The sequence below is a fragment of the Nelumbo lutea genome, chromosome 1 (genome assembly GCF_056320005.1).
Source record: "Nelumbo lutea isolate HS-2025 chromosome 1, American lotus-T2T, whole genome shotgun sequence".
In the NCBI taxonomy this organism is placed as follows: Eukaryota; Viridiplantae; Streptophyta; class Magnoliopsida; order Proteales; family Nelumbonaceae; genus Nelumbo; species Nelumbo lutea.
Window position 1 is genome coordinate 110685608 of NC_142684.1, and position 123325 is coordinate 110808932.

The following is a 123325-nucleotide window of genomic DNA, read 5'->3' on the forward strand; positions in this document are numbered from 1 at the left end:
AAGATATGATACCCCCAAAATAATTGACCAATAAACTAGAATGTAAACCTGATAGTAAATAAGGTGTTATTTATCAAAATTCATAAGTATGTTTTAATTGGTCAAAACTCTTTTCATATCATATCTTTCCCACTTCATAGATTTTTCCCATTTATTGATATTATGTTTCCATTTTCTAAACAAAAATAACTACAGTTCTTAGGTTTTTCTTTGATAACATTGATAATTCATCCAGTCCTGTACAAACAAGGTAATTTTTGTAGGGTTAAATACTTAAAACACCCTCTATGGTTTAGTAAATGAATACAAACTTATCTTACTATTTAAGAAATTATTTAAAGTACTCCAAACATTTCTAACAATTAACAAACCCATTAAACATTGACGGAAAAAGGTAAAAAGACCTTACTGCCCTTCTGTTAAGTAAAGAGGTAACATGGTGACCATTGCAAAAACACACAAGAGAAGGAGACCGCTGAAAATTCCAACAAGATCTATGGTGACCGTTGCAAATCTCGGCAAGATCTCCTGTGACAACATTTCTTCTTTCTACAATTGACAGCCTTGGGATGCAGAGGTGTGCAGAATTTGTTGTCCTGATTGTATTTCGGAGCCAAACCCATCAAATAAGGCTTGATGATTCCTCCAACCTCAAAACCAGATGCAATGTGGACTCTTTTGGATGTTGTAGTCAGCAAGGGTCCAGTCATCTTCAAGCAAAAACAACTGTTCACCATCTTCTCTACTCGAACCAGTAGTGGCCGTTAACCTTCCATAATCCTCTCTCTCTCTCCCCCCTTCTCTTTTTTCCCCTTTTCCTTTCCATCTCTCATTTCTTCCATTTTTTGGCCATTGTTCATCGTCTTCTAATGAAAACAATAAATCCTCAGCAGTGATCTTCTTTCAATCTCCCCCATCATCACCATCGACAATGACTTCTCTGTTTCTTTTTCTAATCCTTTTCTCCCCACCGTTCTCTCTTCTCCTTCCCTCTCAATTTCACTCTTCTCTCCCCTTCATTTTGTTCCATCCCTTCCACCATTCTCTCTCATTTATCTTTCGGTATTGTTGATCCACCTAAGAACAAGTGAGAGGTGTAGGGCTAAGAGAAAGAAAGAGGGGAAACCGAGAGAATGACCATAAATGCTGCCATTGCTAGGAGTTGCAGTAGCAGTAGCACAGATGCAAGAGGTAGGGGACGAGATAAAGAAGATAGATAGATAGATAGATATAGAGAGAGAGGTATAGGCTGAGAGAAAGAAAGAGGGGAGACCAAGAGAATGACTAAAGATGTCGGCATTGCTAGGAGTTGTAGTAGCGATGGCGTTGATGGAAAGAGGCAGGGGACGAGATAAAGAAGATAAAGGGAGGGAGAGAGAGAGAGAGGGAGATAAGAGAGTAGAGACTGGAGGGAGAGAATTCATCACTGCCTTACCGCTGCTCCCCTTATTGAGAGGAAGGGGGAGACGAACAATGTATCGGGGTTTTATTTTAACTCGCTGAGAGAGAGAGAGGGAGATAAGAGAGTAGAGACTGGAGGGAGAGAATTCATCACTGCCTTACCGCTGCTCCCCTTATTGAGAGGAAGGGGGAGACGAACAATGTATCGGGGTTTTATTTTAACTCGCTGTGTGAGAGAGAGAGAGAGAGAGAGAGGAGATTGTAGTGGGAGAGGAGTTGTAGTGGTGGGGTGGTGCTCTATATCCAGACATAATCAAAAAGATAGAAATTGGTGGCGAAAAGAGAAGGAAAATGAAAACAATGGAAAAAAAATGGACCGAAGACTTCAACTCCTATGGTTGGTTGATTTATAGGGTTTTAGAATCGCCTACGAAACCCGAACTGAAGACTCCTCCCGTTGGTCGATTTACGGCCTCCCGTCAATCGATTTATAGAGTTTCAAAATCGCCTGCGAAAACCAAACTGAAGACGATCGTGTTGCAGGGTTTCGTCTTTGAGCTCTACATTTTCTAAGCCTCAAGGGTCTGGACACCATTGCAAAACCAAACGGTATTTTGGACCATCAAAAGGTAGTTTAGGCATTTTGAAAAAAAAAAATAAAAGTGTTAGGTGGCAATGTGGCATCACATGTGAATGGATTGTAAGGGGAGGGGAGGATTTTGTCCATTGTCAGAAATGTTCGAGGGACTTTTAAGTAATTTCTTAAACAGTAAAGTAGGTTTGTATCCATTTATTAAACCATAAGGGCAGTTTAAGTATTTAACCCTTTTAATAATGTTCAGTCAGAGTCCAATGCACTATCAGTTGGTTGTATTATTTTGTATGTATTTGTATTACTTCCAAACTAAGCCTAAAGTGAGATCTAACACTTTGCAATGGGATCTATAGTTCAGCATATTTTTGCTTTTACACTAACTTGGAGCAAACTTACTATTATATTGGATTTGTTAAATTTGTTTCATTGTTGAAGGGCAGGGTTTAGAGAAAAATGTATGAGAATGTTTGGATCTACTACAGATTTTTTTTTAAAGAGAAAATATATATTTTTTCAATTTTGGGAGTTTTAGGAGCATTAGAGAGTGATCCTTTAGATTTTAGTTCAAGTGTTCCGCCCCTTAGAGCTGCAAACAGTATCCTATTATCTGATTTTGAATCCGAATTTGATCCATTAATAACTGGATCAAATATGGATATACCCCTATCCGATCCGATTTGATTTAAATATATATGTTCATATATACTTAAAAAGCATATTAAATTTATCATTGAAGTTGATCTTAATGTTGTATTTTTGTCACATGTTCAAGTTTTATACAAGTAATTTTCTATTCATTTTGTTCATAAAATATATTATTAAAGTCATTTTTAGCTCATCTTATTAATAATATATAATATTTTGGTTATTTTTAATCTAATTTATTTATACTATTTAATAACCGATTATAATCCGAATATAATAAGATGAGTTAAATTTGATTATTTTTAATCTAATTTATTTAACTATTTAATAACCAATTATAATCCGAATATGATCCGAATCCACTAAATTTTCAATAGATGTGATCCTATTTGGATTCAAATGTTAACAAATCAAATTCATATATGCCTATATTTGATTAAATCCGATCCGTTTACAACCCTACCGCCCCTGGTTGAATAAATGTGTCTATAGGATTCAAAAATAAAAATAAAATTATTATAATAAAGTGGGTGTCTGGGACCATAGAGTGTTTTTTATACCATTTGAACTGCTTAGGCTATGTTTGGTTTGAAGGAAAATGTAGGAAAAGGTAGAGAAACCTTTACAAACCTTGTATTGGTTTCTCTGTCTTTTCCTACCTTTTCCTTTAAACGAAACATAGCCTTAAATTTTTTTTTTTTGAAAAAAAAAAATCATGTTTGATGGAGATACAAGCTTGGACATTTAAAGTGTTTTGACTTCTTTTAATAGTATTCACAATGACAAATGTTGGGCATCTTAAAAAACTACGATTTTTCAAATTTCATTGAACCGGGCCATGTTAATTTCCTGATTCAAATTCAAGATCAATTTCAAGAAACATCAATTCACTATTTAAATACCTCTTTTCACGAATCCTAAAGCTAATAATTGGAAAAATGCTTTTTGGAAATAATTCCCCAAAACTCCAAATGGTTTTTTAAGGTGATTGCTGTGACACTGAATCGACACCCAAGAAGCTAAACCTCAAGTCCTCCCTAAGAGTTATAAGGTAATGACTACTTGAATTTACATCTGCGCCCCACAAATGCCTCACAGCATATCCCAACTGTTGATTACGAGCATCTATCACTAACAACTTCAGAAGATATTCCCAATGCATGTTGAGATGTGCATATGGGGCACAGATGTTATCTCTGATACTTGGAGTTGAATCGTACTTTCACCGTTGATTTAGGACTGAAACCCAAGTAGATTGGTTGGAAATCATGAAAGGGATTGGTTGGAGATAAAATCATGCACACGAGGCTGAGTTACCTATCATGATTGAATACACCAGTGTTCAGTACAGATGGGGCCTGCAATAGCATTGGCGTATTCACTGGTGATAGGTAACCCAGCGGGATGTTTTGCATTGGCGTACTCACTCGTGATAGGTAACCCAGCCGGATGTGCATGATTTTGTTCATCCGGGCTGGAGGTTAGAAAGACCAACCATAGTTGGCCAATTGGGAACTCGATGAAACGGTCTTGGTTGATATGTTTTTATTCATATACAAACTTAAGGTTCGGTTTGGAAGGAGTATTTTGAATATACATAATTAATAATATTATTTATATATTACATGATTATGCATATTGCATATATATATATATATATTAATTAATTAATATATTATATTATATAGTTATAAAATGACGCTACAGACTGACCAATTTGACCCAGATAGTTAAGTTTGTAGCCCACGACCAAGGGAAAAACGGTTCAACCGGATCAGTTCTCTAAACATTGGTTTGGAAGTAAAGATAATTGATGGAGCGCAATCTGGCCGGTCTTAGTTGTCAACGATTTCGCCTCTAACTGGAGCAACGGGGAGCCTGAAACGGAGAAGATAAGGGAACTCCGGGGGGAACCCGGTGAGATAACTCCAAAGCTCAAGTTAATATTTCTCTCAAAGGTGAAGTAAAGACCAGATGGCGCAAAGTTCACATACCTTGTTGTTGGGGGTAGGAGCCTTTTATAACCACTTCGCACACTCACTCCGAGGCCTCTGTCAGGTCGAGTATGATTACCTCTGTTTCTGCCAGTTTGGGTGTCATCCTTTCTACCGGGACAGAACCGCCACTGCTCCTTGTCGGAGCCATCTCTGTATCTGGAGATGACAATGTTAGGTGGCAGTGGCAGATGGTCGTTTGAAGTGCGGCCGTCAAGCGTCAGATCCCAAGTCAGTCAGGTGCACTGCCCCCGGGTGTGAACTTCCTCGGTGTCAAGCATGGTACGGTTTGTTCAGTTTGGCATCCTAGAGGCGAAGTGCTGGAGTGGTGAGCGAGGTGAAGTCTTGAGTTCAGAGGTATGTCCTGTATTGCCATAGTGCAGGCCAGTTCGGTGAGGTGAGTCCCGAACTATTATAAGGCAGGCCAGTTCGGCGAGGTGTGTCTCGAACTGCTATAAGGCAGGCCAGTTCGGTGAGGTGCGTCCCGAACTGCTATAAGGCAGGACAGTTCAGATTACTGTCCTTTGAGTGGCTTCGGGGCCTAAGGGAGAGTTCAGACTCCTAGTAGGGAGTTCGAACTGCTGGTAGAGGAGTTCGGTCTATTGGTTCCTCCCCTTGGTGCTCGTGCCTTAGGCGTGCTTATGTGTTGAGCTGTTGCCTTTGCCACGTGTTGCACAACTATGAGGTCGGGCCAAATCTTCCTTCATCAATTGCCCCCCACTCCTCACGCCAAGGGTCTTGCCCTGGTGCGAGGAGTTTGCGAGGTGGTAGGTAGATTTGTCCCGTTCTTCGAATCTTGATAGCGCGAGGTGCTTTTTCAGGGTTCTTCGGTTTTCTGGAGTGTCCAAAAAAGGCGGGAGACGTCCTACCTGCTTACAAACGTTGACAGATGTGGTGACACACGTTTATTTCAAATTTCAAAAAAGCGCGTCGCTGGGAGACATGACAGCGGGTCTTTTGATTTTGAAAAAAGCACGCCACTACCGTTTCGAGGAGACGTGCACTGGCAGTTGTCATTACAGAAAGACGTGTGTGGCACATTGTCAGTTTCAGAAAGACGTGCGCCGACATTTCGTCAATTTCAGAGAGACATGTGCCAATCACGTCTCGGTCTCAGGGGACATGCGGTCAGTGCGAATGCAGGCCGTCGGATTGGCTTTGATCTGCACTATTGGTTCTTGGTTACTGTGACTATAAATAGTAGGGGACCCTAGTCGATTTGTCACTTCTGCGATTTGCTTCTTGAGCTCGCGACCAACTTTTCAGCTCGCGTCTAGGCCTTTCAGTTTGCGTCTAGGCTTGTTATTTCACCTCCAAGGTTTTCTTGCTTGTTTCAGTTTCCAGAGCCTTCAAAACAATTTTCGGGTGAGTACTTTCTTGAATCCACCTTTTCTCCTCGATGTCTAGCTTGGATAGCTCAGATGATTCTTCAAGTAGGTCTGATGTAGGTTCTACGAACCGAGTCTTATCCCCTGATGGCCTTAGTGGTCCTGAGGTGGAACTTGAGGATGACTTCGAACCCGTAGGCCGAGCCGCTTCAGGCAATTTGGCATCTACCTCTCATCGGGGTCGGATGCTAGATATGTTTGATCCTTCGTCCATGATGCCCGAGGAGCTCCAATCCCTTATTGTTTCTTACAACCTGCCTGGAGGGTATGCCTATTTCATTCCTTCAGGTAGCTTTCCTTGGGAACACGGTCCTGATGAGATCGTGATATTTCGGGAGCAGCTCGTTGCGGGGCTGCGATTGCCTTTCCACCCCTTTCTCATCGAGGTCATAAACCACTCCGGCGTTATCGTTGGCCAGCTTCATCCGAACTCTATTCGGAACTTGGTGGGGACAACCTCACTTTTTTGCGAATAGGGCTTCCTTTTAGACTTGGAGATATTCTCCTCCATTTTAATGCTCAAGAAACAAGTGGGTTCTCTTCCCGGGGGAAGGCGGGCGTATTACTTGTCTCCTCGCTCGGGTTTTAAGTTTCTGCACGAACTTCCCAATAAGGTCCCAGCATGGAAGCAAGACTACTTTGAGGTGCGAAGTGCACAAGGGTGGCCTTTTCAGATCGGGTGGGGGGAGGCCGCTCCTGATTCTGGTGTCACTCTCGATAAAGAGACGGTGAAGGGCCTCCAGCAATGGACACGACAAGGGTTAAAATGCCATCAGTACCTAACGGAGGCCAAGCTTATTGCGGTCGGCCTGAGTTCGGGTAGGTTCCTTGCTCAAATGTTTCTTGTTTGCTTTGTTCCTTCATTTTTTCTGATGCTGAACTCTTTTCTGCGGGTGTGATGGACTCAGAGAGGACTCGTGAGGGTGCATGTTCCAAGGCATGAAGAGGAGGAAGTGGGTCGCCAAGAGAACTCGTACCGAGCTGCCCCAGGATGAGGAGCCGCATGTTCCATACGACATGTCGGACGATCTGCCCAGGGAGCCCGAGGTGGCTCCTTCAATGCAGGAAGCGGCAGGGGCCCCTTACGCCGAGACCACTCACACGGGTGATCCCGCCTAATATAGTGCTCCTGCTTACTCTGGGTCTGCTCATATGCGAGCTGGGCCCTCGGGCTCGGGAGCTCAAGGGGAGTTCAGGAGCGTGTTGTCGCCGAACTACGCTCTTTAGGAGAGTAGGGAGGCCACTTTCCCTGAGGAGATCACGGCGTGGACCGATCTTCCCTTGAACTAGATTGCATGTCGTGTCGCAACTCATGCTATGGTGGTGAGTCAAATTTCGTCTGCCCTCTTTGTTTTCTATCCTTCTTGCTGTCGTTAATCCCTTGTTCCTTTTGATGGTGAACTCTTCTATTCATGCCTTAGCGGCTCAGGTGGAGAGAAGCTCGAGGCAGGCGCGAGCTGCAGAATGCTAGGCCGAGGTAAGTCCTCTATCTACACGGTTCTCATGCTGTTGTGACTCGTGCTGGCTAACCGGGACAAAGCGTCGACCTCAGTGTTCTCTGACCTCGGGATTTGCCTGATGAAGTGTGACTGGAAGTTGAGCAGGGTCTCTTTTACTTTCGCTAAGTATGCGATCATGGAGAGCACGCGTGCTTCGTACTCGCCCGTAACCTGGTTGACCACAAGCTGGGAATCGCTGCAGATGACTATGTGCTTTGCTCTTACCTTTTGTGCTAGGTTCAGCCCGGCTATCAGTGCTTCGTACTCTGCCTCATTGTTGGATGCTGCAAACTCAAAGCGTAGTACGTATTCCAATTTTTTGCCACTCGGGCCGCATAAGACTATTCCAGCCCCGCTGCCCTGCTGGTTCAAGGAACCATCTACGTGAAGGATCCAGGGCTCCTCATCCCAGTTCGCGCTTGGCTTGACTAGGAGAGATGCCACACTGGCTGCTATTTCACGGGGTTCAGAATCTATTGGCTTGGGAGCTCCGGGTTCACCCGAACTGGGGATCTCGGGCTCAACCTACTCAGGGGTTTCAAGGCTGAATGTGCACTCGGCGAAAAAATCTACTAAGGCTTGGGCCTTAATGGCAGTCCGTGGTTTGTATTGGAGGTCGTACTCGCTGAGCTCGATGGCCCACTTCGTCAGCCGACCGGAAACCTCGGGCTTGAGCAAGACTTGTCTCAGAGGTTTGTTAGTCAAGACGACGACGGTGTGTGCTTGGAAGTACGAGCAGAGTTTCCGAGCTGAAGTCACCAATGCGTACACTATTTTTTCTATCTACAGGTACCTCGTCTTTGCTCCCTGTAGAATTTTACTAACATATTAGATGGGCTGCTGGACCCGATCTACTTCCTTTTTTAGTACCGAACTGACCACCTCGTCGCTCACCGAGAGGTACAATTCTAAGGCCTCGCCCTCCTCGGGCTTGGATAAGGTTGGCACAGTAGCGAGGTAGGTTTTTAGCTCGTCGAACGTGAGCTGGAAATCTCGGGTCCATTCGAACCCTTTGCCATTGATTTCCTTAAAGAAAGTCAGACATCGGTCTGGCGATTTGGACATGAAGTGGCTCAGAGCGGCTATGCGGCCGTTTAGCCTCTGAACCTCTTTTACTTTTCGGGGTGGTTTATTATTTAGGATGGCCTTTATCTTGTCCGGGTTGGCCTCAATACCACGCCGGTTGACAATGTACCCTAGAAACTTACCCGATGTGACACTGAAGACACACTTGCTTGGGTTCAGTTTCATCTATATTGACATAGAATTTGGAAGACAGAATCTAAGTCTTTTATTAAATCCTGCGAGAACTGTGTTTTGACAACCATGTCGTCTACATAACATTTTATTTTCATGTCAATTAAGGGCTGAAAAAGCTTATTTACAAGTCTTTGGAAGGTTGCCCCAGCATTCTTTAGTCCGAAGGGCATGACCTTGTAACAATACAAGCCGAACTCGGTTATGAAGCTGGTTTTTTCCTCGTCGGACTGGTCCATCTTGATTTGTTGTAGCCTGAGTAGGCGTCCAGGAAGCATAGCAGCTCATGTCTCGAGGTCGCATCCACTAGGCGGTCAATTCGGGGCAGGGGGAAGCAGTCTTTTGGGCAAGCTCGGTTCAAGTCGGTGTAGTCGACGCACATGCTCCACTTGCCATTTGCTTTTTTCACCAGCACTGGGTTGGCTTCCCTTATGAAGTCCGCTGTGAGGAGCTTTTCGACTTCTTCGTCGACCGCTCTCTAGCGATCCGAGGCTAAGTTGCATTTCTTCTGTCTAATGGGTCTGACTATAGGGTCAGTGTTAAGTTTGTGAGTTATAAGGCCAGGGTGAATATCAGGCATATCCGCCGCGGACCATGCAAAAATATCTAAATTTTGAAGTAAGAAACTTACCAATTCAGTTCGTAGAGGCTCCTTGACGGAAGCACCGATCTGTAGCGTTCACACTGGATTTATAGCCGAGGTCGGGATCGCGACCGTTTCCTCAGTGAGCGAAGCTTGTTCCTCGCCCTGCTCTGTAGGCTGCTCCAGTTCGAGGTCGTCGGTTGCCTTGGTTTTTCCCTTTAGGGTAGCAACATAACATTTATGGGACTCAAGCTGGTCGCCCCGCACTACCCCCACACCGAAGTCTGTGAGGAACTTCATTGCCAAATAGTAGGTGGAGACCACTACCCGGAGAATATGCGTAATTGGTCGCCCTATTATGGCGTTGTATGGGGAGGGGGTCGCGACCGCCAAGAAAACGTGGTTGAGTCTTACCACGCAAGGCCATGTGCCGACTTCCACAGGTACTGTTATCTTCCCCAGGGGCCTGACTTCCTCTCCACTGAAGCCCACCAGAGGAGTGTGCGCGGGCTTCAACTCGCTTCTCTATAGCTTTAGTTGGTCAAACGCCAATTTGAAGAGGATGTCCGCCGAAATGCTTGAGTCCACAAGTACGCGCCGGACTTCGAAGTCGCTGATCCTTAGTTTTATGACGAGCGCCTCATCATGGGGATAGTGAACACATCGCACGTCGTCTTCTGTGAAAAAAATTGATTCTTTCATCTTCGGCCACTTTGGAGGGTTGTGCTCCTCTCGGGCTGCCTCGCGAACTGACGTCCGTGCTGCTATCGAAGTGCAAACTGCTACCACCGAACAACCCACTATCACATGCATGGTTCCCCGAACTAGCCTCTCTTTTAGGGGAGGTCGCTGCAAGGCTTCGGCCGGTCTATTGCTGGACTCGGGGGCATCCTTTCCGTGCTCCCCTTGCCGACCTGCTTTATTATTATTGTCATTATGTGCAAGATTTCTCAAGTATCCACGACGGATGAGTCCCTCTATCTCGTCCCAAAGATTATTACATTGTTTGGTACGATGACCGTGATCTTTATGAAAACTACAGTATAGATTCTTATTTCTCTCGTTTGGATTACTCTTTAGGCGAGGTGGCCACTTTATGTAGGGGGCATCCTTGATCGTCATCAAGATCTCGGTCCGCCTTGTGTTCAACGACATGTAATCCATCCACACTGCTAAGGGAGCTCGAGACGGCTGGCTTGGCTTCGCCTCTCGGGCCTGGCTTCTCCTGTCGCCTGGGTCGGAGGGCTCGCCTTTTCTTTTTCTTTTCTCGACCCCGCCTTCGGTTCTTTGGTTGATTTCTTCCTCTGTTCTCATGAACTTGTCCGCAAGCTTGAGGAAATCGGCCACGGGTGCTGGCTGGCTGGCCACCATGTGCCATTTGAATTCTTTGTGTGTTACCCCCTTTTGGCCACTACGAACTGTACCGCGGGGTCTAACTGTGGTATCTGCAAACATGCTTCATTAAACCGCTTGATGTAGCTTCGGATGGATTCTCCTTCCCTCTGGATTACCCCGAAGATACTTTCCTCGGTTCTGGGGCACCGCTTGCTGGTAACAAAGTGTGCGGTGAAGATCTGCACGAACTGGGCCCAGCTTCTTATTGACCCGGGAGCTAGGTTCCGGTACCAGGTGCGGGCCACCACCCTGAAGGTGGTGGTGAAGGCCACGCACATACATGACTCGCTGACCCTAGCGAGGTGCATTTGTGACTAGAATGTGTCGACGTGGTCGTTGGGGTCAAAGGGCCCATCATACTTGTCAAGAGATGGAAGTTTGAAGTTTCTAGGCATGGGGACTGCTAGAAGTTCTGATGAAAGGGGGGAAGGAACTAAGAGAATTGGGACAGTTTTTATCTCGTCCGAGCTCGTCTCTTCCTTGCCACTCAGCTCGGGTAGGACACGGGTAGCAGTTCAGTGACTTCGCCGGTGTCTTCTTTGAATAGGCCTGGTGCCGGCGCTGCTGGCCTCCGTGTTGCCGAGCTCGATGGGCCCGGAATGTTGGTCTGCTGCTAGGGCGCCGAACTGGTTCTCCGTGTGGGAACTCGGGCTTGGAGCGCCGAGGTGACTTTGTGGGCGAGGTTCCTGACCCACCTACGAGCTGCGAGGCGGGGGTAATTTTTCTTTGCTTTCGGCCTAGGGATGAGGCCTGGCTATTAGGGGGGTTTTGGGGTTGGGAAGCTTCTCCTCGGTGAGGTCGTCCACCTTGAGGGGAGGCCTTAACCGACTCCGAAACAGGGTGTCGGGGGGGGGGAAGCAGTGACTGATTTAGGAGTAGTTGAGGGAACTACGGCTGATAATGGTGTTGGGAGAGGTGGTGTAGTACCTCGTGTTGCTGGAGTTGGTGCTGCTGGAATTGTTGCATTTGGGTTTGCATTGCCCGCATGCATTGCATTAGGTCGTCCAGCTGGTTCTGGCGAGTTGCTAGTGGGACAGCAGTTGGTTCAACGAAGTTTGTTTCAATAGGGAGTGGAAGAGGGGTGTTCAACGAAGGAGGGTTCAGGGGCGTCACTGCTTGTGGCATATTCAAACTAGGGATCCCATCCACTGAAAGAGGGATGGTGAACTGCCCAATGCACACCACGGGAACTTGGAGTTGCTCTCCGGTGGTGGTCGTTTCTGTTCCACGTCCGGCATTGTTGGAGGAAGCCATGGGTGTTGGAGTTTTTTGGAAGACTAGGTAAGAGAGATTTAGAGGGAGGCTTTTAGAAGCGTTTCCCACAGACGACGCCAATTGATGGAGCGCAATCCGGCCGGTCTTAGCTGTCAACGATTTCACCTCTAACTGGAGCAACGGGGAGCTTGAAACGGAGAAGATGAGGGAACTCTGGGGGGAACCCAATGAGATAACTCCGAAGCTCAAATTAGTATTTCTCTCAAAGGCGAAGTAAAGACCAGATGGCGCAAAGTTCACATACCTTGTTGTTGGGGGTAGGGGGCCTTTTATAACCACTTCACGCACTCACTCCGAGGCCTCTGTTAGATCGGGTATGATTACCTTTGTTTCTGCCAGTTCGGGTGTCATCCTTTCTACCGGGACAGAACCGCCACTGCTCCTTGTCGGAGCCGTCTCTGTAACTGGAGATGGCGGTGTCAGGTGGCGGTGGCAGGTGGCCGTTTGAAGTGCGGCCGTCAAGCGTCAGATCCCAAGTCAGTCAGGTGCGCCGCCCCCGGGTGCGAACTTCCTCGGTGTCAGGCATGGTACGGTTTGTTCAGTTTGGCGTCTTGGAGGCGAAGTGCTGGAGTGGTGAGCGAGGTGAAGTCCTGTGTTCGGAGGTATGTCCTGTATTGCCATAGTGCAGACCAGTTCGGTGACGTGAGTCCCGAACTGCTATAAGGCAAGCCAGTTCGGCGAGGTGTGTCCCGAACTGCTATAAGGCAAACCAGTTTGGTGAGGTGCGTCCCAAACTGCTATAAGATAGGACAGTTTGAGTTACCATCCTTTGAGTGGCTTTGGGGCCTAAGGGAGAGTTCGGGCTCCTAGTAGGGAGTTCGATCCACTAGTTCCTCCCCTTGGTGCTCGTGCCTTAGGCATGCTTATATGCCAAACTGTTACCTTTGCCACGTATTGCGCAACTATGAGGTCGGGTAAAATCTTCCTTCATCAATAATAAATAATGACAAAATATTTGATTATAAATATGGCACTAAAGAAAAGAAATAAAGGCAACATAGGATTCATGTTATATAAGACTTAGTCGATGATGATGAGTGGCCAACGGATATTATTGATGCTTAGTTTTAGATGAACATGAAAGAAATGAAGGCAAGTAACAGAGCTTTTTAGAAGGGAGACATCATCGTTGTAGAATGGCAGAAAAGGAAAACTGTTATTTAGCTATGTAACAGTTGTAATTTATTTGTCATAGTGACCCTACAACCAGCACCAGCGGACGAGGTGATTGTAGAACTTGTACCGAACTAGACACGTGGCAGTTGCCAACCAAGGGTACCGGTTGAATTGAGAAGGCCCGGCCCACATAATATTGTACAATTCTAGGGATCAACCTGTTCAACAAGTAACTTTTGGGAGATGGGCCACCATGTTTTGGTAACAAATTCTACTAACTACCTCCTGATTGATTTTACGGTTTAATTGTACTCCTCAGTCTTATGAAGTTTCTATTCACCTGGGATTTGATTGGTTTTTATTCTTTCACGTACTGTACCTTTCTGTACCATATAAATTGCTCTGGTGCACCGTGCGTTTTCATTTGACAATGACATAATTTCGCGTTCTTTTTCTTTTTCTTTTTCTTTTCAAGTTTTCTAGTCTAATAAGAGCCAAAAATAAAAGTCGTTTCGTTTCTATTACATCTTGCCCAACAACATCGAGGGTTGCCGAGTAAAACAGAAATATATCCTTGGTATTCATTTTGAAACCTGAAAATGCTGAGAGGGTAAGCATAATAGTGTCTTTTCTTGCATGTTTTTCGACCTTTTAGAGGCTCTGATAAGATAAAGTTGTTTGTCTTAGATTAAATTTTCAGTATCTAAAATTCTTTAATTTTATTATTTTACCCCTAAAATAGAATATTTAATAAATTGAGTTCAATTTTTATTATTTCATAAAATATAATTTATTAAATTCAAAATAATATTGAAAAATATAAATATATTATAAAAATTAAAATAAGAATAAAATTGAAAATATATATAAATTTATATATTAAAAATAAATTATTAAAAATTAAAATAATAATGAAAATAGTAATAAAGTCCATGAAGCAATGAAAAAATATTTAATAGTTATCAAATTATTAAATTAAAACTATTAAAATATTTAATAATTAATAAAAGTTCAAATAATTAATACTAATACAATTATAAAATTAAAAAAAATCATAAAATATTAATAAAATTAGAAATATGTATAAATTGATAAATTAAAAATAAAACATTAAGAATTAAAATAACAATAATTTATTAAGAATAAAATTCGAACATCGCTACTGAGAGTTGTAGTAACGGTGGTGGAAAGACGGGGGGAGAGAGAGGGAGAGGGAGAGGGTAATCGAATGCCACTACTGAGAGTTATAATGGTGATGGCAGGAAGACAAGGAGAGAGAGAGAGAGAGAGAGAGAGAGAGAGAGAGAGAGGGAGAGGGAGATGGAAATCGAACATCATTGCTGAGAGTTGCAATAATGGTGGTGAGAAGACAAGGAGAGAGAGAGAGAGAGAGAATGCCGTTGCTAAGACTTGTAGTGCAATGGTGGGAAGATAGGAGAGAGAGAGAGAGAGAGAGAGAGAGAGAGAGAGAGATCAAACGCCGCTGGTTCGCTGTCAATGAAGAAAAGGTAGGGGGAGAGAAAAAAGGGTAGGGGTAGAAGCTTGCAATGAAGAAGAAGAGGGAGAGAGAAGGGCATAATGAGAATGGGCATTTTTGTCTTTTAATGTAGTCTAAAAAATATCTGAGCACGTTAAGTCACTTGCCCGTCTTTTACAAATTCAGATCTGAAGATACATTTCAGATCATTTTTTCAAACTCAACCCAAACATAAATGACGTCTAAAAAACAATATTTTTAGTTTAAAAATTTGAAAAATATTATCAAACGCGACCTAAATACCCATCTAGTTATGTACACGAGAAGGGCTATCATGTCGCTTGCCCAATTGATCAATATGATCAAATCTATTAAATGGTGGGAGCAAGCTACAAAGCTACATGGTTGGGGACCCACATGTTTTGCACTCCGGTCTTCTTGGGCCATATTCTAGCTTAAAAACCTAGGCCACGTTGAGGAACATCAATGTAGAAGAATGGGATTTTGGGGAATTGATGTAGACACATCCCATTCTTTATGAAAGCACTTATATCTCAATTCCTCCCGTAAAATTTTAAAAGAAAGTTTTTGTTTAATTAATGATAAAAAAAATAAAGAAAGAATAACCAATCAGCCCATATTAGAACTTTATAGTCTCAAAGTACAGGGGAATGCATCCTGACCATGAATTGATACCAAATTTACAGATAGGGGAGAGGCAGAATTCTCCATCATGTGTATCCGTAATTTTCCAATAAATCAATACATGGAAATTTAGATTTGTACTTTATGACTAATGATTACCGTCTGCCCTCTTTGTTAAAAAATTAGAAAGAAATGGATGTTATTAAATAAGTTTCATTATTTTAAAATTTTAACTATTAAAAGATTGGACTGCTGGCATAATTTGGAAAAAAATTGGGAAAATTCTCATAGCAGATGGGATATATGGCTGATATGGCTCACATGAGAAGGGTCCCCTGTCGGCCTTGCGTTGGATTCTCTACTAGTTCTAAATTTGTACGGAAAAATACGAAAGCAGATTTCTGAATTCCATTATAGATCTATAAATATTTAAAATGTCAAATATCTTTATTTTATATATCAATTTCCATCCGTGAATTGGAGACATCCATTCTAAACTGGCACCTACCCCAATTATACTTTAGACCTAAAATTCTGATCCTAGGCTGAACCGTTATTCTCTCAAATTTCTAATTACGAACTGAGATACTCCTTTCTGTGGTAAGTGGCAACCATCAAGTGAAAAACTTTAGAATGAAGGGTTTTTTGCCACATGTAACCATAAAGTGAAACTTATCATGCAGGAGGTGATGACAAACCACTTCGAATCAATGTTTTTGAATGGAAGTATCAAATTAGAGTTGCATCAACAAAGAGAAGAAAAGAACTAAGAACACACGTAGTTTCTTTGTAAGCCTCTAGCGTATATCCTAACAATGATCCAGTGGAAACTCTCATAGGCTGAATGGCGTTGAATATTTGAATCAAGTTGTTATGAATCCAACTGATTCAAAATCGACCCAGTTGGATGAGCAATTTGATCTTGAGTTGTTTGTTAAGGCTGCGTTTGATTGCAGTGCAAGAAGAAGAAATAAGAGGTTGGGGCATCAGGTTTTATTATTCTCGTACAAAATCTCCCAAACAATGTCAAAAACTTACTTTGTAATGAGTATAAATACAAATATGTAGAGTGCAAAATCTTTTATTTTGTATATATTTACACTGTATATATTTGTAGTTGTACTTTTATCAAACTAAACCTAAGGCTCCATTTGAAAGAAGTATAAATGCAAATATGTGGAGTGCAAAATCTTATATTTTGTATATATTTGCACTGTATATATTTACATTTGTACTCTTTTCAAACTGAACCTAAGGCTCAATTTAGAAGGAATACAAATACGAATTTGTAGAATGTACAACCTTTTATTTTGTATTATTTTGTATGTATTTACACTGAACATATTTGTATTTGTAGTCCTTGCAAACTGAGATTAAAATAATATTTGGGAAGGGTGCAAACACAAATATGCATGCATGGTTCATAAAAATGACTGTTAACATATAGTATTTTCATTATTTTCAAACCAGTTGGATCACTTCAGCCATGTGGCAGTTTTGTTTTCTGAAGCAAAATCATACACATTGGTGAACACGCCCTAATATTCTGGGTACCCATTGTATGGTGGGTCCAAATCATCTAATCTTCGACAAGTGGCAATTTATGGCACAGTATCAATTCTATGGATCCTTTTCCCTAGTTTTAAGCTTTTGCCTAAAAAATCATATAACCAAAATGGAGCCATTCATGGGCTGGGTTGGGTTGGGTTTGGATCAGGCTTTGTATATGTATTAACAGAATACACTCAGGCCCGAACGTGCTAGAAATTTAAAAATAGATTTTTTTCTTTTTTATTCAATAAAAAATGTTTTATTTATATTAAAAACCTTCAAAACTCAAAAATAATAAACATCTTACTATTACTTGCAAAAAAGAGAAGAATAAATAAAAATATTATATATTTTTATTATATAAAATATATTTTTTATATTTAATATATAGTATTAAGTTGGGCCAATCAGAAAAAAAGCCAGGCCTAATACTTTAGGCTTGAGCCCGAATCCGCAGGCCTAAATTTGTTACTAAACGTGACTTATAACAGGCAGGGCAGGGCCAGCCCGTCGCACCATCCGGCTCATGAAGAGGTCTAGTCACAGACAGGTGACTTGCTAATTCAAGAGCTGTCAATGCGTCGGGCCCGACCCGACGGAACCGAATCGGTTGAGTCGTAGCGAAAGTGAACTCAGATAAATGTTGCCAAAATAGTTTTTATTTAACTCAGTTGTTTCTGTTATGCTTGGAAAATCTCCACCTTCGTTACTTTCCTTCTTCCGACTTAAATCAAAGTAAGTTTTTTGTTTTGTTTCGTTTTTTGTTTTTGTTTTTATTTTTTTTTTGGGAAAGTCCCAAAGGCTACTTCCATTCAACTAAAAAGCAAATTACATTTCATCATGAATTGATGATCAAGGAACTTCGGTGTTGAAGATCATGTCCTCGGGGTGGAGTTAGATATTTAGACTAACGCATTTTTATGTGTAAAAATAAGTTGAAAAAAACTGATAAGCTCGAGCTTCTTGAAAATTGTCCAAAATGAATTTTACATATCTTTTCAATGCAACGTCTTTTGGCGATTAGATATTTTTACAATTAAATGGAAAAAGACGAAAATGCGAGTTGCAAAACTTTTAAAAATCGGATAACTTGCATGAAAAGATGCTCCATACAGGGCCTTAACTAGTCTATAAGATAGAGTATTGCAATTAGAGGTGTAATGTGCCCGGGCTGCAGGCTGTGCTATGGGCTTGGGTCGTGCCAGGCTGGGTCATAGGGCAGCGGGCCTTAGGCCTAGGCCGAACCGGGATAGACTCAATGAATGGATTATTGTCATATCAGGGATTCAGGATCACTGGATCATGATTCAGGAATTAGGACATGAAACAAATAATAAATTAATAACAAATTTATGATTACCCAATAACCCAAAGAATAAATAAATAAAAGTATAAAACAATTCAAATAGGAATTTAAGAATTTTATTTCATTTAAATTTGAATGAATAATGATACAAATTATAAAGCATACAATTATACAAATATTGAAATTATGAAATATACAATGGTTGGATACTTCATAAACTTCATACTTGATGAATGAAATGTGAAAATGGAATAAATTAATAAAATATAAAAAAAATACAATATAGAATTATAGACTATATAAACTATATAGTTACAAATTGAAAATACAAAATTACATTAATATCAAATAAATTAAATAAAATTAAAACAAAATTAAAACAAAATTTATAATAATTTGACAAAATAAAATATTGTGGATTATTTGTTAAAATTTACAATTTAAACAAAATTTACATATACATTATGATGAAAGCATTCACACGCACTTCCATCATCTCCTTTGTCTTGTAATTGTAAAGTTGTAATTTTGCATCATGATTCATGACTACATCTAGCCAACCTTGGTAGGATGGTACAGTGGTATGTTGTAGTGTGGTACTGTGCTAAAACAACTAAACAAGATTCCAATGGAACTATAGCTTGTAGACACCGGAGGGGTTAATAGATCACAAATCATGTGCCATGGCAAGATTGGTGGCAAGAAATGTTCTCCAAGATTCTGACTTCTCCCAATATTTTTAAAATTTATTTTCCATTAATATTATTTCAAAAATTCATTTAAGTTGTGGGTTATATCTTCTTCCTTCTCATGTGTGAAAAAATGTCTGGTCAAATGGCTAGTACCACCTTTGCTACAATAGGTAAAGTCTTCTCTACATTTTTGGCAAATTGCTCTTTTCCCCTTCCTCTCAACATTCTCTATTTTAAATATTTTCTAAATCGGGCTACTAAACTTGGGGTTTGGGGAAGAGTTAGCAATTTTTTTTTTAATTTCTAAAAATATAAAATTAATTTAATTGGACTTACCCCAGAATCTTGGATTGTCGTTTCAGAATCCCATATTCCCAACTTGATTTCAACGGTTAAAGCCTTTCAACGTGACAACGTCCAAGGCTCCAAGCCTCCCAAATTGCTAACTTGGAGAATCAGACAATCAATCAATCAAACTATGAGACTATCAGAATTCACTTAGATCGTAGAGAATGTATGAGAGACTAAAAGAGACCGAGAGAGGAAAGATTGAAGAGATTAAGAAAATAAGTAATAACTTAATAGGAGAATTTTTGAATGTTGATTCACTGATTGTTGAATTGGTGTGATGAGAATGGTGGAGGATAGCTGGATAGGGGTAATGGGCTATTTATAGGAATTGAACATAATTTAATTGCTTAAAATACCCAAAAAATTATATGTTATTTAGTTGTTGGGAGGGGTATTTTGGTCATTGTAAAGTTACTTATAATTTTACCCAAAATGCCTCCTAAACTAGTTATTATATAACTGTTGAGGGGGCATTTATGTCATTTTTCCAATCCTACATGAGCAAAATACACAAATACCCCCCTAATATGACTGTTTATAGCTGTTGGGGGGTATTTCTGTAAACCCCCTCACCCCCCAAAAAAAAAAACTGAAACTAACCGTTGTGCCCCTTTGGGGGGGCAACGACTATATTCTTGGGCAGGCTGAGCGCAGCCTATTACAGGCCTGGCAGGCCGTGCCATATTGGCCCATGGGGACCATGTTTTGTGCCATACAACAGGCTAGACTATGCCGACACATGCCATGCCATGCTGACCCATGGGCCTCAAACCCCCGGCCCAGCATGGCACCGACCTCTGTGGCGGGCCTGGCACGGCCCGTTAACCTTCGTGCCCGATTTACACCTCTACTTACAATAGCGAGAGAATCTGATTGTAGAAAAAATTTTGACATGGCTAGTGATCAACACAGCCCGCAATTACACTCAACCGCCATGGCGGCTCTAGAGAGAAATCATCAGTACTAAACAGACAGATGATTGTCTTTACGTCCTCAACGATCCAGACAAGGTCAAACTTCAAGGAAACTGCCAGCTTTAAGATTCCTACTACGGTCATTTGCTGCTACCAGTGTCGGGTCCTCCATTTAGACTCACTGCACGAGCAGGAAACAAAGGCAACCTGATCATCCGGGATAGGGACGTCAATGTATGGGTTTTGGATTGGACCTCGTCCCAAACTAAAATCAATTTGAATATATTGGAAATACCCAATAAGATATATTAAATTAGGCTAATTCAGATTTAATGATTCAAAAGTATTTATTGGATTGGATTGGACCTGATCAATTCGTAATGAATTTATATTAAATTGGGTTGGATTGAGCTAATAAGAATATAAGTGTTAATGGATTATGTTTGAATTAAAATCAATCTAAATTAAACAATTTAGAACAGATTAAACGACTCAGACATTGAATTGGATTGACCCAAAATGATATAAAATATTTATTGGATTGCATTGGGTATGATCCATTTGTAATGAACTCACATTGGACTGGACCGGATTGAACCAAACCCAGTCCACTTGACACCCCTAATCCCGGACTACCACGCTGAGACTGTGCTACTGAACTAAGGCCTTCGTCAAAATTTATCTTCAGTCAGAGTGGCCACCATAGGGGGTGGGTGGAGGTTGTCCCTGGTCACTGGTTAGCTGTAGAGGAAGGTATTTTACTCCAATCCTTGATCGGGCCGTTGAGGAGGGCAATAGCCCGGAGGGGATTGAAATGTGGTCGTCTTTGAACAGTCATTTCAGATCCAAAGCAAGTTTACATCTTCAGTAATGAAGTTTGACAACATTGGGCCAAATGATAAGGAGATCATATTGACAAAAATCCACACAGTAGACCCGGATCTCGCATTGCAACCCAAATAAACGATAAAATATGGGACTCTTGAAGAAGCAAAGGCATCGTCTATTTTCAGGTTTAGGATTTAATATCTACTAGTCAGGACCTGTGCTTGGCTTTATTTATGGGAAATTGTCTAAAACTTACTATCACTTTTCGGCATTTCTCTTAAATTTATCATAATTTTTCAAAAAGTCTAAAATTCACCATGTTAATAAGTTTTTATTTTCCAAATCTCACCTTCCATTAGTGCACCATTAATGTTTCTTAACAGAGGTGTCCACGTTATCATAAAAAACAATTTTTATGACCAAATCACCCTTGAATGGCTAGTTAGAGGAAAAAGGGTCTTTTCCATTTTTCCATTTTCTTTTTTTACATTTTTAGTGTTTTTTTTTTATAATTTCTGTTTTTTTTTACATTTTCTTTTTTTTTTTTTACATTTTTCCATATTTTACCATCTATAAAATTTCCTGTATTTTTTTATATTTATTTGCAATTTCTGTGTTTTTCTATAATTTTTGGTGTTTTTTCTACAATTTTTATTTTTTGATTTTGTTTTTCACTTTCTATAGTTTCTATAATTTGAAAATATATTTTTTATTTTGTGTGCAATTTCTATAATTTTTTTATACTTTTTGTAACTTCTCTGTTTTTATATTTGAAAATATTTTTTTGAACTTTTTCCTTTTTATTTCATGTCTAAATATTAAAATATATGTATATGTTATATATATATATATATATATATATATATATATATATATATATATATTTGGGTTATCTATAGTTTATCTGATACAATTTAAGTTGCACGTTAGTGGGAGTCGCTAATTTTCTATGCTCTAGATCAATTTGTATTCTTTTTTGTATCTTAATTTTAATTTTTTTATTGGGTTGTTAATATTTTTAGGTAAAATTATAAAAAAACCTCTTCTTATTATAACAAATCTATAAACCATCTTTCTGTTTTAACCCTAACAAAGGCCTCCCCTATAGTTTTGAAAAAAAGTGCAAATACCTCATTTCTCTTGGCTTTTGAGTAACAAAGGTATTTAACTTACCAAATTACTCATATAATTTTTAAGGCATTTTCATACACAATTTAAAGTTTCAACTTTACCATCCACAAATTTATTTTCCTAGGCAATTTTTAAAGAGTAATTCTTCATAGTCTTCTTGGACCAAGGTAAAAAGGCTAAAGTGGCGTAAAGGAAAGCAATTTTTTTCAAGGTATTTTAATAAATTTAAATGTGAATGAAGTTGGGGAGATTTTTGTTAAAGTCAAAACACAAGGGAGCTTTATAGGATTGTTGGAAAACCCAAAGAGGTTTTTATAAATTTTTTCTATTTTTAAATGGAAATTAAGATTATTTTAAATTAATTAAACTATATTTAAAATTAATAATTTTTATTAATTTTTGTTTTTATTAATCCTTATTAAATTTCATTAACTATATTAAGCTTTTATATTTTAGTGGAACTTAAGTTGGTTTTAAATTAGTAAAAATTAATTATAAAACTAATAACTGTTAGATAGTTTTGTATTAGTTACATATTATTTTAAATTGATATTATTTTTTAAGTTATCTTATTCCTTTTTATTAATTTATTTTTTATTATATTAATAAAAATATTTTTATCAATAAAAATGATTAATAATCATTTCTATTTTATTTAAGTAACTTACTAAATTATTTTTTACTATAATTAATTAATTTTTATTATTTTCAAATAGAATATAAATGGATTATAATTTTTATGATATTTTATTTAATGTTTCAACATGTCGTTGATCCAGACATTTGAACCATTCAAACTATCAGTTGACCCTATTTCTATTTCCATGTTTTCTAAAACCCACCCTGTTTTACCTAGGCAGTTGAACCATTTATCATTTTGACATAGCCATCTGGTCATAGGTTGTTACATTGTACAATATATACAATGTATTGAAAACTTATGGAGAACTAGGGATGATTTTTCATTTTTAAGCTCTTATATTTATAGAAAAAAATAAAAATAATAGACCTTATATTCTACATATATAAATGGATTATGTGTCACGGTTTGACTCATCCAACTTGGATTGTTGAACCATTGACCTGTGACCTAGAGGCTAAAATTATTCATCCTCCAAACCAGTTTTTTAAACACCAATTTTATTTGTTGGGTGAAGTAAATAATATTTATTCTAAAATACAAATTACTTGATTAATTGACTTCAAAAATTAATTATCTTTTAAATAGAAATAGATTATTTAGCCCAATAATATGTCATTGAATATCTCCATTTGAATATAATTAATTTTTACTAAAAGTTATGATTTATTGTGAATATATTTAATATATATATATAATTATAGTTAAATTGAAATGGGTATAGATATAGATATAGATAAAGTTAATGAATTTTAGGCATTTTAATGGTATAATGGAGAGGAGAGAGAATTAGTCGCATGAGTTATTAAAGGATAGAGTTAATAGCATAATTAATAGGGAGAGATAATTAAAGAGTTAATGTGTGTGTGAGAGAGAGTTAATGATGCTAAAGGTGATTATCCACTTGAGTTATTTTGTTCAATTTTAAAATAAAAAAATTAAAAAAAAAGAAGAAAAAGATAAATACCTTTAAAAAGAAACCATGAGTTAGAAAAGTGACTAATTGACATATTCCATTTTAATATATAGAGGATGTAGATATAGATATTGCCTTTTTAAATAAAATAATAATACAATGTCTTATTGAACTTTTTTAAAGAATAGAAATATACTAAACACAATGGGATGGTACTCTCCAAAAGTCAGTAGAACAAATAAGAGAAAGAGAGAAGAGATGTGATGCTAAAATCTAGAGAAGAAGAAGAAGAAGGAGCCTTACCAACAAGCCAATATTATATATATATATATATACAAAACATGGATTCGTGGCAGCCTGTGCGCTCAGTAAATGGCATCTCTACTGATGAAGGAAGATTTGGCCCGACCTCACAGTTATGCGACACGTGGCAAAGGCAACAACTCGGCACAAAAGCAAGCCCAAGGCGCGAGCACCAAGGGGAGAAACCAGTGGTCAGAACTCCCTACTAGGGGCCCGAACTCACCCCTGGCCCCAAACCAGGAAAGTAATCCGAACTGGCCTGCATATCAGTTCAGGACATACTTCACCGAATTGGCCTGCCTTGTAACAGTTCGGGACATACTTCGTCGAACTGGCTTGCCTTGTAACAGTTTGGGACATACTTCGTCGAACTGGTTGCTTCGATGATTCATAGGCCAAATGGTCCTACCATCTGGTTTAACTAGAAGTTCTCGATGTAAAAAAAAATAACAATTATTATATCTTTTAAATCTTTATATATGTATTTCAAAACTTGAATAGTTATAATTACAAATTTCAAGACAAAACCATTATCTTTGATGTAGAAACCATTTGCAGGGCCCTCCGCCCCTCCGCTAGTTTACTATTATTACTATTATTGAATCTATTCTCTACGACTTAGGCATTAATTTACTATTATTACTATTGGTGTCAGAATAAGTTAGAATTAGATAGATAACACACTGCACAGCTGTTCGTCCCCCACTTAAATTAAAAGGTATACATTTACAACAATTTTCATTGATTGGTCACCGCTCTACAAAAACGAAACACAAAGCAACCAAAGCCATTCACACTTCACAGTCTGTGCTTGCGTGGTAAGTGGTAAGTGGTAAGCGACGAGTCGCGTTCGATGTCGCCCACAGTTGGTGAAACTTGCAGAAATATCACAGTCGTATTCAGAGCCCTGGCTGCACCGACACTTATGGTGGAATATGTGGCTTCATGGGCATTATGACAAGTGGTCCTATCGATGATTGGTTATTTAAGAACGCTTGGTTGGGCAGGTTTGGAATGATCTAACTTACCACGTGTTAGATATCTAAAAGATCAAGACAGATTCAGTCACCGGTGATCTGTATCCATCTGATTTTTCTTCATTGCGCGTAATTAGTTAGGATATGACTTTTTTCGGTCATACAAATATTATTCTTTTTTTTTTTCGCATAAATTCTCACAAGGTGGAAAATTAACAAGGGTGAGCAAAAAAATTCGGAAAATCGAAAAATCGAGTCGAATTAATGAGATTGAATCGAAAATTCTGGTTAATTGAACCGGTTAGTGTTAATCAATATAAAAATAGTATATATTTATATATCTTATATTATGTATAATATAATATTTTATATGTATTTCCGATTTTTTATTATATATTTATTTATAAAATATTTTATAAAGTAAAAAACTGAAAAACCAATAAATCAAACTGATGGTTAATCAAATTGATCAATGGGTTAAACGATCAATTTCAGTTCATTTTCGATTACAGATTTTTTAAAAAACCGATAATATCAATTCGATTTAATTTAGATCCACCAAATCGTGAGCACCCCTAATGGTAAGAAAGGAAAAAAATTAGGGCTGCAAGTCGGGCTGGGTTAGGTCGGGTTGAGGCCAACCTTAGCTCAATCCTGAATTCTAAACCCCAACCCTAACCCTAACCCTAACCTTAACTAAATTCCTTCAATCCTAACCCAGTCCAATCCAATCTAAAGTCAATTTCGGGTTGGGAACTCAACCTTCTTCCCATCCCTTAAAATCTCATAGAATTTCTCGATTTTAGATCTAACTTTCACTACATAATCCCATATTTCATTAGTATTTGTTTGTTGACGTTCTTTTATTTTGTTTTTTTTTTGGTACAAAATTCAGAAAAACAAGTGTTAGAAATGACTATAATTTATTATGAATTGGACTTACGATAAATCTTTTTTGGGCAGCAAATAACATAGAGGAAATGAAGAATAAAATTTTCAAAAAAACATAAAATAATGTTATTAAGGTTTTAGTCTTTCTGATTAGGATTAAGTGAGGTGATTATTTTAAAAGAAATACATGATACTATGTGGTGGGGGTTATACAAATATCATGCATCTAAACAAATCAATGTATATTATATATTGCATATAACATATATTTATATATTATATTATATATAATATAGAGTCGGATTTGGGTTGGGTCGGATTGGCTAAGGGGTCAACCCTAACTCTAGCCCAAACATCAACCTGACCGAACCCAACCCAACTTTTTCGGATTGGGTTAGGATTGGGTTCGGGCCAACCTGGCCCAAGTTGCAGCTTCAAAAAAAATACAATTGTCAAGGTATATTAAACTTGTTGAGACGAAAACAGGTAACCAAGAGAAGCGGAAGAAAAACAAATTGAGAAACTTCTTCAAATGGCAAAAAATAAAAAAAACACCAAAAAGGATTGCCTCCAACAGAGATAAATTCATCAAGTGTGTCTCCCTATGATTTTAGTACCAGCAAATTCACAAAAAATCCAATAGAGATGAATTCAGCTCGTTGCTTCAAATATTAATTTTTGGGATGAAGTAAAACAACGGCTAGTGTTGAGGGAGGAGTTGCTTCAGACGCGCAACTGTAAGGGGATTCCCCACCTCCTGACAGTTCAAAACAAGAACAGTCATGGCGAACAAGGTGGTGCATTAGGGACCACCACTTCAGCAGTTCAGCCCCAACATAGTGATCAATAGGGATATAAATGTGCTTCATACAAACTTTCTTCTTCAGTCATCGATCCGCTCAGAGTGTAAAGAGTGGGGACAAGCAGGGAAGAATCAGTAGTCAAAAAACTGTTGTTGGCCCAACAGCCCAACAGTCATAGGTTTTCCCTATTGTAAATGCCCCATGTTACCTTGAGAATCAATTGACGTTTGCACGCTCCATGAAAAAATTATGTATTTTGTTGAAAACGATTAATAAAAGATGGGGCTCGAACCCACGATGACAAGGTTAAGAGCCTTGCGCTCTACCAACTGAGCTAGATGGGCAATTGCAAATCACTGCCAACTATTATCTTTTGTCATATGCATCCAATATATTAGTATGAATTTGCTCAAATTTAAATACGAATGTAGGCTTTTTCCAGGTAAGAGAAGAGATGGAACGGAGCTAGAGAAGGGTGGATAATAGGTTAAAGAAGAATAAAAAGTAAAAGCCATTATACTGCAACATATCCCACCACAATAGTTCAACAAGAGTGTATATAGGGGTATATTTGCCTATTTGTTTATATATTGGGGTTTATTCGAATTCAATCTGATTAATAATCAGATTGCTTTCTTGATTTCATTCAATTTGTTTAAACCTGAATGAATATTTGTAATCGAGATGGACTGATCATATTTAAATTCAAATCAGATCAATGCCCTATTCATCTGCAGTCCGAATTGTAAGTTCGGGTCATAATGTCATATAGAGCAGATTTGTTCCCACTTTGTTTATGCATTCGGAGTTAGACACAGATACTAAGTTGGTTGCAAGGGCCATTTGATAACAGCTGAAGTTGTTGGAAAATAATTTTTTGAGGATGTCAACTTGTTAAAAGCTAAAACTGAAATTGGTAGATTATTATTATCATTCAGGGCCTGTTATTTTTCTATTCTTTTTTTTCTTTAGATTATAAGAGGGGGAAAATTTGTCAATAAGATTTGGTTCACATTGATCAAGATATTCATCCTTTTTCTTTCAAATTTATGTGGGGATCATGAAAATTTTATTTTTCTTGAATATCACTTACCCGAATAAATGATTTTCTGAAAAATAAATGAAACCTGAAGATTTTATTATTTAATCATTTTATCCAAAGTAATAAGCAGCTTGATTCGGCAACTTTACCCATCGATCATTGCCAATAGAGCCCTAGAATTAAATTTGAACATGTGTAAATGTTGGAAATGAAGAGTTGATTTTCTTTTGCTTCATGTTTGATTCTTTTGTTTGTGATGTGGCCCAACTTTATATATATGAAAAAGAATGAAAACAGGAAGAATAAGGTTATTTGTTAAGTTTTTGAGATCCAACTTTACATTAGAGCAAATTAAGGTAGAAAAAAGCTACTAATTTTGCTTAAGTTTTTGAGATATGAAATTTATACTGTTAATATATACAAATTTTGCATTAGATGGGAGTGTAAATAATAGTTACAAAACATAAACATATGCCGGTGCAAAAACTGAGTGCAAAGTTTACATCTGATTGAGATTTGTACCACAAATAAAGTAACAAACAGAGCCTAAGTGCAAAGTTTACATCTGATTGGAAATATTTGTTGCATGTTAAATCAAAGTTTTGACTAATTATGTTAAACACGTTGAATGATCAATTTATTTTTCATTGATTCACATTACATAACATATATTTTCACATTTTACAAGATGTACTTATTATCATGGTTTTCAAAACTGGATCAGACTGGACGGTTGAACTAGAAAATCGAGAACTGATCAAGTGATCGGTTCTGGTTTTTCTCAAAATCAAATTTTCTATAAAAACCGTTGATTTTGGTCAGCAAAACGCTGACCTGGGCGGTTAATCATTCGAACGGTTTTGACCGATTTTCATTTTTTTAATTATTTTGTCAAAACGAGCCGACCGTTTGACTTGATAATCGGACACCTGACTCTCCGAATTAATTTTAAAAACCATACTTATTATTAAAGACTTTAATAACATTAAAAATGCAAATACATATTACTTTATATCGCATCGGTTTCTATAAAATGTACCATAAATTTTGCCATGATCGAAAATCCACATATTTTTTCTTCCTTTTTGGATGAATCAATTTAGATATGCTAAACGTAACCGTGGGTATAAAAACGGGATTCCATCAACCCATTCCATTTCATGCCCTATATACTCAGCCAAGAATGGTGTAAATGCATTTCTACATGCGGAACGTGAGGGCTGATGTATTATTGACATGCCAACCACCTTTGCCGGGTGGTTGTTTGGCATCATGAGTAGTAGGTTTGAGACAAAGCAATGAATTTGTCAATGTAAGTCCCCTCACTGTTGCCCCCGCCCCTCAAAGCACCTTAATGCATGGGCCTGGTCTGACCGACCTGGTAGTTAGGTATAATCGGGGTTTCGTTTGTACAGTGTACTCCGGTTCAATTAATCTCATCTAAGCATCAACGACATTTGTTCATGAAAAAAGTGCCATTGCCCTACCTTTCCAGTGTTTGCTTCTGCATAACTGCATTCCCTTGCAGTTATGTTGCTCTTTACTGACTTTTTATTTTATTTGCTTGTGTTGGTTAATTAGTATCTGTTTCTTTGTAGTGAAAATCTGAATAGGATGCAATTTTACATCTAATCCATTTTTGCATTCTTTTTGTTTATAACCATGATTTGCATTCCTTTCTCATGCAAAGTTAATACTTTTGATCTCATTAAACTTTCTAGTAGTGCAAACTTTGCAAGTTTTCCTATCTCAACTCTCATTCATATAAAATGTGACCATATCATCTTACTTCCTACTTCACCCTTAAATAGAAAGCCCTCTTACCTCCATTTGCTTTCATATAAAATAGGACCACGTCATTGTATTTCTTATTTTAATTCTCACAAATAAATAAAAATAAAGTCAAATTTGAACAAAATTAAATAAATCAGAATTTACACTCAGTTTATTTGTCTTTCTAGAGTTTGGATCTCCTACCCACAAGAACCATACCCATGCCTCATTATAACTGTACATTGAGAACATCTCTCGTATTTGCATATTACCATTTTTAATTCTTACAAATAAATAAAAATAAAGTCAAATTTGAACAAAATTAAATAAATCAGATCTTATACTCAGCTTATTTGTATTTCTAGAGTTGGATCTCCTACCCACAAAAACCCTACCCATGCCTCATTATAGCTGTACATTGAGAACATTTCTCGTATTTACATATTACCATTCATGGGGAGACATTCCTAAGGCTTAATTTGGAAAAAATACAAATACAAATATGTAAAGTGCAAAACCTTGTATTATGTATGCATTTGTACTCTACATATTTGCACTTGCGCTCTTTCCAAATTAAACTGAGCCTAGCTGTGTTTGGTTGCAATGCAAATGAATTTGTACTGATGCAAAACCATGGCAGTACAAACTATTTGAGTGTAAATTCTGATCTATTTTTGTTTCAGATTTTAGCTTTTTTTGTTTGATTACAGTACAAATGAAGTAAATTAAGATATGAAACAGAATAAAGTAAAATCCAAAACAAAGTTAAATAAGATTTTGCATTTTTTACATTTATACTAATACAAATAAAATTGTACTACAACCAAACACAATTTAATATACAACTGTAGTGTCATGTGAGTAAGAGATCTATTCCATGCATTTTCACCCTACAATTCCATAAGGTTATGTTTTGTTTGAAGGAAAACAAATGAAAAGGAAAGGAAATGCAGGAAAATCCATACAAGGTTTGTAAAAGTTCCTTCCTTTCCCTACTTTTTCCTTTAAACCAAACATACACTAAAACAAAGAGAGCCTTAATTGCTGCTACGTCCTACCATTGCACGCTTTGTTCACGGGCAGATTAGGTTTGCGTCCATTTCCCAACATATGTTATTGTGCTGCCTTTCCTCTATGCAAATTGCAAAGTACGGTTACACCTACCGCTCTTTCACACGGTTGTATTTATACTTCTGCCTTCTGGATCAAGTAATTGCAATTCAATTGGTGGCGGTACTTGACCCAGACGATCTTCTTCTTTTTATTGTAACCATGCGTTATTCCAGTCTGATGGATTTGTAACGAGACTTTGGATGAGAAAATTATTTTGCACTCATCCTTTCCAACGGAGTTTTTTTATTTTTTATTTTTCCTTTTTTTAGGTATTTTGGTGTTATACACCATTAATAACTTCCTTGATTTGTCAGAACTGGAACAAACCAATTAATACACCAACGATCCAGCAAACCCAGAGGGCGGGTAAGAGAGACCGAATCTGCACTTCACAGAATGCTCCCCACACTAACGTCATAGTACATTGCATCTCGTACTTATATGTTGTTTTGCATGAATTCTTTCAATGCAATGCACGGCTGCAATGTTCTGTGAATTTGGTGGGAGTAGCAGATCCAAATTCACGAATAAAAGCTGGGCTAACTGAACACGACTGAAATCTAGACACTTACATGGCACGCCAATCCCAGGGGAAAACTTTCTTCCTCCAATTAGTCAGTTAAGAACGAAGTAACTATTAATATATATTTTTTTTCAGATCAATCTCTAAATTGAATTTCGGGCTTCATTCCCCCAAATTTGAGTTGGTTGGGACCTATCTTATGGGCCCTTTTGCTATGACACGGGCTAAAGACCGTGATCATTGATCAGCTATCAGGTGCTGAAATAAATGGATATCTTTCACTATTGTGTCTTTAAAAAGGTACAAACTTGTACTCGGTTTGCGACTTAGGCTGTATTTGGTGGCAGTGCAAATTTATTTGCATTAGTATAAATGCATGAGAGTGCAAATTTTAAAGATGAAAATTCTTGTTTAATTTTGTTTTGGGTTTTATTTTATTCTGCTTCATGTCTTCATTTACATTAAAATCATTTGCACTGTCATGGTTTTGCATCAGTGCAAATTTATTTACATTGCAATTAAATACAGCCTCAGGCTTAGTTTGGAAAGATTATAAATACAAATATGTAAAGTGCAAAACCTTGTATTTTGTATCATTTTCTATGTATTTGCACTATACATATTTGTATTTGTACTCTTTCTAAACTGAGTCTTACAATCCATTTGGTTGTTGCCACTAGGATGAGAAAAGAATAATATTCCCTTGAGATGAGAAAAGAATAATATTCCCTTGGGATGCTTCATTTCTCGCATTTGTTTTGGGTGAAATAGTGAGATTCAACGAGAAACCATATCACAAATTTAGGGATTTGGGGTCTCACCAAATAGGTGCGACCCCACTAAGAAACGAAAATACCGAGAAGCTTTGTGCGGAAATATTGTCAATGCATGTCTCCATTGCCTTAACCGAGCTCCAGCCTTCCAATAGTCACTATCTCATCATCTCCGAGCTCCAACCTTTCAACGGTCACAACCCCATCGTCATCATCTCCAATGAATGTATGTTATCGTCTTAGATCTAAAACTCTGTGTTAGATCTGCTGAACCAGCCATCTCAAATTTGTGTTAGATCTTTGATAGGATAATTGGACTCAACAACCAAACACATGTGACAGAATTGAGAAAATAAATTTTCTCTTCTCATCTCATCATTTCTCAACAACCAAACAGACCCTTAGGGAATTAATCCAATGGCCCAAGTGCCCATTGGATTGATTTTTCTGGTTTTTCATAGAAATTGAAAATATATATATATATATATATATATAAAGGCAAAAGATTTCATAGGTTTTATATATAATCATATTTAAATAAATTAAAAGTACATATTTTTAAATTTCTTTTTAGGGGTGAAACTTGGGTGAATTCAAGTTGGGATTTTATCAAAATTTGAATGGGGCTAGCCTGAAAACCTGAGCCTAGTGAAATGTAAAATCTTCAAATTGCATATCCAATTTGCACCCCTTTGATTTTAAGGGGTTGTTTTTTCTAAGATTTTAAGAGGGGAAAGTTGGCCAATGGGGTTTTGATTCCCATTGACCAAGAAACTCATGTTATTTTTTCAAATTTATGTGAGGATCAGGAAAAGCTTATTTTCCTGTGTCATAAGTGGGTAAATAACTTTCCCACATTGGGGGAAAGGTGCTAAAACTTAAACGGGACAAAAATGCCATTTTAATAACAGATTTTTATGAGTAAAATGGTCATTGCCTTACTTACATGGAAAATAAAAGAACATAACTAAATACACTTACTGGAATATGTCTAATAATAACGATTTTGGAATATGGTGAAATTAAACTTCTCTATAAATCTTATAGGCAAATTATATTTAGCCCCTGTTCGTTTTTTGGTAAGTTATACCCTCTATAAATCTTATATGCAAATTATTTTTAGGCCCCGTTCGATTTTTTGATACAGAGTAAGTAACCAAAAAACCGAATGAGGCCTAAATATAATTTGCATATAAGATTTATTGGAAAAAATAGTTTCACCATATTCTAAAATCGTTATTGTTAGATTAGTATGATATTTGAAGAATGTTTCCCTTTTTCCTGTACTGTTATACTTGTTTAACTGTTTGAAAAAAGTCTTTACTTAACAAACATATTTAAGGTTTTCAGATCATTGGTTAGCTAGACCTAGGTTTTTGAAGTCTGTTGGCAGGTCTTGGTTTTGGTGGCCTCCCAATGTTTAGGCCCAGTTCAACTATCAGGTGGGTTCTCCATTGACCTGGGTGACTGAGGTTGGTTCTCCCAGGTCTCAACCAAATCAGTCGGTAAGATAACACTTAAGGAGTTGAATGATTTCTCCCACGTCGCATCGGAAAATGGGTAAAACATTACAAGCACCGTTAATTTGCTTTTTCATCTTCTAAACAAAACCCTAAAATTAAAATTCCCACCATCGAAGCTCATTATTTGGTAAGAGATTTCATCTTCCATGAACTGCACCATCCATTGTCTTCGTCCATGGTGAAAAAAACCGTAAAGTGCATCACTTATAGTACAGTTTTTTTTTTTTTTCTTTTTCCTGTTTATTTTACCATAACACAGAAAAAAGCTCTGTCTACAATCCTATGACCATTTTTTTTTCTCTTAGTCAAAACTACAAATCCAAGTAGGTAAATCATAGAACAAAAAATTCCTTTAAATATCTTTTTTTTACAAAGAAAATAAATGATCTCTGATGACATGAACCAGTAACACAACCAAACTGAAGACAATGAAGACGACAGATGGTGAAACTCGACCCCCAAATGACTAAGTCTGGTTGGTGGATGGATAAGGAATTTTGGGGTTTACTTAGAAAGTTGAAAAAATAACCTAATGGCATTCAAAGAATTATGCCTAGGGGTGGTCACGAGTCAAGTTTTTCATGAGTTATTCGAGCTCTGCTCTCGAATATATATATATATATATTATAAAATATTTTTTCTCAAATTGAGCTCGATCCTACAAATTTTTGACTCGAACTCAAGGTTCTAGCTTGAACTGAACTCGGGCTCAAGCCTCTATTTGGCTCGGCTTGGCTTGAATCCACCCCTAATTATGCAATGCAAAGGGGTTATAGATTTATATCTTTACTAATCTGATGTGGCATTGTAATTTATGTGGACTAATCCTTTGAAGAACAAATAAAACCCACTCATTTTGGGGCCCACATGGCAATGGGACAAGCATAGTCTTGGCCAATGAGATCGGATATGCTCTTCACACATGGCGCCTCACACCGACCTCACAGGCACATCCCTCCATACATCGGGAACATCTCCCATACTTATGTGTTAAAATTAATGGGAGATGTTCCCAATACATGACAGGATGTGCCTATGAGATCGTTGTGAGGTGCCCTGTGTGAGGAGCAGATCCCAATTCTTGGCCAACCTATTTTATTTTTACCATTGGGACTTGGGAGTTAGAATCAATGTTTTCGAACCGCCATTGATCCAAACGGTCAGGCCATTTGGCCCGGGAAACCAAACAACCGGTTCCGTTTTACCTAAAACCCAGAATCTGATAAAAAACCGTTGACCCAGGTGGTTGAATTGTCTACCCGTTTAACAGTTTTTGACTTTTTTTTTTAAGTTTACTGTCAAAATATGCCGTCCGTTCGAACTGGACAATTGGACCATTAACCCAGAAACCAATATCCAAAATGGTTCCATTTTGGAATCGTTTTTTAAAACGTTGGTTAGAATCAGGACTCGGCCTAGAGCGTGGGGTGATAACTAGAGGCTGGCTTGGCCTTACAGATACAGACTTCTGCCAAGCCCAAAGCCCCAAACCCCAAACCGATCTCAAGCCCAATACTAGGTAAATATCAGATTGGGCTTTAGCTTGATGAAGACGAAACATGACACTTGAATCGTTTTTGTTTTGTTTTTCATTCCAGAAGATTGTCAGTGAAAAGCATTCTCTGTTCTGTGCCTTACCCTTGATGAATTAATAATAAGTCTAAGCTTGTGTTTGGCAGTCAATACGCCCAGTAATAAATCAGTGCCATTTGATAAAACAGAAATCTAATATCTGAAAAGTCGTAATCTTTTCTTCTTTTACATTTTGGAGCCTCTGTAATTTTATTAAAAAAGGTGGTTCCATACGAAGCACATCTAATCTAAACACATTCCGCACATAATCCACCTCTTACTAAAATCAGATATATTATCAATTTTCAGAAGTATGATTTAGACATTAATACAAGCTATAAAAAACCGATATGAGACTCTGTTTCAGCGTTATCGAACATTAGGAATGGCAATTTCTAGCTTATCCGGTGGACATTTGCCCCTACTCTCCCCTATAGGATGTTTTTTTTTTCTTCAAGAATGGGTTTTAGAGTGGGGACAAGTTTTGTGATTTTACAATTTATACGGGCATAGGTAGGGTATGGTATTAGGCTAAACCCGGTCTTCCCTGACCCACATGTTGTTGGAAAGCATATAAATTTTATATACTAGGTCTTGAATTTAATAATATTTTGAATTTTTTGTGAAGGATAATTGCTAGTTTATGTATTTTTTATATGTATTAATCAAATAATTAAAAATTTTATTGTTTATTTGTGTTATTTTACTTATTTATTGTTTATATATGACAAGAAATAATAGAAAATTAGATGTGAATTCAAAACCCAATCTGCTCCTAACCTTGAATTCAGGGAGGATTTTGCATTTCATGTGCAGTGAGAGTTTGAATTCTCAAAATCCAACTCACTACGGATTTTGGAGCAGATATAGATTGAAATATTTAAAAAAACAGATAAGGTCTAAAATTTACAAAATTATTTCTTTGGAATTGGAGTAATGCTAGGGAACTCATTGATGCGCCTTTTGTACTCCACTACTCCTTTCCTTTTCCCAGCAGACATGGATGGATCCCAAACAGGGACATAATGCAAGACAAATTAAAATACGATCAATCTCTTCACAAGCCTGACATCTATGGGAGCAAGAAAACAGAGGAATTGCATAAACTCGTGTACCGCAACATAGATAAGTGTGTGTTTTTTTTTTTTAGAAAATTAACCCTCCGAAGTCCAAATGTGTTCAGACTTTAGGTTAAATGTGGAAGGAGTATAAATACAAATATATTGAGTGCAAATCTATGAATTTTGTATTATTTTACATGTATTTGCACTGTATATTTTTGTTTCTACTCTTTCCAAACTGAGCCTTACGATTCATGGAAGGGCACTCCACAAGAGAAAGTTGGACATTTTTTTTATGGGCCCTCCTACCTTGTTCTCAGGAAGAAGAAACCCATGAAAGGCGTAAGCTCGTTGTTTATCGGAACTACTCTCGGGAATTGAGTCTCCATTATTTGTTAGTGTACAGTTTGGTAGAGTTCGGATCTACTCATCACATTAACCTTGGCCGCACATCTAGAACATCTCCCGTAATTGTATTTATTATTTAAGGGGAGATATTCCGGATGTAACTGTAAGGTCGGTGTGAAGCGCTTGGTGAGGAGGAGATCCCAATTCCTTTCAGTATGTGTGATAAACGATGAGCTGCAACTGTATATGTATGTACATGCATCAAAATGAATCCAATAAGCCCAAATTACAGAAATATGGGCCCAAAAAGCCCAATAGGTGAAGTCCATCGAAATTGCCTCTGCATATCTCGGCACTCGGCAGTTGGCACACAGACGAGACGACGGGACTACAGCCCTACAACGCCTCCAAGGCTGCCGCCAGTGCAAAAATGTCGTCATCTCCACCACTGCAGTCTCCGTGCTTGCACCCACACTCACTCCACCTCGTCGACCTTGCTTCCCTCCCCTGTTTTGCTATCTCCGGCGTTCCGGGCATTCGAATCGTCATCTCTATCTGCAGTGCAGGTGGCTTCAGGCCTTCGAGAACACCGCTGTTCGTGGGAACTGTAGTAACCCATCTCTCAATTGCCAAATTGGGTGAATCCAACACGTCCTTCCAAGCTATTTCTGCTCTACCTAAGTGCTTAGACCTGCCGATCTTCCGGAGAATCGGTGCTTTGCTTCTCCATCTAAGCTCGAACGTTACTGTTTGTTGCTTGAATACCTCCATGGGATCTTGGGTTCCAAAACATTCCAACGAGAAGGACTCGTTCCAGTACGGGTCGTCACTGGTTGATGGGATTTCTCGACTGTTAAGCCGGACCCTCCCGTTATTTCCAGCAGAGAGATAGAATCTCACAAAGAGGTTTCCAGTCGATATGAAATCGAGATTTTTCGCTCTTATGATTCTCAGCTGGCAGTTGAGCCAAGAAAGATTTTGAGGGGTAACCATGGGGCTGAGAGAGAGAGAGAAGATAGTGAATTGTTGGTGATGAAGGATGTGTGGTGTAAATATATATATAGGTAGTTGGGAAGTTGAAAAAGGAAAGGAAATTGCTTTGGACGTTGGAGGAAGACTTTGTAATGGTTAATAAAGAAATGAAGAAATAGGCCACCCAACTAACGCAAGATCCGCGCTTTGGATTACAAGGAGTTGCAAATTAAGCCCCTTGGATTGGCCAAAGGCTAATATATGAAGCAGGGAACGAGTAATTTGGAGCTCAAACGGAGTTTTGGAGTTCCTCTTTTCAACTTGCCATATGTCATAATAAATATACTTTTATAGACAAGTTTCATATTAAAAATTTTAAAATCTTAAACAATTACTACTAGTTGTGAAAATTGGAAATTAACCACTAATAAATCAATATAAGGTTGGGCATATGTGGTTGACATGGACTTAAGAATTGAACATGCGGCCAATCCACCGCGTCTCTGTGATAAGTGTTCTGGTTTGGCCATAAACATGGTTCATCTATCATCAAAATGCTGAATAATGAGGGTAATTAGTTTTACCAAAAAATATAATATTGAGAGTTAAGAACCTTTTAATAGATTTTAACATCAATAAACATCTTAATATATGTAATTTGTAAATTATCAAGTTGAAAAAGTAGAAAAAAGTATTGATTGGATATGCAATTTTTGCACATCCAAAGTACATACCAATATTTTGAATGGAACAAGGATCTATTGTGAACACAAGTGTGTAACATAATATTTTAAATTAATTAAAAAATCAGCACATACCATTTTTTATGAGCATATTAATATATACCAATGTTTTAACGTTTTGGTCATCGGTTTCCGGGTTGATGGTTCGACCGCCCGGTTTGAATGGATAGTCCATTTCAACAAAAAATAAAAAAAAAACAATAATTAAAATAAAAACTGTCAAAAACCATTGAACAAGTCGAATAAATTAATAGTTCGACCACCTGGGTCAATGGACCATTGATCAATTCAACAGTTTTTGTCTAATTACCAGGTTTGGAGTAAAACAGAACCGATTGCCTGAACAATTCCTAACATTAATATATACCATTAAAACTGATCTTATTAACTCTATAACTTATAGGGGGGGGGGGGTTATGGAGATCTCGAGAGGATGTTGCTTTATGGTATTATACCATTCTTTATTACATAAGCTGATGGAAAGGGAACGAGAAGACAGCGTTTGAATTCATGGGTTTTAGATAAATAAATAAACAATGGTTGCAATGTTAATCCATGGACGGCAGTGTGAGATTGAATCGTGGTTAACACGTTGGTATAGAAAAAGGGAGCTTTCTGGTGCTTATCATCTCCATTCGCCTCAACCCTGTATCTAGTTCAGATGATATCTACCTCCAATTTGCTCAATCCAAACGGATTCTGTGCCTTAGTTTATTATATATCATCCTCACTGGATTTGCAGTATATATTATTTATATACACCATTTGCTAGTAGTGTTAATAAGTAAAGCTTCCTTTGATATAATATATTTGGGAACGCGATTGGCAGACTAGTCATCCAGCAAAGAGATTTTCAAGGCGAAGAAATTTTTATGTGGCAACCCATAAAGTCTTCATACGTTGGCTGCATCATTCTCAACCTTTACCTCAATAATCCATTATCAAGAGCATGGTTCAAAGTATCAGTTTGGGATGCACAAAAATCACATGCTTTGAGTTTTCAAACAGAACCTCTCTCTCTCTCTCTCTCTCTCTAAATTTTCAGTTCAGTATTTCAAAAAATAAATATACTAGGAGTAATATTTAAAACTATAGAAACCCCCTTAAATACTAATATTTAGTGTTTTCGATGACCCTGAAACTGCAGATATGATATGCATCAATACTTTGAACCATGATTTTTTTTTCTTTTCTTTTCTTTTTTTTTTTTTTTTTTGAGGGGGGGGGTAAAGTTGGAAAAAGAAAATTGATTACTATGTCATAGGAATGGGTATAGAGCTGACATATCCTAGTTATCCGAAAGGTCTTCTTGACTGAATTGGATCTAGATGAGCTGTTCAGATTACACTTCAATTCATTACTCAGATATGACTGACTCATCATCTATGTCTTCGAAGGCAATTGTTTTGTTAAGTGGGTGGTCATCTCCTTTTAAAGACAAATCTCTTTTGAGGTGGCCAATTCAAACCGTCCATTAAATCTTAGAACCATTGAGTTGCTACGGGCTTTGTCAATCAGTGATGGAAAACAAATACTAGAATCCCTATTGGTCCGCAGACTAGATCGTTATTGCTAGATGACACATCTACCAAAAGGTCCAAAACATCCTATCCAACGTATGATCTATTATGTCCATTCAAGGAGCCAAATTAGACATGAAAATAATTTACTTGAATTTTCTCTTTAGTTTAATGACAGTGATAGGAAGATAGGACTACTCCTAGCGTCCTTCTAAACAAAATGATTTGTTTATATATTTTGGGGCTGTCATGTTTTTATTTTAAAAAACAATTGCCACACCGGCACTAAGGCATAAATCCAAATTCATTTTGCAAGGATTTGAAGGTGCAATTTTGTGCATCACTTGATACTCCACAACTACAGAGTAATAAACTAAAACGAGGAACTGATGTTGCGTTTGGATAAGTTTGAGGATTTGTGTTTTTAAATCTTCGAAGCACAAAACTCCAATTAGGCTGTGTGGCTTAAAAGTGTTGACTTTTAGATTATGTTTTTAAAAAGAAACACTCACCATACTTTTTGTCACATTTTTGTTTACCACTGCCAAAGCTCAAAACTAAGTTATCCAAACATGTTGTAATTTAACTATCCTTTATACTTTCAATTGTGAATATTATTCTCTTTTTCTTTCATTTCTTCCCAATTTCAACATATTTTTTGCATTCTGTAGAAGGATATCATAGTAGCTATAGACTGTCTGATAAGAGTCACTGGATTATTCACATGTATAGTGTTCTTGCTCATATCAGCTTCATTAAGAAAGAAAGAAAGAAAGAAAGAAAGAAAAGAATTCGGACCTTAACTGAGTTACTTAACTAATAGTATTAGGAACCTACCTTTCCTAAACGACAATACCATGTACCTAATCTTAAGAGGAAGAAAAATAAGGATGAGATTTCATTTAAACTATATTTTTTTTTAAGTGGGACTTGGACTATTTTCGTGGATACAAATATTTCAAGTGTGTTTTAAGTAGAATCTTGCATGGCAACATCACCAGTGCTAGGATTGAACAGAAAAGAGAAGTATAGCAATGAGAAATATTTATCTTCACACAAAAATGTTGAACCCTGTAGAGGGTTTTATATACACAACCTCTCACTCTGTAAACTATCAGCCTGCCTGCTTCAGTTTCTCTGCTCATTTTGCAGCAAGTCCATAAAAAGGGAAGAAGCAGATAAAAGAAAGACAAAATACATATAGTACAGTTTTGGTTTCTGAACACGAGGACCACTCTTCAGACTTGCTCTTCAAAAAGATCAACTGAAATACCTTTAATGTTGTAACTTAATGAATGTGATAGATGGGATCAATCAATCCAAACCAGGTTCATTATTTTGCATTTATCATTGATATCAATTTGCATCTCTGTGGCTTGCTTCATTCATGTAAAATTAAGTATCATCTTCAGCAAGCTGCACATCATACCCATGCTTTACCTCTGTATAAAATCAAGTAACAATGCAATGTTCAGGTTGGTGGGCAACAACTGTGCTTCTAACATAAAGTAAATATGTACAAAATTAAAACTTGTAAGTTATAGCCACTGAAGTTAAAAGTGAAGCTCATAATAAGTAAAATTTGTAACATCAAGAACCATAATTAGAATATACAAGACACACGTTATGCACTTGTGATAGTGAGGATCAAAATCAGAATAATTATGTGATTAACATTGTACTGTGCCTTGATGAGATCTTTAACCCTGGTATACTGCAGTCAGTTTTCAAATTGTCTCGACTTAAAACACTTGTGTTAATTTAGGCAGAAGGGAATGGAGGATAGTCTGCTGCCAAACCACATTTAGGTGGGATAAGGCTGGTGATGATGGTAGTCTAAATTTACAGTGAAGACCCAGGAAAAATGACAAAGGTAATGCAAACTACATTTCTAACCAGGAGACTACTAAGAATGAGCACAACACCCTGCCCAAACAAAAGACTGGCATAATGCATGTGAAAATATAGTCATTATCATCATCATCCTCTAAGCCTTCCCAATGATATGTGGTCAGCCGTATGCAGAAATATAGTCTGTCTTGAAATTCTTCATAATTCTAGATGAACATAATTAGAACTCTTCTGCACCAACCTTGGGATGGAGGAGTCATACTATTTGGATTCATACTAGACACCATAGGGTACTAATAAAGGGTAGTGTGGCAACAAAAGGTTCCTTTTTCTTTTATTTTGCTTCCTTGGAGATCTTTTTTTATTTGAATAAATTGCTACGGATTAGAAATAGATCATGATGTCCTGACTCCTAAAAAAGGTGGACAGGTGTTGAATGTGAGTTAACAAAATTCCTTTTTCTTTTACTTTGCTCCCTTGAAGATCTTTTTTTTATTTGAATGAATTGCTACGGATTAGAAATAGATCATGATGTCCTAACTCCTAAAAAAGGTGGACAGGTGTTGAATATGAGTTAACAAGATTCAACCTAACCTACCTGAGCCTCCCCCCCCTACACACACACACACAAGATCCTGAGCCCATTCTTTGGGTCTATCTTCAATTCCTCTTCCATTGGTCAGTCTTCTGCTAGTGATGGTTTGGGTATTTGCTTTATCAGGCCTACTAGCTGTCCTACTTCTGTGCCCATAAAAACACAGAAATAAAAAGCATCTGGGTCAATCCATCTGGGTTGCATGGAATCCAATGAATACATACATACATTGATGATTTGAGAGTCTACTGCTTTAGGCTTGCCAGCAAAGTAAAAATCAAGGTGGTGAATTGATGTAGGACCAGCTCAGTTTTAGTCTTTAGAGAATGTTGAATGGTTTTCTTGATCAGAGTTTTATGGCTGTTGATGGCTGTAATGGCTTCTTGAAGGAATAAGAGAGAAAATAGGGAGAGAAAGAAGAGAAAATACCTGGAATCACTCATACGTTGCCTAGAATCACTCTAGGGCATGGGAATCACTCACCATAGTTAGCATAAGCTGAAGAAAACTCATAAACTTCATTGCCTTTTGTGTAAAACGTCCATACAAATTTATAGACTCTATACTCATAATAATCCTAGGAGTCAAACTGTTATACTCAATAATCCTAATAGAACTCAAAGTAAGTTGTCATATCCTATTTCAATTCAAAGAAGACACAATAACTCTAATCCTACTTGTGCAATGATTCTAAAATTTTAAACATAAACAAATTAAAGGTTATAATTGGACCCACAAAATTTCAAAATGACAAAAATACCCTTACTGTCCAAAAATACAGAAAAAAATACATAAAATTTCATAAAATTCCAATTTTGACTCTTCAGCTCATGGCTCATTCTCCCCCAGTTCAAAAAAACTCGTCCTTTAGTTCCAAAGAACTTGAGGATGAAAAGTTGATATGCCCCAATTACAAAAGGAGTGTAGGATTTCCCACAACTACATGCTTGGACTGTAGAATAGAGGCCACACAAAGAACTAGAAAAGGATCTTGAAAGAAATGTTTTTCTAAAACACTACCTTCCGTAACCATCTTTGTTAAATCATCAATAATATTAGTTTCTTGAACACTTAATTCATCAACCAGCCTTGGTGATGAATTTTCCCCTCGCTTATCCAAATTCTCAACTACAACATTTGGAACTTTTTCCTTCAACCCCTAGCTTAGGAATCACCATCTTTATGTGTTCTGCTATCCTTGGTTCTTCAACAAACTCTGGGATTCCTTCCTTTGTTGATGTTGGTGGAACTTGTGCTATGTCAGGTTGTAATTCTTGAATTAGTTTTAGTTGAACTTGAAAGGTAAGGTCACTTACTTCCTTACTAGGATCTACTACAATCAGCACATTTGTATCTTGCACTTGAATTTCTTTAACTTGTTCCATTTCTACATTATTTTTAACTTTGTACCTTCTTCCCATTGACTTCTAGTTCTTTGTTGTAACCTGTTGCTTCTTCTTTTGCTTGAAATTAGTCAACTCCATATATATTATCATGGAAGTCTAGTGGGATATAATTTTCTTGCTAACACCTCTTCATCTCAACCCATGTATTAATTGGATCATCACCTCTATTTTCTAGTCATTGCTCAAAAGTTATCTACCATACTTTAGCATGAGCCATCAGCTTCACGCGCGCAAATCTATTCCTTTGTTTGTCAAACACATCGTGCCAATCAAAATATTCTTCTAGTTCAGAAACCCAATCAAATAATGCTTGTGGATCATCATCTCCTTTGAAATCTGGTATTTCCCTTTCTCTTCTAACATGTTTGAAAACCTTACCCTTGTAGCTAACATTATTAGATCTGTTTTCTTCCACCATCTTCTCAAATAAGTCAACCAAAGACCCTTCATATGGTTCAGAAACCCAATCATCATTGATTTTAGATCTGTAAGATTGTTTAGAAGATACCCTAGGCCTATAGAATCAGTCACTTTGTGAGAACATAGTGAATAAACCATTAGCTCTAATACCAAACTGATGTAGGACCAGCTCAGTTTCTAGTCCTTAGAGAATGTTAAATGGTCTTTTTGATCAGAGCCTCATGGTTGTTGATGGCTGTAATGACTTCTTGAAGGAATAAGAGAGAAAATAGGGAGAGAAAGAAGAGAGAAAAATACCTAGAATCACTCACAAGGTGCCTAGAATCACTCTAGGGCATGGGAATCACTCACCATGGTTAGCATAAGCTGAAGAAAACTCAAACTTCATTGCCTTTTGTGTAAAACATCAATACATATTTATAGACTCTATACTCATAATAGTCCTAGGAGTCAAATTGTTAGACTCATAATAGTCTTAGGAGTCAAACGGTTAGACTCAATAATCCTAGTAGGACTCAAACTAAGTTGTCATATCCTATTTCAATTCAAAGAAGACTCAATAACTCTAATCCTACTTATGCAATGGCTTTGAAATTTTAAACATAAACAAACTATAACTAGACAAATTAAAGCCTATAATTGGATCCCACAAAATTTCAAAATGACAAAAATATCCCTACTGTCCAAAAATACAGAAAAATACATAGAATTTTATAAAATTCCAATTTTAATTCTTCAGCTCCTACATCATGAATGTTAGCTTCCCATTGCACAATAATATATATAAGCACATTACAAGACATCTCTAAATCCATGCACCCAGATATGGTACTTTTTCACAAATTAATAGTGAGAGTCAAAATTAATTTTGAGTGCCTAAGAAAATTAATCTCTTCTTCACTGAGGGCATGGCTCTTAATGAATAGGATTCATGTAGCAGGCCCCAAACAGTTCAAAAACGGCTTAGATTAGTTGAGTTATCTCACATGATATTTTATGACTAAAACATAGTTATCAAGGCGCCAAGGCGAGGCTAGGCAACAAGGGGGTGCCTTGTCGCCTAGTTGCATAGGCGATGGATTATTTTAGTAAAAAACATGGAACCTAAGGTAATTCCCTAGGTTCCATAACCATATTTCCTTAATAATTATCCATAATTTTCATAAGAAAAGAATAAATTTCATGTTAAAGTACATAAATCAACATATTCATGAGAAGAAAAAGAAGAAAAGAAATTTCAAAAAATATAGGGGCTGAACCCCTATTTTTATTATTGGAAAAGAAGAAAAGAAAAGGTGGAGGAAGAAGACGTGGAAGAAGAAATGTGTTGATTAGACAAAATTTTAAGTTCTTCCTCACTTATTGGTTCGGGTTTTGAAGTCTTTGAGGATTCGATTAGCATGCCTGTGTTGATTAAACCCTAACAAATAAGAAAATAATAAAAAGAAATTAGTACATAAACAAACAGAATGAATATTTTAGTTTAATAATATATATTTTATAACTAAATCTCAAAAAATTAAGAACGTAGAAATATTTTATAATACATTGTACAAATAGGCGAGGCGAGCCTCCAAGGGCGCCTTGTCGCCTAGGCATCCCCTTGACAACTATGGATTAACAAACTTCAAAGATATGTTTTCAACATTGATTTCTTATTCAAATTGCACCTACTTCATTTTTACCTAACTTTCTGGCATGCCTAATGCAGCCAGAAACACAGAATTTCTCAAAGTATTCTATATGCAGAGTAAGGAAAGTCGGGTGCCTGATATAGTTTGATTCCTAATTGTTCCAGTTTGAAGACACTATAAGAAAGTAAAATTTGGCAAATCTAATATCAAAGTTTTGCAATTCCGCCTGCTTCAAATCTGATGCCCATGCTGCCCCCTCCCAAAAATAAGAAAACAATAACAAAAAAAAAAAGATATTGTGAACATGGAAAGATTCTTTTTTCATGAAAAGATTCTCTAATGAATACAAATGTCCATGTCTAAATCCATGATAATGAGCAAGCATAATAATGCCCAAAAAATAAATGCATTATAAGTAGAAAATTTTCAATTAACATTCTAAGTAATATGCATGGTTATTACATGGTTCAAAACAGAATATCCTGAAATGACAAATATCAAAGCATCTGGTGCCCCCACAAGGAGAATTACAATATCAAAGTTCAAAGCCCAACCATATTAGTTTATTGCAACTTGTCAGTGTGAAAATAAAAAATACCAGAGCTAATCATTAACTGTACCAGCAAAAGAAAGCATGTGACGATCAAATTGCCACCACTTTCTCATTACGTTCATGGCTGACCTAAAAATTCTCCTAACTAGGACACGCTAAATGGTGAGTGAATTCAGATCATCTACATTGACTAAATGAAAGCACATCCTTGATGGAAATTACTATATAAAATAAATAATCTAAAAGTTATGTAAAGGTTGAAACATTTAGAAAACTTGCACCTTTTAATGAAGGTTTCTCGTATTTGATTTTCATTTCATCCTCATTTTTCCATTCAGTGTCTTCATCACCTATATCTCCCTGCCCATCATTTCCTATGTCACTTTCACTTGCTGTTTCCCACTCAGAATCATCAGCATCTTGTCCATAGATGTCACCTGCTTCACCCTCACAATGGACACCCCCGTGTTTAATAGCTGCCTCTCTAAATAACCATGCCGAACGCATCTGCTTCTTGACTAAACGTTCAGCATAATCAGGAACCTTGTTTTGCCTCATGGAAAGCTCAGGGTCGTTAGACTGAGAACACTCATTTATGAAAAGAATGGCATCTAACAAACTCTCTTTTGCCAAGCCAAGCATGTCATATGCCTGTGCTCTTCTCCACAGGCTCTTGGCATGACGATTAGGAGGGTTGTGAAGACATAGTGCTCGTGTAGCATCACTAATTGCTGCCAAGGGTTGTTGCAAAAGAAGATAACACTGAGCTCGATTACTGTATAATACAACTCTCTCCTTCTTGGACCTCATTGGACATAGTGCCAGTGCTTCAGAATACTTTGTTACAGCTCCAGATATATTTCCAGAAGAAAATAGAGAATTGCCTTCCAGTTTGACAACTAGTGCTGCAGCCTGCTTGATATGAAGATCCTCCTTCAGCAGATTCTTCTCCCACTTCAATCTCTGTCTGGAATTTATCATTTCATCAATCTGTTCTTTTGTACGGCTACTGAGAGAGTTGCGTGATGTCCCTTGTGATTGCATACAATCTTGAAGAGCATTAATAATAGAATCCCCAAGCTTTTTGTGATCACCCAGAGTTGAAATCTCTGCCAAGTCTGTAAGTGCAGGCACTGCCTTATCAATTACCTATAAAAAATGCACATCATTAAATATCAAATATTATGATCCAAGGGCAAATAAAACCAAAACAATAATTACTGAGTAAGCACAATGCAGTCACCAGTCACAGAACAAGATAGAAAATGGTTTTGGTTCTTGTCATTCTGTGTTGAAGTATCCTATTTAACCTCGTTGAATAATAGATATCCCTATTGAAAATGAACAGATTGAAGGGAGGCCAGAGGCAAAGAAAAACTTAAATGTACAGAATTCAACTCAACTCAACTAAGCCTCGTCTCAACTATATGGAGGTTGGCTACATGAATCGTGTTCTGCCATTCCACTCTATTCAGTGTCATATCCATTTTTAAATCATGGATCATCAAGTGTTTCTACTAACTCAATACATTTTCTTTCTGGCCTGCCCCTAGCTCCTGTAGACCCTTCCACTTGCAAATGATCACCTTAACTGGAAAATACATCTTGCAGTTTTTTCGAAGATCGTAGATTCAAAGCATAGAAAGGAAAGAGATGCAATCATAGTTAACTTTTTATAGTTTTCTTGCATTGCATCAAGAAACTCAAGATGGGAAAATGCATTGGTTTATTGCAAGCTATGATGACTAGCCTGCCAATATTTGCAGCAACAATGATTTTAAAATGATAAATAGAAGTCACTTAAATTACTCCAAAGTTCCGACACAAACTCTACAGACCACCCTTTTAAGGCATTGTCTTCATAAGTAGAGCATTGGTATTGCAGATTTCATGGTGTCACCTATGTTGCCCATATATGGATACTGATAGAAACACGGAAACGGGAATTGGTGATATGGTTCTTCATTTCCTAAAATTGCCCAATACAGTATGTACCTAATATGATGCCCGGATACTGCATGGACTAACCTAGAATATACTCTATACCATTAACACTCTTAAGTATGAAAAATGTTATATTTCAACAAATTATACCATAAAGAAATCAGTACATGTTAGAAATTTAATTAAATTTGGGAAGACATAAATCTTTGGAAATATATGGGATTCATGTACCAGGACCAGGCATGTATAGGTATTTGGGTATCATATGATTTCACAAATCTCCAAAACATTTCTTTCCACATATTTTCTTGAGGTTTTCCATTTCCTCAGTTAATTTCTCAAGGTTCAAGCCTTCAACAATATTTAAAATGAAAATGAAAATCCTTTTCTGAAAGTGTGAATGCCCCATTCAGATGGATGCCTAGAACAGTTAACGTGTACCTGATCATTGAACCAGAACATGAATTATGTGGATAATCTTTATGGGGAACACCTGGGCTAGGAGCAGAACTCTTTTTTTTTTTTTTTGATCAATAACACTTTCATTAATTCATCAGTAGAAAATTTACAAGTGGAAGACAAACACACTTATCTTCCAAGAGTCACAAAGAACTTCAAGAAATGAAAAAAGAAAATACAAAGATACAAAGACACTAACATTACAGCTTAGCCCAAAACAAAGAATCCCTTTCTGCCCCTTGTTTTGCTAAACCGTCAGCTAGGGAATTAGCTGATCTTTTAATCCAACATGTCTCAACTTCCACCTCCAGCACCAGCCATTTGAATTTCCTCTTCTCATTATTATACTTCCATAAATCATTTTGATCTTTAGTCAGCCACCCTATCACCACCTCTGAATCCCCTTCAATTATAAGTTTCTTGATGTTCAATTCCTTAGCTTTCCGGGCTCCTTCCATAACTGCACATATCTCAGCTCTGAGGGAGTCACCCACTCCAATTGGGCCTGAGAACATAGCAGAGATGACCCCATTTTCATCTCTAAAAACACCCCCGATCCCCGATTGTCCCGGGTTTCCCCTACTACATCCATCAAAGTTTAATTTCAAGAATCCACTAGGTTGGGGGGGTCCAAGCCACACTCATTACTGACTTGGTCTGTGTGCAATTTGCAATTTCACCCCACTTCCTCAACATGTCATCCATAGTGTAATCTGTGAATATTTCCAAAGATTTCAGCCACTGTACCGCCCTAAGCCCTCAGATTTGTTGTTCCTCTCTGAGTTTCTAAGAATATCCTGGAGTTTCTTTCTTCCCACAATGTCCAACATACTGCAGCCCTTAGTCCTCTCCACATTGTCCTTCCCCTTTTTAACCCCCACTTGAAAAAGGAAGGTGAGAAAAGGCCCTGCATGTCTGATGGGGGATTCCGGCTACATCCAAATAAGGAGAAAGCCCAATCTCACAATGACCTTGCAAAGTGGCAAGACACCATTAGGTGAAAACCAGTCTCCCCATCTGCTTTACACAGAACACACCACTGAAGTGACAAGCAAGTATTGGGTCTCTTCTTTTGGAGTAGATCACCAGTGTTGATGCTTTCCAAATAGGCTTCCCATCAAAAACTACCAACCCTAGGAGGTATAGCTCTTCACCAAACCTCACCAATAGGGAAAGGGGACAAGGTAGGACCGGTGGGCTGACTTAAGACTTTGAAGAACGAAGCACAAGAGAAAACGCCATTGGGGGTAGGTGTCCAAATTCTAGAATCCGCCCTAGTGGGGTCTAAGACAACGTTATCAAGAAGTGCAAGAAGGCTCGAAATACAGTCGAAGTCTAAGTCCCTCGAATCCCTTCTTAGATCCAAGTTCCACCCAATCCCAGAAGTGGAAGAGGACTGGGTGGTGAAAGACAAGATCGGCTCATTTTTCAAATCAGAAAGAGCATACAAAGACGGAAACTGATCCTTTAGAGGGACACTCCCCACCCAGGTTTGTTCCCAAAATTTCATGGTTACCGGAATTCAAGTCATACCTGATATTAGGAATGAAAACTGGTAGTAGGTCATGAATGGCTTTCCAAGGAGAATTGCTTGTGATCCTAGCTCTGATTCCAGCATCCCATCCATTGTGCTCCAGCCCATGAATACTTGCCATTATTCTAGCCCATAGCTTCTCCTTCTCCATAGGAAACCTCCACAACCACTTCCCCAGCAAAGTCATATTCCTTCTCCTAATACTCCCAAGCCCCAAACTTACTCCTACACACTATCTCCCAACTAACTCTACGATCCCTCTTCTCTTCTCCCAGCTCCCACAAGAAATCTCTCATTATCTTCTCTAATCTGTTAGCAATCTTCACTGAGATTTTAAACACCGACATGAAAAAGATGGTAAGTTAGCAAGCGTGGCCTTAATTAGTGTAATTTTCCCACCAAGAGAGAGATAGTTCTTTTTCCAGGATACCAATCTTTTTTCAAACCTTTCCATCACCGGGTTCCAGAAACTCTCTCTCTCTCTTGGGATTATCACCTAATGGTAATCCTAAGTAGTTCAGAGGCCACCCCGAAACTTCACACCCCAGCACTTCAACACTCTCCCTGATCTCTCCCTCCTCCAAATTCACCCCCACTACACAGCTTTTCCCAAGGTTAACCTTCAAATTGGACATTTGCTCAAACAGTTGTATCACCGACTTTAAATTCCTGATAAACCTCACATTACCACCTTCACAAAACAGAATCGTGTCATCAGCAAACTGTAAGTGAGTGAGGGGGGTTTCCTCCCTCCCAAGCCTCCAGCCTCTAATGAGCCCCTAGAATCTGCTCTGTGAATCAGTTTCCCCAAAACCTCCGCAATTAAAATGAACAAGAAAGGAGAAAGGGGGTCTCCTTGTCTTATACCCCTACAGGCTGGAAAGAAATCTACCACTATCCCATTCACTAGCACTGAGTAATGACAATTCCGGACACAGCCAATGATCCACTTACACCATCTAGCCCCAAACCCGAATTTAGTTAAAACTTTTCTCAAGAACTCCCAGTCCACCAAGTCATAAGCCTTTTCCAAGTCCAGCTTACAGACCACTCCCTTTTTCTTATCCCTCTTAAAGTTCTCCACACTCACATTAGCAATTAAAATCTAGTCTGTAATTTGTCTTCCACTCACAAAAGCTCCTTGATAGTGTGCAATGATATCTGGCAGTACCTTCTTCAGCCTCAAAGACAACACTTTTGCAATGATCTTATACAAGCTATTAACCAAGCTTATCGGCCTAAAATCCTTCGAGTGGGATGCATCTTTCTTTTTAGGAATTAAGGCTATAAATGTAGAGTTCACACCCGGATTGACAATTCCTCTCTTGAAAAACTCCTCAAACACCCACAAGAGATCATCTTTCAAGATATCCCAACAATCCTGATAAAAAACCATTGTAAACCCATCCAGCCCTGGACCTTTTGTTCTATTCATAGAAAACACAGCCTCCTTGATCTCTTCTATATTAAAGCTTCTTTCCATCCTTCTCCTGTTCTCCACCCCTACATTTGGCCAATCCAAACCTTCTACCCACACCCTTCAACTCACAGGCCTTCTTAGAATAGATTTGAAGTGCTCCACACAGGCCCTGGCAATCTCCTCTTGTTGTACTAACTCAACTCCATCTACTACCAATTTGGAGATAAAGTTCTTCCTTCTCCTACCATCTGCTAGAGAGTGGAAATACCTAGTGTTTCTATTTCCCTCTTGCAACCATTTACACCAAGATTTTTGCCTCCAGCTAATTTCCTCCTTGTGCAGGCAGTCCTCTAGCTGTCTTCTCAATTCTCTCCTGAGGTCATTGTCATCCTCTCCAAATTCTCCCCTTTCCTCTTTAAAGTCAAGGCTTTCAATCTTCTTCATCAAGTCTCCCTTTCTTTCTTCTGTCCTCCCGAACTCCATCAAATTCCACTCCTTGATTCTTGCTTTCAAGAATTGTAGTTTCTTATGGAATCTCATCCTCTCCCACTCCACCAACGGGTTACACTCATGCCACCACTCCCTCACTTTGTTAGGAAACCCTGGATGAAGTAACCACATATTTTCAAATCTAAAGGGGGTAGGACCTCCACACCTTCTTTCCTCCTTACATAACACAATGAGCCAGTGATCCGAGGTCACCCTTGGGAGAGCTCTAGCATCCAAGGTTCCCCAATGTTCTTCCCAATCCAAAGAGAACAGGAATCTATCCAGCTTAGAGAAAATGGGTCTAGATTGGAGATTTGACCATGTAAATGCCTTATGTGCTAGGGGAATCTCTTTAAGCTCAAAGGCATCCACAAAACTGTTAAACTTCCTCATGCTTTTTGTCACCCTCTGGTTAACCTTGTTAGACTCTTCCGAGAATCTAATCACATTGAAATCCCCACCCATGCACCAAGGCCCATCCCACAACCCTCTAACATCAGTCAGTTCCTCCCACAGCTTCTTTCTCTCTCTGTAGTCATTCAGTCCGTAAACATTTGTGAGCACCCACATATAATCATCCTCTTGCTATTTAAACTTCATGGAAACCGAGTACTTTCCGATCAACTCCTCCAGACCTTCAACCACATCCCTCTTCCACATTGTTACAATCCCCCCGGAAGCACCCCACGATGGAGCCACCACCCAGCTAATCCCCCTGGCTTTCCATACACTCCTTGCTCATTTGTCATTAAACTCCATTCTCTTAGACTCTTGCAGCAGCACAATGTCTGGGTCATACCGTCTTATTACCTCTTTTATTATTGCTCTCTTCTTCGCACTCCCAATTCCCCTCACATTCCAACTAAGAATCTTCATTCTGCATCTTTTTTACAAACCCTTGCCACCTACCCACTACTTTCCCCCTTTCCTTCTATCTCCTTTTACCTCGAGCTTCTTGTCTCCTTCTACATCTCTCTTTAATCTCTCTACTTCACTTAACCTCCTCTTCTTTGTTATGATCTGCATCTTCCTCTTCTGTAAACTTTCTTTCAACTCGTTCAAATCTTTCAGCCTACAGCCCAACTTCCCTACAAATTCTGCTATCGTGTCTTCTCTCCCCGATTCCACCACCCCTACCCTTCCTACAGAATCCCCTTCATCTCTGTCAACCTGCCGTTCATTCCTTTCCCTCCTCTCCACTAACCCCTCCTCTCTTCCTCCCCTTCCCTCCTCCAAATCAGATTCCCTTCCACATCCTTAAACACTCTTTCAATGATTTCCCACACTTTTCCACTCCTATACCTTTCTTCCTGCACCTTCCCCTCTCCCCCTCCTCAGAGAGCCCGCCTACTAGCTCGGCCGCATATTCATGGGCTACAGGACATGGTACAGGAACGGAATCTGGAACCGAAGACACATGAGACACATTAGTAGCACAAACCGAAATCACATGGTTACCTAGGACTGATGGACAAGCTAGAATAGGACCGCTCCCAACCTCCTTCTCTTGTTCCGGAGGTTGGTAAACAATTATCTTCCTGAGTTGGTTGGGAAGTACTTCTGTCCTTTGGTCAACCTGGTGATCTTTCCACTCTACCCCTGGGTCACCCCTAGATGACGTATTCCTGCTCTGCTTCCGATTCTCCTGGTTTTCCCCTTCTGATAAACCTTGCGCACTCTGTGGTCTTGGGAGTGAGATAAGCCGATTGCAGTCTTCACCCTAAAATAATCTTGCAATATTCCACCCTTCCATATCACCTCCAACACAGCTGCCTTCATCATTTACACTGCCCACGCTAGAGCCATCAATAGAAAGGTCCTCCGATTCATCACCGCCTTCACCACACTGCACCCATCCTTCAAACTTCTCTTTCTTCTCTTCAGTTCTTCCCCTAGTGAAACTTGGCTTCAGCCTCTCTGAGAAGCCTCGCACGTGGCTAAGCTCCTTCAAACTTCGTCGGGAGACCCACTATAACGCCCTCTTCTTTTCTTGTTTCCGGTGCTGCGCGCATTCCCCCTTTTGGCTCGCGGCTGGGGACGATGATAGACCATAACCGATGTCTATCATAGTCGAAACCCCAGTCACGTGTTTCATTAAAGGCTCACGTGCCTTTTTAACAAGCTGGGTCGGGCCCGCTGACCTATTTGGGCCTTTACAAATACCATTAGCAGCCCACATGGGCTTTTGCTTTGGCCCAATCTTAAAAACCCACGAGCTCACGTGATTTTTAAGGTCACACACGTCCAACCCAGCCCCGGTTTGGTTTTAACAGGTCTATGTTCGGTTCTTCCTTGGACCAACCCCTTTTCCTTGTTCAAAAAAGTCTTGGCGCCAGTTACAACCTGTGCAAAGGACCTGCCACCCTCCAAACTATTCACTGCTTCCACACGCGAAAATCCCACCCCTGCCTGCTACCCTTTTGTTTCTCCAGCAAATGTTTTTCCATTTTAGTGAAAGTGCTTTTCTTGTTTGAATCCTCCAACCCTTTCTTGCCATGCAGCTCTTCTTCTTCAACCTTCTCATCTCCCTCCCTACGAGCATCTTTCCAGAGCATTGATTCAGTGGATGAAGCCAGCCACACAAAGTAGCAATGCCCTTCGACTAACACCTCTATCTTCTGAGGAATCTCCTCAGGTTTTACTCCATTCAATAAAATGGAAGCTGAACAAAGGTCTCCCCAAAAGGCACCTCCTAGTGATCCTCCACACATCAAAGCAATGACTTCAGCGGTTTCTTGCTTCCACAAGTGAAAGGGAAGACCTAAAAGACGCACCAACACTCCATCTTCAACAAAGAAATCTTTGGAGTTTGATCCCGGATACCATCTTGATACTGTGAAACTTCCAAGTTTAGCTTGGATATTTAAAGCCTCAACTTCTACTCTATTCTCAAGCAGATCCAGCAAAGCCTTGTCCTTCTCAAAAGGTGTTAAAATAAATGTGCTCTTCAACTTTAAACTTGCTGTTAACAGATCTGCAACTTTCCTCCAGTCAAGAATGGGAGCTGAAGCTTTAACTATCAGGTTACTTTCCCAATCACCTCTCTGTATGTTTTCTCCCATTCTGTATTTACCGGTCCCAGCTATCACTAAAAAAGTATCTTGCTTAATATTGTTCACCATACTGCTAGAACTGCTTATCTTCCTTTTTACTATTGCTTCTCTTTTAACACTCAGGCGTTTCAGCAGTTCACATAAGGCGCCATGAACTGCCTTCCAGCCCTGACTCTTCCTTCCTTCTGGAAAGCAGATCATCTGCTTTCTACCCTTGCCAAAAAATTCTGTCAAGGAGATAAAATAACCTTTAAGGTTTCTCTTACACTCTACAACAAACCTTCTTCCAGTTTCTGAGAAAAGCTCTTTCCAACTATTTTGCTTGCCTTTGTTACTTGCACCTTCCACAAACTCCTTGAGCCCTTCAATTACCCCCACCCCTTCTAACAGCACCATCCCTCTCTTTGCTTCCCTGATTTTCAAGTTCAGCTGACCATTTAATCTCAGTTCCTCAAATAGGAGAGCCTTAGATTCAATCTTCAAAGCTTTTTTCCAACGGCCTACCTCCACAAGTTCTCCCATCTCAGTTCCTCACCCTCTCACCCTCTCACCCTCTCACCCTCTCACCATCTCAGACAATGGCAACAGACGAAAACACAATTCCTCACCCTCTCACCCTCTCCCCGTCAAGGAATGGAGCTGAACTCTAAAAAGGTTATTCTCTTGATATAGGCCTTGTTAGCATGATGTCGTGTTCCTTTTTAGATGTCTATCCAGAACTCAGAAAGTTGTAACCTTTTATTGCAATAAATTATCTTTTTACCATTTCTTGTAAGCCTAAATACTATGAATTCATCTTATGATATCCCTTTTATATAGCAAAAACACATGGACTAATCTTATTAGAAACACAAATCATAAAATAAACGGTAAAGATCTTTCTGCCTTTAAGGCCATTATCCAATGTTGGTCTCATCTGTCTGGGGTCTTGGAAGGAGTAGACTGGATATGGACCTAACGCATAATCCCCTAAATACCACATACTAAGATAATTTTAGAAAGCATATTCCATTATTGCTAAGGGGACATTTGATAACAACTGAAGTGGCTAAAATGGAAAGCTCATTGCTTTGTCGTTTAGTGGATAAGTTTTTAAGGAGGTTGTCGACCACTGGACTCCTTAACGGCTGAAGCTGAAGTTAGGTAGATCACTATACCCTTAAAAATTTTATTATTTTGTTATTTTATCAGCTAAAAGACAATTCAATAAATCTTTCTGTTTAGTAACTTCACCATTATCAAAAAAACCCCAATTCTTTTTTCCTTTTATTTCTAAGTAGAAATCTGCTGAATTAAAAATTTGTAAAAGAAAAGATATTTTCTTGAAGAAGAAGAAGAAGAAGAAGAAGAAGAAGAAGAAGAGATTTGAGGAGGAAAAAGAGAGCTTAATTCTGGCCGCCCCCTTCACTAGTATTTAATATTAAAAATATAAAGTGGAATACAATGACTAATATGCCCTTATAGGGTGGAAAGCATCTAAAAACACATAAAAGACTTAAGAAACAATCAACAAAGGACTTAACGTAAATGATATGGTCCCCACTTCCTATCTAACAATTAACATATAAAAAATTACTGTTAAATCTACACAACTGATTAAATCCTCAACACTCCCCCTAAAGTTGGGAGTAAATGTCACACATTCCCAACTTACGTAAATCATGTTCAAGCTTGTTTTTTGCAACCCCTTTAGTGAGGACATCAACCAACTGCAATTCTAAAGAGACATAAGGCAAGCAAACTTCTCTAATTGTTACCCTTTATTTTATGAAGTGCCTATCAACTTCAATGTGTTCTTCCCTATCATGCTGAATTGGATTGTAGGCAATATTGATTGCAGCTTGATTGTCACAATATAACATCATAGGTTCCTCTGCTTTTACCCCAATCTCATTCAGTAGGAATCTAACCCAAAGTAGTTCTAAGACACTATGAACCATGGATCTATATTCAACCTCTGCACTTGACCTAGCCACAATTGCTTGTTTTTTACTTTCCATGAAATCAAGTTTCCACCCACAAAGGTACATACCCCTGATGTAGATCCCTTGTCATCTAAACAACATGCCCAATTTGCATATGTATAAGACTTCAGTTTCATATTTCCATGGTCTGAGAAAAGAATACCTCTGTCGGGGTGCTTCTTCAGGTATGCAAGTATTCTTTCAATGGTTTCCTAGTGTTGAACCCGATGTGCATGCATGTACTGACTCACAACACTAACAACATAGGAAATATCTAGATGTGTCATACACAAATATAATAGCCAGCCCACCATTCTCTAATATCTCCCCACATCCTTAACCAACTCACCATCCACAGCATTAATTCTATGATTTGGGTCAATAGGAGTGTCAGCTGGTTTGGTTCCCAAATCCCAACTACCCAGTCTCCCACAGTAGGTCTAGTACATACTTTCAATGAGAGATGAAAATCCCATGCTTGGATCTTACAACCTCAATCCCTAGGAAGTATTTTAGCTCACCATGATCTTTGATCTCAAACTCTTGTTGTAATGATTTCTTGAGAGCATCAATCTCCTTCAGATCATTTCTTGTAACTAATATATCGCCCACATACACAATCAAAATTGACACAAGTGCATCTCTCTTTTTCACAAAGAGAATGTGATCAAACTGGTTTTTGTGTACCCAAAGAGGATAAGTGCCCCTCTGAACCTATGAAACCATGCCCTAGGTGACTGTTTCAAGTCATACAATGATTTTTTCAACTTACAAACCTTTCCTTTACCAACACTTTCATAAAACCCAACTAGGATGTCCATATATACCTCCTGCAAATCACCATTGAGGAATGCATTTTTAGCATCAAATTGAAATAGGGGTCATGAATAGGTGGCTGCTAGAGACAAGAGGATTCAAACTAAACTCATCTTAGCAACTGGTGCAAAGGTCTCCAGATAATGAATGCCATAGGTCAATATATATCTTTTTCCAATCAACCTTGCCTTGTACCTCTCTATATTGCCATCAGCCCTATACTTCATAGTGAACACCCATCTACTTTCGACAGTCTCCTTGTTTGGAGGAAGATCAACTATCTCCCAAGTCTGGTTTTTAGCCAAGGCTTCCATCTCTTCTTGCATAGTTGTTTTCCACTCGGGTTTAGAGAGAGCCTCAGTAACATTCATGAGTATAGACACAAAATCTAGGGAAGAAAGGAAAGGTTGATAGGAGGGTGATAAGTTTTTATAGGAAAGATGGTGTGAGATGCAATGGGCAGTACACTTTCTCTTCCCTTTACGAAGTGCAATGGGAAGATCAAGGTCAATGGAATTGGCTACAACAATAGTGTTATGTACAGGAACATTATCATAAAAAAAATAACAGGCTCAAGCTCAAGGGGAATACCTAAAACTGTGTCTACCCAATCTGGACCCTTAGAAGGACTGATGGAGAGTAGTGCAGGTTCTACTAGTTGAGAATGTGTGGAGTCTACCCTCTTCTGGTGACGTTGATAGTGTTGTGTGGCTACCCGTAGTGGATCAGGTAACGGAAATGCCGGAGGTGTTGATTGTAAAATAGGTGTTGATGGTAAAATTGGTGGCACAAAAGAAACAGGAAGAGAAACAGACTGTGAGTTCTCATCCCCAAGACTCTCCCCTTGAGAACTACCAGAGAAAAAGAATGTAGACTCAAAAAAGATAACATCCATAGTGACAAATCCACTCCCCGACATAGGATCATAACAACAATACCCCCTTTGGTTTTAAGCATACCCAAGGAAAACACATTTCTTGGCCTTAGGATCCAATTTCTTGCGATAGGGTCCAAAAATGTGAACAAAGTAAACACACCCAAAAATCCTCAAAGGTGTATAAAACATCTCCCCATCTAGAAAAAAAAAAGACTAAATGGCACCTTAAACCCTAAAGTACATGAAGGGACACAGTTAATCAAATGCAAAACTATGAGAACTCCCCCCCCCAAGAAACGAATAAGAACTAAAGCACACGCCATAAGACTTCTTGCTACCTCCACAGTGTGTCTATTTTTTCTCTTTGCTACTCCATTCTGTTGCGGCATATATGTACAACTACTTTGATGAACTACACCATGCTCCAAAAAGTATGTGGCCAAATCCTTCTCAAAGTATTCTCTGGCGTTATCTAATCTGAAGACCTTAGTTCTCATCCAAATTGTGTGAGAACCATCAGGTGGAACTATCATACCAAATTAGGCACATCATCATGGGATCTCATCAAATATGTCCAAGAATACCGTTTGTAGTCATCCACAACCAAGAGGAAATAACGGTAGCCACCCATAGAAGGAATATGATGTGGTCCCCATACATCAGTGTGAACAACATCAAAAGCAAAAGCACTTCTTTTATTACTTGGTTTAATAGAATGTCTACAATGCTTTCCCAACTAACAACTCTCACACTCCAAAGTAGATAACTTGACAGACTTAAAAACTTTGGAAACAAAAACTTTAATGAACTTAAAAAAAAAAAAGATAACCCAACTAATTATGCCATAGCATAATCTGACTCACTAACTCTAATCCACTACTACTATTGCTACTAACATGATGACTCTGATGTCTCGATATCTCGTCCAAAAAGTAGACTCCATTCACCTCACAATCACTCCCAATCATCCTCTTTACCTCCAAATCCTACAAAACACAATTACCAAGAAGGAAGGTCACTAGAAAATTCAAATTTTTTATCAAAGAACTAATAGAAAGAAGGTTAGTATTAAGTATAGGGACATGTAAGATAGAAGATAAAGTAATATCATTGGTCACTTTAACTGTCCCTTTCCCAGCAATGGAAATATGTGAACCATTTGCTGTAGAGACTCTATCTCTACCAGAGCACAACTGGTAAGAACTGAAAATGGTAGGTATATTAGTCATATGCTCAAATGCTCCTAAGTCGATAATCCAGGGAGGTCCCTCCTTACCTAAGATGGATGCATAATTTGTAGTTGCATATGAACTACCTCTATGAGCTAAAGAAGTGGTATAATTGGCTCTTGCACTCTGTTGTCCACCTAAAGAACTAGAACTAGTTGTGTCCTTACTCGTCAACTGTCCAAATTTCTCCAATTTGGTTCTAACTGCTACTACTGCAATGGTCTTCCAATCAGCTTGGGTAAGGGGTCCCAAAGAGTCTCCTATAATTGCCACATTTGCATTTCCCTTCTTGTTCTTGACCCAAGCTAGTATGAGGTGTCGATAGAGCTTCCAACAAGTGTCTTTGGTACGCTTAGTCTTCATACAATAATCACACACCAAGTCCTTCTTGTCCTCCCTCCTAGTCTCACTGCTCACCCTGTCTCCATTTGTCTTAGGTATGGTTGTAATAACCACACCAGACTGATCAATCCCAGGCTATCTCAACATGACATTCCTCCTGCTCTCCTCTCCAGAAACAAAGGCATAGGCTTGAGAAAGTGTCACACTCTCTCTAGAAATGATATGTTGCCTAGAAATCTCAAATTCAGGGTTTAGCCTAGCCAAGAACTCAAAAAACATATTCTTCTCTACCAGCTTCTAATTAAGTTGTTGCATCATTTACACTTTCCCAAACCATAGTTTCTAAATGATCTATCTCATGCCAAAGGGTTTTCAGCATGGAGAAATACATGGCAAGAGGTTTATCTCCCTGTTTTATACTAATCACCTGATTCCTTAATTAATAGGCACTGGCTACATTCTGCTTCTGAGAATAGGTTTCAGTCACTCCATCCCAAATCTCCTTTGCAGTATTAGCCCATAGAAAATTTTTGCCAATGTGGGGTAACATATAATTACACAGCCAGGACATCACCATGTAATTCTCCTATACCCACTGGGAAGAATCTATATCAGGTTTCTTTCCCTCCCCAATGATGTACCCTAGTTTTCCACGGGTACCAATGGCCATCTTGGATGGTTGTGCCCATTCTAAATAATTTGTTCCATCTAATTTAACTGTGGTGATAACTCCAGACCCAAACATATCACTCGTACCTCCAACACCTGAGACCATGTAAACCAGCAAAACTTCCGAGATCAAATCAATCTCACTCACAAGAGCTGGTGACTTTTCCAAAAGGAGAAAACCTTATCCGGAGAGAAAAACCCTTTCTCCCACCATCTCCTACTAGAGAGAAGAGTGAATCGATGGTCACTCTAGAAGGCTTAAAACTGTCTAGAAACCTAACCGCCCACTCTAAAAAACATAGACAAGTCCAACAAGGTCCAAGTGCCCAAGATCAAACCAAGAGTGAAGAGTCCAACTTACCTAGGATTCTTCCCTATACTCTAGTTCTTCTTGATTTTGATGCCAAAACCTAGATCGCCTTCTTGATGACTGAAATCCACCAAAAAAAATCCAAGAACTGGGCAGTTTGAAGTAGATCGATCAGCCCTTTTATCTCCTCATGCAATCGACTGATCTAGGGTTGCATGGGAGAACTCCAAGAAACCCTAGACTTGCTCTAATACCAAGTAGAAATCTACTAAATTAAAAAATCTGTAAAAGAAAAGATATTTTCTTGAAGAAGAGAAGAGAGAGAAGAAGAAGAAGAGGAAGAGATTTGAGAAAGAAAAAGAGAGCTTAATTCTAGCCACCCCCTTCACTAGTATTTATATTAAAAATATAAAGTGGAGTACAATGACTAATATGCCCTTATAGGGCAGCAAGCATCTAAAAACACATATAAAAAATTATTGTTAAATCTACACAAAACTGATTAAATCCTCAACATTCTGAAATGGAGCAATGATAAATTCAAGTTATTGTTCAAAGATCATGTGTCTGTACAACTATGTACCATATACAACAGGTTGAAGACAGTAGAGAATAAGATGCCTAGCCACAGATATAGACACTAACATGGTGATATATGAAATATGGAGAAAGTTTTCCATTTCCAAAAGATCCAAAAAACTAATATGAGAACAATAATTCCATTTAATATGCTTATACCATCATTCTAGGTCCAGCTTTCTAAGTAAGAGTACCATTTTTCAATACTTATATCTTGCCAAATATAATTCAACTTCTAACTTTTTCCTGTAGTATGGTTTGTTAAAATATTCTGTTACTACATATTTTACTTTCTCATTGCTATAAAATACTCATTTAGCCTACACACAAGCAACCTCATGACCAACTTTCTTTAAAACGTATTTACTAAAATCAAAATTATACACTACTTTAAAAAATTCGAAAATTTGTGCTCTTAACATTATAAACAAAATTTATTGGGTTACTAATAAATTTGCAGAGATAGTGTCAAAAACGCATTATCATTATAAATAACAGAATTTATATGTGCTACTCATTTGATTGAAAATGGTAGTACAAAGTTTTTTAGAATAACCAATAATGATTTTATTAAAGTAAATAATAAACAAAATTTCTTGGGTGTTTATTAAAAGGAAAAATCCGTTATACAAAATTTAGGAGGACAATCAAATATAATACTATTAAGTGGGATGAGAAAATCTTATTTTTTGAAGGTAAAGTAAATTTTATTAATAATTGTCTCATTGACCAATACTGTCCTCAAGAAAATGGGGCACAACTAGTTGTTTCGTTCTACTTTTTTTCTGAGGTTATAACATATAAGATGTTTGAGAAATTTTATATGCAGTTTCTAATAATGTTGTATAGTGTACCCATTTTATCTGATATTAGTACAGCAAGCATATTTAGGTAACAAGGAGTCATAGAATAAATATGTAGAAAACTCGGATAAAGGAATCACACCTTGTAACAAGTATTTGGATCTTGAATTAGCCAAAGAAGACAATCAATAGCCATATACTGCCAATCGTCAGAGGAACGAGCAATATTGCATAGTGCTTCAATAACTCCAGGACAGCTAGCAACAGGCCCCCTACCAAGCTTATGATGACAAATTGTCCGCAACAAACCAATACCAGCCGGTGAATTTTCATTGACAAGTCCACCCCACATTCCTGGTAACTTGATTAAGAATTCAGGTTTGCATATAATAGAGAGAAACTCAGATTTGAAAGCAAAGCAATTTATAAGCTGAAGAGACCAACACTGTAATTGACTGGCCCATTCCTCTGCCTTCCTGGACTCCATTTCTACACCACCCATACCACGTGTAAGTAAATCACAGTGATAGCTAAGCCTTCTGTCAACATACTGGTAAAAGTGAGAGTAAACAATTTCCAGGGAACCCATTGCCAGCTGAATGGAAAGCTCAAGAACTTCCCCGTGACTTGCCACAGCAGGGAAAGTACTGGGATATGTAGCCAGGTGTCCTAAAGCTCGCACTGCAACTCGCTGTTCCACCCATGTCAACCTTCCTCTTAAGAGCTCAACTAAGGGAGGAATTACTCCAGCATGGACAGCACTTTCTGAAAATTCCTCCATATTCATGGTGTAAGATCCAATAATATGTGCAGCATAATATGGAATATATATATTCTGGTCATGAGAGAGCCAGCGCCGATTCTTTAAACCCTTCCAGATAAGTGCAGCCATGCATTCAAATATTCCTAACTCAACAAACTCAGGGTCATTGGGATGTGCCATTGCAGTATTCCAAAGGCCACTTATTGGGAGAACTTGACCATCATCATCCTGAGAAGGAAGTTCTCCGAAGAACTTCAGTATACTTGTTCGACGTTTACTTGGATTTGCTTCCTTCATGACACAGAAGAAGCATCCTGGGTATGGGCAGTCCAAGGATGTCTTATCCATGTTCCAGGTAATCAAACTATGCCTCACAAAGCATCAACTTAAATCCTCTAGGAACAAAAAGGAAAAAACCCATAAATACTTCAAAATTTCACTTTGATAATTGATGTGCCTTAAGGATGACAAATCATGCTTAATCAACTAAATGAAATGCCTAAGTTCAGTCTATCAATGACAGATCAATCAATAAATGTGCACAATCCTATGCTAATAAAAATAGTTGCACAAACAAATGTAAAAAACTGTGAAAAGGTTTATGTATAATTATCCCCAAACTAACAAGCTGCTTAGACAACAAGCTTTCATCTCAGTGCTGCGCTGGAGGCACAGAGCTGATAGTAATTCAAATACAACTTCTGGCTTTTCCTACGACCAGAAACAACAAACCAACCAACCAAATCAACGGAATATATATATATATATTATAAGGAAATGCTCTGGAATTAATGCGACCGCACCCCAAACTGCTAATGAAGTTACATAAAAAGAATTAGTCTAAAATTTCAAAAAAATGAAACAAATTCCAATATATGGAGAAAAAAAGCCGTTAACTTTGTCACAACTCACAAGTATGGTTGGTTCAGTCTGAATTCGATTTACTAGCTAAAGAAAATAGAGTTAAAAAACAAAAGTGCAATCCAAAAGCTATTTCCGCTAACGATCATCAATTAAAATCTCTGTTGAATACTACCACGGAAGATAGTAAAATCAGAGCCCTAGAAAAACGAACAGAAAAACAAAAGAGCAGTAACCACGATACTTTCAGAAGTCAGAAACAAATCAACTCTAACCATGAATAACTACGACAGAGAGATTCTTAAGCTTACTGAGAATGTACTGAGATATTAAAGAAGCCATGAAACAAACACATTGAAAAGAAAGAAGATTCAAAGGAGAAATACCTTGGAGCAGCCGTACGGATGGGTTTATAAGGCGGGCAGAAACGGAGGACTGCCAGTTAGAAAGCATACGAATGCTTCAACTTCAAACTGGAGTTAATCGAACAAAAAACAAAAGGAAAGCTTCTCGTGTACAGACGAGACGAGAGGGAGAGGGGGAGTGGGGGAGCAGTCGAAGGAAAGAGAGAGCGAGGCAACCAGGCAGGGGATCCGACAGTAAAAGAGGAATCAGAGGATCTTGAATAGCTTTTTTTTTTTTATTTTCCGTTATTGTTTGAATTTATAAAATTACTTTTTTGACACCCAATTCATCGAAATTACTTTTTTTTGTTAACTAATTCATGGAAATTATTTAAAACTAAAGATTTTAACTAAAATTACAGAGACTGTGTTGCCTTTTCAGTTCCACGGCCATCCATATTACTTTTTATTTCGTTTTCAATATTTATTTGTTTACATAAACCGTACTACTTTCCTTTTCCTTTCCTCCTTAAGATCGAACATGGGTCATGGGCCCGCCTTCCACACGCCTGTTTTATTACCCGATCAAAGAGATTGAAGATTTTTCACATTTTGTTGATGAAATTGACGTAATTGCCCTCAATTTCATATAAAATTGGTTTAGTAGTTATGTAGATTCCAATCCAGCGTCAAATTGATGAGGATCGATTTGTTAAACAGCATTTTGGTCATATGGAAGCGATGGCAATCCTTTGGTTTTCTGGATGTCGAAAAATGTTTTGTTACGGCGTATGAAAGCGAAATGTTAGTATAAAGTATAAATGACGAACGGGCCGACCGGCGACTGACTGAACGGTCAGAGAGGAGAGAGATGTGAAACGAAAATTTTGAAAACTGAAAAGACGATTTTAGGGCGCCCATGTCGGCCCTGGTTCCAACATAGATGGATGAACACGGGACCCACCATGAGAGTGACAAATCCATGAGATCTAGACGCAGTCAAGGCCCTATCAATCTACACTCTCTCCCCCCTCGGACTTTATTTGATCTGGTTTTCACATTACTCCTCGACTCGCATGGCTTTATATATTTGTGCTATTTGGACAAATCATATTCCAATTATGGTCCGTTGGTTTTCTGAATTTTTGAAAGGAGGAAAGTTGGCCAATGATTTTGGAAGGAGGAAAATTGGTGGATGCAATTTTGGTTTTTCTTGACCAATAAATTTATTTTCTTTTTTAATGTTTATAGGGTTTTATAAAAAATTATTTTCTTAGATATCATATTTATCTCTTAATTGAATAAATAACTTTTTCATTGGAGAAAAGTTATAAATAATTGAATGGGGCAAAATTGTCTCTTTCAGTAATAACTTTTTATGGCTAAAATAGTTATTATCTTATTTACTTAAAAAAAAACACATGATAAATAACTTCTCAAATGAGTAGGGGTGTAAATGGATCGAATTCAAATTGGATCAAACAATATCCGAATTTGAATCCGATTAAGTATTCGAATATTCAATTCAATTCGAATTCGATTAATTAATTATTTTAGATAATTAATAAATATATAAAATGAATATTTTATTGATATAAAGTATATAAATATATACATTATTTATATAACTTAATTATTATATATTATATTTAAGAATTAAATAATCGGTTGAATTCGGATATTTATCGAATCGAATCAGGTCATATCCGAATTCAAGTCCAATTAACTATTCGGTATGAATAGGATATCTGAATTCGACCGATTAGATATTCGAATTATCCGAATTCAATTCGATTATGTCGAATATCGAATTCGAAATCGGATTTTCGAATACTATTTACACCTCTAAAAATGAGTGCACTTATCCAAGTAAATAATTTCTAGAAAAGCAAACGGTGACTTAGTGCATAAAATTATCAACACATGATAAAATAATGTTACCCCTTCAATAATCTAATGAGTTATCTAAAAAAGAATTGAAGTTGTGCCTTTAACAAGGTAAAAGTTTATTTATCATTGTCGCGGATATCATGTTTTTTTCCATATCATAGTGGAATCCGTTGTTTACAGTTCCCCTCATGGAAAACTTTAGTTGTTGGGGGCCAACAGCCTATGTTGTTGAGAGAATTTCTAGGAATGCCTCGTTACCATGAGAATGGGTAAATTATTAATTACATATTAATTTATTTTTACTAAAAACAAAGCATGGGCATGAATAGGTGAACTGCCCAGCCCAGAAAAATGTCTCAATAGCCTATGTTGTTGGGGCCCAACAGCCAAAGTTAACCCTCCACTCATAACACTAAGTGGTTGGGCCAATCAATCATGATAAACCATGTCAGCAGCGAGACCGGATCTGCTCCTCACACCTGGCGCCTCACACACACATCCTATCATACATTGGGAATATCTCTCGTACTTATTGTTATTATTCATAGGAGATGTTTCCAATACATGGTGAATGTGCCTGTGAGGCACCCATTTGTGAGGAGCAAATCCTGTCACGTCAGCAGCTCCATTGATAGACCTCACACGTCATGTGCATTATGATTGGTCTAGTATCATGGCCTATCAGCCATGGGCCTGCATGATGGCAACTGATTATAGCAGGCAAAGGCAAAACTAACAAGGGCCAGGTTTGAGAGTGGAAGGTGGAAAGAACATTGGCTTGGCCTCTAGTGTTGTTGGCTGCTTTGTTGGTTTTCCTTTTCTTTATGAATAATGGACCTTTTATGATTTCTCATAAAGTAGTAATTCTCCCCTAGCTTGCTATTTTTGCAATGAATAGTCGCTAGCATCATGAGCCTTGTCTATCACATTAAATTTTGGCCCCGGTTATTTTTCAGGTTAATTATTTATCCGAGTATGTGTATTTATCTATATTTTCCTATTTTAATTTTTGTTTTATTAAATTTTAGTATCTTGTCCTTCCGGGGGGGAAGAGAAGGAAAATAAACATGGATGGATTGCTAGGCGAATGGGAAAGGGGAAAATATACATAAACGGGGATTTTTGGGTTGGGGGGTAGGGATGGGGTTTGCTTCTCAAGTCCCCCATGGCTCCTCTCTTATTTCCTTCAAAAAGAAATGAAAGAATGATAAAAATTTGGGAAAATTCCACTTTAGTACTCTAACTTTCAGGGTAGTGTCAAGTTAGTAACCGGACTTTTAAACGTGTCACTGTAGTACCTAAACTTTCAAGAAGTGTCAATTTGGTCTCTTCCGCGCCATTAACCGATTGCCAGTTATTTGTTGAAAATGTCAAAACTATCATTCAAAAGAAAATATTATTCATTGTCTTTTACCTTGAAACTGAATTGGTTCTCTTCAAAAAAAAAAGAGAAAAAACATGAAATGTGATAGAGAGAAACAATAACTAAAAATAAAGAAATAACTAGACAATAATGCATTTTAGATCTAAAGGTAGAAGACAATGACTTCATTAGTCTAGAATCTCAAGCACTTCGACCGGTTCAGTTTCAAGGTAGAAGACAATGAACAATGTCTTCTTTTGAAATGTAGTTTTGACATTTTTAATAGATAATTGACGGCCGGTTAACAACAGGGACCAATTTGACACTTTTTGAAAGTTTAGATATTGTAGTGATACATTTAAAAGTTTGGGTACTAACTTGACACTACCCCAAAATTCAAGGTACTAAAGTGAAATTTTTTCAAGATCGATAAGTTATTTATCTGAATAAGTATTTTCAAAAATCAAAAAAGAAAATGACTAAAAAGCTTATTATGAATGGAAAGTGGCATTAATGTAGTTCACACATTTACATAACCTTTTCCCTTACATGAAAATGAACAACATGGACAAAAAATAATCATGGTTTTTCTTATGATTACAACTTATTAGGGCTCTATTCGATTTTTGTTAAGTTATTTACCCGAGTAAATGCAGTTACTTGGGTAAGTTTTTCCTGGGAAACACTGACCCAGTTAAGTACATTTACCCATGTTCTTTTATTTTTCATGCAAATAAGGCAATGACCATTTTAACTATAAAAGTATATTATTAAAAGGGGCATTTTTGTCCCATTCAAGTGTTGGCAATTTTCCCTTTAGGTGGAAAAATTATTTACCCACCTAGGAGATGGGTACCACTTACCTGAATAAGTGGTACCCAAGAAAATCAACTTTCCTTGGTCCCCACATAAATCTGAAAAAAGAACATGAGATTCTTGGTCAATGAGAACCAAAATCCCATTGACCAACTTTCCCCTCTCAAAATCTGAAAAAAAAACACCCCCTAGGTGTTACGTCTCTTGTCCTATTACAATTCAAGGGCTAAGCCTCTGATACTAACATTTACACAAATGTCCAACTTTGGCAATAAAATCTTCAATGGTTTGATTGGTTTCGCTGTAGAGTGTAGATGTGGAAAAAAAGAACTATAAATCAATGTCTTATTAGAATTATTAGAGTTACAATTGTTTCACTTCACAGATCAATAGTCAATAAATAAAAATTTGGTTACTTGCTTCCAAGTCCCATTTTCATTGTTATTGTTTCATTATGTAATTGAAGAGGAGTGGAATTGTATTGGCCAATCATCGTACAACACGTCATTTAGATCATCACAGAGATGAGTGTAAGCCGATATAGGTGCGATCATACCATGTGATGATATATAATTTAAATGGCGTATATTTACAGGTAGAACTGTTGGCAATTTGGACTTGTATCCAAAAGTAAATGCTTAGAAAGTAGCACAATTAGTAGAGCGTAGAGGGTGTCATTTGAATTTTGAAGTGAAGTGATTAGACACTTGTAATTGCATTACGTAGGATGTATTTATTAACTGCAATTAAACGTTTGATCACTATTCATATAATTTCACATGGTTGATGTGATCCAAACAAATCTAAAAGGTGGGCCAAGCAAGGGATGCAACTATATCTTTGTGAGACTAGATTTGCTCGTCACAAATAGGTGCCTCACATTAACATCCACAGTGCATTGGGAACATCTCCCATGAATAATAATTAATAAGTACAGGAGATGTTCCCAATGCATGGTAGGATGTGTGTGTGAGGCGCCATGTGTGAGGAGTAGATTCGGTCTCTATTTTTGTAGGGATGAGAGCCAATTTTTGTATGTCAATAGTTTGATTGGACTATCATGTCAGTTTTTATAGATGGGTGTGGTGATTGACATGTGTATGAAGGTCCAAGAATATTCGGTACGCGTTTAAAGGGTAGTTTTGGTAGAGATGCTTTCACTTGGGCCACTGTGGGCCTGTGGCCTGTGGAGAGGCTTATTAAGGGCCCGTTTGGTAGATTCTTCCAAATGTTTTGCCCTAATTAATACCATTAACCATTTTTAACTTTACTATTTTATTTTGTTTCATATTGGGAGATTCTTCCACTAGGGGCATCCCCAACCATTTTTCAATCGCTTACCTCTCTAACTTGTGTTTAATCCTTAGATATTTACTTTTAGGCTATGTTTGGTTTGAAGGAAAAAGTAGGGAAACCTATAGGTTTGTAAATATTTTCCTACCTTTCCCTATTTTTTCCTTCAAACCAAACACAATCTTAAGTTTACTAGAATCTTTGGAATTTGAACAAACTAGTGCTAGAATGTGCACATAATAGGTAAGCATTAATCATATATGATATTTAGTATTTGGAAAATATGTACAGAAACCAATATAAATATCGACATTAGCAAGTACTAATGTAAGGACACGTGTTATGCATATGTGTAAGTAAGGCTTAGTCTAGGAAGAATACAAGTACAATTATGTAAAATGAAAAACCTTGTGTCTTCTATATATTCTACATATATATATTTGAGCTTTTTACAAATTGAGCCTAAGAATAAAAATATAAGTTGACATTATGTAATGAATTTTGACTTTTTTTACCTCGACCCAAACCAAAGCACGTATTCACTTTATAATAATATAGATAAATTTTACGATTTATAATATTCATGTATATGGTGTATTTGGTAAAGAATAAATTAATCTGTGTGATGTGGTATATATGTTTTCTTGCCCAATCATGTATATGGTGATTTATTACTGCAATTTTTTTTTTATTGTGAAAATATTATGTCTTTCATTAAAAGACAAGTCTGGGTTGATTAAGTAATTTGAGATTTTGGTAACTCCTATATAAGATGCACTTGATGAATATGATAAATGGTTTACATTTGTCCACGGTGGAACATGAATAAAGTACAATACAAGCCTTTCTCTATTTTTTATATTATAGAAGGAAAGACAAATATAGAGTAATAAAAAGAGAAGAAAAATGGTTCATTTTTCTCCTATGTAGTCTCTACCCACACTTGCTTCCTAGGAGGTACTAACCAATAATCATGTCATGTATATCTTGGTTTTCTATGAATGAAGAATTTGCATATAAGAATCAGAATTATACTATTTTTTTTATAACTTTCAATACTTTTATCTATACTTTTTATACTATATTCTAGATTTTATTAATATATTTTCATAAGTTTATTATTTTCCATAATTTTTTGTTAGTTATAAATAATTTAAAATCCACTTCAATATTTTTCATAATTTTAATATCATTTAAATCAAGACTCATCTCGAACCAAACAATCAAACCATGAAACCAGGAACTTTTCCTTTTATGCCCCATTCACTTTTCGGTAAGTCACTTACCTGGGTAAATGCACTTACTTGGGTAAGTGTTTCCCAGGAAAGATTTACCTGGATAAGTGTATTTACCCATATTCTTTTATTTCTCATGTAAATAAGGCAATGGCAATCTTAGCCATAAAAATTCCATTATTAAAAGGGACATTTTTGTTCCATCTAAGTATTGGAAACTTTTCCCTATATGAGAAAGTTAATTTACCCACCTAGGAGATGGGTATCACTTACCCGGGTAACTAATTCCCAGGAAAATAAACTTTCACTAGTCCCCACATAAATATGAAAAATGAACATGGGTTTCTTGGTCAATAGGAATTAAAATCCAATTAACCAACTTTCCCCCTCTCAAAAACCAAAAAAAGAACGCCCCCTTAGGGTCCCAGTTAAATGATGGTTTTTTGGTGGATTGGATGGGCAAACCGCATAATTAACCAATAAAACTAGGACCCATAGAGAATTCCACTTTTTACACTTGATTGAGTCTTAAAACACTATTTTTTTAGGAATTAAAACACTAATTTAGGTACTACTATTTTGTATCCCTAAGATCCCTACTACTTACATTGTTATTTAATATTTATAGTTTCACGTTGATATTGAATTCTTATATATATCCATATATGTAAAGAGGAAAGAGAATAAGCTAATGGTCGTCCTTTTGACTTTAGAGCTCATACATACCTCTTTATCACCTAATTTCTCACAGACATGGTTATTTATTTTTAAATTAAATTATAAAAAAAAAACATAAAATAGTCACATATGGGGAATGTATCCTTTTGGTTTCATTGTATAAGTTTGATGAAAAAATCTTTGCCTAAAAAGAATTGTTCTAACAGTAACTAGTAATAAGGCTGCTTAGCAAAAATAAATAAGACAAGAGAAAAAGAAGAAACAATGGTAGGGACTGAACCTAGGTAGCAGCATTCATGGATGATTTCTTGAATCTAGACAACTTCAGCATTGTCTTCACATAATATAATGAACTATTCATACAGTAAGTCAAGACTAGAGAGCAATGTGCATGGTATGGATGCTTTTGATGCATCGTACATGCATGCACTACTAACATTTATATTTGTATGTCCTATGTTTGGACCTTGTGATATAATGGGTAGGATCATCTCTTCATGTCGCTTTCATGTCCAGTTAATATTCTAGGGTCATCTAATGTACCATAAAAATAAACAAGTGTACTGTGAACTAGACTAGGTCATTGGTCCCAGACTCCTAGGTCCTATCTTGGGACATTTGTTGTTTGTAGGAATATGACCATTTGGAGTCAAAGCAAATGGTTTTACATGGGAGAGAGAAGCAGAACTTATTCTTAATCCACCCATCATCCAAAGAACTCTTTCTCTATAGTATAGTCACGAGGACTCTGGATTTGCTGCTCACAAGAATTCTACCCATATCTACCCACAACACTCTATCTGACTATAACGTTATATGGGTAAACATAGGCAAAAATTGTGTGGATAATCTCAGGACTGAGTTCACATCTGCGCCCCACAACGTCTAGCACACTTCGTCGATGTGCATAGTGAGTTAAGTTTGGAATCTCCAAGATAAGTCTCAAAAAAAAAATAATAACGTTGGAATCATGAAGCTATTTTAGGACAACACAAAAGAAGTTTTTATAGTACTGGGTGTAGAAAATAATACAAGAGATTCTATTATTTGGGCTTCGTTGTTGGATAACTTTTTATTAACAAGTGCTATCTTGCATTTATAAGTGTTTGTTGAAAAAAGTGCTTATATCAAATGAGAGTAACATAGATATTTTGAAAACTATGTCTTGGGCTAAGACGGGTCAGATACATAATAAGCTCTCTTCAAAAAATTCTTGAAAAAAAAAGCTAAAATTTTGAGCTTATTTATTCCTAAGCTAAAAATTCTTCAAAACTGATTTATTCCTAAGCAATTTCTTGGAGGGTGTTTGGTTCTGTGGGCATTTATTAAATAACCGTTACTACATAGGCGCCACTTCCACTTTCATACTCTTCTAAACGCATCGGGAGTGGCAAGTAGACTTCGGTTTCTATGCACGTCTACTGTTTGGAGAAGTTATTTTTTAAAGCTTCCATAAACAGTTAGGTGTTTTTTCACTATTACACTGATGTGGTGCCTAGTGGTGCTTAATTGTCATAAATGGTTGTAATTATTACCTTTCTCAGTTTTGTAAGTAAACAAAGTACAAACGTTGAATGAAAAAAACGTAAACAGAACCAAACACATATTTGACTTATTTAACAAATAAGTGCTTATTAGTGTTGAAGTGGTCTTAAATAATTTTTTTTTCCCAGTAAGTGCTTAAAAACAAGCACACCCAAACAGGGCTTAAATGTTTAAGCACTGGACACGTTTGGGATGACTTTGTTTGGTGAAAGCCTCAAACTTTGGGATGGTTTTACAAAGTGTGCCTTTACAAAAGAAGCCTAGAAGCTATGTTTGGTGAAAGTCCCAAAAAAGCTCAAGTATACATTATTTTAGCTAAGAAATCAACTCATGTAAGCCTATTGTGGGCATTTCGATTTTTTAGCAAACATGACTTAATGGCTTTCTGAGTTTCTCAGCTCATGCAACACCATAAGCCATTGTGTGAAAGCCCTCCCAAACGGACACTTTAGCCTCTTCACAGCAACTCAATCAAAGCTAAAGCCCTCTCCATATGGGCTCTGAAATTTTGATTAAGCTACTTGTCTACTTTCAATGTACCACTTTGGAGAAGCTACTACAACAAGCTTCACAAAAAAAATAGCTAATTTTTTGGCTTAATGACAATGTATTTGAGTTTTCCAAAATTTTAACCAAACTAGTAAGTGTGCATGTACTTTGCAAGTGGCAACTTTTGATGATAATAGTAAATAATATATTTCTAAAATTTCTCAAAAATTTTAAATATTTATATGTCTATAAAAATTATTCGTATTTGTCACTTATTTTTGTATACTTTGATGAATATATGACTTCAAAGATGTGCCTTAATGGTTTTTTTCTAATTTTTTTGTCTTGTTATAAACTTGTTGATGAGGGGTAATTTGGTCCTCAAACGATATCACGACACATGGCATTACAGAACAAGAGAGTGACATCTTGGCACCATCTAAACAAAACCCAGGAGCACTTTGGACACTTCACAACTGAGACCTCGACACCACTCTGGTAGGCCAAACTACAAACAACTAGGCAAGACCTTAGGTCGACTTAAGAAGCAGCCTACTTCCACTGATTTGACTCGACTCTGGTTTAGCGGCCTGCTTGACGTGTTGAGCGACCTCCCCCTCAAGTGGAAAATCGCCTCCGACTTCCTTGGGATCATGATGCCACATCAGAAGAGCTGGTTACCACCCCACCCACTTCGGACGGGATTAAATAAACGTTACTTGCTTATGTAGAGTCCACCTCCAAGCGTCAAACCACCTCTGAACCAGATGAGCTAAAGATCTCGGACGTGCTTTGTGAGGCTCACGATAACTCACCTATATAAAAGACTCACCTCGAACCTCACAAGGTACGTGCAATTTAGCTCTCACAGTTCACTAGCTCTCTAATTTTCTTGCTTTTAACTCTCTCAAAGCTTTTCACTAACTTAAGCACCCGAATGCCCCCTAGGTAAAGCAACTCAGGCACTCTAATAATCACTTTCTTACAAATCGACTAGGCGACCTACTCAGTCCGACATCTGAGCTGCCTACAAGCAAGGAGCACCAGATCGTGCATCATCAATTGGCACCGTCTGTGGGAACTACTACACAAAAGCCCAATTCTCATACTTTGTCTCTAACTACATCTTCCATGGCATCTTCCAGCAATACTCCCATCAGCAACAATGCACACATTGTCGAAGCAGTCATAGGGGGCAGGACCAACATGTCATGCACACTAAGGTCCCCTTTGTCACTATCGGGCATTTCACCATGCCCTTGACCTTACCAGGCATCCTTGTCATGTAGAACCTTAACCACCCTCTGCCCACTGTGAACGCACCTCTTCCACTAATTGAACCCTTTGTGGTTCCTGTTGAAATTGATGGTCGCCAGTTCAACGAGTTGGTGCAGTCCGTTTGTAGGATTGACCTATAGATGAGAATGTAGGAAGGTCGTTTTCCCACATTAGCAGGGGTGCAACAGTAGCAGCAACAACACCAACAACAGTAGGCTACCGGGCAAAATGTCAGCCAGAATCAGTAGCTTAGTGACCAAAACCAGAATCAAGTACTAGACCCACCTCGCTATCATGACGACCCGAGGATTAAAGTATCGATATCGAGTATCGTATCAGACCACTCGGATATGGATACACTTTAGAAACACATGGATATGGAGGAAAAAATATGGATACTCCGAAAAATGCATATAAATTCGATAAATATATTAATAACATTATTTTTAAGATCAAAATAGCCATAAATAATATATAGATACATAGAAAATGTATATGTGAAGAAATATACTACAATTAATATAGTGGGATGGATAGAAATCATTAAATTTTATAGATATCGTATCAATCAAGAATCCTGTAACATACTATATATATATTTTTTGCAAATTAATACATGCACAAAGCTATTATTATGTTATTTTCTATTGAATTTCAAGGCACAAAACATATGCAACTATTATATGTGAATTATTATATCGATTATTTTATAATTTACTATTTTTAATTTTTAATATTAATCGAAGTCAACTAAAAATTAATTCTCAAATGTTTAGTTAACAATATTTTTATTTTTGTAAATAATAAACACATTATTATAATATGTAATTAAAATATAAATTAAAATTTTATAAAAATATATAATATTAACTTAAAATATATCAAATATATTAAATTTTCTAAGATACACAAAATATGCAAATTCATAATTTTTAACTACTAAATTATTTATTCCATTATTAATATTTTTATTTCCATAAATTTTGAGATAAAAAATCATATTTTGATATAAATATAGATTAATGGATTTGAAAAATTCAATTAATATAATATTCTTGAGGTTTTTGTAAATAATATTTTTATTTTTATAAATAATATATATACTTTTATTTAGTTCAAACTAAATAATTAATTAATAATTTATAAAATTTTAAGATACATATCATGTTCAAATTTATAAGTGTTAAGTACTAAAATAATTATTCTATTATTAATATCTTTATTATATAAATTTCTTGAGATTAAAAAATTTTTGATATAAATGTGGATTTAAGAAATTATTTATTCTATTAGTTTATAAAATATCAGTTTTGAATATTATTATTATTTTTATTTTTCTATAATTGTTAAAGACAAAGTTATTTTATTTTGCTAGAATAGAAAAAAGTTATTTTATTTCATTAAATTTCATAAGATGAACTAGTGGATTAAGCGTGCGGTTAAGGCTTTAATGCTAAGTGATTTGTGTTCAAATTGCTCCAATCGCATTTTCACAAATACATACGCATAAGAAAAATGTCGATTTGTATCGTTCCGTATCGGTGTGTATCAATTGATACAACATGATACTGGCCCATACGAATATGATTCACGCGATTAAGGGGATATGGGTTTAGTCATAGCTTATCCCGTATCCCGTATGGCCGATACCAATACAATACACTCTTGTATCAAACATATCATATTGATATTTAAATCCTTCCGATGACCAGAACTAGGTTCCCGTTGTGGAATCAACATGAGTTGTGACATTCAAGGCCATGAGAGGGGTCCCAAAGAAGGTGTCGCAGATGTGCATGCGACAGCTTCTAGGCCCTGATGCAGCTACACAAGGCCAATGACGCAAGCCTTTGCATAGACCTCCCTACCACCTTTTGGGGTATGGCTTGAATGTGGTATTCGAGACTGGCCGCGGGCTCAATTAGGAGATGGAGTCGGATTCAGTTCACTGACCTCTTCACCACCCATTTCGCGATGAGTAAGTGGTGCCCGAAGTTAGTGGCCTATCTTCTGAACGTGGTTATGAGAAGCTCTGGGGCTAAATCAAGTAGTTCATCATGGAATGGCTTCAGATACCCAACCTTGACCCGACTGTACAACTTACCACAACAGCCAATGACGTTTGACATCCTGACTTGTAGTGGGAGTTTGAGTTGAACCCTCCAACCTCTACGGAGGAGTTAACCAAGCCACCAAGTTCACAAAGGCTGAAGAAGCACTCGGGTCTCAATTAGAGTTGAGTGGTAAAAGAAAGAAATTGGAGGACGAGTTTGGGAGCAGCAAGCAAATGTGGAAGAGTAAGTTACCGAGGCGCAACAAGTCTGTAACTGGCATAGTAGGTTGCCACGAAGGATCAGGTCCCTTTATAGAGGCAATAGGTCCTCAGGTTGGCATTCTCGCACCCATCCCATTCAAAACCAAAACTATACTGCACTAAACGCGAAGAGAGGGGAGATCCTGATGTAGATAAAGAGGACCGAGTACATCAGATGGCCACCTAGGGTGAGAGGGGACCCTGCCAATAAGAACCCGAACAAGTACTACCACTTCCACCAAGACATCAGCCATGATACAAAAAATTTTTGTAATCTCAAGGACGAGATCGAGGAGCTGATTCACTGAGGTTACCTTAAGTAGTTCATCAAGCATGAAGACCGCCACCGACCTACCAACCATTCTAGAGAAGCATTTTAGTTGAGCAAGGATCAAAGTAGAGACCAGCCTCCCCGAGACCCACCACCAGCAGAGCAACCCATCCATGGTGTAATCAACATGATCACAAGTAGGTCAATTATGGCAAGATGAAACACCTCAGTTAGAAAGAACTTAGTCTAGGAGCTCGTGAATGAGGACGAGAACCCGCCTCATCGCTTTCATGTGGAGGAAGTAATCTACTTTACTAAGAATGATGCTCACATGCAGGATTTAGTATCTGCATGATGACGCCCTCGTGGTCAAGTTAGTGATAAATGACTTTGAGGTAAAGCGGATTCTAGTCGACTCTAGCAGCTCAGTGGATATCATTTTCTTGGAGACATTCGAGTAGATGGAGATGGAGAGGAAGGACCTGCTATCGACTGACATCCCCTTGGTTGGCTTCTATGGAGAAGTAGTGCAGCCTCTAGGCTAAATAAGAATGCCAGTGAGTGGGTTCATTACCAAACCAGGTGCACTTCAACCACAACTTCCTACTAATCATAACTCCCTCACCCTACAATTCCATCTTGGGTCAACCAATCCTACATGCACTTAAAGTTGTGGTGTCGATCTATCACCTATTGATGAAATTTTTGACAGACTATGGAGTGGGAGTGGTGTGAGGGGATCATCTTGAGTCATGGAAGTGTTATGTGGCCACGCTCAAAGGGAAAGGAAAATAGGCCACCGATGTCGAATTGGAGCCGCCCCTGGAGAATGGTGGTGAGAGATCTCGCCCTATGGAGGACATTGTCCTGGTGTCGGTCTCAGATATCGACCCCACAGAGACGGTGCAAATCAGAGCCCACCTCATGGAACCACTACTCTCTAATTTGGTAAGTTTATTAATTAATAATTTGGATGTTTTTGCTTGGTCGGCAATAGAAATGCCCAGCATAGACCCCTCTGTCATAACTCATAGACTGAATGTTGACCCATTAGTTAGACCAATCTGGCAAAGGAAAATGAACCTCGCTTAGGAGCAATCGAGGATAGTGGACGAGGAGGTAAGGACGCTCCCCGCAACAAACTTCGTTAGAGAGGTCCAATATCCAAGTTGGATTGCAAACCCGGTTCTTGTAAATAAGGCCAATGAAAAGTGATGCATGTGCACCGACTATACCGACCTCAATAGAACCTGCCCAAAGGATAACTTCCCACTCTTTAGGATAGACCACTTGGTAGACGCGACCTCACGGTTTGAGCTATTGAGCTTCATGGATGTTTACTTCAGATACAACCAAATCCAGATGGATCAAACCAACTAGGAAAAAACTGTTTTTGTAAATGAAATGGGCTTGTATTGTTATAAAGTTATGCCCTTTGGTTTAAAAAATGTTGGAGCAACCTACTGGTGCCTTGTAAGCGAAGTATTTTTTGATTTAATTGGAAATAAAATAAAAGCTTATGTTGATGATATGGTTGTGAAAAACCAGTTTTCAAATTCTTTAATTTCTAACCTAAATTGTGTTTTTGATATTTTAAGAAATTACAGCATGAAGCTCAACCCAAACAAGTACGTCTTTGGGGTCACATCGGACAAGTTTCTTAAGTACATAGTGAATCGACATGGCATCGAGGCCAACCCAGGCAAAATCCAGGCTGTCCTAGACATGATATCCCCAAGGTCGATTAAAGAGGTCTAAAGGCTAACATGCTGAATAGCCGCCTTGAACCGGTTTATGCCTAAGTCGGTTGGGTGATGCCTTCTGTTCTTTAAAGCCATAAAAAAGAACTAAGACTTTGAGTGGACCGAAGAGTGCTAACTCGCATTTGATGAGCTGAAAATGTATTTAAGTTCACCACCCTCGCTGAAAACGTATTTGATTAGCGAGTGATCAGGTAGTCAACTTGGTTTTAATTTGCGAGGTGGACAGGGTGCAATGACCTATCTACTATGTAAGTAAAGTCCTGTACATTTCCAAGATGAGGTACTCGAATATTAAAAAGTTGGCATTCTCATTGGTGCTAGTAACCCATAAATGTGCCCTTACTTTCAAGCACATACCATTGTGATCCTGACCAATCGACCTCTGAGGCAAGTCTATTATAATCCTGAGGTCTCGGGAAGGCTAACAAAATGGGCAATTGAGCTTAATGAGTATGAAATCTGGTTTGAGCCATGCTTAGTAGTCAAGGCCCAAGTCGTGGCAAACTTCATCGTCGAGTGCACGTTCAACATGCCGACACTTGAAGTAGTTGAGCCTGTGGCCACCTCGGAGGCATCTACCAATGCAGCGCCCAATCCAACTTGGGACAACGAGCCCTGGATCCTCTATGTGGATGCCTCATCCAACCAGCGTGGAAGCAGAGCTGGGCTAATCCTTTATGGACCTAGTGAGGTGAAGTTGGAGTACACTCTCCAATTCACGTTCCGAGCTTCAAACAATGAAGTTGAGTACACTGATAGTCGGGCTATCATTGGCAAAGGAGGTCAGCGTAAAACATCTCATGGTGTGCAACGACTCCCAATTAGTGGTGAACTAAGCGAATGGGCAGTATAAGGCTCGGGAGCCCGCCATGTTGGCCTACTTGTCCAAGGTTAGAGAGCTCCTGCCCCACTTCCACTCTTGGTACATGTAGTAAGTGAGGATGGTCTGAGAACACTGGGACCGGTGCGCTCTCAAAGCTAGCCAGTGCAACGAACATCACGAAGAGAATGGTCTACATTGAAGACCTGCCATGACCTAGCATAGGAAGAGTAACAGAAGAGGTTGCTCCTATTTTGAGTGTGGAATTGAGCTGGATCGACCCTCTCATTGACTATCTGTGCCATGAGACCCTACTAGCAAAATGCAATGCTACTCGGAGAGTAGAGCAACAGTTAGCTTGCTATGTTATCATTGGTGAGGAGCTATATTGTAGGTCGTTCATGCTCCCCTACTTGCATTGCTTGCAACCAATAGAAGCGAACCAAGTGCTACTTAAGATCCACAAAGGTTTCTGTGGAGGACACTTGGGTGATGGCCGAGAAAACTCTAAGATAAGGCAACTAGTAGCCCACAATGAAGACAAGTGCAACGAAGTTAGTTCAGAAGTACGACAAGTGTCAGCGGCACGCTAACATACCACATTAGGTTGTCGTCAACCTAAGGTACTTTACCAGCCCTTGGCCATTTGCATAGTGGGGGATAGATATCCTCGGTCCTTCTCACCTACGACCAGGCAGAGGATATTTATGGTGGTCATGGTGGACTATTTTCTTAAATGGGTGGAAGTCAAAACGCTGGTATCCATTACACCTCGTAATGTCCAGAATTTCTTTTGGAGGAACATTGTCTGCAGATTCAGACTCCCTAATGTGCTGATATTGGGCAATGGAAAGCAGTTTGAAGATATCAAGTTCTAGAATTGGTGTGCCGAGATCGGAATCCAGTAGAACCTCACCTCGGTGGCCCACCCCAAGAAAACAATCAAGACAAAGTGACAAACAAGGCGATCCTCTACGGATTGAAAACTCAACTTTCTCGAGCTAAGGGTTTGTGGGTGGACGAGTTGCCCAGTGTTCTCTAGGCCTACCAAACTACTATCAAGACAATGACCGAAGAAACTCCTTTCAACTTGGCGTACAAGACGGTGGCTGTCATTCCAACCGAGATCGAAGTGTCGACCTTGTGGTCTGAGATGTACGACGATGAGGCTAACATGGATGAGCTATAGACTAACCTTGACCTAGTGGAGGAAGTCCGTGACTTATCCTATATTCGGATTGCAACATTACCAACAATGAGTAGCTTGGTACTACAATGCTCGATTTAAGAGATGCCAATTTCGAGTTAGTGACCTGATACTCAAGAAGGTTAAATGGTGTCAACCTATGAAGTCATAATTAAATAATAAAAGTTTAAAAAGATAAAACACAAAAAATATAAATTATGTTGAAAACATTTGGCATGCCTCTAATATTTTATATTAATTAACAATATTAAAAATAAGTATGACAAAAAATAATTTTTTTATTATGATAACAATAAAATACAATTTTAAAACCAACCCAAACAAGAAAACAATCACTTTTGCATTGGTTTTAAATTTTGTGTTTTGTTTCCATCATAAATAAATTTATTGTGTTTAATTTTTAATATGATTAATATAAAATATTAGTGATGTGTCCAAGTGTTTTTTTATGGTGCTTTCTATATTCTTTTTATTTTTTATTTTTAATTATGAGATGAAGGATTGACACATATGACTTGAAAAGTTGAATTGTTTACCTACCACCAAGAAAGCAATTTTATTTTTGGGTTGTTTTTAAATTTTAAATTTTATTTCCAACATCAATAAAAACAACTATTATTTATAATACATTTTTGTTTAATATGATTAATATAAAATATTAGATAAGTTTCTAAATATTTTTTACAATTTTTATCAATAAATGGTTGTTTTACAAAATTTATGTACTATTACATAGTTTTTGTGTTTTTTTATCCTTTTTTTAGGGTTGACACATTTGAATCAAAAAGTTAAATTGTTGACCCACCACGTGAAAATAATTTTTATGTTTTGGATTTGCTTTAAATTTATATTTCATTACAAGATCAATAAGAATAATTATTATTTATTATATTTACTTTTCTTTAATATGATTAATATAAAGCATTAGAGATGTGCCTAATTTTCTATACTTTTTTATTTATTTCTATTTTAATTTTTTTTTGTTTAATTATGACATCATGGATTGATCCATTTGACCCAAATGGTTGAATTGCCTACTCACCACCAAGTGGAAAAACTAAAGAATGCTTCTCTTTTTGGGTCAATTTTAAAAAGCATGCATTTTATATCATTAAAAGTATTGAATATGGATTTAATTAAGATAATTATTGATGAAAGAAATAACTTAAATATAGGATTCAATGAGAGAATGGGAGTTAATACCCTAAACATAAGATTTAATGAGAGAGAATTAAATGATGAAAAATGTAGTAATTCAAAGAGTGACCAAATTTGAAAGATATTCTAGTGAAGAAGAGAATTCATTGAATATTAATAGAAATTAATACCTTAAATATAAGACCTAATGAGAGAGATTTGAATGATAAAAAAATAACTGCTTCAAAAATTAAAGTATTCTCATTCCGACTTTTTTAATAGTAGTATAAATATACAGATATAGATAAATAATATAAGGGATAACTACTGCACTCCACCTAAGATATAGATATAACTTCTAAGTGCTCCCCCAAAACGAGCACAAAACGTCAAAGCTATGTCATATTGTTTTATTGGCTTCATTAACATTCTTTTCCTATCTCTGTGTGCTCTAGTTGGGCCTAAAAATGACAATTCTGACCCAATCCACGTGACCTACCCATCCTATCAAGCTATTAGGGTATCCGATACGAAGAACTTGCACTCTTACATAGCATCTGGTCACTGGCCAGTGGCCCCATTCAAATTTGAACAAATGCTCCATCCAAGTCCCGTCCAAGTTGCGCTCTACCTCTTCTAATCCATCCAAATGGACCCAACCAACCGGTCTACTTGGTAGGTCGTACCTGAATCTGTCTCACCTATTTCGATTGAGTAAGGTGGAGGATTGTGTTTGGTTTTGGGTAGTCCATTAGGCTCTTTTTTTTTTTTTTTTTCCTTCTCTCCCTTGGTTATTCCTCTCCTTTCTTCTTTCTCTATCTGATCATTAGGTCCCAAAATTCCTGTCTTTTCTCTCCTGGGGGTGCAGTCTGTTGGATTGGGTGCAAATTTCTACTGGGCCTAAGACTGAACCTATACCTAATGTAGTTGTGTTAGGGCTAATTGATGGGTGTGGTTGGTCGGTGTACATCCAACCCAACTCAACATCCACCCAATTTGGCCAGAGCCCATTCTACGGCGAACGATGTTGATTTCTAAGAAAATGGTGCTATATAGGTATTACATAAAAGTAGTGCTTCAAACAAGAGATTGAATTCCCTCAAATCAAGCCCATGCCCACACCATTCCAGCCGTCATTTGCAACCTTGCATTATGAATATCTTCCCATGAAATAAAGCACATAAGTACAGAGATATTCTCAATGTAAAGCTGTAAAGACTGCTCTAATGGGTTTTGCCCTTATGGAAGCTAAACTCTTTAAACAATGCCTTCTTGTTTGGTACCGTTTTTCAGAAAAAATGTTACTCCATACCATATTTTGGAAATTGGGAAGTGTTGTATGGAGCAATGCCAAATTCAATGTTTTCTGATAAAATGACGCATTGCTGTCAGCATTAGTATCAAACAAAACTAGTGTTGTTTTCTCATAAAACACCTAAGTGACAACATCGGCTCCAAACAAAAAACAAGGATTGTTTTCTCAAAAAACACCTATGTAGTTTAGAGCACCGTTTTTATGTGAAAATAGTAGGATGTTCCCAACACCAATGCCCAACACCTACTACATCGTCTTATGCTAAATTGCTAGGGCTCTGGCCATTTATCATCAGACTACCAGTTACCTACTTGAATCAAGATGCAGTTTACCTACACTGGGGTTAATGTGAGCATTACTAGCAGATGAGCAGAGAACCAAGTTAAAAGACAAGATAAACCAGTAGTCTGATGGATTTACTGAGACCAATCCTATACTTTGCAATCTGCCATCTGAAAATAATAATATTATCACCTAAACTGAGTGAAAATTTTTTAAGGGCATGGGCCCATGATTGGTTGGTCATGTTTTATTGTGGGGTAAAGATGACATTTCATTTTTATTTCTTTCGATTAAATTTATTGAAATGGATTTTATGGTCAAAATTGTCATTATCACTGTCATATAATAGAAGTTGGATTAAGTAAATTGATTGCAAAGTAAAGGGATTGTTTTAGTAAAATGCAAAGGATTGGGTAGGTTTTAATAAATTTATAAAATTGTAGGAGTGTTTTAGTAAATGGCCTTATCATGTAATGATATTACATGATCAGCTTTTTTATTTTCTTTTTTATAGCTAAAAAGGAAAAAAAAAAACTAAAGTTATTATTACAAGTTGAAATTGGGAATTCAATTATGAATAAAATTAATAGGGCTATTATTATATAAAAAACATCAAAGATCTGAGTCACTTGATCCAACCAACTTATATAATTTGTGAGTTGTATGCGTATTGAGTCCATGTCCATTTGTAGTAGCTGGTAGTCATGGTCAATCCGGCAATAGTGTGTCTTGGCTTTACCAAATAATGCCGATGCTTGCCTTGGCTTCTTATCAGTCGTACCAACCAAACCAGGCTGGCACAAGCCACGTTAGTGCTGTGTCCAACATTTTAAAGAAATTTAATACACCAAAAATCCTTCCTTTGTCTCAGACTCCACACCTGCTTGCTGCATTTGGATGTGGTTGCCTTGCCGCAATCTGGTTGGCTGGTTTCCTCCACCTGTTTTGTTTCAACAATTAACACCTGTCCAAAATTTCGATTTATTTTGAACTTTTTTTTTCTTCTTGATGACAATTGTTACGCTAAGATATGTCATGGGCCATGAGCCCATGACCTTGTCTGGCACAACAAAATAGAACTTGAGCCTGTCCAAATTTCAAAGTCAGAGACATTCTGGGCTTAATCCTGGCCCATGTCAAAAATTTAGTCTAATCATCATGCTCAAGCTAATGCGCGGCCCATTACCTAATCGGTCTCAGGCTCTCAGCATTTTTTTTGGGTGCTGCTCTGCTCATCTGCTATTCTGCTACAGAAGATATGGTTTGTTATTGTTATCCTTGAACTTCTAATCCCTTGTGACGGTACGTTATCAATTTCAATTGCTGCATTTATTACATAGAATAAATAAAAAATAAGAAAGCCTTCATTCAGATTATATTTGTGAAATTTATGTTCCCAGGTGTTTGTCAAAAAATCTCAAGGAGGACTATGAAGCAATCCAAGGGGCCGTTCTTGTCCCACCGGCTCTGTTTGAGGCGTCTCTTAATCCTGTCTCACTGATCTTGTTTCTCCCTTTTTGCTTCTCGGTGGCATTCAATGTGCCTCGCCATCATTGATGTTGAAGATTTCTCAGAAGTTTTCACTAGAGTTGTAAGTTTCATCGTGATTGCATTTGTTTCAGTGTAAAATGGACGATTTGGTTTTTCTTTTTTTTTTTTTTGTTTTCATTTTTACATGGAAAATTTGCTTTCCTTTTAATTCACAGTTTTGCACACTATTAAGTTGTAAACTAACAAGGCATAGGATTTGCCTTGGAGTTTGAAAGGAATATAAATACAAATATATGCAGTATGAATACATACAAAATAATACAAAAAATAAGGTTTTGCAGTCTACACATTTGTATTTGTACTCCTTCCAAACTGAGTCTCCTCAGTTTTTACAAAACCTCGTGCATTGATGGCTTTGCAGTTTGGGTCTAGGGTTTTTGCTGTGGGTTCATGCTTGCTGAGATTATATATTGGAGACAAATTGTCCTCTTTTGGTATTTTTGACTTTTGCATCACTTGCAAAGGTCTCGTCTCAGTTTCATTCCTGATTACGTTTTTTTTGTTCCCAAAGCTCAGTTTGGAAAGAATATAAATACAAATATATACAGTACATACAAAATAATATAAAATACAAATTTTTGCATTCTACAAATACAAATATCTAGAATGCAAATATATACAAAATATAAGGTTTGACAACTTCTGAACTGAGCCCAAGAAATGTGGTCTCTAGTGTTGCATTTTTCACTTTCTTGATGATTGCATCTTCCCAATTTATAGTCTGAGCATTTATTAATGAATATCATATTGAATTTGAATTTCCTCCTCCCAAAATTGGTCTTCACACCCACCTCACAGCACTTGTGGCTATGAATTGGAAATATCACCCCATGATTAAAAACATAAAAGGATAGAAATGTTCCCAAGGTACTGCTGCAAGGGCTGTGAGGGAATTGGGACTTCCCACAAACTGCATCTTACACCAACGCTACAGTACTTTCAGCTATGTATTGAGAACGAGATCAGCTTCAGTCAGTGCAAGGCCCATTTGAACAGCCCTTACAACCTTGTATTGAAAATATCTCGGTACATATATACTTTATTTCATGGGGAGGTATTCCCAATGCAAGGCCATAAACACTGTTCAAATGGGCCTTGCACTGACTGAAGCCGAGTTTGATATATGTCTCATATTGTATGGTTACAATTTGCTATGAGGTTGGTGTGAAGAATGCTCTGTAATGAGAAAATCCAGTTTTGGTGTGAGGACCGTTTTGTAAAAATAGAAATCCGGATTCTCAACAAGTGAGCATGCTACACTTAAGGTTGAGTCCCATGTGGGCTTGATAAGTTTCTCAGCCCACTTTTCATGATTTTATCTCCAGCCCTTCCAACACCAGCTTAAGAAGGGAAATAAAAAGAATATAATAATCATCAATTTATGTATTAATGATTCTAAGCTCTTCTATAAAAAAGCTGTATGGACATTTGCATTGGCATTCTGAAACAACCAAAGATATTCTCTAGGGTTATTACGTGATGTCTCTTAAGGCCTCAACAACTTAAAATCCTACGAACCCACGACTTAATTTTAAAGGACTATGCCAAGACGTCGATCAAAATGAACATAATTTTCAAACAAAACAAAAATGAAGACAATTTTCTCCAGAAGATCGGAATCAATGTATGCACCTGTTGTTTTCAAGAGAAGTGAGAATCTAGCTCATGTTCATCTAAGATTATTCTTTCTGGTCCTAAAATCAATAACAACATGCATCTTTTGGTCGAGTTTTTTCCCATGTTTTTGGTGGAATCGTTTCAACTTTCAATGCTTTATAAAATCCAAAAGCTGCTTGGTTGATGATGAGCAAACAAAAAGACGGTGCGGGTCAATATTCAGTAATTCAATATGCTGTAACCTTCAATAGTCCACATACACTCGATTCGACACCTCTTGGTTGATGATGAATATGTCAGAGGTAGGACCCAATTGAAGGAATCTTTTTCGGTTTCAACTTTCAACGATCATGTGTTTGTAAAACCCTTGAAAACGACAATACCCTCTCTCTCTCTTCAATGGTGAATGCCTTGATTAACCTCCAGCTCCAATAATCATAGAACCAACAACTTAAGTGGGATGTCCCAGATTCAGTATAGTGGGCGAAGGTCATTCTTAAGTGGGCGCCAACTAACTATTAAGTGGACAAATGGGCCTAGTTTCAGCCAACTTTACGCATCTACCAGTCTGGATGGCATGCCCTTTCTCAATATGATCCGTTAGGAATTAGGACGAAATGCTCCAGTCCAGCGGCCTTAGTTTAGGGGGTGACCTAAATTGTCCTTGTAACTAAGATAAGGCAGAGTCTGGAATGGTGCAAAGGATCCGAGTCCCCTGTTGGAAGCTTTGGTCATATGCGAGTATGGAACTCCTGTCCTGCTCCCTGATGATCACTTGATCAGAGTTTGGGATGCAATTTTATGTTATTATTTTAACAATATTTTATGTTATTGCAACAAATATCCAAAAAATTTAGGCTGCAAAAATTTTCATATTTTTGTACTGGTTGATGAATTAATCCAAAATTATCATTTAAATCTGAATCTGGATTTCATACCTACCACAGCTCTACCCACACCTACCCACATGAGATGACAGTCACATATGGAGAACATTTCATACTCTTACATGTTATTATCTATAGAGAGATGTTTCCAATGCACAGGTAGTGTTTTGTGAGTAGAAAATCCAAAGTTTTTAAGAGTTCACCTTTGCCCCTTATAGATTGCACTCCAAAAATACTTTACAAGCACATCTCATCATGCATTGAGAATATCTCCCATATTCATCATTAGAAGATGTTTTCAATATACAGTTGGAATGTGTTTTGGGACATTTTTGAAACGCATTCTGTAAGTGCAGATTTCAACTCATTGGATGGTTGCCCCGGGCTTATAAATGAATCGACCTAGCTATTTCCTATGGATTTTAATACTATAAAATAACTCAATACTAAGTATGGGGCAATTACACCTATATATCATTTTTATTTGAAATTTTGTTTAGATAATATATTTTACTTGAAAATTTTATTTAAAAATCGAATCAACCTATTTCACCAAAGAATGGGACACATCACATTAAAAATCTTTATATTTAAATTAAAAAATTAAATCATACACATTAATATAAGTTTCACATTAATTTGAGGTGAGATAAAATCCCACTTGCACCAGAGTTGGGGATGGACTACGCAGTTGTGTAGCCCCAAAGAGTACACAAATAGTTGCTACTTCACGTGGTAGAAGAAAGTCAGATACTAGAAATAAGCATTGAATAAAATCAGAAATCCGAAGAGGGACAAGCTAAAGAGGCACACGTCCACTGGGCGAAGTAAGAATCGAGTATTCCTCTGTGTATTTGTAAGCCAACCGGCCCAACCCAACAGCTATACCGATTGCCACGTCTATTTGTACTTAAAACCGCACCGTTTGTATGTAATATGGTCCACCGACACACGAACAAATCTGTCGGCAAGAATTTCATGACCAAACTACCCTTAATTTCTAAATTATTTTCCTTCTGTTTTTCCCTTTGTCCATGGCTAAATGGCTAATAGGCCTAATATCTTCGAACACATGCTTCCATATTGTTCTCCATTCTCAAAAAAACAAAAAAAAAAAAAAAAGAAATCACAGAAAGATTGATAGATAGCCTTAATCCGACATTTTGTCGCATACTATCTCACCCACGCTAGTCATTAATCAATCGCATTCTTCTCGGTATTGGCGTCTTATTATCTTCCGTACTATCAGTATAAGATATTCACAATATAAGGTCGGGATGTATTGTGTGGGGCATTGTGAGGCGCCTCTTTGTGAAGGGCTGATATGAGTTTAAGAAAAAGGTAAGAAAATTTTTACAAAATCTGAATAGATTTTTTTACCTTTTCCTACCTTTTCCTATCTTTTTCTTCTTTTTCCTTCAAACCAAACATAACCTAAGCCTAAGGGTATTTAATCTATTAATCGGACTGGAGTAAGCTTCATGCGGATCTGGATCTGGATCTGGACATTGGAGTGGGACCCCCAGCCCCAACCACAGGCTCACTCACTTAAGATTCTCTTCTAAGTTCTAACAAATGAAAAAACCAATCAACCATCCAAAACTCGAGAGATTTGAGGCTGATAGCTCTGGCAGCCATTGTGTTCATGAATTCCTTCATCATTATTTATCTTTCGCCAATTCAAATACAGAAACAGTAAATTATAGCAAAACTATATGAAAAAAGTATAAAGAAGGAAAAGGAACGAGATTCTCTCGCCTGTTCATTGTCCTAAAACCCGAAGAACCTCAGTAGAAACAGAAAGAAAAAAAAAGGGAGAGGAAGAGGAATAAGGAAGGAATTAAGAACGAAAGAGAGGAGAGATTTATGATTTATCATTTAGCTCTTCTTTCCCTCCTCACCGCTGTCCTGTAGATAAGCCTTCTTTCTCCTCTCAGCTCTCGTGCATAGGCATATCAGGAGAAAACACGTGGCGTATATCCCGTGGACTTTCCAATTCGTCTTGGGCGGTTGATGCAGCACGGCTCTGTGAAACACTCTCGCGTAATAATGCAAGCCCACTGTAAAGCCCACGATCGTCTGCCCCAGGCCCAACAACTTCGACCCCAATCCAGTCTCCGTCGAGAACACCACTACCAGGTACATGAGCAGCAACAGCAGGTATATGACGTACCCCAGCGTCTGCAATACCTGTAACCAAACGTAACTCGACTGCGACGTCGAGTAGAAGAACTTCAATGGCTCCAATCCTGTCACCAACGATGAGAATGCGAGGATTGAGAAGTAGATTGACAGGTAGATTTGAATGAATAGTAGGATTTGTTGAAGGGAGAAATAAGCTTTGATTCGGTTGAAGATGAGAGTGACGAGGAGGAGAGGGGCCAGAATGAAGATGCAAGAGATTATCGAAGCTATGGTGGGTGCGTATTTGCTGCCTACTAAGGGCTTGAACCCTTCCGTGATTTCTTTGTTGGCCTTGTTGAGATAAACCTTGGAGGTTGTTGAGATTCTCTCGAGGTCTGGGATGAATGTCTGATGAAATTTGGAGGGGAGATCTCTGAATTCCGCTACTAAGTCGTCCTCGTCGTCTTGATCCATCCAGTTGGGATGGTTGGGTTTCTTGGTCTTTTCTTGTTTGGCTTTTTGCTCTGCGAGCTGACTCTTGTCTGAGGTTTTGGATTTGAGCTCAATTGATTTCTTGGCAGTGGTTTTTTGTGACGGTTTGGTGACAGTGGCTGTTTTGTTTTTGGGTGTGCTGGGTTCCAGTAGATCTGGGGATTTCTTGATGGAAATTGGATTGGATTTGGTGGAATTTGAGCTCTTTGAGGTGGAGTTGAGCTTCTTGAGTTGCGTCTTGGGGAGGATTGTTCCAGAACCAGAAGAAGTTGTTGCCTTTTTTGTTGAATTGGTGGTTGGTTTGACGAGCTTTGTTGTTACCTTTGTTGAATCGGTGGCCGGTTTGATGAGCTTGGTTTGGTTTTTGTTCGACAGGCTGACTTTCTTCTTTAGCAGGTCTTCTTCCTCCGTGGCTTTGGTTGATTTCTTCTTGGGCTGGTCTTCCTCCCCCGTGGATTTGGTTGATTTCTTCTTGGGATTCTCTTCCTCGTCTCCCTCTACGAGCTTCGTTGGGCTTTTGGTAGATTTCTTCTTTGGCTGCTCTTCTGCGTCCTCCTCTGCGAGCTTGGTCTGGCTTTTGGTGGATTTCTTCTTTGGCAGCTCTTCCTCTTCCATCTCAATGAGCTTGGCTTGGCTTTTGCTGGTCTTCTTCTTTGGCTGCTCTTCCTCATCTGTCTCGATGAGCTTGGTTTGGGTTTTGGTGGATTTCTTCTTTGGTTCATCTCCTCCCTCCATCTCAATGAGCTTGGTTTGGGTTTTGGCCAACTTCTTCTTAGGCTGGTTTTCCTCTTCCTTCTCAATGAGCTTAGTTGATTTCTTCTTTGGCAGATCTTGTAGGCCTTCCTCCTCTATCTCTAACATTCTCCTATCGACAAACTGCTTCTTTTGGGGTTGAATTTCTGATACGGCAGAAACGAGAAAGGAAGAAAAGAGAAGGGAAACAAGATACAGAAGAAGTAATCTTCTGAAACTCAAGTCCTGGGGTGAAGCCATTTTGGAAACTGGTTTTGTTTCTGAGGTCTAATGGATTGTAAGCCGATAGATACAATTGGATCTAGGCTTTTGGTATGGCGAGAGAGAGAGAGAGAGAGAGAGAGAGCTTTAAATCCAAAACGAAGGTGATTAACGAAAGGGAAGATCTAATGGCAAAGATATTCACCATAAAAAAAATGGCAAAGCAAGTATACTTTTCGACAGGAGAAGAGAAAGATGAGTCGAGTCACATGGTGCAAGTCGACAAAGAAGGGTATTGACGCGGTTTAACCGGTCCGGCTGTAGCTATTGCCCTACTACTACAGTACTCTCACTCTCACTTTTCCAAATCACTCTTAAGTCTTAAATTCTTAATAAACAAAGCAAGTCTAATATTTTTCTTCTTAAGTGGGACCCTTATCATTATCATAATCTGATTTTTTGACTCCTCTTGATCGGAACTGCGAAGCCATGATGGCCGCAAGATCAGTGATTTTGGTTGACCCATTCTAGGATTTTCTGATCTGGTCTGAGAAATCTTAATTTATATCTCCTGTATTTAACCTACAGTACTTGATTCAAACCCTCTTGGAACTTCCGGTTGCAAGTTAAACAGAAAGGGGGCTTCTGGTCTATAATTAATCTATTGATCTGGTAGTAGTAATGGAGTGAGAACTATTGGTTATTGGTTAACTCTAGCGGCTACTATTTTATTTTGTTTTCACATTTAGAAAGTATATTCTATTAATTGTAAGGTAGTTCATACTCATACTAATACCATACCACATGTGACATGACTACTGTTATAAATGCTATCGATATCTACGTAAGAGGGCTCTCACGTAGGGTGGATTCGAGCTGAATCGAGTTAAATAGTTAGTTATTTAAGTTCGGCTTGTTAAGGTAATATAAGGTTTGAGTTTGAATTCGAGTTTGGTTTGAGCTAGAACCTTAAATTCGAGTTCGTCTTGAGTTAAAAGTTCGTAAGTTTGAGTTCAGTTCAGTTCGAGTTTGATTTGAGAAAAATGTTTTATAAAAATAAATATATAAAATATTTTTATTTGATATTTTTAAAAATAAGAATTATAATAATTAAATATTATTATATATAAAAACAATATATTATTATTATTATTATTATTATTATTATTATTATTATATGTAGCTATTCAAGCCGACTTGCAAGCCTTACGAGCTGAGCTTTATTAGGCTCGAGCTCTGCTTGATTAATAAACAAGCATATAAATTGGGCTCGAGCTCGACTCAAATCTCAGTTAAAACAGAATTGAGCCGAGCTCGAGTAGCTCGTGAAAAGCTCAGCTCATGGCCAACCCTACACGAGGTTGCTCAAACAAGTACCTTTGCTCTCTTCCTTGTCACATGTGTGATATTATTTTATTTAAATTATAAAAGTAACCCTTAATGTTGATATTGCCACATATAGAGCTATTAAATTCTTTTTCATTATTCCCTATTTGCAAAGAAATTTATAATTAACAAATGGAGACAATATTAGTCATTTATCATGTTATTAATGTGTTTGTCTAGAGAGATTTTATTCCTCTAACTTGAACTATTTTCTTCTACCCAATTTTCTCTCTATTTTTTTTTTTCTCCTACCCTCATCGTTTCTCTAAACCCAAATTGGTAAGCCCCTATATTTCACTTTATATTTAATTCCTTCCTTATTGGCTGCCAACACACATGCTTTTGTAAATGAACCGTTACAAGTTGATATGTTTAGCTTGTAAATTCTCTCAAATGAATTCCTTCTAGGGATTTTTCCAAAGCCAAGCGAATATTTATGAGTAATTAATTTGTTTGTTTGTAGATTATTGGTTAACCTCACAATCACTTCTCTCCAATTTCTCAATTATGTGCTCCATACAATAAGGGTTTAATTTTCAACTTTTCATGGTAGAATATTCTTAGATCTATCCTAACCTAATTTTTGTACATTTTACATATTCTCAACTTCTTCTCATTTTCTCAGTGTTTAAATTTGGGGAATGGCTGGTACAAGTATATAATTTTAACACCTTTTTAAATCTAAGTAATGGCTGCCTAAACCCTATAATGCCGATTTAATGGCCTCCTAACCATCCAAATCCTCCAATGCTGATTCAATTGCCACTAATAAGGAGACCTAGCTCGTCACTTTGTTATGGTTGATATTCATAATATTTTTCTTATTTATAAAATTTATCCCACATCCTCAAACTCTCTTATTTAAGGATGCAAATGGACCGGATCGGATTTGAATCAGGGTATATTTGAATTCAATCTAACACTATTTATGTCAGATCCGATTCGATCCGAAAATCTGCTTGGATCTAATAGGACTTGATTTGAATTAGAATCCTATCGTAAGTCAAACCTTTGGATCTGATTTGGCCCGACTTGTTTTCTTTAAAAATTAACAAAATATTAAAAGAAAAATAAAATATAGTAATTTAAATAAAGTAAAAACAAAAAATACAAGTATTTTTTAATTATTTTCATCATATAGATACATCTTTTTTATACAAAAATAAATAATATAAAAAATTTATAAAAATATATTTATAAATAAATAAATAACACATATATATGTATTATATATATTTATAAATACATAATATATATTGGATTGGATAGGGGGTGATCCAAATCTGAATCCAATTTCTGGCCGAACCCTATTATCCGATCCGATATGAAGATCCAAACAAGGGTGACCCGAATTTGACCAAATAGGATAGGATCTTGGATCAAATTGGATCATGATCCCATCCATTTGAACCCATACTCTTACTTAATTGGGCCAAGTAGTTTTATTCTTAATACTTTAATTACTTATTCTATAAGTATTTTGATTTCACCTGATTCAACTATCATCAATTTCTACATGCTCCCGTGCATTGCACGGACTTCTCGCTAGAACACTTATACGTTATGTTAACACAAGTGGGGCCCAGTTTGGGTCCAACCCTAAACTCCTGATAAAATTTGCCATGACTCTCTAAAACCTTTATGCAGTTCCATGTCAGTTAGTTTTATTGATTATTAATAGAAAGGGAAAATTCCTGGTTAGTACCCTGTACTTTGGGCCTAGTGCCACTTTGGTCCCCAAACTTTAAAATGCGATAATTCAATGTCTAAACTTTTAAAATGTGATAATCCAGTACTTGTCGTTAGCTAGTTGTTAACCGATCGTTAAGTAGCATTTCAAAAAGACACAAATTCCCTTTAAGTATTATTTAATTTTCTTTATCAACCATCTAAACGTTGACAAAAAATTAGCAGTCCCAAATCATTATGTTTTCCATTCAAGAAAGTTGGGGTTACATTTGATTGTGCATTCTAGTGACCCCAACTTTCTTGAATAGAAGAGGCAAGGATTTGAGACTGTTAATTTTTTGTCAATGTTTGGATGGTTGATAAAGAAAGTTAGATGACACTCGAAGGGCATTTGTGTCGTTTTCAAATGCCACTTAAGGGCTGATTAACAACTAGTTAACAACATGTACTAGATTGTCATGTTTTGAATGTTTAGGTATTAAATTGTTGCATTTTAAAGTTCGGGGACCAAAGTGGCACTAGGCCCAAAGTACAGGGTACTAATCGAGAATTTTCCCTAATTGAAATTGTCTATACAAGCATTTGAATATTTTTTACTTGATCATATTATCTTTGAATGGTATGCCAAACTTATTAAAATATATATTTTAAATATATGTGGGTTGGGCTTAATGTGGGCCCGAACTCAAGTTAAGGATACTTTTATTATAAAAAAATTTAATAAAGGTGATTGGCCATTCAGGATAGTTAGATGAAAATAAAACTCACTATTTGGTTGCAATGTAAATAAATTTGCACTAATGCAAAATCATGGCAGTGCAAATGATTTGAGTGTAAATTTTGACCCATTTTTATTTCAAATTTTAACTTATTTTGTTTGATTGCAGCACACGTGAAGTAAATTAAGACATGAAGTAGAATAAAGTAAAATGTAAAACAAAATTAAATGAGAATTTGCATTTTTTTTCGTTTGCACTCATATATATTACACTAATGCAAATAAAATTGCACTTCAACCAAACACAGACAGAGGCTTTAAAAAATCATGATGAATTAAGAGAAATGTGAGAAAAATCATTGTCAATTTTAGATAATATAAAGGGTAAATCTCTTATACTACCTTATTGTTCATGAAATTGACAAACTGTACCCTTAATGTTTAGATATTGTCTTATGCTACCCTTAAGTTTTTTGACAATTGTCTATTACCTTCTTATTGTTAATTTTTCGTCATACTCCATTCAAATGTGAAATCACGTGAATATTAATTATTTTAAAATTTCTAAAATACCCTTATTGTTCACCATCACTGTTGGAAGTTGCAGTGGTGACGGTGATTTTGACATAATCGTTACAGGTGATGGCGACCACTGCAACTTCCGAATGGAACTCTCCTCTTAACGATGATGGTGGTTGGGAGAACTATTGTTGAGGCAGAAAACAAGTGATTCCCATGGAGTCGGCTTTGCCTAATTACAAAGGCGTCAGGCAGCGAACATGGGGAAAGTGGGTCGCCGAGATTCGAGAACCGAATAGAGGAAATCGGCTTTGGCTGGGAACCTTCTCCACCGCTCTTGAAGCTACTTTTGCTTACGAGTTACGGTGAGGCTACCAAAGCCATGTATGGTCGTTGTGTACGTCTCAACTTTCCTGTAAGCTGTGCATCGATGGAATCTTCATACTCAACTACCGCACTTCATCCAACTATTCTGAAGTTTGCTTAGATGAGGAATTGAAGGTGAATCTCCCAAGGGTAGAACCTAAGCTAGAGCAGTGTGAGTCGGGGACTTACAGTCAGCCTTGTATTGCAATGGAAGCAGCTGCACCAGCACCAATGAATATAGTTAAGCAAGAGTCGAAGGAAGAGCAGCCTGTGGAATCCATGAATCCTGATCAGTTAAGAGGGTACAGGATCACCCAAGGACCAATAGATTCTGGTCACTTGACTCAGTTCAGTGAGAGTGGATTCAATCATTTTGATGATGTCAGAACTTTTCATTAGAAGAACTGTTTAATATGGAGGAGCTATTGGGAATGCTGGGTCCCAATACTCCTGGGCTAGGACTGAAGAATGAGTACGATCAGTTAGGTGGCTCTGATCAATTGCAGTGTGGTAGTCCATCAGATTTATCGTATCAGCTACTGAATCCCATTGAACAGGAGGGAGATGACGGGTATGGGCTATACTTGTATGACTAGCAAGGATTGCTTCAATTGGGTTTTCCTGATTTGTAGTTTTATGTAGTTTCTTAGAGGACTGAACTGATTCTAAGGGAGTAAGGGGGGGACTCTGCTTCAACTTTTAAACTGTACTGAGTCCAGGTGGTATATATTTTCTTTTTGGATCTTCTGCCAACTGTTGGAGCTGAAGGATGTAAGCCGACTAAGCTTGTTCGGGTGTAAGCAGGGATGCAGAGCTTATTGTTTATGGTAGCGGAAGAGACGGACGTCGTGAGATGACAACGCAAAGCGGAACATACAACAACACTGAGGAATGAGAGATCCATCATATGGATGGCCGAACCCTGAAAGAAAGTTGGGCAAAATTTAAAAAATTTCTCTCTCTCCCATTTGGGAATCATATTCCCTATTTTAGAAAATTGCATTTTCAAGGATCAATCTTGAACCCAAAATTGGACCAGATCTGAAACCATTAGGAAGTGAGGGATATACCTGATACGAAGTAATAGTAATTAAACACTGCCTGACGAGAGATGGCTTTTTCCTCGGCTGCAAGGAACAATGCTGCACTCTCTATTCATATGGATATTGGGAACTAAAACCTTTTTGCAAACATTTTGAAACCATAATATATATATATTTCAACGTCTGAGATCAACTATCGATAGTTTAGGGTTTCATCAGAGAGAGTGCATTCCTCGATCATTCACTTTGTCCGACAAAGGGGTTGATTGTGTTACTATGATCACCCACTCAGATAAATTCTCAGACTGTCCCAACATACCCAAGTTTTGACCCCCTCTAAGGATCTCACTGATTGGCATATGAAAAGACAACCCAATCCGACACCTAGTGCAGTACCATAATCGAGTCTAGGGGTCAGGTGTAACATTCTAGTTTTTCCCATCTATCTCCAAGGTCCAAGGCAATATTGAAATTTGGTCCGGTTCAGGGTTTCAAGAAAATCCACACTACATGTATCTCAGGCTTCACCTTGGCGGCCGAGACAAGCCACCCCAACCAACTTGGCAGCACATTAGTATTAGCTTTGACTGGATAAATCTCCCCAAATCTATCCAACGGCTGTGAAGATTCTAAACTAACACGAGTCTCATAAGCGTCTAGTTTAAGGGTATTACACAAAAACACACCACAATAACATAAATCAATTATGTACTTTATTCATTTACAATAAATGTCAAAAGATACATCAATCTGATTGGAGCTAAGGGCATAACTATCTAACAAATGCGATATCAGATATATTGAAGTCATGTAGAAGAGATGTTGTGAGTCTATGGTAGCCCACTTCCCTATTGGTAATCCCAGGACTTGATCCTTGACGGCAACACGAAGCGGAAGAGACGAACGTCGTGAGAGATTGAAGTCTTGCAGATGAGCTTGCATGGAATTTTTTCACGTGATATCAGGGAGCAAGAAAATCTGGCGAAACCAACAACTTCTCCAAAGTCATTCTCTCCGTGCTGGAAGCCACAAAAACAGGGCTAAGCGGGTTGAGCCCATTACCAGTTTATTCTTTGCCTGTGAATGGCTAACTTCCTTCTCTGCCCATGAATCTAAGGCAAGAACTACTGCATTTATCGATAAACCCTATTTATTCATTGGCTCTTTATCTTCCACCAAATCTGCCATTGCTCTGACCGTGGGCCAGGTGAAGGATGATCAACCACTCCAGAACAAAGAGGCACGAGTTTTTTTTTCAAGCAAAGTTTTGAAAAAATTGGAAACTAGGGGTTTTTCATCAATTGAGTTTTATTTTGAAAATTTGATAAATAATGAAAGGCAAATTCAACATTTCGTTTCCTTTTTATTACTTAAGGATACAGTAAGATAATATCTAAATAGTAAAAACAAATTGGTTAGAAATTGAATTCAAAATTGAAACAAAACAGTGTTTTTGAACATCTGGTTTACTGAGCATGTTTTTATTTCATTATTTAATATCCTGTTGATAAATCATATGATCTCTAACAGAAAACTCGTTACCATTTTAAAAATCATCATCTTAATGATTTCAAAAAATATGTATTTTTTTTTAAAATAAAATTAACTTACTTTATTTTTCAAAACAAAAATACAGTTCAAAAATGTTTTTTGTTTGTTATTTTTTACTGAAGCTGCAATATCAAAAACAAGCGACCTTAGCTATATGGACAAGGCAGGACTGAGCTCAGTGTTGGCAACCCAGAAGCCAAAAGAGTAGCAGCAATCAAATGACAACTCTCTAATGTGTCAAGTTATAAGCTTAACGTGCGCTGGTTGTGGGATTTGAGTCCACGTCAATGCTGGAACAAATCAAGTAATACACCAATGAGTCAGCCCTCGGTTGGTTTAAGATTTGTTTGATGATTAAATTTCTGAACCAATGAATTGGTAGATATTGTGGTGTTGTCAATAGATTCTCAATGAGCGTATTGTATCCAATACTAGTATGAAATAAATTGTATTGATTTGTATTCAAAATCAAGAAAAAATGGTTCGTAAACATTTTTTGGTATTTGTTGACAGATAGATGCCACTAGGTGCCATTAGGTGATACATGAGTGAAACAGTAAATAAATATTTTTGTATTGGAGGATACTTAAAATAAAGCTTCTCTCAATAGTTGGTTTACACATAAATCGATACTTCTATTTATAAGACTGTAAAACATATGAAATAAGATATTTATAAGACTGTAAAACATATGAAATAAGATGATGTGACAAATGCCCATATGGAATAACATGACACTATTTATCAAATAAGCAGGATCTAACCAAGCACCGCCTATAAGGGTGTTGCAAGTTGTTAACTTATTAATATCATCTGGTGTTTATCGTTAAACTATTAAATGAAATAATAAACAATAAACTATTTATATTTTTTAACCATGGATATGACCCTGAAAAAAGAAAGAATGGTGAAATAAGATTTATCTAATATAGCCAATCCCATATAGTTGAGAGATCAGTCAAGACTACATGTATCAATCAATTAGGTGAGTCCATTACACTAAAAACAAGGGCGTTTTGGTAAATGTGAACGGGGACAATGTGAGTTCTATCATGTATCACAAACATGCATGTAAAATGGCAGGACAAAATTGCAATACATAGTGTGGTGGAATGGTGCAAGGCTGATGCACTTCAAATCCTCTCTCTTGAGTACACTACATCAGCCTGATGGAGGACCCACATGTACATAACATGGTAACTGAATGGTTTTTAAAAACGAACCGGTGACCGAACCGGTCAGGGTCCGATTATCGGTTCAAACGGTCCAACCGTTCGACCCGAATGGCTGGCCTGCTTTGACAAAAAAATAAAAAATAAAAAATAAAAAACGATTAAAACCGTTTGAACGGTTCGAACGATTAATTGGCCGGTTCAGCGGTTTACTGATCAAAATCAACGGTTTTAAGGAAAAAACAGTTTTGAAGAAAAGCGGAACCAATCAGATGACCGATTCCTGATTTTTCCGATCCAATCATCCGGTCCGATCCGGTTTTGAAAACAATGGAATAACTGGTAATGGTCCCATATTACGAGTAGAACCGTAGAGAATTAACAAGGTAGGTGTGGTTGATATAGAAATAGAACGATAAAAATGGAAGAGAGTTAGCAGCAACGACAGTGCTTGGTCTTTGGTTTTGAAACCTACATAATGAGCTTGGTGATATATAAAAAAGCATGATCTGGTGCAACAGAAATTTGTATACTTTCTACTCCCATCAAATATCAATTAGTATGGCTTTTCATTATCAACGATGATTAAGCATTTTATTTTTTAATTTTAGGGGAGGACGTTAACTTATAACAAATCCAGAGTGGTTATAATTCAGGTGGCGGATGGCCCTCGCAGCCATATGAATTGGAAATTCAAATTACATATATGTATGTAATTTAATATTATTTAAGTGGTTAAGATGCATATAATTTCTATTCTTACTTGTCTTTTACATCAAAATAATAGAAAAAATAAAAGAAGATGGAGACATAACAGCCTCTCTTTTTTCTGCATTCAAAAGAGTCTAGAAATACAAAGAAAAGAACGTTTCCTTTTTGCTTCCATCCTATTATTAACCCATTGTCTTTTCATTATCGCATCCTTTGTAGCTTTTCATCCCTGTACTGTGAGTTTATCAAGGGCGCCCTTTTCGCTTTCTTGATATTGAAGCTAATTGATGGTTGTGATTTTAGCTTCTTTGAACAAGTTAAAACCTTTATGTATTTCCCTTTGAACTTGGGATTAGTGCTTCTTCGAAAGGTCAAGGAAAATTGCTTTCTTTTCCTTTGATGGGAAAATATTATCTCCAATTAATGAACTAATTATTATATATATAGCATCTCGTTCTTCAACGACTATTAATTTCTTACTCCTTTTTCTCTGCCCGTATACTGTATGGTAGGATCCCCATATCCACCGTACTGCACCGTAGAAGCTGTTGGGGCCTTCTACATTAATCATTTAATTGACCACATGTTCGGCCTCTAGTCCCTTACTATGATGCCTGGACCCTTTTATTTCTGATTAATTAAAAGAAATTAAGTTGAACAGTTCTCTTACTCAGGTGGTAGGTGGTTTCATTAATTCTTAAGGTTTGTGAAAAGGAATATAATGTAATCGAAAGTTGTGATACAGTCCAACAGTAATAGGAAATCATATGTGATTTGTATTCTTTGGAACTGAAGGCTTGTTATATGTCCCAATTAGTTGTATATGAGTCCCAATTAATTAGCTGCACTTACGGCTGTGTTAGGAGCTGTTTAATCAATGATAATGCCCCATGTAACCCATCAAATATATATACATATATATATTATTTTTCTTGCATGTCTGACGTGGAGTGTTATTATTTGTTAAGCAGCATCTAGTACAGCCATCAATTGCATCTACTCTGGTTTTCGATTTCTGCATTTGTTTATGCTTCTTATGGTACACTTCCATGGCACCGACCCTGTGTCCTTATGTTTCTCAGTGTTTCCACTCTTGTTTGTTGGGTAATTGAGTTTCCCTTGCCAACCTTATGCAATGGCCATAAAACTTAGGCATTTCAATCCGGCACCGACCTATTCTCGAAGAATAGGTAACTCTCTAATAATGTAGTATTGGCCAAAGAAATCAAATCACATAAGAAAGGCAAGGGCTAGATATGTCTAAAACTTTTGATAGAATGGATCGATTATTTCTAAGCAAGTTTTTGAAGAAATAGAAAATTAATTTTTCCCCAAAGTGTGATACATCTAATCATCAATGCATTTATTCTTCCACCTACTCGCGAGGCTCATCATCATTTTTATATAAATAATAGAGGATATCGATTGAGGGAAGGAGACCCATTATCTCCATACCTCTCTTTATAATAAAAAGGTATGGAGGTCTCCACACAACCATTGGGCACTGAAGGGACACTTGATGGAGTCAAGCTCAACCGAAATGATGTCATATTATTCTGCAAAGCTGAACTATCTCGACTTGGAATCTTAACCTAAACCCTCCAAAAGTTTGAATCTTCGTTTGGACAAAAAATAACTAATAGCAACTCCTCTATCCTGTTTAATCAAAATGTACCATGGCACCATCGAAAGTGCTTGGGAGTTCAATTGGGTCTCAAAGAAAGATATAATTGCTCACACAATGTGATAATTGGCAATCTCTTCACATGTGAACCAGGAGTATACGACTTGTTTCACAGGTGGGAAGAAACACACTAGTCAAGTAAACACTCTATACCATATCGATTTACACAATCCAAACCAGCTAAAGCTCACACCTCTGTTGAAAAATCCATTCCATTTGGAGCCAAAAAAAACAAGGGTGTGCTACTCCTCCATGATGGAAGAATGCATGCGCATGGTCTCGTACAAGAGCCAAAAGCCTAATATGCTCTGATTATTAAAAGACGGACCCTCTGTTTATGCCTTGCACGATCCATGGATATCTACAATTCATGGTGGCTCTCCTTCAACAGCAAATAGGGTAAGCAACAACAGATTGAGTAATCTAAAAGTTGTTCACCTCTTAAATATATAGAGAGCAAACTTGGAACCATTAATCCATTAATTGTATCTCAACTATTTGATGCATCTTGCATCTAGCACATTCTAAGTATGGAAGCAACTATGGGGATGGGGCACTTTACCAGACAAATGTAGTGCATGGTTGTCAAAAGGAAGATCTAAACTGTCTTTATGCCTTACCAGTCTAAGCAGTCTGGCTCCAAGGCCAAGTGGGTTTCAACCTTGATAGGGTGATGTGGTAGCCTTTCCACACAAAAATATCAGGTTGGCTACATTATCTAAAAGAAGTAGCAAATAAACTCAACTCTATCTCTTCTACAAGGGCCGGATGTGCTTTTAAGAATAGTTAGTTTTTCAAAACATTTGCTTTCTTCACTACAAGTTCTTGAATAAGAAATACGGTAATTAACTTTGTTCAATTTGATCACCCACCAATAATAACATCTTTGCCTACTTAGACCCTGTTTACTAGTGCTCAAAGATTACAGATTGATGGCTGCTCTGACCCTATCACAGGTTATACAGGACGAGCTTTCATCATCTAATGCTTTAGAGGTAAAACCATTGCTTAAGGGAAATCTTGTTGGGTAGTGTCCAACTATGATGCCAAACTGAAGGCTCTCGTTGTGGGTTTAGAAGAAGTTTCCTGTTTTGCGCTACAACAATTTACAGTATATAGTAATTTTAAGGCTTCATTTGGATCCGGGGTAAAACAACATCAGTGTAAAAATACACTAACGATGTTTTATACTGTATCGTATAATAGGTGATCGCTACATTTTGAAAACCGTGATAAAAAGTGTAAAGTTTTATATCGATAAAATTGATGTAGTATTTATATTGATTATCAATGTAAAACTTTATACTTGATGAGGTTTTACATCGATTCATAATGTAAAACTCTACTCCATCCAAATGCCAACAAATCTAAACTGGAATAGAGTTTTACATCGATCATAATTACACATTCCTTCCAAACACCTGCAAAACCAAATCAATATAAATTTAATTTACATCGATTCTTGATTTACGTCGCTTCTGAAAAATCATGAGTCTTCTGAAAAGTTGTCTCTGTAACATGTAAATGAAAATCACAGTCAAGCTTATATATATATATATATATATATATATATATATATATATGATGTAAAGACCAATCGGTCGTAAAATATGAACCTACAAACGTATATCCAATCGTAATGAAGTTGTTTCCTATTTTTGCTAAAAAATAGGTGTAGAAAGAAATTTTTGTGATAAATTTGTCAATAGTGATTCAATTGGTGGGATCTCTGACTTGTGTAGCAGAGATCCCACCAATTAAAAAGAAATTAGATTAATTAATTCATACCAAGTATAGACTCTCACCACATGTTCCTAGGTCCCAGATATTTTGATTATTTTCATAGGCTATATGATTAAGAGTCATTCAATGTGTTTATGTCATGTAGACATTTTACTCCCTCCACTTTTTCTTATTTGTTTGAATCTTTTTAAGCCGTTCCAAACAACATTGTGAGCCCATTTTGTGGTGGTGGTGGTGGGGTGTTCTAAGTTGGAGGTAAGGTGCATTGATTCAGCCATAGCTTTCTATTTCAGTCGCGTTTCTTGCATCTAGAACATGATGATTGAATTTTCAGATTTTCACCAAACACAGTTTCTGGTATTCCCATGTGGGGCCTAGCTTGGCACACTAGAAGCCGCATCCCAAAAGCCCTCTCAAATGGGTTTTTCTTGTAATAGAAACAATGTTTTCATCTTTTTCCCTATGTGATGCCTAAAGGCACCTGGCACCAAATAACAATATAAAACATGTATAAAACCTAAATTATGTTATGTAGGGAGTTCCAAGGCATGGCCCTTGTTTAAGAAGACGACAATGATATCAAGTATCCCTTGAATTGGAAAAAGATGAAATAACCTTTCAAATCAACAAATTTAACAAATTCCTTGGTAATGAATTATCTATTCCCTTCATATTCTATTATATATGGGTCCTTTTGGTTCATGGATATAGGCATCTAGAATGGGATTGGAATGGGTCATTTCAATTCCAACTGTTTGGCTTGACAGAATTGCAATCCCATTCCCATTCCTACTAGAATGGAATCCCTCCCCCTCCCCCTCCCTTGGGAATGAAATCTCATTCTCGCTTATTCCAATTCAAATTCTGATTCTTGTTTGAACCAAACAGATTATGAGAATAGACCATTCTGATTCCAATTCAAGGGATTTTGATTTTAATTCTGATTCTACTTCTGATTGGGAACCATATGAACCCAAGTATCATGCAGTCCCTTTTGAGGTGAGGCCTTTCAACGGAGGTTCTTGAAATCTTCTAAATATCCAATCCTCCCTGACTAGGGGTGGAAATTGGGCGGGTTTGGGTGGATTGGGTTTGGGCTGAGCTTCAACCCAACCCATTAGACCCACCAACCCATTAATGACCCATTTATGAAAAATTAAATGGGTAGGGTACAACCCAAACCCACCATAACCCAACCTAACCCAACCCACCCAACCCATTAGTTTTTCATTCAGTAAATGAGACAGACAAATTCTAGAAAATGCAAAAAATAACATTAATTATAGAAAAATAAATATCGTAAAAATTTATACAATAACCTAGAAAATGAAGAAAAATAACATAAAGTACAAAATACCAAAGAAATACACGGAAGAATAACATCGATTACAAAAAAAAAAAAACAAAAAATGAAGAGAAATCACATAAATTACAAAAAAAAGCATAGAAATACACAGAAAAACAACATAAAAATAACCTAGAAAATGAAGAAAAAGAACATAAATTACAAAATAAACAAAGAAATACATGGAAAAGAACATAAATTATGAAAAAAACTAGAAAGAATAAAAATAACATAAATTACAAAAAAACCAAAGGAATACACGGAAAAATAATGTAAATTGCGAAAAAACCCAGAGAATGAAGAGAAATAATATAAATTACAAAAAAAACCAAAGGAATACATGGAAAAATAACATAAATTACAAAAACAACCCAAAAATAAAGAAATTTGTGTAAATTACAAAAAAAAAACCAAAGGAATACATAGAATAATAACAAAAATTACAAAAAAAAAAAATAAAAAAACAAAAATTACAAAAAAATGAAATTGAAAAATTATATAATAAAAATTATAGAAAATTAAGAAAAATAGTGAAATTATAAAAACAAAGAAAAACTAGAAACTGTAGAAAAAAAGAATAGAAATTCGATAATGATATAAAAATCATAGAAAAACATAGACAAGATATAAGTTGTACGTGTATTTATGCATCATGTGTATCAGTCCATATCGGTCGACACGATGCATTTCGCACCGATACGATACTGTATCGTAATGATACACATGATATTTTAATCCTTAGTGATAACACACTATATTGATCTTATAATAGCTGTATTCAATGCATATATTTGGCAATACATCTACACAGTTTGATTTATCTTAACTAACTTGACCGATCATGTCATTTTTAGATGGAAAAAAATGTAAAACAAAGTTGTTCAATCATCTCCACCTGGATGTCCTCTTAATAGAGTCAATCATTTTTTTTGCCTTTGAAAAGAAGAAAAAAAAGAGCATTATTCACACTTCATAGTGTAATTATCTCTCTTGTACCTGGTCAATCCAGTCTATATAGCATTAACATTAATGTGAATAAACATGACTATGCACCATTATTTGCTTTTTGGTGTATTGTCCATGCCTTGCATATGCAGTTTTGTAAAATTAAAAGATTAGGTATGATATCAATCATATTTTATAGTTAGAGACCATGCCTGACATTTGTTGTCTTATTAAACATTATAGAATTGACCAAGCAACTTGTGCTATGTTACGGGGGAGGCACATGTATTTCACATGATATCAAAGAGGCACTAAAAGGGGAGAGGTGGAGGGTTGAAAGCGGACAAGGTGGAGGTCTTACTTTATTTACTTGACTAAACAACTATTTATTTACATTTATGACCTAAGTGCTCCACTTTACAGTTTTTTTCATGTGTCGGTGAAGCGGCATATCCACTTTATAATTTTTTTCTACATTTTTTTTTTTCTTTTATTGGGTTGGTGTTTGAGAGGAATAAGTTTTATCTTAAATACAATGCTACAGGTTGAAAATTTGGATATGACAGTTCTTCATATCATTTGTATTATATCATATTGGCATGCCCTAAAGGACTTTAGGGTTTTAAGTATTTTCATGGCTGGGGTAAGTAGGCCTAAGATTGGTCCCTCAACTGCAGATCTCCTATCTACAAGAACTCTATTTACACACACAAAACACTACCTTCATGCATTGGGAATATCTTCCCATACATAATAATATGTAAAAGTATGAGATGCTGCTTATGTGTGGTTGTAGCAATTTCATGTGGGTAGGTGTAGGTAGAGTTGTCGTAGGTAGGAGATCTGGACTCCATCCCTCTCAATCAATTTTGAAAACAAAATTCATGCATATTGGATTTATCGATACTCGAACATTGGTTATTTATATGCCAATCAAAAAATCAAAAAAATCTGAAAATTTATATTTTTAGAGCATTTTTAATTTATTTATGTAATTTTCTGGAACATTGATATGCTTTGGTTATATGAGATATCCATCTACATGCATTCATTTTAAATAAATTGATTTAATATGAGATATCCATATACATGAATTGATTCTTTGAGGGAAATGATTATGTTTCTTCTCAGAATTGTAAAATTCCTTAAATAATATTGAAAAATATGAATATTTATTTAGATGATGAATCATGAATGGTGACTTTTTCCATCTACATGCGAGCATGCATATTGTTCTGGTGATGGTTGAGTTGGCCAAAGATGCCATGTGGCTATCTTCATGGCTAACCCCCTCTCAGGCCACATCGGCGCCACATGTAATGGAAGAGTACGACTTAGAAGGAGTGTTCTGCACGGACAAGGAAGCGAACTTCACTAGGGAAGAGGAAACCACCAAAAAACCTCGGCGGATGCCCTCATCTCGACAACCTCAGAAGATCTATCCATCTGGGACACAAATGCCCAATTATAAATACGTACTCCCCGCTCGAGGTAAGGGACTTTGGGGAACCGCACTCTTTGAATATCTATTTTCCCTATCTCTCCGGCTCAGACCAACAATATCTCAACCTACTCGTTCTGGCCACATCCTTCTCTACCCTACTGACTTGAACATCGGAGTACCTACTCGGGGAACAACTCCTCGGGTCTTTCACTTTTACTTTGGTTGTAGATCTCGGTGTGTGGCTTCATCCTTCCACCTCATCCTTGTCCAATTGGCAAGACTATTTGGCTATGTCCTCGGTTCGGAACACCTAGGATCGGACAACATCAGATTGGCGTCATTTGTAGGAAATATAAAAAAAGTCATTTCCCAAACCACTCCCCTATGCACTAAAAGCAACTATGCCTAAGAACACATTTGACCACTTTGAAGTTTGTTCCCCATCTCGGGGATCCTGCTCACTCCGCAGCTCTCCACCTCGAAAGCCCCAGCATTAGGCAGTAGTCAACCCCGTATAGTTCCAAGCCATGCAACAGAAGGTCGATCGTATCCTATCCATGATGGAGATGTTGAGGCAAGTAGCACACACCCCCCAAGCAACTCACCCTGTTGCGCAAACGCCTACTATAGTTGATCCTTACATGGAGGACCCTAGAAGGTGTCGTGCATACAAGCATAGGGTTCAATCTAATTGCGAATGACTGCAACCATCCAAAAAACTTAACTCCCTAGCCCGACCTTGCGTGCATGACACCCATAGTAGATTACATCACTCCATCGCTCGGGTACTGGCAAAAGAATGACTCGACCAACATTTACAGCAATTGCTGATCTTGATAGCCAAATCCAGTTCGATTTGAAACTGACATGCAATCCCGAAAGGGGAAAGTCCGCAAACATGGTCCCAGCCAACAGAGACACCAAAATTAGAGAACTAAGAGAGCGGCTGGCTGAACTAGAATGCAACCAAGCAGATAGAAGCATAGCTCCTCTGACGACCCGACCCTCAGAGCAACACCGCAGCTAGCCCATAAAGGAACCCGTCTTCGTCTAGGAGATTGTCGATGAACTGTAACGCAACCCATCTTTGTCTAGTACGATGTAGCCTCAAACCCCTATAGTCACATTGAGGGGTTCAAGGCGATAATGATGCTGCATGGCTTCTCTGAGGGTCTCATGTCCAAAGCCTTGGTCGCCACCCTTTACGGAGTCACTAGAATCTGGTACATCCTCCCTTCCATTAAGGTCTATATCCTCTTAGGAGCAATTGGAGACATAGTTTTAGCACAGTTCACCACCAGCAAAAGGCATTAGAAGACGTCGGCCATCCTCATTCAAGTATGACAGAGGAAAGGAAAGACCTTAAGGGAATACTTGGCAAGGTTCAACATCGATACTCTTTAGGTCTGAACTTTAAACCAGTCAGTAGTTGAGACATCCATCATGAGCGGGCTGCACTCCTCAATGTTCAACTTCTTGCAACAAAAGAACCCTCCACCCAACCTGACTACACTCATGAAGCATGCGTAGAAGTGCATGAATGCCGAGGAAGCCCAAGTGCTACAAAGGAGTGAAGAGGACCAACATGATCGAAAGTGGAATGACCATGATGAGCGTAGATCGGATAGAGATAGAAAGAGATAGGACCACTAACCTGACCACAGACCAAGGACCCCGCTGCCGATGTATAAAAACTTTATTCCCTTGAACACATTATGGGCTGAAATATTGATGTAGATCTATGACCATAGCTTCATTAAGTGGTTTGAGAAGATGAAGACCTAGGGGAACAAGAGGAATCGAGACATGTATTGCGATTTCCACTGAGACCACAACCATGACACCGAAAGATGCAATGACCTTTGCCACCACCTAGAAAACCTCGTCCGACGTGGATACCTCCATGGGTTCGTCGATATCAAAGAGCATAAACCTAGAGAAGAGTCACACTGCACTAACGAAACCCCAGCCCAAGCTCCCCCAGTTGAGGTCATTGTCGTCATCTCGGGCAGGACAACCCTTAGAGGGGAAAACTAGGCATGGAAGACCTACTCCAAAGAGTTGAAGCGCCATGACTAATATGTATTGTTGATGATTGGTGTCGAGCATTAACGACAACTGGGTTGTACAAACTCAATAAATAAAGATTTTTTTCAAGAACAAACAACCAAATGTCTGAATACAGTCCGACCAAACTCTGTGCTGACCAACGGATGTAGCGCAACAGCAACCTCGTCAAAGACTTGGCCAACCTATAAAGCCGGAGCTCGACAACCATCACACGAAAGACCTGACTGACCAAACGATCAAGGTCAGAACAAGCCATCAACGAGCATTGTGGGAACAACGCCCCCACCACAATGGCAAGATGACGACCAACAAACTCTGCATGCCCTCCCGACTCATGGTCAGAGCAAAGCTAACTGAGGACTACAGGTAGTCCAATCAAAGAGAGTAAGGATCTCCAAGATTTGGTGACACCAAGCTCCCCGACAACGTTGAGAGTTCGGAAGCACCTTCACTAAAATGAGACCGAGTCCATGAAGTTGAAGATCTCCACAAACCCAAGACCTTGACCAACTTGAGACCAAGGCCACGAAGTTAAACACCCCGACCATTTAGTGTCAAGCCCAATACCTCAACTTACATGAGATCGAGGCCACAAAGTCAAAGACCTTGGCCAACATGAGATTGAGGCCATAATGCTAAAGACCCTAGCCATAAAGTCAAGTCCGAAACCCTGATCTATGGACCCTACCGACCAACCTAATTTTGAAGCAGAGCAACTTAGAAAAAAAAGAGAGAAGCAACACAAAATGTGCTTGGCAAAAGGACTAAACTTCCATTACTCAAGAAATTGATACAATGATTATAAGCCTGACATACCGAATTGTGTACAAAAAAAGGAGAGCATCAATCTAGGCCAACTATACTATCTATAGGGTTCATCTCCTCGGGGGTGGCCACGTAGTCGTTCGGGGCATACTACTCAGTTGGAAACACATTGGCATTAAAAGGACCACATTGGTCAATGGTCGTGGCGATCTCAAGGTGCTTGCGCATGACCCTCCTCTAGCAGTGAGCAAAGCCGGTTTGCTAGGAGTCCATAGCAAAATCATCGAGGGCAATCTAGAACTCCTCAGACTCCTTGTATTTGGTGATTGCCTTCTCCTTGATGTATAGCAGCTTTGCCTTTGCCTCCCCAACCGCCTTTCACACCTTGTTGCAACCCTCCTTGAGCTCACGTATGTAGCTCTTCAACCACCGCAATTCCTCATCCTAGGCCGCCATCACCTACTTCAGCTTGGCCATCTCCGCCTGCAAACGGAGAAACTTGCCCTGTCGAGTCTCGACCATCTGATGAAGGGCATGCATCATATTGACCAGCATTGTCACCACACAAACAACATGTGAAACACAAAGTCAATGAGCATGGCTAAATAAATCGAAGAAAAGAGAGGACAATACAAAACTCTTACCACAATGGACTCCTAGTTGTTCGCACTCTCCGACACCTTAATCGTGTGGTCACTGGTCTATCTCCAAATGCTGGGTAGCAGAATTCCCCGAGCCAGCTGCTTAGGTACGCCCTCAGTCTCTAGAGTGTTCTCCGGCCAGACACTCCATCTTAGCCTTTACACATCGGCCCCCAACTCTGCCAATCCTGAAGGGGGACTTCGAGGCTTCTCTGCGGCATTGACCAAGGTGGAAACCTGTCAACGCTAACATCCACCATGTCTCCCTCAACCAGCCTTGGGCCTCTTTTGTGGCCGAGGGTTCGCGACCTTTGGGCGGCGCTACTACTAAGTCACCCCAGCTTGGGCTGCCGCCTTCCTCTGCATGGCATCTTGCATGTGTTTTGTTCTCTCCTTCTCATCCATGATTACCATATATGCCAGAGAAAACCAAGTTAGTCAAAGCCAAGGAAATAGAGCAAAGGAAACTTACTAAAGTAGGGATAGACCAGTCGTGGCCTCCATTAGCTTGCACGAATCGGCATGGAAAATGACGTGCATTCTTGTACGTCTACTCTCACTATCCTCCTGATGGCTGCTAACTCTTCCCTAGATAACTCAATCTCGGTCGACACCCTCACCTTAGTCCCCGGGATTGATAGCCTGGCAAGGAATGGTCAGCCCCCCAGACATCGCACGAAGAACCCCTCCTTCCAGTGTTTCACCGAGGAGGGGGCTCTGACGAGCACCTTACTATGTTGTTGAGTTGAGAAGTAATAATAGCCCTTCTAGTGCTTCTTTTGGTGTAGGAAGTATGTGGACATCGATAGGGTGATGCCCACGTTGGCTAGACACGGTACCACCTCAGCACTGTTGCGATACCCTCGCTCAAAGGAAACCTTGGCTCGGCTATCAAGCTGTGCTCGTAGACGCAAATCTCTCCCGACCGAGCTAAGGTAGCCTTCTCACTGATGCCAGGGTACCTCAACTCATACTCCTCGATAATGCGGTAAAGGGTCCTAATTCAAGCTAGGTGTCCAGGTGTTAACCTACAAGGTGAAGACACGAAGCGGTTGTCGTACCGCACAGGACTATCGAGCCCCTCTTCTGACACAATATCCACTTCGTCCTCATCGGTCTCCTCGACCTCGGCCTCCACCATTGCGAAAGTCTCACCTTGAGGCCCATCAACCTCAACCTCACGGGCGTCGGTCTCGCAGGCCTCAAGCGCGGTGGCTTCAAGGTGAAACCTTGGCTCGGACTCACTAGCGGATGTGCTTCTAGATGAAGAGGAAGAACAAGAAGAGGAGGAGGAAGATGAAGACATCTTATTGAGAAACTATGGCCCCATTTGGCACATCTTTCCACATGGTCTTTCGGTTGCTTACAAGCCAGGAAGACAAAAAATCGGTCTATTCCCATTTGGCATGTGAAAGATGTTTTTGCCAAAAGACAGGGCACCGAAAAGACATGAGAAGCCAATTTTGGGCTGATTTCAGGAAGCTCCAAATGAATCTTCCCGTGTCTTCTGTGTTTTCGAAAGACCCAAAACAATGCACAGAAAGATGTGTGTTTGCCAAACGGTCTTCGAGCTACCCAGATCTTATGTCAAAAGCTCAATGCGTCTTTTGATTGTTGGAGCTACAAGTAGATAGTCTCAAAAAGATGCGCCAAACAGGCCCTACACCGTAGAACACTTGAAACACTAGCCGAGGACTAACACTCGCCAAGCTCTTATGATTGCTCACTCAAAAGGGCAAAGTAAAATGGTTCACCACCTCGCCTTTTATTGGGGAAACCAGTGGTCCAGATCAACTCAAATCAACGACGTCGATTCGAGAAGATGAAATGATGCGTCTGCCGATCCGTAACAGAAACAACATGAGCGTTGAACCAGCTGGTCCACCTAGCAAATCGGTTTTACCTCGGACCAATCAACTAGAAGAAACTAAAGTTCCTTAGCTGAGGACCGCAGAACTATTCCATGCCTAGCTGTGGCCGAGCACTACACTCATTGACTTCAGAACTGGGGGAGGGGTGTTCGGGTGATGGTTGAGATAGCCAAGGATGCCACGTGGCTATCTCCGCGGCTGCCCCCCTCTTAGGCAACATCAACACCATTTGTAACGAAAGAGCACAACTAAGAAGGAGTATCCCGCACCGACAAGGAAGCGAACTCTGTTGGGGAAGAGGAAACCTCCTGAAGACCTCAATGGATGCCCTCATCTTGACAACCCCGAAATCCCTATCCATCTCGAACACGGACGCCCAACTACAAATAACTACTCCCCGCTCGAGGTAAGGGACTTGGGGAACCACTCTTTAAATACCTCTTTGCACTATCTGTAAAGAATCTGGATTATCCTCACAACGCTTCACAACCGTGTATTGAAAACATATTCCCATGAATGAAAACATACAAATGGAGATATTCCAAATATGTTGCCGAGAATAGTGAGGATCATCTAATTAGAGAACGCAGTAAAGATACAAGTTCAATTCAGTGACAATATCTAGTTTGGATATTAAATTTGTTGTGGTTTAAAAAATAAGTGATTTCTATGAATTAAAAGTGCGTAAAACAAAATTCTAAAAATCGATTGTTTCGACAATGAAACATGTGGCATCAAAGCACAAGACGAAATGTCATTCTCCTCAAACAAATGAGTGGTCGATGACATATGTATTATGTTTCTTTTGAAGCAAAATATGGTAGTGAGTAGTCAATGCAAGTGGACTGTTAAAGTTAGAATAAGATTACATGAATTTTCTTAGTTAATTTATTCACTATAATTTGTATTTAAATAGAAGTTGTCTTTTCATTTTGGTATCAATGTATCATGACGTGACTTAGTATTTAATTGTTTATTTGATGGGCATGGAATTGTAGTTAGAAGACATCCATTCTATGGTTTGTGGACTTAGAGGGGTAAATTGGGCCATGCTGGGCCTTTACATGATTTTGATCTGCCTTGGCTTGGCCTAGCATGATGGTTCATGGGCTGTGCCATCCGCAGCCCGTGTGCCAGCATAGCCCAGCCTCCAGCTTATATATATATATATATATATATATATTGTACTATATTACTATATAATTATAATTATATAGTAAAAGAAACAATTGTTTTTAATTTTATTATACTATTTTATTTAATTATTATATATAAACAATTGTATACATCAAAATTCATATAAAATAAAAAAAAATTAAGTTTTTTTTTCAATTTTTTTAAATAAATAGTTTTGGCTTGATCCACGGCCCAACTTCGCCTAAGGTTTGGCCCACAGGCTAGACCGACTCGTGGCATGGCACGAGTCTACGTAGGCTCGGGCCATGGGCTGTGCTGGGCTGACCTTCCAAAATGTCCTAGGAGAGAGAGGCATGGCCAGAGATGGCGCATGGGCTAGCATGACCCGTTTTATAGCTCTATTTGTGGTAATGGCCTCATTGAGGACTTTTCCCTATGACGATTCCCTTCTACATTGGATGGAATAATTCTTCGTATTTTGCAATTAAGGCTGTATTAATTAGTAATTACCTTTTGAGAGTTGAGTCCCATGATCCCATATCCCAAATTGTATAGGAATAAGTTCTATTTAAACCCTACTTGGACATTTAGTGCGCTATGATCCATATCCTATGGATAAGACTACAAAAAGGTCCAATCCAAGATCAAAACCGTTGTATTTGGTTGCAGTGCAAATTTATTTGTACTGATGTAAAATTGTGGTAGTGCAAATGATGTGGGTGCAAAATTTGATTTATTTTTGTTGCAAAATTTACTTTCTTTTGTTTGATTGCAGTATAAATGAAATGAAATAAGCCCTGAAGTAGAATAAAGTAAAACCCAAAACAAAATTAAACCATAATTTGCATTCTTTTCATTTGCACTCTCATGCATATGTATTAACACAAATAAAATGCACTACAACCAAACACAACACAAATAGGAGGGAGGGACAATTTTGAGCAAAATTTGAATGAAAACCCTTTCCTCTTATTGGCATTGAAAGGCTACATAACCCTTCGGTGGGTGGGTGGGTGGGTGGGGGGTATTCAGGCAAGATTAGATCCCAACACCAACCAACTAGTAACCAACTAGTTTAGTGGTGATATCAAAACAAACCATTAGAAGTTTTCAAGTTTCTTGAGAGATTTTGGAGAACTAATATCAACATAGATTCCAAAATGAAGCTTCTTCCTAGGCCAGAGTTTGGATTTGCTTGACATCAATAGTGAAATATTGTTAAGCTTTGGTTCGAATTTAATTAGGGCAAATCTTTTATATTAATCCTAAGTTTTAGGAAATAGGCATACCCTATTCATATTATGGTGCAGTTCGGAAAACAAATCATGTTCAAGGAAGCTTTAAAGAAAAGAAGCCAAGCCAAAATAAACAGGAAGAACAACACTTCACTTAACACTTAAGAAAAAATCAACAAAAGCTCCCCTAGTTTTGCCCTAACTACTCTTTATATAGATTTCTTTACACCTTTATGTCTCCTACAAAGAAGTTTCCTAATCTAATAAAACACTCCTTATTATAATTCTACTAAATCTCTTAAAAAAAAAAGTCTTAATAGAATACAAATTCAGACTTAGTGATTGGTCTCTACCTTCAACTTATGGAAAGCTTACCATCTTCATCACTGAACCAAGGGCTAGGACTGTTAATGGTGGGGTTATTGCAGGTCTCGTAGCTTATGGTGTCATAATGAACATTATCTCTAAGGCCTTCGACCTAATGCAGGATTTCAAGACAGGGTACCTAATTCTAACTTCCCCTCGTTCCATATTCGTGAGCCAAGTGGTTGGGACTTCCATGGGCTGTGTTATATCCCCTTGTGTCTTTTGGCTATTCTATAAGGCCTTTCTTGATATTAGGGGTTCTTAGCTCAGAATATCCTGCCCTATATGCGCTTGTCTATCATAATATGTCGCTACTAGGAGTTGGGGGATTTTGATATTGGGGTTCTCAGCTCAAAATATCCCGCCCTATGCTCTTGTCTACCGTAATATGTCGCTACTAGGAGTTGAGGGGTTCTAGGCTCTTACTTTGCCAATTATATGTGCGTCAGTAGCTTGATATTGGATGTGTGGTAGAAGACAGACAAGGAAAGTGCAGAAGCTTTTGGTCCATTTGTAGCTTCTGGCCTGATTTGTGGTGAGGGGATATGGGCTCTACTTAGTTCGGTACTAGCATTGATTAGGGTAAAGCCACCAATCTACATGGAATTTTTGTTAAGAGCAACAAATGCAAGATTTGATATCTTTTTTGTCATCTTAAATTTTGTCATTTAATAGTTGTTCAACATGTCCATTTTCAATTCTTCTTAGTGTAATGCGAAACATAAGGTTGAAAATGTCACTTTTTTCATCCCCAAATTTCCATACCGATCGAGGGCTAACATCTTAAGATTTTAACTAATAAAAAAAATGCTATGAAGAGGATGTAGAAGCCTTACCCCTCTAGGAAGCTATAAAAGGGGATGACATTATTTAACACTAAATTTTAATACAACAGCATAGAAAACCCGACCATCCCCTAAATCCTAAAAATAAAATTAATTGAATCTTATAATTTGAATTTGAATTTTACAAAGTTGGTTTTTAAAGACCCATTTTAATACGCATAGGGGGAGGATGATGTAGTACAGAATGAAATTAATAAGTTTTATGCAAGCTGGACCACTACAAGACATGTAGGAAGCAAAGATGACGCTACCCACCCAACTTACTAAATATTTTGAGATAGCATTATCATAGAATTTCTATTTTAGTTTGTGCTTACTAAACTATTTACTAAAATAGAAATTGATGCTAGCTTGGTAAACGCGAACGAAGATAGAAATTCTGTGATGATGCTATCTCGATAAATATTTACTGAGTTGGGTGGGTGGCGTCACCTTTGCTTCTTACATGTTTTGTAATGGTCTCAACTTGCATAAAACTTATTAGCTTCCTTTTGTACTACATCATCCTCTCCCTATACATATTAAAATGGGTATTCGAAAACCAATTTTGCAAATGTTTATTGAATTGGTCCAAATCCCATACTACATCTTCCTCCTTAGGTTGGAGAGAATCCGACCTTGCATTTATGCTACCATCTTAGAGAACGCTAGCATATGCTACTGCATTTCTGTTATGTTTCTTTGTTTCTAACCCTTTGATAGATAATTGGTAATATAAACCTCGAATACTAACTGAAATATTTTCACCATATATCTTATAGTTTGAAATATATTGCTTGCACTTCACATAAGATGATTTTTCCTTCAATAATTATTTTGAACATTACAAGATTGTTTATCAATACGAATCTTCTTCATAGACATGCATGAAAACAATGTGGTGATTATAACCCACAAGATGATTGATATTGTCTTTATCATTTTGAAATTCACTATGAATGATGAAATATTCTTCCTTAACAATTGGTTCTTCATCAAATATTGGAGGTTTGTTTCAATCAACAAGTTTCTCTTTGATAAATATTCTAGAGGAGAATGACCACACAAGATTTTTGTTACAATCATCGACAATATTAAAGCAATCAACAAAGCCATTAGATTTGAATTTGTTTGGATTTATGCCTCTATGGAACTTTAGGAAGTAAATATGGAGATTTGCTTCGCACTACTTCTGATCACCAACTTCAACTACAACCACCTTGGTTGCTTGCCATAATGATAATAAAGAACAAGTGAAAGAACCTCAATGAAACTTTGGGATCTCAATCTTGAGACCTGTTTCCCATCGTTTTGGTCACCATTTGTAACTATACATCTGATTTGGTTGTTTGCCTTGATGATGAAAATGAATGAGTGGAGGCACTTGCGCCTTCTCAACTCTGCCACCTCTTCTTGTGTTTTGTTGTTGAGTTCTTAATCCATGATGTGTGCCACTTGTTTCTTCTTAGAGGCCATCATCCAAAGAAGGATCAAATTTGTGTTTCGATACCAAATAGGGTAGTTTGGAAAACAAATCACGTTCAAAGAAGCTTTAAAGATAAGAACCTGAGCAAAAAATAAACAGAAAGAACAACTCCCCTAGCTTTGCCTTAGCTACTCTTTATATATACTTTTTTACACCCTTATGCCTCCTATAAGGAAGTTTCCTAATCTAATAAAACATTCATTATAATCCTACTAAATCTCTTCAAAAAAGAAAGTCCTTATTGAATACAAATTTGAAAATCCTATTGTAACGCTAATTTGGTAATTATGTACAAAGATAGACATTGATGCTAATTTGGTAAATGCGAACTAATGTAGAAATTCTGTGATGATGCTATTTCGATAAATATTTACTAAGTTGGGTGGGCGACATCATCTCTGCTTCTTATGTGTCATGTAGTGGTCTCAACTTGCATAGAACTTATTAGCTTCCTTCTGCACTGCATCATCCTCCCCTTATACGTACTAAGATAGGTCTTCAAAATCCAACTTTGTAAATGTTTACTCAATTGGTTCGAATTCCATACTGTATCGTGTTGTTTAAAAATTACCTTAAAATATCCACAAGTTTTCTAACAATTGACTAAACCCTTCCTTGTCGTTAGCACTCGTTAATGGAAAATATGGGAAAGATTATTTTACCCATCATTTTTCTTTAAAATTTCAAAATGAAACATTTGACTAAACTTATTGTTAATGGAAATGCATGCACCAAACCTCTTGCTCCACAGTCCCGGTGATCATTTCTTCCACTTTTACTATTCAGTTTTATTGTCAGCAATGCTAAATGATAAACATGGCATTTGAAATTAGAAATACAATTCAAGCTTGTAAACAAAGCCCATAAATGCAAAAAAAACACAGAAAATAGATTGAGCTGGCGTCAACAAATGCTAAAACCAAGCTTTGGAATGATCTATTAATAGCATTCCATGTTTTTAATGGTAACATTGGAATTTAAAATCAATTACAAAAGAGTAATATTGGGATTTGAAAAATTTTATACATGGTGTCACATGTGGATGAATTGTGATGAACCCTAATGGATGCTAATGACAGGAGAGGATTTAGTCAATTGTCATAAAATCTAGAAATACTTTAAGACAATTTTTAAACAATAGGATCAGTTTGAAAGGAATGCAAATACAAATACAAAAAAAAAAAAAAGACAAAATGTAAGATTTTACACTACATATTTTTATTTATAATCCTTCCAAGCTGAACCATAGGAGTAGAGTAAATCAATATCCTAAAGCTTAGGAATACTTTAAGATATTTTCCCATGTAAATATCAATAATTGAAATTTAGGTCGCTGTTTCTGTTTGACTTTGACATGAACATATACTGAGAACAAACTGTTAATACAAAATTATAGATTGTGATCCCTTGTAAGTTGTAACTGAGGGAGGATAGTGACAGAAGAAACTATTAGTTAAAAATATACTGGAATAAGTACATCACCAAAATGGAACGGGAGCAATGAGAGAGCAAATTTCTCTTTCGATCATAAATACTGAAAAAAACGGGATATAATTTCCTCTAATCTCTAGCTATAAATAGAGACCCGCTTTATCTCTCCACTAAATTAAGATGAATATTCACGCATGTTTTCTATTTTAGTAGAAAAAAGTGAGCACCTGCATCTACAGCCCATTAGGGCTGCATTTTTTAAGAGTATGGTTCTTTTTCAAAATCGGACCGGACTAGAAAAATCAGGGATTGATCACTTGACCGGTTCCATTTTACTTTAGAACTGTCATTTTGGTAAAAAATCATTGATTTGGTTAGTAAATCGTTGATTTGGGCGATCAAATCGTTCAAACCGTCTAGTGGTTTTTGACTATTTATTTTTTATTTCTTTTGTCAAAATAGACTATCCGTTTGATTCAAACGATTGAACCGTTCAAATCAGGAACCAGACCCTGAATGATTTTAAAAACCTTAATCCACTTCAATTCAGCATTTGCACTTTTACCACCAGACGTAGCCGTACTAAACTATTCATAATTAATGAAATTACTAGAGTTCCCCTGGCAAATTAATTTTGTTTTTATTAGTTAATGTTCTTTTTGTTATTCTCACCGGGATGCCATGGTGTCTGTTTGCAGGAATTTATTTATATAAAATGGAACATGCCCAAATCAACCCCAGAAGATAAAAGAACCATCATCTACCTTGGTATCTTTTTGCTTTTTGTTAGTTGCATGGGAAATGATAAGTAATGGTTCTTCTCTGTCGGTGCTCAACAAAACTCTGAAGGCTGGAACACATTTAACTTAAGCCCAAATTACAAATTAATATAGGCGTATATTTGTTTTATTAATTAATATGTATGTGCATTTGTATTTGGCAGTATCTGTAAGATAAAATTATTTATAATTTAAATGATTATAAATGGACAATTCCCAAAGCGAGAGTATAGGATATATATACTCTCTTTATACCCGCTGTATGTTTAGGCAAGGGAATAAAAATTTTGGAATGAAGGGGCATTTAGATTATACTTATTTTTAAGCTCTAATCTGCTACGGTGCTACCCACACAACTGTGCGTAGGTGATTATCAACCAATCACGAATGAACACGTCAGTAGTATTCCATATAGTTATTAGTTTTTAATGTTTTAAGATCCAAACCATGAGCCAATCCAATGCGCAAATGAACCGGTAGCCAAACTGATATCATCCAAATTCAAAAATGAAAACCGAAGAGGATTGATCTGTCCATGCAACTTCTGTCTCGTCTCACAGTATTTTACATGTAATATCTAATGGGGATATTGCGTTGGAAAAAAAAAAAAAAAAAACTAATGGGGACAAAATTTACCCAGACCCAGAGTACAAGCAGCATGGATAGATTTGGCTTTTTCTTTTTAATATCGAATCTGCAGTGCAGCCTGGTTTGTTTGTCATTAGAGGTGAGTGCTTTTCACTTCACTTGCTTAACATTTCCCTACTGATTTCTTCCAATAAACCTCTTTGGCCCTACCATTCTTGTCTCTAGATTCATCAAAGCTGATATTTAATTCATGGTTGTGGAGGGGTTTTTCATTTTACCCAAAATTGGCCCTTGAGCCATCGAGAGAGAAAACCGGAACTCATTTTCTGGGCTAGATTTTTTGATGGTTTTTATATTATGTGCTGAACAATCTAAGAGTCTGGCATATGTGGAGAACACGCAATCTAAGGGTATGGCATATGTGGAGAACACGCAATCTAAGGGTATAGTAGTGCTCTATCCACAAACAGCAATTCTGATCCTTTTGTCCACTCAAGTGAATTCTTACTCTCAAGAGAGAGAGAGAATTAAGGCTATGTTTGGCAGTGTTTAAGTTAAAAATAAGTGGTTATTGAATAAATGCTTAAAAACAAGTAGTTATTGAATAAGTGCTTAAAAATAAGTATTTATTCGAATAAGCACTTATTTGTATTTGGCACGTTTGGTAGTCTTTTTCTCCAATAAGTACTTAAATAAGCATTTGTGACTATTGTCCTCCATTTTCTTTCAAAATTTTAAAATATACCCTTATGAAAATACTTTTATAAAAACAATTTTATAAAAGTACTTTTATGAAAACACTTATATGAAAGAACTTTTATAAAAGAACTTATATGAAAGCACTTTTATGAACAAAAGTACTTCTATGAAAGCATTTTTATGAAAGTACTTAATTCAATTAGGCATAATTTTATAAGTGGTATTTTAAAATTTAATTAGGGATAATTTTGAAAGAAAAAATTGAATAAGTGCTTATTGTATAAGCACTTAAAGAAAATTGAAAATTTGAACTTAAAATATAAGTTTTTATTTTTAAAATAATCACTTGTTTCGGGCTAATATCCCAAATATCAATAAGTGCTTAATAATCTAAATAAACACTTATTTTTAAACACTCCTAAACATGGCCTAAGAATAAGAAAAATCACTGACCTTTTAGGTGAAATAAACCGCAAACGGCAATAACCAATCCCTTATTATTGCAACCAAGCATGTTCATGTGTAGCAAGTGGTAAATAAAAGGGGTTGGTGTTGTGTTTTTGTTTTGTTTCATGACATGTAAGTGATGATCTCTAGGGTGTTGCTACTGGGGAGTTGGGGCAGGACTCCTCTCTTTTTATAGGCTTCAGGCTTCAGATTCCATAGCCTATATCAGTATCCAATGAAGAATCAAAGAAAATGAGTTGGACAAGGGACAAAAATGGGTATCCTTTCTGGTTGATACTTGACAGGACATCATTGGGGTGGGGTAAAGACCGAAGCCCTGACAAGGTTCTTTGGGTTATCATATAATATCTGAGGACAATGGCCTAATTAATGCTTATTTTTTTCTCTAATTAATTAATTAATTTATCGTAAGGCTTGGGATTAGACCCACTACAAAATCAACTACTTAATAATCTATTATTCTGTTCTACATGATGCAGTGGGGCTTAGTTCAACAAAACTCCGCAGAGGCCTCTGTATTCGTACAACCAGCTAGGCACATGGAGGGCCTCAAAATCTAGAGAATCTCATCCTCTGGAGCTAGCTCTGGCTTTGATCCCAGCCCCAGCACATCTTGTCCTAGATTATATATTGGGAAGTCTTAGAATCCAATGGGTGGGGTTTTCTGTTTGACTAGGGAAAATAAATAAGGTCTGATTGATTTGGGAATTGTGATTAAACAAAGGGAAAGCTCTTCAGATGAGATCTAAACTTGGATTTACAAGTGTAATTGTGTAATGTATTTTGTAATGCTTTGCAAGGGCACCATCACCATGCTAGCGTACCGTGAGCTCAGCTTAGGAATTTTAAATCCAAGACATTCATTTGATAATTTCAG

At 37.6% G+C, this 123325-nt stretch overlaps 4 protein-coding genes and 1 pseudogene across 6 annotated transcripts; 2 read left to right on the forward strand and 3 right to left on the reverse strand.

Annotated features, from left to right (window-relative positions):
• Positions 1–36697: 36697 nt before the first annotated feature.
• Positions 36698–37294, reverse strand: LOC148876782 (uncharacterized). The gene has a single exon (XM_088968126.1). It carries the CDS (start codon positions 37292–37294, stop codon positions 36698–36700), a length of 597 nt encoding a protein of 198 aa, XP_088824252.1.
• A 3269-nt stretch (positions 37295–40563) lies between these two features.
• On the reverse strand, positions 40564–64909 carry LOC148876783 (uncharacterized). Of its 2 annotated transcripts, XM_088970088.1 has the most exons (4): positions 64494–64909; positions 62626–63641; positions 46277–47144; positions 40564–40978 (listed from the first exon to the last, which is right to left on the reverse strand). In XM_088970088.1, exons 2-4 carry the CDS (start codon positions 63592–63594, stop codon positions 40932–40934), a joined length of 1884 nt encoding a protein of 627 aa, XP_088826214.1. In that variant the 5' UTR covers positions 63595–63641; positions 64494–64909; the 3' UTR covers positions 40564–40931. The 2 variants fall into 2 exon arrangements, with proteins under 2 accessions (XP_088826214.1, XP_088826218.1); XM_088970092.1 differs by lacking the exon at positions 40564–40978 and having other exon boundaries at positions 46227–47144; positions 64494–64720.
• A 14808-nt stretch (positions 64910–79717) lies between these two features.
• Positions 79718–80239, forward strand: LOC148876784 (uncharacterized). The gene has a single exon (XM_088968137.1). The coding sequence runs from the start codon at positions 79718–79720 to the stop codon at positions 80237–80239; it is 522 nt and encodes a 173-aa protein (XP_088824263.1).
• Positions 80240–89813: 9574 nt separating this feature from the next.
• On the reverse strand, positions 89814–92480 carry LOC148876785 (uncharacterized). 2 transcript variants are annotated; one of them, XM_088970132.1, is made up of 2 exons: positions 91140–92480; positions 89814–90451 (listed from the first exon to the last, which is right to left on the reverse strand). In XM_088970132.1, exons 1-2 carry the CDS (start codon positions 91809–91811, stop codon positions 90437–90439), a joined length of 687 nt encoding a protein of 228 aa, XP_088826258.1. In that variant the 5' UTR covers positions 91812–92480; the 3' UTR covers positions 89814–90436. The 2 variants fall into 2 exon arrangements, with proteins under 2 accessions (XP_088826258.1, XP_088826255.1); XM_088970129.1 differs by having other exon boundaries at positions 89814–92480.
• Positions 92481–96300: 3820 nt separating this feature from the next.
• Positions 96301–97082, forward strand: LOC148876786 (dehydration-responsive element-binding protein 2A-like; annotated as a pseudogene).
• The last annotated feature ends 26243 nt before the right edge of the window (positions 97083–123325 follow it).

Coding starts and splice junctions, on each gene's coding strand:
- LOC148876783 (XM_088970088.1), bottom strand. CDS start 63,594: ATGGATAAGACATCCTTGGACTGCCCATACCCAGGATGCTTCTTCTGT. Junction 47,145..62,625: donor ATCCAAATACTTGTTACAAG/GTGTGATTCCTT, acceptor CATTTTTTATAG/GTAATTGATAAGGCAGTGCC. Junction 40,979..46,276: donor CGAGAAACCTTCATTAAAAG/GTGCAAGTTTTC, acceptor GATTTTATACAG/AGGTAAAGCATGGGTATGAT.
- LOC148876785 (XM_088970129.1), bottom strand. CDS start 91,811: ATGGCTTCACCCCAGGACTTGAGTTTCAGAAGATTACTTCTTCTGTAT.
- LOC148876784 (XM_088968137.1), top strand. CDS start 79,718: ATGTGCCCTTACTTTCAAGCACATACCATTGTGATCCTGACCAATCGA.
- LOC148876782 (XM_088968126.1), bottom strand. CDS start 37,294: ATGGTTACCCCTCAAAATCTTTCTTGGCTCAACTGCCAGCTGAGAATC.